Source organism: Leguminivora glycinivorella, chromosome 23, assembly GCF_023078275.1.
Source record: "Leguminivora glycinivorella isolate SPB_JAAS2020 chromosome 23, LegGlyc_1.1, whole genome shotgun sequence".
Lineage (NCBI taxonomy): Eukaryota > Metazoa > Arthropoda > Insecta > Lepidoptera > Tortricidae > Leguminivora > Leguminivora glycinivorella.
In genome coordinates, this window is record NC_062993.1 from 7,596,455 (window position 1) to 7,740,633 (window position 144,179).

The 144,179-nt window shown below is 38.3% G+C and overlaps 5 protein-coding genes across 6 annotated transcripts; 4 read left to right on the forward strand and 1 right to left on the reverse strand.

Annotated features, from left to right (window-relative positions):
• Nucleotides 1-15,377: 15,377 nt before the first annotated feature.
• Nucleotides 15,378-23,860, forward strand: LOC125238311 (odorant receptor 4-like). Its single transcript, XM_048145604.1, has 10 exons — nt 15,378-15,460; nt 16,938-17,090; nt 18,140-18,322; nt 19,669-19,806; nt 20,025-20,136; nt 20,658-20,754; nt 21,396-21,497; nt 22,439-22,527; nt 22,751-22,817; nt 23,794-23,860. The coding sequence occupies exons 1-10, from the start codon at nt 15,382-15,384 to the stop codon at nt 23,845-23,847; spliced, it is 1,074 nt and encodes a 357-aa protein (XP_048001561.1). The 5' UTR covers nt 15,378-15,381; the 3' UTR covers nt 23,848-23,860.
• A 2,739-nt stretch (nt 23,861-26,599) lies between these two features.
• Nucleotides 26,600-35,576, forward strand: LOC125238312 (protein BCCIP homolog). The gene is made up of 7 exons (XM_048145605.1): nt 26,600-26,791; nt 27,311-27,437; nt 29,789-29,913; nt 30,531-30,667; nt 31,248-31,384; nt 34,068-34,213; nt 35,311-35,576. Exons 1-7 carry the CDS (start codon nt 26,672-26,674, stop codon nt 35,383-35,385), a joined length of 867 nt encoding a protein of 288 aa, XP_048001562.1. The 5' UTR covers nt 26,600-26,671; the 3' UTR covers nt 35,386-35,576.
• A 1,962-nt stretch (nt 35,577-37,538) lies between these two features.
• Nucleotides 37,539-85,681, reverse strand: LOC125238485 (protein polybromo-1). The gene is made up of 33 exons (XM_048145847.1): nt 85,269-85,681; nt 84,909-85,058; nt 84,346-84,517; nt 83,688-83,818; nt 82,876-83,130; nt 81,956-82,123; nt 81,687-81,792; nt 80,963-81,194; nt 73,536-73,651; nt 72,604-72,845; nt 70,530-70,806; nt 69,430-69,694; nt 68,951-69,049; nt 68,557-68,715; nt 67,291-67,497; nt 64,169-64,348; nt 63,466-63,614; nt 62,507-62,625; nt 61,608-61,721; nt 54,393-54,559; nt 53,535-53,601; nt 53,166-53,271; nt 52,384-52,517; nt 51,614-51,724; nt 50,964-51,087; nt 50,434-50,610; nt 46,556-46,713; nt 44,554-44,659; nt 43,570-43,611; nt 41,605-41,788; nt 40,081-40,160; nt 39,203-39,356; nt 37,539-38,343 (listed from the first exon to the last, which is right to left on the reverse strand). Exons 1-33 carry the CDS (start codon nt 85,389-85,391, stop codon nt 38,061-38,063), a joined length of 5,157 nt encoding a protein of 1,718 aa, XP_048001804.1. The 5' UTR covers nt 85,392-85,681; the 3' UTR covers nt 37,539-38,060.
• Nucleotides 85,682-86,077: 396 nt separating this feature from the next.
• LOC125238475 lies at nt 86,078-88,555 on the forward strand. The gene is made up of 4 exons (XM_048145836.1): nt 86,078-86,430; nt 86,499-86,843; nt 86,978-87,835; nt 87,928-88,555. The coding sequence occupies exons 1-4, from the start codon at nt 86,251-86,253 to the stop codon at nt 88,168-88,170; spliced, it is 1,626 nt and encodes a 541-aa protein (XP_048001793.1). The 5' UTR covers nt 86,078-86,250; the 3' UTR covers nt 88,171-88,555.
• Nucleotides 88,556-109,360: 20,805 nt separating this feature from the next.
• On the forward strand, nt 109,361-120,576 carry LOC125238478. Of its 2 annotated transcripts, XR_007178450.1 has the most exons (4): nt 109,361-109,914; nt 116,419-116,553; nt 116,712-116,802; nt 120,478-120,576. XR_007178450.1 is itself a non-coding variant. In XM_048145840.1 (2 exons), exons 1-2 carry the CDS (start codon nt 109,633-109,635, stop codon nt 120,502-120,504), a joined length of 309 nt encoding a protein of 102 aa, XP_048001797.1. In that variant the 5' UTR covers nt 109,361-109,632; the 3' UTR covers nt 120,505-120,569. The 2 variants fall into 2 exon arrangements, 1 of the variants encoding a protein (XP_048001797.1); XM_048145840.1 differs by lacking the exons at nt 116,419-116,553; nt 116,712-116,802 and having other exon boundaries at nt 120,478-120,569.
• Nucleotides 120,577-144,179: the final 23,603 nt, after the last annotated feature.

Below are 144,179 nucleotides of genomic sequence, written 5' to 3' on the forward strand. Positions count from 1 at the left end.
TATAACAAATAACATTCTTGAGTTAGACGAAGAAGTATTGGGAAATCGCCTTTACATACAACATCTCATTCTCCTACCATATTAAAATTTTTAGAACACAGGTAATGAAATAAATTGTTTGAGACTATTTAAAAATAGTAACCGACTTCAAAAAAGAAGGTTCTCAATTTGTCGGGATCTTTTTAACCCCCGGCGCAAAAATGACGGGGTGTTATAAGTTTGACGTGCCTGTCTGTTTGCCTGTCTGTCTGTCTGTGTGTGTGTGTGTGTGTGTGTGTGTGTCTGTCTGTGGCATCGTAGCTCCCGAACGGATGGATGAACCGATTTAGATTTAGTTTCTTTTTGTTTGAAAGCTGAGTTAGTCGGGAGTGTTCTTAGCCATGTTTCATGAAAATCGATACATTATGTCGCTGTCGGGGGTTTTTTCAAAATTTTCATTTTGTGGTTAGGTTATTTATGAACGTTCCCCGATTATTCGAAGACGCCTAGACTTTTGGAAAATCTTTTTTTATTCAAAAGTGACCATCCATAGGTCCCAACCATGCATTGTCAGCATGTCATGATGATGCTGGAATCCCAGAGTAATCGGGGGCAACCCTCAATTTTTATAGGCACATTTAATGTGTTAAGTGTATTTTTTTTTTCAAAACTACACCTGTATTTACGCCTTGAAGGTATTTTTTATTTATTTTAAAAGCGTTTACTTACATATCCTAATTTATTAGTTGCAGATATTGTAACACATGATACTTTACATTAAAATAATTAACTTTAAATATAAATTAAGAAATCTTTTCATGTAACTTTTTTGATTTCATTTTCCTAACAAAAAAAATTAATTATAATTTCGTCTAAAAAAAATCATCATGTGCATTATCACATGTCACAATAACACTGTCTGTCATGTCAACAATTGTTTGTTGTAAATGTCGTAAAGGTTCGGCGGGAAAACTGCACATGTCATTGAAGTGGCCAGTTACAGTTAAGTGGTACGTAAAAGAGGTACTAAAATCTGTTCAATGAGTTTTCATTTAATAATCACATAAACAGGGTGTTTTTACGTAGCAAATTTGTTTTTCCGTTTTCTCCAAAAAAACATCGTAAAAGCTATAATGTTTCACGGTTTAATATACTCCAGAGACCGAGTACTATCAGCTGTAAAAATATCTGCATCTAATAAATTAGGACCTTATATAAACTCACGCTAACAAATACCTACAATTATCAATTTCAAACGTGGTAAGGTAGGTTAGTTGCTTGCAACTTTATCCAGACACAAATTCTTAGAAAATCAATGAATGTAATAAATAACATTGATTTCATCTCAATCTTATTATAATTTATTGAAAATAAAATACTTCAATAGATATAATCCATACTAATATTATAAATCGGAAAGTGTGTGTGTGTCTGTTTGTTTGTCCGCTTTTCACGGCAAAACGGAGCGATGAATTGTCGTGATTTTGAAGTGGAGATAGTTGAAGGGATGGAGAGTGACATAGGCTACTTTTTGTTTCTTTCTAACGCGAGCGAAGCCGCGGGCAAAAGTTAGTAAAATATGATTGTCAATCGGCAGAAAATTACTTGCAACTTCATCCTTCAAGTAATATTCCCTTTCTTAATTGGCTACTTACTTAATGCCGTATTATACCATATAATATACCAATTTTCATGTCACACGTTATACTTTTATGTAAAAGTAAGCAATAAAGATATTGATTGATTGATTGATTGATTGATTATTGGCGTAGGCAATACAAGAACCCTTATTCGACATGTGAAAACTGTGTTCATTTTCCGTTGACTAATTAAAATAACCTAACCACAAAATTAAAATTTTGAAAAAACTCCCGACCGCGACATAGTGGACCGATTTTCATGAAACATGGCTAAGAACACTCCCGACTAACTCCGCTTTCAGACAAAAAAAAACTAAATCAAAATCGGTTCATCCGTTCGAGAGCTACGATGCCACAGACAGACACACACACAGACAGACAGACAGACAGACATACACACAGACAGACACGTCAAACTTATAACACCCCGTCGTTTTTGCGTCGGGGGTTTAAAATAGGTAAATAAATAGCAATTCTCAATTAGGTGACGACTGACAAGTTGACTAACAAATAGTAGTAAGTAGTTACCTATCTTGGTGGTAATTAAGTAACTCGAGTTAGGTTTTTTTTATGAAATAGGCTGCAGCCGCCTGATGGGAAGCAGTCATCGCCGCCCATGGACATAAGCAACAACAGGGGAGGCACTTATGCGTTGCCGACCTTTGAGAACCCTACCCTACTAAAGATTTTCACAGAGTGGCAGCTTAAACCAAAAAGGGGACGCGGCAGACCACATACACAAGGGACTCCATCTTAAAAATGTCCGAAAACGTCACAGTTTTGAGCAGAAACCCGGGAGGAATGTTACAAGCGGGCCTTTGTCCAGGACTGAGACATTACAGGCTCTCAATAATAATTTTGTTTACACTAGTTTATTGAACCAAACCTTGATAGAACCAACATGTGATAACATCAAGTGTTGATTTGACGTGGATGCGAAATTTGACAGTTGAACATATCGAATAAACAGTATAAACACCCTTAGTTATTGCGGCGTAGAAATCTTCAGAAATCCTACCAGACTAGGGATAACAAGGCCTTATTGGGGATAAGCTCAAATCAAGTGTGCGAGCCACTGGACCGATAACTCCTACCCAATTCATGTTGGACACAATAATCTATATACTTGGGGGTTACCATAAAGTACTAAAGCCGTTAATTTTAGGTTGAGAGAAAGGACCAAAGCTATAGCAGTTATATATCTCTGTCCCTTTCTCTAAACCTAAACGGAACAGCTTTAGTACTTTATGGTAACCAACTGAACTGAGACCATTTCGTATACCTTCATGTTATTAAATCTTTCTTTCGATACGATTCGAATTTTAACTGATTATAATAATAATTTCGACTAAGTATTGTATGTAAATATGCTTATACATTATATACCTGTAGTTCATATTGACACTATTGGCCATTACAAAGAAGCCCACACTAGAATGTGTAACGTGAGACTCGGGAGTCAACAGCCTCGGGACATAGCATCAATAGCGACACTTATTCAGCCTTCAGCCCGGTTCTGATTTACCATTTGTTGTACATATATACAATCACGCCTGTATCCCGTAAAAGGGATAGGCAGAGCACTTGAAACTAGGTACTTAAGTTTCAGTACCACTCTTGCCAATCACGGGGGGTAAGGGGGTAAGGATGAGCATTTTCAGAACTTTGGACCCCCCAATTTGCGTAAGATGTTAATAAAAATGAACTCACTTATTGTGACGATAATTAAGAATGAAATTTCTAAATTTCTAATAAAAATATTGTTTTTGTGTTAATTACATAAACTTTAAGCGATCTAGGTACATTTAGAATGTGAAAAAAGTAAATTTTTAGACAGATTTTATGCTTAATTATCGTCACAAAACTGACAGTGAGTTAATTTTTGTTAACAACTTACGCTAATTGGGGTGTCCCAAATTCTGAAAATGCCCGGATACAAGATTTAAAACATGATCAAAATCATAACAAATCGGAAAATCTGAATGAGCCCCATTGCCCCTTTTCCCGTTAAGCGACCTTGAAACAAGGGTTGCCCCACTGCCCGATCTGATCAATTGGTTGAATAGGTCCGCGACAGCCTAGAACCGTGTTGATCGCTTTTTATTGTACCCTTTATCTACTTACAGAACAAATCCTTACAATACACCGTGTTTTTATTGAAATCCGTTAACTTCAAGAGAAGGTTCTTTAGATCAAATACAATTAATTTCTCTAAGAAACTAGCATCTTAACTCTTACGGTTATCGAATTATTAAAGAAATAATAGTTATTTGTTATACAAGGGGGCAAAGTTGTATTTTAACGCCGATTGTGGAATTGAAAAACGAGCAAGTGAAAGGATTCTATAGTTGAACCACGAGCGAAGCGAGTGGTTCGAGAATAGAATCCTGAACTTGCGAGTTTTTTAACACACGAGAAGTAAAATACATTTGCACCCGAGTGTAACACAAAACTTTTCCCCTCACTATAGCGAGGAAACTACAACGCAAAAAATGCGTTTATCACTGCTTCCAGTAGTTCCACAGGTGGTAAATCATCTTTATTACTAGATTCACCTACTTTTATCAATTTTAAAGCAGTTAATTTGACTTTATTCAAGGTCAAATTACTTTACCCACTAGTGGATAAAATGCGTTTTTACCCGCTGGTATTAAAGGACAAAACACGTGTTTCCGAGCTAGTGAGGGGAAAAAATAATTACTACATACGTGTGTGACAGCCTTTACTAATGTTATTTGTTTTGACATTTGCCGTCAATCACTTGACACTAACTTAAATGTTTTTCTAGGGTCTCTCATACCTATTAATTAATTTATTAATTCATACATCGGGGTTTTCGGAGCGGGAACGTTTGACATTAGCCAAAGAGTAGGTATTTACTTAAAAACAGATCGTACTCTAGCAGGTTTCTACCGAATGAATAAATAATTGAAAAATAAATAAAGATTAATCATACATATAGGTACATATTTTATAATGGCCATTCATTATCAACCTCTTCAATTAAGTCTATTCATTTATAAATAAGAAAATGCTTCGTAGTTTATTCTGAAAATCGTGTCAACTATTAAATTTACAGCAGGTAATTAATTAAAGTTATTTTTATTGTTATCTTATGAGCTGAGATCGGATTTTTGTGCGTCATCTCATACTAAAAGTCATTAAAATGACGTAAGTCACTAAGAATGTCGCAAATCCGTCCGATCTCTGCTTAAAAGTTATAAGACTTTTACGGAAATTTAAATAAAACTTTGTCACAGATTGTATACAACTCGCAGAGAGGTAGTTATTCATTAGGCATAATATGATATTTTCTTAGACTAACATATCTGTTTATCTCTACTCTTTCTCAATTCATTCCCGCTCCGAAAACCCCGATGTATATTTATTATGTATGAAAATGATTGAAAAACATTTTTTTGCTAATTTAACTAATAGTGATATCGGGTGTTTCCTGATAATGAACATAACGACGTGTAGAATTTAACGGATAACAACAAAAGCACGGTGTATAGCAGATTGACAAATCCTTACATAATATATACATAATTGTTGTGTTTCTTATGGGCGGTGGTATGTTATTTCCGCATTTCGTGGCGGCATATCTAAAACTGCCGCGAAATGCAACACGAAAATATCTGTGCTAAAGTCTCATACGAATTTGCGTGCCGTCTAAATGAGCTAGCAAGCAACATCAGCACCGATCATCGTCCCGCGATAAACGATAAAACATCAGGCCATCCCTATCGCACTTACAAATAGAGCGAAAGGGACGGCCTGATGTTCTATCATTTATCGCCCGACCTTGCTTGCCTGCCAGAACAATATGTAAAATAAAATAAATAAATAAATATTGGGGACACCTTACACAGATCAACTTAGCCCCAAACTAAGCAAAGCTTGTACTAATTATGGGTGCTAAGCGACGATATACATACTTAAATAGATAAATACATACTTATATACATAGAACACATCCATGACTCAGGAACAAATATCTGTGCTCATCACACAAATAAATGCCCTTGCCGGGATTCGAACCCATGACCGCCGCTCAGCAGGCAGGGCCACTACCGACTGAGCCAGACCGATCGTCAAAGATAGATTTTTTTTAGTTATCGCACATTTTCCGCACCAACCACGTCAGAACCAGCCTGTTAAGAATGTTTGATGAAGATTCTCCATTACACATAATTTATTAAATCTCATCAGCTTCGTCTTAATAACATGGATTAAGTAAACACTTATGAAAGTGGTTACAAATCTCTTTGGTATCCATCCACTATGGTGCGTAACAGAGAAAATAGAGGATGTATTCGAATTTCTAAAATATTATACCAACATTATGTGATCGAAAATATAATATAGACGGTGTAACGTGTCAAAATACTTTTTTGCAACGAGTTACTTTTTGATATTAAGAGGATACGGTAACGAAAATGCTAAAATGGAAAGGAGCCCCCCTTTGAACTTGGGAATTTTAGTTAAATATACAAGTGTTATTACCTAGATTTATCGAAAAAAAATTGTCCATTAAGAACAACTCAATCAAAAGATATTTCAAAAAAATCTTTAAAATCGAGGTTCCGCTGTCGACTCTTTCCTCCTTCAAAACTTTATCAATCGGAACGAAATTTGAGAATCTGAATAACAATGAAATAATCTATGTCGGACTGTGTAGCTATTTTGGTTAATTGTTACCAATCTTGAGTATCACACCTTTTTTTGCGCCTCAATGAAAAAGGCCGTTTTTGGAAATTTTTGATTGGCTCAGTCTTTAAAAAGCAGAGTATCAAAAAAATCAAAACGGTCCGACATAGATAAAAATAATAACAATCTGTGTTGAAAAAATCATTGCTCTATCTTCAAAAACCAGGGAGGAAATAGTCGAGAGCGTTTGTATGGAGAATTGACCCCTACCGTATCGTCTTAACGAGGATAATTAGATTATTTCCGATAACGGCATCATCGCCATCAAAATAGCGTTTTGTTCTGAGAAATAATAAGTTTTTTTTTATGCTTATAACTCTGTAAGTACCTACTATCAGCTGCAAAAGTGCATGGCGAATTTATGATTGAATTCATTCATAATTTCTTCATGCACTTTTGCAGCTGATTAGTACCTAGGCGAAATCCAGAAAAGTTTATATGACATACAACTAGGGAACAAATCAATCAATGTATAGATGGCAGCACCATCTCTCTCGCTATATCGTAAGCCTGCAAAGGATTCGTATAGGAGGTGCAAGCACTAATTGCTCGCCCTTAGAGTTGGTCAAAGGCGCCTAGCCTTATCAGAGATAACATCCACGGCGGGTACCACGGCGGGCGGGTGGTCTAGTGGTGAGGACGTTAGCCGCGTAAGCTGAAGACCCGGGGTCGATTCCCGGGTCGGCCACCAGTGGGCCCTGTCGTTTCTTCTTTCGTGTATGATATCTATTTAAATTTATATGACATTTTACTCTTCTAATATGATGAGGAATACGCTGTTAAAATTATTTGGTTTCCTCATGTTACACCGTGTATATTATCCTTATTTAAGTGTTACAATATGACTCCTATGATAGTCTTCGTTATATTTAAATCGGCTTAATATAACTACCTCATCATGACTGTTACTGCAACAACACAATACATAATTAATAAGTAAGTAATTTGTGTAATTGCATTAATTTACATTTTGGATCAAAGGTTACGATTTTGAAAACCCCGTCTGCGCCAAGGTCCAGGGTTAAGAGGATACGGTAGCGAAAATGCTAAACAGGAAAGGAGCCCCCCTTTCAACTTGGGAATTTTAGTTAAATATACAAGTATTATTAACTAAATTTATCGAAAAAAAATTGTCCATTTCTAAATGGACAATTTAGAAAGTTTGTTCTAACAACTCAGTCAAAAGATATTTCAAAAAAATCTTTAAAATCGAGGTTCCGCTCTCGACTCTTTCCTCCTTCAAAACTTAATCAATCGGAATGAAATTTGAGGATCTGAATAACAATGAAATAATCTATGTCGGACCGTTTAGCTTTTTTGGTTAATTGTTACCAATCTTGAGTATCACACCTTTTTTGCGCCACCACAATGAAAAAGGCCGTTTTTGGAAATTTTTGATTGGCTCAGTCTTTAAAAAGCAGAATATCAAAAAAATCAAAACGGTCCGACACAGATAAAAATAATAACAATCTGTGTTGAAAAAATCATTGCTCTATCTTCAAAAACCAGGGAGGAAATAGTCGAGAGCGTTTGTATGGAGAATTGACCCCTACCGTATCGTCTTAAGTAAGAGCCGGTTCCCACATGTCGAATGTCGGGTCCGGAATTTAATCGGACTGGACGTTCTAGTGTCAGGCGCCGTAGCCGAATGGCATTTCTGTGACGCGAAACGCCACCGAAACGCCGCAGAAATGTAGTCTGACTCTGTCGCGCCAATACGCAAAAGCGATAGACATAGATAGTTACGAAAGAGATATTATATTATCGTGAGCGTTTTGTGAGCGTTTGTTCATTGGGCTACTGAACTTGTGAAAATTATAAAATGTAGCAAACTTAGTTCAGTATCCGTCTAGGCATATGTACTTACTTATTAAATTATGAAAGTGGTGTTTCGAAGTTATATTATTATGTGTTAAATTAAACGGTAAGGGCCAAAGTTTTAAGCCACAATCTCCCGTTTATATAGAAGCCGCACCATACGTAATATCATATGCATATAATCCCTAACAAGTAAAATAATAAATTAGGTACCTACATTTCTATCTGTTGTCTATTTCTTTTGCTTTGAATGTGAGAGAAAGAGAAAAAGTTTACTCTTCGTAGTTACCTTTTTAAATTCGCTACCTTTTTTAACCCCCGACGCAAAAACGACGGGGTGATAATAAGTTTGACGTGTATGTCTGTCTATTTGTCTGTATGTCTGCCTGTCCGTCTGTCTGTCTGTGTGTGTGTCTGTCTGTGGCATCGGCATCGTAGCTCCCGAGTTCCCGACCGGATGAACCGATTTAGATTTAAGTAGTTTTTTTTTTATTTGCTCAATTACTGAGTTTTGTTAGCCAGCCATGTTTCATGAAAATCGGTCTACTAATATGTCGCGGTCGGGGTTTTTTTCAAAATTTTTATTTTGTGGTTAGGTTATCTACTAAGAAAATGAAATCGTGCAATTCGCTCATATTCGTACTAAAATACCCAAAACAAAATGGCTTGATGATGATTTCCATATATCACGTACCTACATGTATTGGCGTGAGCGAAACGAAAGATAACCTAAATAACATGTTTACGTCAAATTGACTTGTAAATTTTAAATTCTAAAATGGTTTCATCCTTCGAATTTACATGAAGAGTAATTATACTGCTTTGATGGAATTAATTGCTTAGGATTTTCAAGATTAACTAGTCTACGGAGAGAAATATTAGAAATGGGAGCTTATAATATACTAGTAATATAGTATAATATAATAAACATTACCCGAGCAAATTGTGTAAGGGGGGGGGCGATTTTTGAGTCTCACTGTCACTAAAATACCGGTTGAAAACGGTGAATTGCCTATTATTTTCAGTGACAATTTTCTGAATTCGAACGCCGTGAGACTCGAAAATCGGCCCCCAGGGGCGGCTCACTTCGCGAGTTCGCGGCCTAATCAGGGGTGGCGCGCGTTGTCACGGAACGCACGTTCGCACTTTCTATTGTTATTTTTTACGTCGCGAGTTTTTTTTTAAGGTTCATATGCGATGTCCGCGTGTGGAATGGCTAACAATGCTAAGTAAAATAGACATCATGAATAAAATATGTACCATAGGACATTCTTACACAGATCTACTATTGATTGCATTGGAACTTAAACAAAAATACTGTATATATAAGTACCTAGAAAGTACCCAAAACTTAAATATAATAGTATAAAATTTTATCTAAGTAATTAATTCGTTTTAATCCATTGGGGATGAAATATTGTATGAGGAACAAGTTTTAGTTTTAAAAAATCATCTCCTACGAGGGTTAACAGGGGGATGAAAGTTTGTATTGGGATTAAATTTCATTCATTCTTATCAAGAAATAAATACTTTTTCGAAATGTGAACATGATCCTGCTCCAACAAACAGTAAATACAGTATAAGATAAGTAAGTACTCTTTATGCATACTACATAGTGTTAACTCATTAGTTCTTGATATTTTAATAGAGGCTCCGTTGGCTGTGATAAAGTATTTAATATATCCCCATTTCCTGAGAGATGGTGCTATACTTTTGTAACTTTAGTGGAGACAGGTTATTGTGAGAGACCGGAAACTATGGAACCCTACACTGAGCGTGGCTCGACACGCTCTTGGCCGGTTTTTATTCTACTTCCTACGATTTGTAACCACAAGTTCTTCGCAACTTGAACAGCTGAACAAGACTCGGCCACTTTGTACAGAACTACATCAAAGTCCGTGTGAATTTTTCATTCTATGAAACTTCACTTTTAACTTTTTAAACTTGTAAAGTTGACGCCAGCGCCATCTGGTGTTTTCCTTCAGTTTCGGTGACTAATAGAATAATATAAGCGTACGAGTACCTATATAATTTTTATTCAACTGACATAGGAAATGATGATAATGTTCCTTATAGGTAATATTACCTATAAGGAACTAACAATATTTATTTGTTTTACAAGGGGGTGGGGGCAGTGGTCGTTTAACCGCATGTGCTAATATTGATACGAGCGAGAGATTCCAATATTGAATGGAAAGTGGAATCTTGAGCGTTGCGAGGCTTTCAAGGCACGAAGGTCAAACAAATTTTCCCACCGAATGAAACACAACATTTTTCACCACCAACACGAGCAAAATAATTACTTCAAAACATGAAACTAAATCAAATTCATAAATTTAAGTATTTAACATTTTAGTTAGATTTAAACATCAAGTTAAAATTTGTATTAAATTACTTTGCACTCTTGTGGATAAAATTCAACTTTGCTATTCGTTTTTGAAGTAAGAGCCTTTATGGTTCTATAGGTACTTAGCTATTTACTTAAAATACACAGAGTCACTTACGTGAGTCCTGCCATAAATTGCATGAAAAATCCAATAAAAAATAATTCAACACATGAGTAAAATATAAAATGGACATAAAACAAAAAGAACTTTAAAACAGAAAACTATCCAAGTCACCGCTTTAAAATTCCACCAACTTACATATGTAAAAACTTTAATAAAACTTTACATAAACATTTCACGGCGTTCCCATGGCTATTGGATAAAAGGGCGGGTTCTATTTTATATGCTTATTTTAAAGTTTACTTTCTGACAATATGGTTAAAAATATCGGCTTCTGGAGAAAAAAAGAGCATCCAGTCAAGGTATGTTACGAGTAATGTAAAATACCCTATAATAGACGGTGATTCCATTATGGACAAAAAAACACAAATCCTTAAAAATAAGTATCTAAAATTAGTTTCTAAAAACTGACGGCCTTGTACCATTAAACAAGAGTCATAGAGCTGCTTAACTTTGAAGTTTCACTTAATTCTGTTATTTCTGAAGGATTTGGCGGCAAGATAAAAGTCATCAGTTTACTGAAAAAAATATGAGGACGAATTCTTAGTAATGTTGCTAAGAGAGTTAAGTTCATTAGTTCATGTATAAAATAATAAAAAAATAATCCTCTGTGTAAACTTGAATAAGTTTTACTTAATAATTATAAAACATAATAATTTATTACTCCAAAGATATTAAGAAATAATGTTATTTTGCGAGTGTCCATAACTGGAACCGGAAAACTGTGTACCTCCTATAATGGACAAGGAACAATTTACGAAATCAAAATTTACAAGAAACAATCCAATGTTAAAATAACCCAAACTAATTTTATTTGGGGTATATAAAATTGACTCTTTTGCTTTAAAAGTTTTTCACTGTCCATAATGGGGGATCCATTACTGGAGAACTGCCGTCCATGATTGGAGAAAAAACACCTCGTTTTAATTTGTTAACTATGAAGAAACCAATAGGAGTATCTATTCTGCAATACGCTTGAAATGTAAAAGAAGGATAAGACATTCAAGTTTAACACGCTTAGCGGTAGAATTGTTACATGTATCAGTGAAATATCAAAAATAGGCAAAATTTTATCTTAAACTGTCCATGATTGGGTTACCTTATGTATTAAAGTTTAAACCTTGGACTTGCTATACCGCGGGCCAGGCGAACATATTGGTTATAGGTATAACCGCTTCCCGAATCGTTAATCGTAGAATGGTTAACGGAAATGAATAATAAATAAACCTTCGTGAAAGTCAGCTGCCATTTCGTCGATGGGTAGCCACAAAAACATATATAACAATTGAAAATTCCGTCATCGCCTCCCGCTTCATGTCAGGTACTAAGTAGTTTACTAGTAGAAGATATCTTTATATACATAAATGTACATGTGTGTGATTACAATGTATGTGAGTGTGTACAATGTACATATGTGTGTATTGTGTGTGCTTGTTTTTGTACATAATATTATGTCAGTTCAATCGTGATGGAAAAATCGTCGATAACGATTTGTTTTTTATCATGCAGAAACATCTGCGAGCGATATTACATATTTTTAAATTAAAGGAAAAATGTTGATGGCCCCGGCAAGGCCAAAGGTCGCAGCCGTCGCAGGTTCGAATCCTGCCGGAGGTGTGAATTTTTCCATTTTTCCTTTAATTTAAAAATATGTAATATCGTCGATAACGATATTGTCGTAAGCGTTTTCATTTGGATACGCACGCAGGTAACACGTATAAAGTTACGAACGAATTTCATACAGTTTATATATAAAGTGAAAATACGGGTTTTACTTGAAAACGTCGCAAGTAGTCGTAATTAAACTGCTGATATACCCCGAGTATAGTAAGACGAGACGTAAGACGAGTAGTAAGACCTTTGATTACAATCAAAGCCCGGGCTTGCTTCTATCCACTTCAGCTATTTCACATGCCTTGAGGTTTTTTATTTTATACCACGTCGGTGGCAAACAGGTATACGGTCCGCCTGATGGAAAGCGGTAACCGTAACCTATGGACGCCTGCAACTCAAGGGGTGTCATATGTGCGTTGCCGACCCATTAGAAACTTGTATTACATTCCTTTTTAGGGTTCCGTAGTCAACTAGGAACCCTTATAGTTTCGCCATGTCTGTCTGTCCGTCCGTCCGTCCGTCCGTCCGTCCGTCCGTCCGTCCGTCCGTCCGTCCGTCCGTCCGTCCGTCCGTCCGCGGATAATCTCAGTAACCGTAAGCACTAGAAAGCTGAAATTTGGTACCAATATGTATATCAGTCACGCCAACAAACGGCAAAAATAAAAAATGGAAAAAAATGTTTTGTTAGGGTACCCCCCATACAAGTAAAGTGGGGGCTGATTTTTTTTTTCATTCCAACCCCAACGTGTGATATATTGTTGGATAGGTATTTAAAAATGAATAAGGGTTTACTAAGATCGTTTTTTGATGATATTAATATTTTCGGAAATAATCGCTCCTAAAGGAAAAAAAAAGTGCGTCCCCCCCCCCTCTAACTTTTGAACCATATGTTTAAAAAATATGAAAAAAATCACAAAAGTAGAACTTTACTACGACTTTCTAGGAAAATTGTTTTGAACTTGATAGGTTCAGTAGTTTTTGAGAAAAATACGAAAAACTACGGAACCCTACACTGAGCGTGGCCCGACACGCTCTTGGCCGGTTTTTACTAGGTTTGCTTTATTTTATACACAAATTACTCTCAGTTCGTTGTTACACCAATTCAAATGCGAGGGCCCGAAAGTACACGAAACTTAACAAAAGGGCTTTCATAGGTTTTTTTATCTAATTAGGAACATTGTTTTATTTTTCATATTCTTATCTCACTTACTGGATATGGGGTCGGTTGCACCATATCGTCTGTCACCGATATTAGGGCTATGAAAAACATAGTGTGTAACTCGGGACTTAAAAATAAGCCGACAAAATTACCTACCAATTACAAATATCCGTAGGCTGTTTCAGATGAAATCTCTTAAACATTCTTGAAATTTAGAGCTAAAGACAAAGCACTTTCGTAGAATAATTAGGTACCTCAATATATTTTCCCTACGGAGAACAAAAACGTCGATTTATAAACCTGTCTTTAGTATTTCACAGAACTTATTAAAGCCAGGGAAATATGTGTCAAGATTGTAGCGTATAATAATTGAAGTCTGGGTAAGTAGGTATATTCTATCAGCTTTGCTAGTACGGGACGCCGCTGGTTTATTATTATATAACCAATAATCCATACTAATATTATAAATGGGAAAGTGTGTGTGTGTCTGTTTGTTTGTCCGTCTTTCACGGCAAAACGGAGCGACGAATTGTCGTGATTTTTTAAGTGGCGATAGTTGAAGGGATGCAGAGTGACATAGGCTACTTTTTGTCTCTTTCTAACGCGAGCGAAGCCGCGGGCAAAAGCTAGTAGTATTATAATCCGTTTATTTATTGAATCAACTGTATCACTGAATGTGGTAAAAGTCAACATTTATCATCATCATTAGTCACATTTTTCATCGTATCATTTTGAAAGGCGAGAATGATAAATAACACTAAAGTTTGCTTCTATTCATTACCCATATTTAAGAAAATTACAAATCGTAATTTCATCAACACACAACTTACCTACTTGCTTGCCTTGAAAACAAGCTGAGGGATCCGACTATTAGTACCCATTTACACGTTGCGAGACTTGCAAGAACCTGAAAGAAGAAGACAGTTTCAGTAGGGACGGTCAACCATTTAGGCCACTCTAGAACCATGTGAAAATGACAAACAGTAAGAGATTTCCTACAATCTGATTTATAACGTCACTATGACATAGTTCTACAGTGGCCTAGGGTTCCGATTGGTTGACTGTACATTGCAGTATTTGATTGGTGTGCTGAATTGTATGTAACTTCAACTGTCCGCAATGTACCTAAATATAGTTATGTCTCGCACCGTGTAAATAGGTCATTATTGTGTTGTGTCTGTGGCGTCGTGTTTGTCTAGAAAGGTTTAATAATCCAGTCCCTCATAAACAGCAAAATATTCCCTAATTGGAGTCCCCAGCGGGCCAATCTCGTCAGCTCAGTCGGCGGGCCTTATTCCAGATTAGCTGAACAACATTTTATAAGGCCCATCATTTGCTGCGGACGCAATATTTCTTTCAAAGTAGGCGCTATTTGAAGACTGTGAGTTTTCGTAACGAAATAAGACACTTAGTACTTAAACAAAATTAAAATTTTGAAAAAACCCCCGACCGCGGCATAGTAGACCGATTTTCATGAAACATGCTAAGAACACTCCCGACTAACTCAGCTTTCAGACAAAAAAAACTAAATCATAAGCGGTTCATCCGTTCGAGAGCTACGATGCCACAGACAGACACACACACACACACACACACACACACACACACACACACACACACACACAGACTGACAAACAGACAGACATACACACAGACAGACACGTCAAACTTATAACACCCCGTCGTTTTTGCGTCGTGCGTGTCTTTCAGACAAAAAAAAACTAAATCTAAATCGGTTCATCCGTTCGGGAGCTACGATGCCACAGACAGACACACACACAGACAGACAGACAAACAGACAGACAGACCTGTCAAACTTATAACACCCCTTCGTTTTTGCGTCAGGGTTTAAAAACACGGAACAACAAAAATGTCGCTTGTTGGATCTATGGATGTATATTTTTGAAGGTTTTTATTTTTCAGACTAAGCAATATTACGACGTGAAAGACTACGATGACACGTTTGCTATACCTTGGGCTGTTCAGAAGTGGGTTGGTCTGCGGCTTACGAAGACCGATCCTCCTCATGTCAGGTAAGTAAACAACATAGTTTTTAGTTATCTGTTCAGTGTGCGTAGCCGAATGGCACTAACGCTCACGAAACGCTCACGAAACGAAACGCTCGTAGATATCTATCTCTATCGCTCTTGCGTATTGGCGCGACAGATCCAGACTACCTTTCGCGGCGTTTCGTTTTCGTTTCGCGTCGTAGAAACGCCATTCGGCAACGGCACCAGGAACGACGGACTTTGGATAATGACTGACATTTTAAAAGTCAACAAAGAAATTATATACTCCCCACAAAATAATCAAAGAAAAAACTAAGTGTTAATTAACGTTTTTAGTTACTGACTTTTGTCTTTACGAATGTGGACATCTTGCTTCCTTGGCAGACAATTCTTCTATCAATTATTCAACCTAATTCACTTACTAAATGAACTTACTACATTTTGCCGTAAGTGATTTATGTATACATGCAAATATTTTCTTTCTACTTGTCAATAGATGTCGCGACGAACAAAAAGTCTAATGCTCAACAATATTAGCTCTTATTACAATAGTATTAACCAGTACTTTGTTTTCAATTCCTTCTGCTTTTGATATAAGTTGTAAAACTGTCGAGTAGTGGTACTGATAATTTACGCTATTTGACGCGTGATTGACGCGTGAATGACACTAGATGTCACTACAAATAACTTACATTTATTCTATAATTTGTATACAGTAGTGTGACCACTTACTTAAAAAAAAAAGTAAGTAGTCACTTACTTAAAAATAACAATTGTAAAAATATTTACCAATTTGTTCCCTAGTTTTACTAGTAATACTTACAGAATATTCTGGGACATATACTACTGGCTGGAGAATCTGAACCTGTGGGTGGCGGCTCTCTTGGAGCTTATTTACATGGTAGTGAGGAGCACAGAGTACGTGGAGATATTCCTGTCCATGCCCTGCCTGTGCAACTTGCTTTTAGGTATATACCTACTAATTATATGTACAGTCACTCTACAACCATGTCAAAATAGCAAGCAGTAAAAGACTTCTTACAATCTGATTTATAACATCACTATGACATAGTCCTACAGTGGCTATACACTAAAATTCTACAAATGTAGCTAAAATAGTATAATTATAAATAGTATACAAGTTTAGAAGCATATTCGGTATCGCATTCAGTTTTAATACATTTAAAAAAATGTTTTGGGAATATTTTTTCTTCTAGGACAGGTCGCCTAAGTCGACCATCTATACAAAGGTCAAAAATGTTTCTTCTATTTTTTTTCCTAATCAGAATAAGTTAGGTACCTACTGAATATACAGAAAGAACAAACGAATCTCCACATATTTTTCACAAATTGTGTTATTATAATGTTTTACTACTTACCAATTCACATGGACCGAGTTTTTTTTACCCTTTCCTTTACAATGTATCCCACTTCTGAACTCAACTCACATTGCCAAAATATATTTGAGTCATGAGCTCATGAACATCGATTTTTATTCCAGCAATATTTAAGTCATACAAAATGGTGGTCTACCGTCCAGTGTTCAACAACCTTGTATGGGAGCTCAGGACCATGTGGCCTCAGGGAACTGTCACCGAAGAAGAAGATCGTGTCGTCAGCAGGACGCTAAGGAGTCTCAATATGGTCGTTAAAGGTTAATCCATATTATACTAATATAGGCGAGATCCTGGCAACCTATCACTGCAATGTCACAGTTTCGTTTTCTCTTAACCCTTTATTTGCCAAGAGTGACACTGAAACATGAGTAGTTGTAACACTACAACCTCGGCCTTGTCGTCACTTTCCATCAGGTGCGACTAAGGTCAATCACTGGCAAGTTTTTTTTTTTTTTTTATGAAATAGGCAGCAAACGAGCAGACGAGCCGCCTGATGGAAAGCAGTCATCGCCGCCCATGGACATAAGCAACATCAGGGGAGTCACCTATGCGTTGCCGACCTTTAAGAACCCTAAATACCTGCTTCTTGAAGAACCCCATGTCATAGCGCAAGGGGAACACCTCAGAAGGTTTATAATAAAATAAAATAAAAAGTTTCATGTGGTCTGCTTTTCTCTTTTATAAGATACTGGCGTTATTGTATGCGTGTAAGTATTTAGTACGAAAATAATGAGTTAAAGAAGGCTAACAAAGGTAATTGTATATATAGGAGAAGTAGAAGTTAGTTTGTCTGATCAAATTCGGGAAATCCTTAAGAAAAGACAGTTCAAGAGCACCCTAACCCTAAACCGGCAAGCATGAATGAGGAATGATTTGAAAGTGAAATACTGGTGGTCTACCCAGTAGCGACCAGTATTTGACGATCTGGTATGAATGTTCAAGAACATGTGGCCCCATAGAACATACCTAGAAAGAGCCGAGACTTCAACATGTTTATTATTGTAGGTAACAGGAACCATCACATGATCTTTGACCCCAAACGGCGTTCTATAACTATAAACTAAATACGTGTTGTTTTCGATGCCTTGGTTAGGAATTGGACTACCTTGAGCCATTCTTAGGCCGATGAACATATGACATATGTGAGTGCGAAGGCGCGATTTACATGTATCTTTATATGAATAAACTGACAAAGCGGCTTTATAACAATCGACAAAGCGGGACGTTTTGCCGTGCACACTCACATATGATCTATGATAAACATATGATAGTGGACTATCGGCCTTACACCAATTTCTGTTTTCAGGCTACTACTGGTGCAACGTCCTCCTAGTGATAATCTTCCTGTCCCCATCCTTCGTGGCCCTGGGGTACAGAGCTGCAGGGCACGACACACCCCTCATACTGCCTTACTGGTACTGGTACCCCTTCGATCCTTACGAAGGTGGCCCGTGGTATGCGTTCGCGTTGGCTTTTGAAGATTTCCATGGTGAGTTATTTAAGAAGTTTTAAGAACTTGGTGCGTAATTTACTATTAGTGTTCCCAATTAAATATTGTTGCGTTTATGTCTTCTTCTCGGAGTTATATTATACTTAAATGAAAAATATTTAAATATCAGCAGCGGCTGATCCATATAAGCCGATTCCCACCGGCTTGCCTAAAATTGATTACTAGTAAAGTAAAGTTCTTTTTGCTCGATGTTGCCTAGCAGAAATTTTCACCAGCCGCCACTATACAGGGCGACTTCTTAAGTATTAGGCTATGCGCGCACTACGGATTTTTGCCGTAAGTTTTTGTTTTTACAAAATCTGTGAAGTATGGAACCTCCTTGAAGTGTGCGCACAGCGGAAAATAATCCGTATGCGGATAAAAATGTGTGGTTTGCTGCAGATTGATTGCAGTGCGGCGCCGCACGAATTTTCTGCATCCTATGGACTATTCAGTAAATCCGCGTACTACAGAAAAAAATCTGTGCGGACGCCGCCCAGCAGCCATCAAGTGACGCATTTTGCGCGGTCATGTCGTCGCCTTGTAAACGCGGCGCAAGCAGGCAAAACGGGCGGATATATCACCGCTGTGCGCGTACTGGACACACACGGTTTTATTTCGTTGCGATTTTAAAAGCTTTAGCTTTAGCTGATCTTTGCATAGTGAAATCACGAAAAAAAAGTGGCCTGTTCCATAAATTTCGACTGACGAGCTGCTGCTCAATTCTATGGAACCAATGGAACTAACTATATTGAACTAGCCTAGAGCCAAGGAGTCATTCTTAAATCCTAACCAAATAAATTTATTCATGGCTAATGTATGCATCTGTAATATTAATCTAAGCGTTCTATGACCACAAAGTGTTCTTTAATTAAAAACCTAGGATATAAGATATTAATAAAATAACCTACCATATGTCGTAGAAGGGTTTTAATCTTTATGTACCTGCTGTATAAAATTATGTGACTTGTAATTTGTATTATTAATAAATATTATGATTATGATTATGATTATGTTACTGGGTTTGCAAGTTTTGCAACTAGCCATATAAAGCTGCATAACCATTTACAATATTATGACGATATATGTTTTTATAACATTGCAAAGAAGTAGACATCTCGCTTGATTGTAAGCTGCTACTATTACCACCAATTAGTTTCTTCAGGGGTCTTGATTGTAAGAATAAGACGACTATATCGGACAGTTCTGGACAACAGTAGAAAGGAAACGCGGTCTGCATTAGCTAGGTTGACGGTTCCGATACAAACCGTGGTCCGCCATTTGGTCCGCCTACTATATTCGTATACCAACTATAATAGACGGTGATTATAAGGGCAAAATTTCAGGTTGCAGCGCCATTGGGTTCATGGTGATGGGAGACCTGCTATTCTGCATCTTTCTGAGCCACATCTCGATCCAGTTCGATATGCTCACAATCCGTATACGGAAGCTCGTACCGAAGGTCGAACCTAAAAACCCCTTGAGTAAGTAAAGTTATTACAGCACATTCTAGCTTAGTCCGGCTACCTTGTATTTCTAGTACGTGTTGCTGCATTTGTTACCGTCTTTATGTTTGTCCTCTCATTTACTCAAAGGTTAACTGGAAGAGATTCTTCAAAGGGAAAATTTCACCTTTAGCATTTCTCTTCTAATTGTGTATTTTTAATAAGTTATTACTATTACTACTAAAGGTTTTTTATAGGTGCATTTACCACTGAGCAAATGCTCAATGAAAACTGTGATGCCCCGGAAACAGAGAAAATTCATTTGAAAGAGATGGCCGCTATCATTAAAAGGCATCAGGACTTGATCAGGTAGGTATTTCAAATGGTTTCATTCGGAATACAGCTAGATTTGCGAATTATGCAGCAATTCGCAAATCTAGCTGTATTCCCACTGAATCTTCTACTGAATCGACGACAGTGCGCGACAATTCTGATCAGAATAGAATACAAATATATTCCGGCATGCATATTGTGAAAAGAAGAATTGGATCTCCGGTGTTCAGCCGGCCTAGCCGAATCGACAATCGTTGACGCTAGATGCCGCTCAAAACGCAGTAGGTAAGTATGGCTCTGTCGCGCCAACGCCAAGATGGAAGAGCAATTGAGATAGCTTCGATGTTATCGTAAGCATTTTGTGCATTTGGCTACGTAGTCGTACGCTGGGCTTACAGGTTCAGACTCTTACCCAACCCTGATTCAATTATAGGATCTTTGGCATCCTTCAGCATTCAATTTTCGCCCCCGCTGTAAATATGTATTAATTTTGCTCCCGTGTAAGAGAATCTACTGAGTAGGTAATTACAACTTTTAAAACTGCTTATTTGTCTTAGACTTTCGGGTGACGTGGAGGAAATGTTCAGCGGTGCGCTTCTCCTGAACTTCCTTAATAGCTCCATGATCTTCTGCTTCTGCGGCTTTTGTTCGGTCGTAAGTATACTCCATTTCAAATACGAAGGCCCGGTAGCACTTGAATATCGGGCCTACGTATTTTAAACGTAGTATAAGGTCTGCTTTAATTTTTTTTAAAGCGTTAACAGGGAAGAACTTTTAGTACTATGAGAGGAGGATAAATAGTGTTTCAAATAATTGCCTAATCTATTAAATTTACTACACATAATATTTGAAACATCTGCCGTCAAAGGGATAGATGTCTATACGCTAGGATACACTACGAAAGAAACTTGGATCCATTTGCTATGCTGACATTGTTGACACTAGCAAGAATGTTGCGTGAGCGCAAAAGTTGCGAAATAACTTATAAACCCAAGTCCCAAAGTTAGCTGGAAGAGATCCCTTATAGGAATAACCTCCCCTTTGTATATTCCTACAACTTGTACCTGTATAAACTGTTGTACACAATAAAGTAATTACTAGGGTAAACTCGCCTCATTCGGTGACACGCCTAATTCGGTGAAACAACCAAAAATCGTCTTTCGGAATAGTGCTTCAAAGCTTGTATCACCGAATTAGGCATGTCACACAATGAGGCCAGTTTACCCTACTGTCTTCTCTTTTAAACGGTCTTCTACGCTTAGACCTTAAAGTAGAGATGTCGTTACTCGTTACAGATTGTGGAGAAATGGAACGAGTTTAGCTACAAGTCGTTCCTCGTTACAGCGCTCGCGCAGACCTACCTCTTGTGTAAGCACGGACAGAAACTTATTGACTCTGTAAGTATCTAAGTAAATAAAATAAATAAATAAATATTGGGGACACCGTACACAGATCAACTTAGCCCCAAACTAAGCAAAGCTTGTACTTTGGGTGCTAAGCGACGATATAGATACTTAAATAGATATATACATATATAAGTAGAAAACATCCATGACTCAGGAACAAAATCAGGATCTGTGCTCATCACACAAATAAATGCCCTTACCGGGATTCGAACCCAGGACCGCGGCTTAGCAGGCGGGATCACTAGCAGCTGAGCGAAACCGGTCGTCAAATCTGATCTGCTTTATTCTTTGATTTTCGTCTTCTTCTTCATTAGCCATTTCATCCATTTAAGACCACCGTCCACCCCAGACGGCCTAGGCAATCGTTGGATCAGAACACAGCCTGACTACGAAGTTAATAGCTACGAAAACGATAATAAATTAAGCGCTTTTAACCCCCGACGCAAAAACGACGGGATGTTATAAGTTTGATGTGTCTGTCTGTTTGTTTGTTCGTCTGTCTGTGGCATCGTAGCTCCCGAACGGATAAAGCGATTTTGATTTAGTTTTTTGTTTAAAAGCTGAATTAGTCAAGAGTGTTCTTTTCTTAGCCATGTTTGATGGAAATCAATCCATTATGTTGGGAGTATATTATTTTTTTTTTACATTCTTGGTTCACTTCCTGACAAATACGAATAGGTATGTAAGTAGTAAGAAAGGTAGGTACATTCATCGGACAGTAACACATATTAGACTTATATTGACAAACAGTTTTCCGTGATCATGATGAATGCAACTGCGTCGAAATACCGGGAGCTCGACAAAAATCAAAAAGGTAATCACGGTCTATATCCCGGTCAATATAAGTCTAATGAAAATAACCGTGAATCATTCAAAACTCTTATAGTAACACATATTGACACAAACAATGGTGTCTTTCATTATTTTCGCAGAGTACAGGAATAACCGACGCGCTGTACGGTTGCCTCTGGTACAACGCTTCTAAGAGAGTCAAGAGTTCCGTCTTGATTGCCATGCACAGGTAAATGACAGAAAATCGCAACCAAACATCAGTGCACCAGACCCTACTCATAGTGTTTCCTGGGGGGGCTACCATGAAGTGCTATGAAGCCGTCCAGTTTATAGATTGAGAGAGAGGGACGGAGCTATGTAACTGCTATAGCTGCACGTGTCCCTTACTATTGATTCGGTTAGATAGCTGAGATATATAGTAAAACATGGTAAATCTATTTCTAACTTGGCAGGTCCCAGAAAGAGGTCCATGTCACGACCTACGGTTTCTCTGTAATCAACATGGCGTGCTACGCCAGGGTATGTATACAGGATTATTTCTTAGTTTCATGGCAATCCATACTAATATTATAAATGGGAAAGTATGTGTGTATGTTTGTTTGTCCGTCTTTCACGGACTACCTATCAAATGACATTTCGCACATAAGTTCCGAAAAACTCATTGGTACGAGCCGGGATTTGAACCCGCGACCTCCGGATTGAAAGTCTACTACTGTTAGAAAGTGGCAAATATTTAAGTACGACAGTCATCATTACTTTAGTACGAATCATCGAATATTGTATGAATCCCTTATAAACGTGCCAGAATTCATGAGACATTTGATAATAGAATCAATAGTTTCAGTCGGAACCACTAGAAAATACGCTGTCTGTGTACAAATATACTCTTGAGAATCGCTTTACCGAGAAATACTTGGTATTTGTCGGTATCTCGGTATTTGCTGTACCGCCTGGGGGATTTAGAACAATATGTTCAATACAAATATATTATATGGAGTGGAATCAAATGGAACGAGGGCGTTTTCGGAAAATATCGTGTATTGCATTATACTTTATTTGTTAATTAAGTGTTTGTTTGTTAAACTAAAAGTAGATAGGTATTTTATACAAACAAATTTTTACAATTAGTACAAATGTTTCATAAGTGGCCGAATCAAATGTTTAGCTCTATGTTTTTAAAACAAACCTAATAGGTAGGTAATCATTTTATCTTTATTTGATTTCATTTTTAGCATTTGCAAAACTTATTTTTTTCTGACGTGAAGCTCCAAGTACAAGTTTTCAATTTCATGGAATGAATCAGAATGAATGAACGAGTTTGCAAACCCCGTTGATTGGTACGTTCGAAAAGCAATAAAAGTCGAGCGTGAGTTTGTGAAAACAAGATTATAAAATGTAATAAAATTTGAAATAGGAATCGGCCTCCGATTGTAAATTATATTATTTTATGGTTATAAATACAGATTAGTTAATAATAACGTGTTTCTTTTTTCAGATACTGAAGACGGCCTGGTCATATTTATCGCTTCTTTTAAATGTTTATGAGTAAACTATTACAGAATGAACGAGCAAATTTATTTATTTTTATTTCCTTACCTCTCACTAAACAACATCACTATAATAAAATACGTAGCGAGAGGTGTTACTATTGGCTAATCACATTAATCACATAATCACAAACTAATCTCTCGCTTCGCATCTTATTCTCACACATCTGATGGAAAAATACCATATAGGTACCTTAGGTACCTACACAGATCAACCCAGCCCCAAGCTAAGCAAAGCGGGTACTATGGTAGCTGGTAGATTAATACATACTTATATACTTACTTAGGAACAAAAATGTGTTCATAACACAAATAAATGCCCTTACCGGGATTCGACCCCACGACCATCGCCATAGCAGGCAGGGTCACTACCGACTACGCCAGACTTCGTCACCCACTGCCCTATAGCCACTAGATTCGGAACATTTTGTACGAAGATCAATTTTGTTTTAAGATGCGACCGACGTCCCATCTTATTAAAACTTTTCCTATCTAAGTTTTTTGTTCTGCAGTAGTAGCCTAGCGTCACACATAGTTAGGTTAGGTAATTACTCTCAATCTGGCGAGGTTGCGGACGAGTACTTCGGAGTGCCTGGGACCTCGCCGTGTAGCAAGGCGACGGCGACAGAGGGGTTTTAGTGGGTAAACCTCATCAGCCTAGGGAGTCCCACATAATCATGCGATTCATGCGTAATGCATTTTCCCTCTTTAAAAAAAGGTACTCCACTTAATGAAGGGAGAAAATACTTTAATTTATTGAATGTTACGATAACGTTACAAGTAGGAAAATAAAATGCAAAACTTATTTTTAAAAATAAATTTTATTATTTTTAATTAAGTTTTACTATAATTTTTATCATCCACGCTGAAACGGGGCTTAAATGTCCAAACAAAGACTAATATTACATGTATTATTTTACGGTTGATCAGTAAATAATGACTTGAAGAAATGAATAAGTCCGCCTTTTGTAACTGTATGTTTTTTACTATGCATAAAGTGTAAAACGGGTTTAAATTACGTAAAACGTGCCGTGTATGATATACTTTAGCAGTGAATAAATGGGGTGCCCTCTTTTTCGCCTATTATTAATTCGCATAATTTGAATTCGCATAACAGATTTGGCATAACATTATTGTTCATAACATTGAATAAGCATAATATTAAAAATGCATAATTCTTATTTCGCATAACAATGAATCTGCATAATTGAAATTTGCATACTATTATTTCGTATAACTTTAATTATCCTAAAATGAATTGCCATACTTACTAACTGTATGGAGTAAGCGATTGGATCAATCAGGGGCTGATTTTCCAATTTCGAGCGCTCGATTTTGAGTGTTTAATTTTATACTGTCTCACTTATTAAGCATGAAAAAAATAGGGGTAAGTAAGGTACAGCGGGGCAAATCTCGAGTGGGGGGCAAATGTAACTGGTCAATTTCTTCCATGTTTTACAATGTGTGCATTATTAAAAAAAACTGTTTATTTTTAAGAAACATACATGCATTTACGAACTTATCTGCTAATCTTAAATTAAAAAGATTATTTGAGTTAAGGAGTCTTTATTTTATTTATACATTACTTATTAAGTTTTTCGTTTTTCATAAGTGTTTTTCAGAAAATAGAGTATCTACCAGTTATGTAGTAGGCGTGTTCAGTGGGTGCATGTAATAATGGAATATTGGAAATAGGGTAATAATGGAAAAAATGAATTAGTTACAATTGCCTTTTAGTCTAGATTTGCCCCGCTGTACCTTACTAAAGAAATTGAAAATGGATAGTATTTAAATAATATTATTTCATCGTTCAGATTTTCGCAGATCGTGCCAATACTGATACCCGAGCAAGCGGAAGATTCCAAGTGGAATCTTGAGCGTTGCGAGGGTTTCAAGGCACATTAACCTTCGTACGGCACGTTAAACATTGCCACCGAGTTTGAAAACCAAATTTTTCACCACCCCAACACGAACAAAATACTGACTCCAAAACATCAAACTAAATCAAATCCATCGATTTCTTCAATATTTATGATTCAAAATCATCATTTATAGGTAAAATTCTATCAGCTAGCTTAAGACATCAAGTTAAAATTTGTATGAAATTACTTTGCAATCTTGTGGATAAAATGCAATTTTGCTATCTGTTTTCGAACAGAAAAGTAAGCCGTTACCCGTTAGTGTGGTGAAAATATAATTTTCTTGTATGCCATTTAAACATTCTACGAAACAAAGTTATGCTTATTATACTTATACCAATTCATCGTTATAACAATTTACATTATGCGCATTAGCATTATACGAAATATGCGTATTAAACGTTATGCGTAATAAACGGTATGCCAATTCATATTAGGAGTATTCAGTTATGCGAATTAATATAGACCCGAATAAATGAGCTAAGAAATACAATGATGATGAATTAGAATTACTTCACCGCACCAAGGCGATCCTCGTATTATCCCCTAAGTGGCGGTGAAAAAGTTTTTTTTCTCGCTCTCACTTACGTGAAAAAATCCCAAGGTCGCAGTACGATGCGTTCGTTAGTTAGCAACTTAAGAATGGTCCTACATGTTCTTGAGACCTTTCCATAAAAGATTCGTACATTAAAAGTTTGACCCATAGTGAATGTTTCGTGCACCATGTGCAAATCGTGTGTGTGATGAAAACAATCCTTGATGAAAAACGCCTTAACGTCTCATATGCATGGCAACATTTATCTAAACGTCAAATCAAACCCGACATTCGAGATTTGACGTTTCGATCAAGACTGCGTATTTTCATTTTTCGCGTGCGATCAAACTGTGTGTGCCGGCAAATATAAATATGTCTAACAAAAAGCATAAGGAAATAGATCACGAGGAGAGCGGGAGTGAAGAAGAGCAGGATTCTGGCAGTGAGAGAGATTCCGACTTCGACTCCGATGGGAACTTCGTGGGAGACAAGGTAGACACAATATAACCTCAAAATACACATGGTGGACAACAAAAACTTCATTTTTATTTTTGAGATTTTTTATCATATTTTCCGTTTGAAGATGTATATTGGTTATTAAACATTGTTTAGCCATTCAAAGTAATGTTTGAGTACTTGTAACGCTTCAGTTCAGCTTTGCGCTAGGAAACGAAACCAGATCTCGTAAATATCGTAAACTTCGTAAACAATGAGCGGGTGTCGGGTTGCGTCGCTCTTGTAACTCGTTTTGAGCTTATTTTCAATTGCTCTTCATTGTTTGAGTTGAAGCAGGTGCACATTTCTAACGAAAACAGTACAAAATATGAGTAATTTACCTTTGAAATGAAGGAGTTTTGAGTTTAGTGACAGTTTTTTATTTGTCCATCTGGCGAGGTCCAGAAATTAGATAGACATACTTTCTGCATCTTCTTTCATAAGTGGGTTCTAATTAGACTTAACTTGTATGTAAATATTGGGTATATTATTAAATCTTTTATTTGTTTATTTTAGGAACTTCAAGCAGATTTTGAAGGGCGCAACCCTGAGGACTGTGACTTCCATGGCATAAAGCAACTGCTGAGACAGTTGTTCCTCAAAACAAATGTAGACTTGGGAGCACTTACACAAATTATAATCTGTAAGCATTGATATTGCACAATATTATAGCCATAATTTCAGTTTTTTTTTCCCCTCCCAGAAGAGTAATAAAACCTGATCCAAATATATTATTTGCATTATATAGTAATTAGATGGAGGTTAGGGAGGTTTGAAAAATAATATTGCAAACATGCACATAGTTTCAATTTCAATGAAAAATAATTCCGATTCATCGGGTCGACCACTCACCCCTCGAAATGCTTAGTGCTTTTTTGTGAATTATGCAGGGTTTTTTCTGTGCCCATAGTTAACTACTCACATGATTTTTAATTTCATAAAAGGTACTTGTTTTTGTTTCTTGTGCATTACTTGTAAACTATGTGATGTGTGCAATAATGGGTATTGTATTGTATTGTACTATTAGTACATACGAGGGTCATGCCAAAAGAAGTTAGATACTCCATGGTCATTTGATTGATACTGGCCAGTTATACACCAATGTAAAGGTAGGTTATCTGCTTATAAATTTAAAAATGGAACACTTGGAAATTCTTAGGATTCCTTTTTTAATTATTTTTTTTCTAAATAATTTTGGCGGGAATTTTCCGCAACAATGGAGCTTACTCGACGTGATTTTCGTGTTATAATATATTATGACTTTAAAAAAGGTTTAACACCTCAAGAGTGTTTTGAACTTTTAGTCTCGACTTTTGGAGAGTCTGCGTGTTCACGTGCAACTGTTTTCAATTGGTTTGCTAAATTTAAAAGAGGACGGGACAGCTTTGAAGATGAGAAGACCGGACGGCCGCCAACCGCAGTCACTGAAGAAAATGTAAAGACTGTGGAAAAAAATATTCGTGCGAACCGACGAATTACATATGTAGAGCTCGAGCGTGAACTGGGCATTGGATCAGCAGCATTGCAAACTATAATTCATAGTAAACTGTCTCTTCATAAGCGTTGTTCAAGATGGGTGCCGCACAAGCTCACCGATTTACAGAAAGACCGTCGCGTGGATTGGTGCAAATTTATGATAGATAAATTCGACGCAGGCGAGAACAAAAACGTATATGATATACTTACAGGTGACGAAACATGGCTATATAACTACGATCCCGAAACAAAGCGACAGTCCACAGTATGGTGTTTTGAAGATGAGCCGACGCCAACAAAATGTCGCCGAACCCGAAGCACACAAAAACAAATGGTTGCCTCATTTTTCTGCAAGACGGGACATATTGCTACAATAGTGCTAGAAGATCAAAAACCGGCCAAGAGCGTGTCGGGCCACGCTCAGTGTAGGGTTCCGTAGTTTTCCGTATTTTTCTCAAAAACTACTGAACCTATCAAGTTCAAAACAATTTTCCTAGAAAGTATTTATAAAGTTCTACTTTTGTGATTTTTTTCATATTTTTTAAACATTTGGTTCAAAAGTTAGAGGGGGGGGGACGCACTTTTTTTTCCTTTAGGAGCAATTATTTCCGAAAATATTAATATTATCAAAAAACGATCTTAGTAAACCCTTATTCATTTTTAAATACCTATCCAACAATATATCACACGTTGGGGTTGGAATGAAAAAAAATATCAGCCCCCACTTTACATGTAGGGGGGATACCCTAATAAAACATTTTTTTCCATTTTTTATTTTTGCACTTTGTTGGCGTGATTGATGTACATATTGGTACCAAATTTCAGCTTTCTAGTGCTAACGGTTACTGAGATTATCCGCGGACGGACGGACGGACGGACGGACGGACAGACAGACATGGCGAAACTATAAGGGTTCCTAGTTGACTACGGAACCCTAAAAAACAGTTAATTCAGAATGGTATGTGACAGTTTGTGCCCCAAGAGTACTGTCAGCTTGGTGTGACAAGCGGCCGAAGTCAGGAACCCGGCACCTGCTCTGGCACCACGACAACGCTGCCCCGCACACTTCCGCTAGAACACTTGAACGATTTCAGCTCAAAAAACGTGACTATTCTGCCCCACCCCCCCATATTCCCCTGACCTATCCCCCTGTGATTTTTATCTTTTTCCTAAAATTAAAGAAAAATTAAAAGGAAGGCGATTTGAGAACAAAGAAGATGCGTTGGCTGCGTATAATTAAGAAATTTCTGAGGTGTCTAAAGAAGAGTGGTCATCGGTATTTTCTAAGTGGTTTAGACGGATGAAAACGTGTATACGTGTTCACGGTGAATACTTCGAAAAAATAGATAGCTGTAATAAAGAATAAAGTATGTAAATTTTGAGTATCTAATTTCTTTTGGCATGACCCTCGTACTCCGCTATGTAGCCACAGCTACTGCTGGCAACTTAGAGGTGCGCAAGCTCGTAGCTCTTACTACTGGAAGCAGACGAACTAAATGAACTTTATTTCTTTTTCAGCTCAAAATTATGTAGGCAGTGTAGTGAAACAGTGCCTTGATGATCCTGTTGATGATGACGATGAAGATGATGGCAGCGATGGAGTATTTGGAGTCACCACTGTCATTAACATCACTAAGAGAAAGGTGAGATGTCAACCAAATTCTATACTTTAAGATAATTTCATAATTATTTTGATGAGGAACAGATGCCTATGGAGGGACACCTAGTCTTGAACAGACTGACATGGCATGATCCTCATTGAGGAAACGACTAAAGAAGAAGAGAAGAATTATTTAGATAGTACGAGTGCAATAAGGAAGTTTCTCTTTTTCTTCCTCGTTCCCTCAATGCTGAGGATGTCTCCATTGAACGCGGTCATAAGCCATGTGGACTGCACGATATAGGCTGCCGCCAGTCCACTTCTTCACACAGTCAGACCATCTTTTACGAGCCCCACCCCAAGCGCGTTTACCATTCATTCGCCCCAAGATGATACACTTCTCCATATTATGCATTGGTGATCTCCTAATGTGACCGAAAAATCTAAGGTTTCGCTCCTGGCATATTTTGGAGAGGCGTGTGGTGATATTAAGTTCTTCCAAAATAGAGATGTTAGATCTTCTTGCTGTCCAAGGTACATACGTAAGGAAATTTATTTAAAATGCAAACAAAAAATCGCAGCGTTATTTCAGCATAAGACCCATTTATCAACTTTTGTTGTTGTGGACATACATACTATAAGAAAATGTTTATATTGTAGCATGAGCCGGCAATACAGCAAGTTACAGATCTCCTAAACCAACTCGCCGAGGACAATGCTGACGACAGAACCAAAGCTCTTATCAAAAAGATCCTGTCTGATGACGTCAACCATGTTGGCTTCGTCATTAATGAAAGGTATGTCATAATTGTGATAATTTATATATTTTCGTAATTATTTTCACAAAATAATATCTTTTTGTCTAACTAAGGAAAGGATTATAGCATTTATAGCCCTATCATAATGGTTAAAAACTTTATGTTGTATTCCATACCTAGATAGTATGTACCTAATGAGCGTAAGGATAAGGACCCTTTTGTTAGGAGAAGCACACACAGGAACAAAATAACTAGTTGCTTGAGTCAGTGTGCCCTCACACTCCTTACAGTTTAATAATCATTATAGTTAAGTACTAGCACTTTTATTTCATACTAGCTTTTGCCCGCGGCTTCGCTCGCGTTAGAAAGAGACAAAAAGTAACCTATGTCACTCTCCATCCCTTCAACTATCTCTACCTAAAAAATCACGTCAATTCGTCGCTCCGTTTTGCCGTGAAAGACGAACAAACAAACTGACACTCACACTTTCCCATTTATAATATTAGTATGGATGGTAACTTAGTATTTTGAATGCTGTCTACCAAGTTCGCTTGGTTATTAACTGGCATAAACATTTTATGCATCACAATGTTTCTAAAAAATATAAATTTATTCACAGAATCCTGAACATTCCCGCAGCCATCAGTGTGCCCCTCTTCTCTTCCCTTCAGTCAGAGTTGGACAAGGCCATCAAGAAGAACATGCCATACACATTCCAGTACCTCATATGGATATGCAAAACATACAATACTGGAGGTGAGCACATATCACAGATCAATACAACAAGATGGCCCTTACAGGGCGACTCGCGGTCACCAAGCATACGACAAATCAGGTTTATAAAAGTTTGAACGCGTGCGACACCGATCAATAGCGCCCAAGTATACGACCCGCTAACAGTGTCCGTGTCCGCTCGGGAAAAAATCTTAAATAATCAATTTTGGTTGCAAACAATGGTCTCTTACAGCATAAAGTGGTGTGGCAAGTCTTTTAACACTTCTACATGTAAAAAAGATGGAACAACATTCCACAGTTAAGTCAAATTAATTATTTGGTTGAATATTGTTTATTGTCCGCGGAGTTCATTTATACTGGTCAATATGGTGCTGAGCGGCGCCGAGGCGCGTCCATCCCTCTTTACCGAGTTAACAATGTGATATGCTATCCCTTTCACGTAAACGACTAGGCATGGAGCCATGTTAGTTTATGTCTGTTGCGGGAACTTCGTACTGCCGTTCGTACCATGTGCTACCATTTTATGAAATATAAAAGAAAGCAGATTTGTAATAGTGAATAATTATCTAGAATCTGTAGAGTCTGTAGTGGTATTTAGTTCATTGATTAGTTTAGAATATTTAGTTGGTTATTTAACTTAGTAAACGTAAGTAAAAATGCACAGTTTAGTTATTAGTTACTAGAATGATTTTTATTGAGATGCTATCACAATTATCATCCTCCTTGCGTTATCCCGGCATCGGCATTCGCCACGGCTCATGGGAGCCTGGGGTCCGCTTTGGAAACTACTACCAAGATTTGGCGTAGGCACTAGTTTTATGAAAGCGACTGCCATCTGACCTTCCAACCCGAAGGGTAACTAGGCCTTATTATAATTTAATTATAATATTATAATTTGTTGCAAAACAAATTCACCACAGTACTGGTACCGGTACCATTGTCTATAATAGACATGTCCCATTCCCATCCCTACTGCTAATCATAAAGGCGCGCCATTATTTGAAACGACCAATGGCAGCACCGTGCGCGCCCGCCTCACCCCGCAAGGATTGGTGATTTGCGTCTCGAACAATATCGCTTGCATTTGGCTTCTAGTGGGGTGTTCTGTGGCACATATTTACTTCATAGTTCTAAGCTTTTGTCTTATTCTAATGTTGCCCAAGATCTGTGACAAGTGTAAAATATTATTTTTCCCCTCACTAGCTCGGAGACACGTGTTTTGTCCTTTAATACCAGCGGGTAAAAACACATTTTATCCACTAGTGGGTAAAGTAATTTGACCTTGAATAAAGTCAAATTAACTGCTTTAAAATTGATTAAAGTAGGTGAATCTAGTAATAAAGATGATTTACCACCTGTGGAACTACTGGAAGCAGTGATAAACGCATTTTTTGCGTTGTAGTTTCCTCGCTATAGTGAGGGGAAAAGTTTTGTGTTACACTCGGGTGCAAATGTATTTTACTTCTCGTGTGTTAAAAAACTCGCAAGTTCAGGATTCTATTCTCGAACCACTCGCTTCGCTCGTGGTTCAACTATAGAATCCTTTCACTTGCTTGTTTTTCAATTCCACACTCGGCGTTAAAATACAACTTTGCCCCCTTGTATAACAAATAACTATTATACAATCGTGATACAAAGCTTTTCAGTCGAGTACCATGTTTAGGCCACGAAGCTTGCTGAGTGGCCTAATAGTACGGTACGAGACTGAAAAGCTTAATTATATCACTATTGTATACAATAGGTACTTTTTCTATGAGTCATCAATGGACGAAAAATATCATCATTTAAGTTAAAATTAATGTTAATAGCGTCGTTCACCGTTGTATCAACATCGAATTACCTGGCAACCAATTGTTTGTAATAACCGTCTCTTATTGGTCGATAACGCGATAGATAAAAAAAAACGTGTTTCAGATGCAGAAAAATTTGCCAGGTATCGCAAATTAGTAAAGAACTTGTATGAAGTTTTATTTTTGAAATTATTACAGTTAACTAAAAGTGAACTGTAATGAAATGTTATAGTTGACTAAGTGTAAAAGACTATCTAACACTAAAAGTCAGCACTTATAGTTTAGTCTGTGGTGTCCTAATTGACAGATTAAAGTTGAGGAGTAGAAAAAGTATTGTTCTATGGCACTGGTCGCAACAAAAGCGATGAAGCGATATATCGGCGATAGAAACGAACAAAAAATAGTCACTCCCGTGTAAATAAAAGAGAGAGCAAGAGATTTGTAGTTCAACACTCGACTGAACTATAACTCGCTCGCGTTATCATCGCGTCTCTTTTTAGCTCATCGCTTACGGTGCTTAAAGGCACCAAAATCCATACTAATATTATAAATGGGAAAGTGTGTGTGTCTGTTTGCTTGTCCGTCTTTCACGGCAAAACGGAGCGACGAATTGACGTGGTTTTTTAAGTGGAAATAGTTGAAGGGCTGGAGTGACATAGGCTACATTTTGTCTCCTTCTAACCCCCCCACTTCCTTAAAACGGGGGGTGGAAGTGTGTTTTTAAATTAACGCGAGCGAAGCCGCGGACAAAAACTAGTAAATAGTATAAAATATATGAGATATGACTATTAAGTTTAGCATTACCATACTTTTCCCTTGCTTTCCTTTTTTTCAAGTTGCAAAAAGCCTCAATAGTCTGGAAAAAATTCACAAACTGTTAGTTGATAACTTGATAAGTCATTATTCTATTTCAGATGAAGCCTCAGAAATATTGTACGCGAACCAGGAGGAGAAGCCGTTAGTGGACGAGGCGCTGGCGAATTTCGACGTGGATGTGTCGGAGCAGGTCGACTTCTCGCAGTGGGAGTACGAAGGCGGTGCCATGACCCCCGGCAGAAAGGTAATTATAGTACATTACGATACAACTGCGGAAGAGGAAATTCGAAACGTGGCGATAAATTAAAACACTTCCGATGAGAGAGTTTAATATCGACACGAGTTACGAATTCCCTCTACGCACATGTATCGTACGACGTTTTCAGTACAAAAAATGACACTAAGTTTCGATCTGACAAGAGTTATACTGTGTGAACTAGTATGGGAATTAACCACCATTTCTATTGAAGATGTCTATTTGGGTGAATCAACTTTGCCTGTTATTGCCATGGTTACGGTCCCCCGAGTCACGCTGGTTTTATGCAAAATTATGCTATTTAAACTATGCAAACATGCATTTTTCTGGTGTTAACAAGCCCTTAATTTGCCACCTACAAACATAGACTACATCCTTGCATAATTTCAGTAGCATAAGTTTGCAATGTTTGCATAAAAACAACTCAGGGGACCGTAACCATGGCAATAACAGGCAAGAAAAAGTTGATTCACCCACTTACTCATTATAAATAGTCGGGTCCTCACAGCTGGAACAGCGACGCGAGGCAATGTATTCGCGCGGCAAACGGCCGGTGTAGAAGTGCCTTGGCCGAGGCATGTTGCTTGGTGAAGAAAATTTGTGCTCCAATGAACCCGCTTGATCAGGAAGAGAAGCTATTTAGTGGCCCCTTTTTGGTTTAAGACGGTTCAAGTCAGTGGGTTCTCATTTTAGAGTGTAGCATAAAACAAATGAAAGCCTATCACCTATTGGCATCTTCTTGACGTAAAACGCTACGTAGCAACAAATTGTTGTTCTATTTTATTCCATGCCGAATGACTTATGGGCCAAGACTACCACGCAGTGGGAGCCCCTCGAGTCAAACCGAAGATCCGGCAGACCTCGTCGGCGATGGCGGGATAACTTAGACTCCTTTTTGAGAGACTGGTCAGTTGTCGCACAAAACCGAGAGGAATGGAAAAAAAGGGGGGAGGCCTTTGCCCAGCAGTGGGACACAATAGGTTCATAATATATTTTATTCAATTACTACATTTTTTATGTCGCATTAAATTGTATCCGATTTTAGGTGTGGGATAGGTATTAAATAATGATTCCTTTCCTTTCAGGTCCTAATATTCGAAGGCAAGAAATTCAACCACCTCATAAGGCTGTTGAAAGAAGAGGTCGAAGGCGGAGTCTAAAGCTGTCTTCACATGACATACGGAATGCGGTGTGCGAGCGAGACACCATATATCGCTATCTCGCTCACACGCCGCAGATCCGCGTTAATGTGATAAATAAATGTGTTGCTTGTGAAGCTTCATGTATGCCATTTAAGCTTACTTGTGTAACCATATTTATATTTTTAATATTAATATACTATTTAGCTTTATTTGGATTTTTATTGACTGTTGTTTTTATTTTCTTTGGTCACCTAGGTGTTAGCAATGTTACAGGATTTCCATTATGTACTAGCATCTGAACATTAACCCCCGACGCCAAAACGACGGGGTGTTATAAGTTTGTCTGTCTGTAGCATCGTAGCTCCCGAACGCATGAACCAATTTAGATTTCGTATTTTTCGTTTGAAAGCGGAATTAGTCAGGAGTGTTGCCATGTTTGATGGAAATCAAAATTTAAATTTTGTGGTTATGTTATATTATAAACAAGTATTAGACAAGGTAACGTAAAATAAACAACAAATATATTATAAGTACTTCTATTTTGTCAATTTTAAAACATGATTGTCAACTTAAAATAACTAAAAGATCTAATAAAAAACTTCACTTATCAAGTTACCATCTACATTTACCTCTATTTTAAGTTTTTGAACACTAACCCCCTTATTCACAAACGTACTCTAAAGTTATCAAGCCTATAAAGTTCCTTTGTCCTTTTCCGACGTATTGGTGTGATAGAAAAGGACAAACTAACTTTATCGGCTTGATAACTTTAGAGTACGTTTATGAATAAGGGGGCGTTTATGAATCTTAGCAAAAAAGCAATGCTTTATTTATATTTCGCAATTTGTAGAAAATCTATCCGTTAGTTTCTTATAAAGTCAAGTATAGAAATTGATAGACATCTTATAATCTTGAATCCTTTACTGCGTGATATAAAGAAAATATTTGAACGTTATTAGGGTTGAAAATTACAATTCTCGTTTGTCGAATCATAAAAACAGTACAAATACTCTTATTCCACTTTTAAAGATGGAATCTCCATGATTCTCAGAATAGAAACTTTCAGTTACTCAATGCTTCTTATATCGAAGCTGCGTGCGTAGCCGAATGGCATTTCTCCGACGCCAAACGAAAACGAATCGCCGCGCCAGTTTGTCCGGCTCTGTCGCGCCAATACGCACGAGCGATAGAGATAGATATCTACTAGCGTTTCGTTTCGTGAGCGTTAGTGCCATTCGGCTACGCACCCTGGTACTTATAAACTGTGAGCGCGTTCTTCATCATGAAGTCCCGGAGAGCGCACAGTTTGCAGTATCTTTTTTAATAGTCCTTCCACTTATTTAAAATATTACTTGACACTCGGCTCGGGACACTTGGAGGCCTTGGTCACATTTTCTTTGTATATGACATTTTACATGTTTATATTACTCGATGTTGAACATTTTATGTTTCTCAGAATAGAAACCCTCATACAATGTATAATACGTAATAAGATAACGTTAATAACTAACTTTTTACCTAACATCATTGCATTGCACTTTTAACATCAGCGAAAAGCAATTTTCAATAATAACTTGCAAGGGAGAATGGGCATTTTGTCCCATGACTCTACACTGATGGGACATGTCTCGTTTGAAAGAACTGCGTTATTTTGTTGTATGACAATGACACCAACTTTGGATCACTTGCAGGGACTAGTTATTTAAAAAGAAAGTATGGCGCATAAAATCTGTTGTTTTACAAAATACTGCATATATCCGAAAGAGCCTAGGTATGTCTCGCAACTTGTATAAAAACTAATTCTTAGTGGCAAAAAGTTAAGTTAGTAATCTATAGAAAACATTCTGTAACCAGCCCTGTGGCATTGTTAAAAAGCGTGACACATTTTTTTATAAATAGTCACTATTTTCACCATCGCATGTTTCTCAGAATAGAAACTTCCAGACACTCAACGCTTCTTATATCAAAGCTGGTTCCTGTAGACGCAGAGCGCGTCCTTCATCATGGCGTCCCGGAGCGCGCACAGCCCCTTCAGGAGCCGGGCGCCGTTGTCCATCTTGTGGATGTCCGTCTCCGAGAGAGACTTCCGTCATCCAGTGTGAGTGAGACGGGCAATGAGATAAAACACATGTTACTAGTATAAGTAATTTTATTTTGTCAATTTTTAAACATGATTGTCAACTTAAAATAACTAAAAGATCTCATTAAAAACTTCGCTTATAACTACTTTTACATGTCATTTAGTAATCCGTTAATAAGTAACTTTTTACCTAACATCATTGCATTGCACTTTTAAACATCAGCGAAAAGCAATTTTCAATAATAACTTGCAAAGGAGAATGGGCATTTTGTCCCATGACTATACTGATGGGACATGGCTCGTTTGAAATAGCTTATTAAAAGCGTTATTTTGTTGTATGACACCAACTTTGGATCACTTGCAGGGACCGAGTTATTTAAAAAGAAAGTATGGCGCATAAAATCTGTTGTTTTACAAAATACTGCATATATCCGAAAGAGCTTAGGTATGTCTCGCAACTTGTATAAAAACTAATTTTTAGTCGCAAAAAGTTACATTAGTAATCTATAGAAAACATTTTGTAACCAGCGTGACACGTTTTTTAAATAGTCACTATTTTGACCATCGCATGTTTCTCAGAATAGAAACTTCCAGACACTCAACGCTTCTTATATCAAAGCTGGTTCCTATAGACGCAGAGCGCGTCCTTCATCATGGCGTCCCGGAGCGCGCACAGCCCCTTCAGGAGCCGGGCGCCGTTGTCCATCTTGTGGATGTCGGTCTCTGAGAGCGTCTTGTCCTGCGCCAGGTAGCCGTGCACGGCCTCCTCCGTCATCCAGTGCGCGGGCAGCTTGTGCATGTTGAAGTGCGACGGGTCCGGGTTGATGGGCATTGGGGTGAGGGATTTCTCCCACGGAGTGATGTATTTCTGCTCAGAGTGGAGGCCTTCGATGTACCTGGAATAGTAAAATTATATTGTTAGAAATTCGTAGTTTTAAAAAAAGTAAAATGATGAAAACTTTGACCATAGTGAAAAAAGTTTTCATAATTTACTCATGTGAACAATCATGACATGACACCCCCCTGGATCCGCGCATGCGCTAAACCGGTTGTCAATTTTAGTTCCATTAATGTCCGTTGGAATTTGATTGAGACCGCCACTAGTATAAACGTGTGAAGGTGTGTAAGTGTGTGTGTGTGTGTGTGATTGAAGGGGGCATTTTTTTGTATGAAGTTGGCGTTCTTCTCCTAGTGAGTATTATATTCTTTGCTGAGTAATAATAAACCATCACAAACATTGCGCATAAAACGGTCGTATATACAAAAATCGTTTTAAAAATTCCGTGTATTTTGAAAAGTAGTACGAAGTAAGTGGGATGGCGGTTACGCGCTAGTAACGACATGTTGGTAACGTGTTCTTTTAGATCTCGCCCACGAGGTAAACTCTCAAAAGTGAACTTGAAGTATAAGGGATAAGTTCGCCTTTATAGCAAACAAAGGTGTTGTACGATAATAGTTATTTGTTTTACAAGGGGGAAAAGTTGTACCGTACGTGCCAAAATTGATACCCGAGTAAGTGGATGATTCCAGTATTGAACCGCGAGAGTAGCGAGTGGTTCAAAATGTGGAATCTTGAATGTCTATAGAGTGTCACACAGTACCTGATGTAGGCCTCGGAGTGCTGTACGCGCTGCGCCTTAGGCGGCGCGGACCCGAACAGCTGCTCCAGGCGGGGCGGCCAGTGACCACATGTCACTAACGTGTACTTGTCTATAGCACGCTGTCATCTCTTTAAGACTATAGAGCACACAGTACCTGATGTAGGCCTCGGAGTGTTGTACTCGCTGCGCTTTAGGCGGCGCGGATACGAACAGCGGCTCGAGGCCGGAGGGCGCGGCGCGCGCCGGCATGGAGTCCCCGCCGGGTGACGGCGTGTTGCGCGCCAGTGGAGACATGCCTGATAACGACGCTGGAACGATAGTACATTGTGCAACAAGGGGAGGAACTTGAATAGTACTAACGAGAGTAAGTTACATCGCGACGGCTTGCCGGATCGATTTAAAGACTCGAGTTAGTAATATTTATACTCCCCGAGTTACACACAATGTTTTTCATCACACTCGCAATGTAAAAAATATGTAAATAGATGTAAAAAAGTTAAGTACGGTACAAGAAATTTCATTATTCCCTTGGGAGAACGATTTTTCTATAACTCACGCTCCGCCTGCGTGCAATAGCACATTTAAAATGCGGGTGTGATGAAAAAAAGTTTTAAACTGAGAATAAATAAATAAGCGTTAAGACCGCCTGTTGTTACCTAGTTTTAATCGTTTTATCTATCGTAATCTCCTTTTAATAAGTGGTGCACAATAAAGTATATTACTATTATATTATAGGACATTCTTACACAGATTTACTGAGTCCCACGGTAAACTCAAGAGGCTTGCGTTGTGGGTACTCAGACAATGATAATCTGATATACAAATACTTGTATACATAGAAAACATCCATGACTCCGGATCAAATATCTGTGCTCATAACACAAATAAATGCTTTTACCGGGATTCGAACCCAGGACCGCGGTTTAGCAGGCAGGGTCACTACACGCTAGGCCAGGCGACCGCTCTGGTCTCGTAAGAAAATGACTAATTTACAGAAAAAAAGGAAAAGCGGATTAGTTGTTAAATAATTACCTCCGGGCGACATCACGCCGCCTCTGAAGCTGTTGGTGTACGTCTTAGGCGGCGGTTTCCTCGACGAAGGAATAAAGTTTCTGAAACGTACCAGTAAGTTAATATTTTCCTTACAAGTACACCGAAAGTTAAAAAACCGGCCAAGAGCGTGTCGGGCCACGCTCAGTGTAGGGTTCCGTAGTTTTCCTTATTTTTCTCAAAAGCTACTGAACCTATCAAGTTCAAATCAATTTTCCTAGAAAGTCTTTATAAAGTTCTTAAAGTTAGAGGGGGGGGGGCGCACTTTTTTTTCCTTTAGGAGCGATTAGTTCCGAAAATATTAATATTATCAAAAAACGATTTTAGTAAACCCTTATTCATTTTTAAATACCTATCCAACAATATATCACACGTTGGGGTTTGAATGAAAAAAAATATCCCCCACTTTACATGTAGGGGGGGTACCCTAATAAAACATTTTTTTCCATTTTTTATTTTTGCACTTTGTTGGCGTGATTGATATACATATTGGTACCAAATTTCAGCTTTCTAGTGCTTACGGTTACTGAGATTATCCGCGGACGGACGGACAGACAGACATGGCGAAACTATAAGGGTTCCTAGTTGACTACGGAACCCTAAAAACACCTACATCACGTCTTTTGGTTATTATTAACTTGTTCACTGTCTTTGAATTGTTAGCTCAGGAACCGGGCAAGTGGACGGGGAACAAATTAACGCTCCTCAAGTGCTGATTCCGAACTCTTACTGACGCCTTACATCGCATGGCGATCTCTGATCTAGCTGCTTATTAGTTTTCATGTCGTTTCATTTTTATATACGAAATTTAAAAACTTTATAGACAGATTTGTACCTTTTTGTGACGATAAATAGGGTTCATAATATTAAGCTCAGTATTACTCTGTTACGTGATAGTTAAGTTACTCCAACATTCATTCCACTTTTTCGTTAACGCCACTCATGGCGGCCCTGCCGAACCAGCTTTATTAGTTACAAATGGCGCCCAATCATTTTACTTTAAACATTACCAGGTCTGTCCCAGGCGCGAGGGGCAAATCAGTAGGGCCTCACGGGCGAGCGGTGACGCACGCGCGAGTTGTTCGTCGCATACCTACGTACTGATTCGACCGCTGTCACAGAATTAACATTGTATCGTGATACGTATTCGAAAGCTCATTTGTTTACAAAAATAATAACGCCTAACTATTTACAACCGAATTTATTAGAATTAAACCACATATTTTAGGTTTTTTCGAGCTAAAGTAGAGCAATATAAAAAAGGTAGTAATTAAATATTAAGATTATATTATTTTTTAAAAGGAGACAACCTTATTATCGTCAGTAACGGTACCAGTTAGGCGATAGAAAGAGAGCGCACTTCTACGTGAATATAATTGTAGGCATTTAGCGTTGCGCGGTTGGAATTTGAACTGAATAGTATCGTAACATGAGTCGTTATTTCTTTAAACGGGTTTTTGGAGAGGGCTTTCTGTACTTGTACTAATATGTATTCTGTGACATTACCTGGAGCGCTCATGGTGGGCAATAGCGCGGCCGTTGCCCTTATTCACATGCAAGTCTCGCACATGTCGGAGCAGGCGAGGTAGATTCGGGAAGGGCATCTGTCCCTTTCGCACGCGCGCGCAGTTCCTCCACACGCACGGGAAGTCGCCGGCGTGCCCGCGGTAGTGGGTTTGCACGTGGCCCGCTGCCGACACACATGTTGGGAAAAACAAGGTTAGACCGGGAGGTGTTGGTTTTGAAATTTTGTAGCAATTGCAGTGTGGAGCACTAAACCAAGATAACTCGAAGTCATCGAGTGCAAATTTTTGTATTCCCATCTTAAAGTTACGCCCGATACCCATGCGCTGACGACCCAGTGAACGTGACAAGATGTTTTTTAATAGTGCTTATTGTAGGCTTATTTGAATAAAGAATATTTTGACTTGACTTTGAAACGCTCCCATATATTTATTAATGCAACAGTGACAGTTTTTCGTTCGCTACTTAACGAATTTAATTTTTGGCATGTTCCTAGCTTCCTTGTAATACTGCACCGAAATTGCTACAAAATGTACGATTCGAAACTCCAAAAAGCTAAAAAATACTGCGACAGCTTCATAACTATATTACGCAAATTAGACCTTGGCCTTTAAAAAACGTTCGTTGTGTTAGTTACGTTCTATGTAACGTTTAACACATTCAAATTTACATATTCGTTCAAGCATATGGGCCGAAAGTTAAAGCTTTTTAGTAGTTTATACCCTTTAATCCCATAAGTTAAAATTTTGTTTTTTTTTTTTAATTTTGCCAGCTAAAAGCGATATTTTAATTTTTTTTAAACCTATAGCTTGATGTCTCTTTTTCAAAAAATTATGCGTGCAAATATTGTGCTTGTAAAATTCTATAAAACTAAAATATCTCACTCATCTAAAGTTCCTAATACAGTATTTTCTATAAGCTTTCGTCAATCTACCGGAATAAAAGCTCTAATAACTACCACACCAAAACATAATTCATGAAAACCATGCAATATAATACTACTTTGTCTCGAATAAAGTTACAATTGACTTTATTTCTCTGGTCTTTTTTTGATGCCGTCAAATAGCCACTGAAGTTCTTAACACCATGGCACATCTCGGACAAGGATCAAATATATGAAAGAGGCGTTCCTAGCACACATTCTAAGCTCGTGTATGTGAATGCGTACCATGCTTGTATGAGTGAGATATGACAGATCGACTGTTCGCGTTTTTGACAGGCGGTAACTGTGAGGTAACCTACAGCAAGTGGGCGGTACTTTCAGCGGGGAGCGGGAGTGACCATACTGTAGGATAGTACTCTTTATTATACTGTGACCATGGTGTTTCTAATTTTAAGATAAGAGCTAGATTGCATATAAAATATCGGCTTTTTAATTTGGATCGATGACGTCACTTTATAGAATATCATACACAACACAGCGTACAAAGATAGACCAGAAAAAAAAATAAAGTCAAGCCGGGACCACACATAGCGAGGCATGTCGTAAGGCAATGTCCTCGAACGGCACAGATCCAATGTAGACGTGCCTTGGCCGAGAAAAACGCACACTGCCTCGGTCGAGACACGTTCACAAAGCATGTTTTAATAAGCTACTTTCCTGCTAGTCAAATCAGCTTCTTTTTAAGAACTGTCAAAACGATTTTGAACGACTTGCCAATATGGAATTAATATGAAATCGAATTGAGTGACGTCACAGTCAACTGATTTACTTTATATATTTCTATCTGATTTATAAAATATAAATTGGAGTTAAAAATAACTTCTGTCCCTGTTTTCTTATAATTATCTGATGCTTTATTTCGTGCATGGTATAAAATATTTTAAGTACAGTCAAGTTGCCTATAGCCTCGCTCTGTGTGGACCCGGGTAATTAGATCCTTACAAAGTAGTATTTTTGCTTGACATTAGACTATATTATATTAGTGACAATAAAACCATACGTACGTTCCAATTTAGCCTTCTTCGTCTCAATGAAAGTTCCAATCACTGTGGCGGCATTGAAAATACGTCATTGTATTAGTAAATTAGTTAGTTTAATCATAAGCTAAATGTGTTTTCAATTCCAGAGACTAATATCTGAGAAAAGCTGTGGGATTTCACTCTTATTTCTTTACTATACTCAAGGATTATTTATATATGATTTACATACTTCATACTAAGCACCACCTATTAAAAATACTATCATAACCACACTGATGACGCCTACAGTTCTTTTTAAGTGTATTGACGTGATATCATGATTTTAAAATAAATAAATATGTCATTTGTTCTTATAAAAAACAAAAACACGCAAAAATATTCGGGGAAAATATGATTTTGGCCACTTCCAGACTGCGAACAGCGGCATCTAGTTTTAAGCCTATAAGACCAATACATTTCAGGGGTACGCTTTTTTGTATGGGCTTTGTCAGACCAGTATTGAAACGTTTTTGTTATTTGTTTGTGTTGTTTAGTTGATTTTTATTTCTTGACAGAAGATTCAGAAATAAAATTATTAAAGTCTATGCACCAAATGTGACATATGTTATGTCTATGCACCATGTGTGTTATGTTATATCACTAGAATACTAGCGAATTATTAGGTAATTATTAATTAATATTGTGATGAATGACTTATATTGATATAGCCGTGATTACCTTTTTGATTTTTGTCGAGCTCCCGATATTTCGACGCAGTTGCATGCATCATGATCACGGAAAATCAAAAAGTAATCTCGGTCTTCCCGGTCAATCAAATCTAATGAAACTAACCGTGAATTATTCTAAACTCTTATTGTAATGAGTGTTTATTACCCTCAGATAAAGGCCATTGCCGCATTGAATCTACACTACACTTAACAAAAGGAGTCTCTGGTATTAAAAATCACACTTCAATATACAACTCTGTTTGTAACTTCGTATCGCCATAGACATAGTATAAATACTTACTGTTCCCTCCATCGCCGATGCAATGCTCCATGCAGTCGGCAAGGTCTTCAAACTGGTAGTCGCAGGAATCCCAGGCACATTCGTAGGTGAGCTCTACAGGCGCTGCCTGTAAGATAAATTATAATTCAACACGTCTTTCCCATAACAGTGACCGTATCATGGCCGTTTTTTGGCACTCGTCATATCATGCGTCACGTTCGCACTTACATACTTGTTAGAATGTGACAGAAATGGTGCAAATGATAGACAGCCGACCATTTCAGCCCTGCAGAACAAGGTATTCTGGAACTTTGCATGCTTCGCAGGTTGTTGGTAGGAGGAGGGATATTATTCCAGCACTCGGTGCCAGAGTAGCGAAAGCTACAACGGATGGCTGCCAATGTGTTAGAAGTTGAAAAGACAGTTCACCCCCGCGTGACTTTAATATGTATAGCTTTTTGTACAAACAGGCGTAGGGAAAGAGTCACTAAAACTTGGTAGGCATTTTCAAAGATTGGGACCAAAAATTAGTGAAAGATGTTAACAAAAACTTACTCGATGTGAGTATTGTGACAACAATTAAGAATCAAATTTCAATAAAAATATTGCTTTTTTTGTTAATTACACAAACTATAAGCAAAGAGGATCAAGTATTATAGAGAGTTACTGTCAAAGTAAAATGTGTAATCACAGTGCATAAACTGCCATCTCTCGACACAAGCTTAAATCTTTTGAACCTCAGTTTTGACAATTTGGCCCATATTCTTAGCTTGATATATGTTAAAATGTCAAATATTCACATTAGCGCCATCTAGCCGAGCGCCCCCAAAAGGTGTATCGCCATCTAGGTCACCGTTCCTTTTTCTGTATGGTTTTGAGGTACGTTTTTTTTCTTAGACTTTATACGGAGTTACATGTCTGCTATAAGCAATGATCTACAATTAGAAATGAAAAAAGTTGGTTATTAGACAGATTTTATGCCTAATTGTCGTCACAAAACTGACAACGAAGTATGTATATTTTTTTAATATATATAATAGTAAGCTGTATGATATATACACCGTGTTTCACTTAACACTAAAAACCTGAAAACCGTTTGTTCAGAATCGAGAGTAGAATCGATTGAGCTATATCTTGATGGGGGTAATATTTTTTGTTTTAATTTGTATAATTAGTTATTGTTTACGTGCCCATTCTACAAATTCGTAATACAACATTGTGCATATCATATTGCTAGAGGTTATATACCTTTTTCAGTATTTAGGGGTATTAATACTGGCTGGTTACTTGGACGATTATTTTTCCGCTACGAGTTTGACGTTGTGCGTCACTTTAATTTTAAAGTTTATCATAAGTCATAACAAATTGAACTCGTACCTAATTACAACCTTGTAATTTTGAATTTTGGGTTTAAATTTGCTTACTGCGCCACCTGTCCAATTTGAAGTTTAGGTACTGTGACACAGTTTAACGTGCTTTACAGTGACATAGCTGTCTATTGGTAAACCTTATGTCGTTGCAGTAACATACACAATTAATCAGTTTTAAGGTTTACGATGGTAGCTAGCAATTATTTTATTGAGTGTAGAGTTAAAAGTCGAGTAGAGCTGCACAGAAAATTAAATATTAAATTTAAAAAAATAATAATCATCAAATTAAAAAATGAATATTCTAGATACGTTTAAAAAAATAAAAATCAGTTGGGGTGTCTGAGGTTTTGAGTGATACCGGAAACACGGTGTATAATCATTTATGGTTATTTAGTAGGTATTCCATTTCTCGTCATTGCGACATTTCCTGCACCTATTAAGCTCTTATAGATCTCTGTTTGGCCCAAAGGTTAGCTGGTAGAGAATGCCTTCTGGCATAAAGTTCGCCTTTTGTACATTTTTTTACTGTGCAATAAAGTTTAAATAAATAAATAAACGAGTTAATTCTTGTCCCTAATTTTGGGTCCCAATTTCTGAAAATGCCCATATTCCTCCCAGCTAGAGAGCGCCACTGGACTATAACTAGTACTCACTGGTGGCTGCGACCCGCCGTGTTGCGCCAACTCTCGCATCTCTTCGGCTAGCCTGGCCGAGGTTTCCTCGTTGCATTTGGCCGCTCGTTCCTCCCAGCTTTGCTTGGTGGCTGCCGGTAGGGAGCGCCACTCGTTGCCAACTATGCGGGAGATCTCGCCTGTTGGAATAATTGGTTGTGTAATTTACTACGAAATAGTAATATGAGTATTTTGCACCTAATACCTCAATTAAGAAAGTATTTTGATTACTAAAGTTGAGAGACAATTTTCAGGGGTCTGCTTTTGTCAGGTTTTAATGCTCGAGTAGACGATCTGACATCTCATATGCTTCGTTATAGGTTGATGTATTTGGTTATAACGCGTTTGGATAAATGTCTCTAATGCGTTTGCAGCTACTAGTATTTTAGTTAAAATATTTCTGTGACTTTCATAAGATGTTCCAGTTTCATACATACAATCACGCCTGTATCCCATTAAGGGGTAGGCAGAGCACATGAAACTACTAAAGCTTCAGTGCCACTCTTGGCAAATAAGGGGTTGAAAGAAAACGAAACTGTGGCATTGCAGTGACAGGTTGCCAGCCTCTCGCCTACGCCACAATTTAACCCATATTCCATAGTCGCCTTCTACGACACCCACGGGAAGAAAAGGGGTGGTGAAATTCTCAACCCGTCACCACACAGGGAATGTTCCAGTTTCAATTATCATTATTAATCATTAAGTCAAGCTAATATGTAGATAATGTACATATCATCTATTTTTAGGAATACATTACAAATAAAAGCTACCTTTCGTCGTATGATTGCTAGATTTGTGTAATGCATCTCATCCACAGAATAGGAATAAGTATGGAAAGAGTATTGATAATAACCACATTTTATTTTCAAAATTGTGCCAAAATCAATAGCCAGGTCCACACAGAGGTGCTCAAGTCGCAATCGTCCAATGTAGGCGTGCCTTGCCCGAGGCCGGTTGCTCGGCCGAGCAAAACGCACACATTGCCTCGTCTACATAGAACGATTGCCGCGCGAAGAAATTGCCTCGCGAAGTGCCTCGCTCTATGCGGACCCGGCTAACATATCAATTAAAATACTTATATACCAAATATATAAATTCTTATTTTAATTCTAACAATCGTACAACGACACACATGCTGGATATAAACAATATAATTATATAGATAACCAAAAATACCACAGAAACAAAAACGCCATCTTACGATTCGCCTAAACTACCCGCACTTTACAAATGCGTTGAAATACTATTTATTCTCTAACGGGGCTCTGTTTGCTATAATTTCATTTACCATAATTTGATACGTAACATTTGGCATCATTTTTTACCGAGTCTCCCATACAAAATTGTACAAATGTTATTTTTTTATTTGATTTCATTTTTTGTATCAATAATAAATCTGAAAATTAAAAAAAAATGATTTATCTATTTCAGCTATTGCAACAAACTATTTCACTGAAGATATTTTCTTCGAAAATTCTTATACTTAGGGCCCATTTAGACGGTACGAGAACTCGCATACGAGTTTTATTACATTCCGGTATTTGATGGCTGTGCAAAATTGTATGTACCCTCAACAGCCCGCAATGTAATCAAAACCGCATCGAGTTCGCACGCCGTCTAAATCAGGTCTTAATAAAGTTTTAGACTTCAAAAAATATTATGTCAAACATTACATTTATAGCAAATTAAATTATAACAAACACTAACATCCCGTTTTAATTCCAATAAAGCACAAACAGAAATAGAGGCAAATACATACTTTTGGAATGTTTCTCCTTGGAAGCTAAAAAGGATTTGGTTTATGAATGAAATTGTAACGCCAATTGTGGTGGTGCCGTTATTTATATTTGCACCTTATTATGACAATTCGCGAATAGTTCACATTGAATTTGGACAAGGAAGAGCGACAGAGAAAGAAATATAATAGAAATGGTAAATTAACACATTGATGACATTTATTCGTAGGTGTATACAGACCAGATTATTCAAGCTCTTGTGGAATTTTTAATTATTTTGAAATTAAGTAAGGCTTATTATTGAATAAACTGCATGACAATTAAATACCCAAGTACAGTCACCGGCATAAATAAGTGATGATTTCTGTGTCTTGTTGCTTTTAATCGCTTGACAATTTCGTATAACATTTCAAACACGAAGTTAATGTGACAAGGTACAGAAATCCTTATTTATGCCGGTGACTGTAGCGGTCGACTCACAGGATCACGAATAGAATTAATGGAAGGTTTCGTTCGTTCCATTCGTGCCAGCTTCCGTTAATCGACCTGGCAGGCATGTATGGTCGTGCGATAAATGATAAAAACATCTGGCCGTCTCTATCGCACTTACAAATAGTGCGATAGGGACGGTCTGTTATGTTATTTTATCATTTATCGCGCAACCATACTTGCCTGCCGTCCGAGACAGACAGTTGCAAAACGTGAACACATTTTAATTCCAAGTGGACAAATAAATGTAAATTTATGTTATTTATTGTAAATTTATTGGCAATCGAATGTAATAAAATGTTATTAAGAAATTAATGTTATACGTCGAAGTTGATGTTTTTTTGGTTGCAATGAGCCTAAGAATAATCTTGTATGTATGCTAAAAAAACTCGTCAGTGAGAAACATAGATTCAACGTTTAAACTCATTCAGCTTTGGGAGCGTTCAAGTATTACGTAACGCAACTTGGGGGGGGAGGGGGTCTCGTAAAACGTTACGATGCGGTACAGGGGCGGGAGGGGGTCTTTCTTACAACACGTTACGTAACATTGTTTCTAAAAAATTTGGGAATTAAAACTCCCAAACTGGCAACCATTTTCATTTACGTTACGGGGAATCCCGTGATTGTATTAATCTGGTCGTCATTTTTAATTTGTTCTCGCAAGTTGGCAAACCTTTTCATTTATATTTCACGGGGAGTCCCTAGATTACATTGTACGTCATTTAATGTTGTTTTCGTTGTCAGTATTCATTACTCCGTTAGTGTTTATGCCTGAGTTCATAGTGTTCGTTTTTACGACTTTAGGATAAAATTGATCACATGAGTGTTACGTAACGTTTAGAGAAGGGGAGGGGGGGTACAGAAAAACGTTACGGTGCGTTACAAGGGAGGGAAGGGGGGTCAAAAATCTTCAAAAATTGCGTTACGTAATACTTGAACGCTCCCTTTCAGCTATAACCTTAATTAACGATCACAGGAATTAAGACAAGTTTAGACGTAAATAAAATTTTAGAATGAGATTATCTCTTTTATAGTATCTTTTGGTCTAAACCTGTCTAATAAAACGACATTTTTGCAACAATACCACACACTTAGGTTACGAGCTAAGCTGGGAAATGAAGGTTGGAATTTGGAAACCATACACGGTGGAAGATTATGCCTAAAATGGTCTCCTGTGCAACTCCTTAAACTTTACTGTACGGTCGCGATGCCCACTTCATTCAGTACTCTAAAAGCCCCCCCCCCCTTTTTTTTTGTCGGAGTGGGGAATGCGTTACGCACCGTCCCCCCAGCCGCGGGAAGGCCTTGATGGGGGGGGTGTGGGACTCCCTCCTTCGGCCCCCTCTCTTATCGAGAGGGAGGGAAAGAGGTTTACCCACTAAACCCCACTCCGGCGTTTCGCCCTCTGTGCCGTTCGCGAGGGCGTCATGGGATCATCGGGTCTCCTCTGTCCACCATGGCGCCCTCTACACATGCGCACAAACTCTAAAAGCCCCTATCGACTTTCCAAAATCTAAAATGTAATCCCAACTGTCACTCCATAGCACGACAGATATAATTCACCTTTAAATTTCTCGATAACCGTGTGACTTTGCGAAAATGCCAAACACATTACAACACAGTACACAAACTCACCGAAAGTCGCCTCCGGATTGTTAGCGATGATCGCCTTCCGAATTTCGCTAGAATAGAGTATATAGCCGGTGACGATCTTCTGTTTGGATTCCTTCTTCTTTTTGCCCGTGGAGGGCGTGGCGGTTGGACGCTCTTGGTTGGACGCGATTGAAGGGTTGTAGGAGTTGCTGTTGCCTCCTATGTTGATAAAGATTTCTATTGTTATTTAGTGTTTTATCAATTTTAGAGCCAGATAGGAAACCTAAAGGAGCTTACAAATTACCAGTTCGTCGCACGATATCAAGCGTATCAGCCTGTCAATTCGCGACCCTTTGCCTTTTGTGATCTGGCAGGCTGGTATCGTCCGGTAAAGTGGTCATCTGTAGGTCCCCTTGGAGAGTTATTTTTTTTAAATCATACCAAGTCACTGATTTCTTTATTTTCTGGAATACGAAAAATAAGATATCCCATTTTTTCCTAAGATTTTTCAGATTTTTGATGTTCAAACAGGTAAAATGAAAATTGATTGGAAATGTTATAAAATATGTTACCTCCTGAGAGCGGAGTGGCCGGTGACGCTAGTGAGGACTCGTCCATTGAATTTTCCAGTAACATCTCAACGTCTTGGCCGATCGTCGTGTTGATGAGATTCGTGAACTGTGGCTTCGTGTCGTGCTGAACAGAAAATTTAGATTTTTACAAAACACTTAGGTCAGTTTTTCACAAAATCAAAATAAAGTTATTTTGTCAATTGGGTCTGGCAGTGGCAAACCCAGGCGGATAGCGGGACGTGTATCTCAGCGACTGGCCGGAGATTGCTCATAACCGGGACCAGTGGAAATCAAAGGGGGAGGCTTCTGCCCAGCAGTGGGACACAGTTATAGGCTTTAAATAAAAAACAATTATATTATTTTTTCGGAATAAGGAAATTGGCATAGAGGTCTGAGTGGAAATCGAAGGGGGAGGCTTCTGCCCAGCAGTGGGACACAGTTATAGGCTTTAAATAAAAAACAATTATATAATTTTTTCGGAATAAGGAAATCGGCATAGAGGTCTGTAGTGTTTATGGTGCTTGTAAGCTGTGTAATGACACGACGCGACGAAGTAAATGACCCGCGTGGTGAGGGGTTAGAAAAATAAATTTTAGGTAAGCCTGTGGGAATCGGTTTATATGGATCAGCCGCTGCTGGTGAGTACTCACCATGGAGTCGATGTGCACGGGGTTGAAGGCGGGCTGCTTGTGCGCGAAGCTGTGCACCTCGGCCGGCGACGCCAGCGCGGGCGGGCCGCGCAGGCGCGGGAAGTAGTAGATCTGCAAACAAACATCACAGTAAACTGAAATAAATGTCAAGTGTCCGATGCTGGACACTTGGAGGCCTTGGTCATTTTTTCTTTGTATATGACATTTATTTCAGTTTATAGTTAAATAATAGTAGTGTGTCTACTAAAAAAACACAAATTAAAATATTTCTTATGAAATAATTTAATTTGGTCTTAGAGCAAACATCACAGTATAACATTATACAGGTTTAATTTTCAATATCCTCTGTAAAATAACACGTACTAAATCAAAGAGGATCGAGTATTATAGAGTTACTGTCAAAGTTAAATGTGTAATCACAGTGCATAGACTGCCATCTCTCGACACAAGCTTAAAACTTTTGAACCTCAGACAATTTAGCCCATATACTTAGCGTTTTCACATTATCCGATCCGATATCGGATGTCGGACGGATTCCAATACAAAAAATCCAAGATGGCGCCTGTAATGTATGGGATATCGGTCGGACTTAGCTTGACATGTGTTAAAATGTTAAATATTAATAATAGCGCCATCTAGCCGAGCGTCCCCTAAAGGTGTATCGCCATCTAGGTCACCGTACCTTTTTCTGTATGGTTTTGAGGTACATTTTTTATTGATTTTATCTGTTTATACGGAGTTACACATGTCTTTGACTAAATTCAACCAACCTCGTCAACAGTGACGTCCTTAGTGTGCTCAAATTTGCGAAGCCCCGCAGTCAGCTTGCGTGCGACTCTGTTCGACTCATCGTACAGAGACTCGCATACGAAAACGTCATTCTCGGAGATCTCCGTCGGCCGACCTGCCAACGAAAGAACGGTTACGTACAACAAACAAATATTTCGTGAACAGAAATCGAGGATTAAAAAATAACACACAAAATACAGGGAATAGTAAAGAAAAATGTCTGATGGGTAAACCAAGATCATGTCCCAGAGTTAGTGACACTTTGTCAAGTTATAGTGCGAAAAGCTTTTCCTTTGTATTTTTACGGAAACGTACGAACATGTCATGCTATTTCAGTCAGTCTAAGTAAACAAAACGTACTGACACTGAACTAGAATGACAAATACGAACGTTTTAGGCCGATAGTCCACTATCATATGTTTATCATAGAAAACGTTGGATACAGATCTATGATCATATTTCTATGATAAACATATGATAGTGGACTATCGGCCTTAGGAAAAATATGAAGGAAACCTTTTCGCAATAGATCTGTTCCTAGTTTTCTATACATGTCCAGGTCGAAAAGGAGAGGTTGACCTTATCTCCTGCAGATATATTATTATCGACAATTATAAGTATTGTGACAACGTATGTGAGATCAAACCCTCTAGCACAACTTGCCTTGTCGCGCGCGAGTTCATACTTAAAGTCGCGCTTGATGTATGGACTCGCACGCGACAAGGCAAGTTGTGCTAAAGGGTCAGTTTGCAAGCTTACGTACATTTGAGGTAGTCATCGAAGTCGAGCACTGCACACTTCCCTACGATGCCCACCAGTGGGCTGGTGTCGTGCATGGTCGTTAGCAGCACCTCTTGTTTGTAGAACGGCTGAAATATACAAATATTTTAAACGACTTTTCTTCAGCATTACACTGTATGCGTGGCCGTGCACCTTAAATGACATTACAGAAGAAAATAGCAACACAGACAAAGATAAACAGGCAGTCTTATCGTTAAAGAGCTATCCTAGCTTCCAGACAACCTATATATATATATCGGTGTCCGATTATCAGATCCTGAAATTCTTAGGCATATTTTTTCGTTCCCTGAGTTGATCCTTTTATTTTGTTGTGTAGTTTTTTTTTACTCACTTTGTTGATAATGTTGGCAACTTCTGCTGGGAAGATGAGGAAGGGGCCACGGAAATAGCACTTGTTACTGAAACAAATAACATTACTTAGAAGCCGGGTTAAAAACAGCACTTTTTTAAACTGATGTATCGATTTGTCGCAGTATTTAGCGAAGTGCTGACGTGACTTAAACGCCGGTCTCCCAGATAGTGCCAACTTGTCCTATCATTTGATTGCTACCAACGGTGACTACGGAAACTTAAGTCATCTATTTATCAACCCCAGATCAAATTATGTAATATTGTTGTCACGTAATAAGCGTTTAAGAACTTACTCGCCACTCTCCCAGATGGTGTCACCATCAGTGACTACGTAAACGTAGTCGCCAGTTTTGATTACCCGTCAACCTGTGCTATCATCTGCTTTCCGCCATCCGTGACTACGTAAACGTAGTCGCCAGTTTTGATTACCCGTGTTGTATTATAATGAGTTGTGTAAGAACTTACTCGCCGGTTTCCCAGATAGTGTCGACTTGTGCGATCATCTGCTTGCCGCCATCCGTGACTACGTAAACGTAGTCGCCAGTTTTGATTACCCGTGTTGTATTATAATGAGTTGTGTAAGAACTTACTCGCCGGTTTCCCAGATAGTGTCGACTTGTGCGATCATCTGCTTCCCGCCATCCGTGGCTACGTAAACGTAGTCGCCAGTTTTGATTACCCGTGTTGTATTATAATGTGTTGTGTAAGAACTTACTCACCAGTCTCTTTAGTGTCAACCTGTGCTATCATCTGATTCCCGCCATAGTGACTACGTAAACGTAGTCGCCAGTTTTGATTACCCACCGTGTTGTATTATACTGAGTTGTGTAAGACTTACTCGCCCGTCTCCCAAATAGTGTCGACTTGTGCGATCATCTGCTTCCCGCCATCAGTGACTACGTAAACGTAGTCGCCAGTTTTGATGACACCAGAGCAGACTGTGTTGTATTGCTCGTAGTAGGTGTTCTCATCATCGGTGCCAAGCGGATTGTACATCACCACATCCTAGAAAACATATTAATGTGAATAATAAAGTAGAAACCACGTTATAAACGTCACGCCAAACGCCAAATGAACTTACACCCGCTTACACACCAAAGTAACGCTAGCGAGCTAATGTACACCTTACTCTTTTTAATGGCTTTTACTACCTGCCGTACCTAAATCTTACTTGAAAGTCTAAAGGTTACTGTGACGGCATACGCCACTATAGTTGGCGCAGTAGGCACGACTAATATTCTATAATTCGTATAAAATGTATGTATCGAGTGATAAGCTGGATATCTTTTTAGATCAAGCACTGTGGCCAAAAGGGATTTATTTTAGGCGGTTTATATCGGTTAGGGAAAGACAAGAAGAGTGGGTTAAACAAAGTGAGGGTGGAATTTTTGGATCTAACACACAAAATGAGTAGTAAATTAATTAGTTTTAATTGCAAATCACTTAAAAGGTCAATGGAAGGAGTGCGAGAACTGTGTGAGATGGCGGATATTATTACGTTGCAAGAGACATGGTTGTTTGATCACAGTTTACCGCTGCTTGGGACTGTTCATAGTGAGTTCGCGTATACAGGGACGTCGGCGGTTGACTCCGGGGCAGGTTTGCTGACGGGACGGCCGCACGGTGGAGTGGCGATATTATGGAGGAAAACAGCTTTTGCTAGTGTATCGGTAGTGAAGTGCGAGAGTGTGCGTCTAGCGGCAATTAAGTTGCAAATGCCTCAATCGGCAGCGCTTATATTTAGTGTATACATGCCAGTAAATGCGCCTGAGAACTTGCCATTATTTACTGAATGCATGGGTGAAATAAGCGCTATAAGTGAGGACAATCCGGACGTTGAAGCGGTCTACATCTTAGGGGACTTTAATGCGCACCCGAATGAGCTATTTTGTAATGAGATGTTGCAATTTTGTGAAACACAAAAGTGGAGTTGTATTGACCTTGAATTGTTGAGCTTAGGCGCTGAGACATATACCTATACTAGTGAAGCGCACGGGTGTAACAGGTGGTTAGACCACTGCATCGTCACAGAGGCAGCGCGGGATACGGTTCGCAGTGTTCATGTAAAATATGACGTGTATTGGTCTGACCACCTGCCGCTTATTATTGAATGTGACCTAAATAAGTTACAAATTAAATGTATGCCTATGTTACCGACTCATGAGGGGGTATGGTGGGGTGAACGGCAGGACTCTCAAGTGGAGCAATACCATACTATTTGCAACAGCAAGTTAAAATTGTTTGACCTGCCAGCCGAATTAACGTCGTGTGCAGATAAGCGCTGTAATAAATCTGAGCATAGAATAGTATTAGATAAAATGTATGACTCGATAATTAGTACACTAACAGAAGCGGCAATAAAGTCAAGTAAGGAAAAAAGGGGGATAAAAGGTAAAAGAGTAGTCGGGTGGAACAAATACGTGGCTAAAGCGCATAAGGAGGCTAGGCAAAAATACTTATTATGGCTAGCGGCGAATAAGCCTAAACAGGGGCCCGTTTACCGTGAGATGTGTGAAACCAGAAAGCTTTTTAAATCAAAGCTTAAGTGGTGTCAAGACCGACAAGAACAAATAAAATGTGATATTCTTGCCTCAAACCGCGATGCGAAAGATTTCAAAGCTTTCTGGAAAAACACTAGTAAGTTTAGTGTGAAAGCGTGTGCCCCTGTGAGTGTGGCGGGAGAGTGTGATAGAAAAACAATTGCTGATAATTTTAGCAAGGCGTTTAAGGTAAGCCCGCTTCACAGATCTGCCTGTATGGCTGGGGTGAGTGATGCGGAGACTGTCATGGGAAAAAGTTCACTAAAAGTTACAAGTAACGAAGTTAGCTATATTATAAGATCTATGCAAAGAGGTAAAACACCTGGGCATGACGGTCTCAGCGCTGAGCACCTCAGGCATGCGGGTTTGCATTTGCCACGCGTCTTGGCAATGTTTTATACTTTATGCCTCGGACATTCCTATCTCCCTTCACAACTCACGCGTACCGTAGTGATTCCATTGGCCAAGAACAAAACAGGGGACCTATCTGATATTGGAAACTATAGGCCCATCTCATTAGCGACAGTGCTAGCGAAAGTGCTCGATGGCTTGCTTAATGCACAACTTTGCAAACATATTCAACTGCACGACGCACAGTTCGGATTTAGGCCGGGGCTGTCGACGGAAAGCGCAATCTTGTGCCTTAAGCAAGCTGTACAGTATTACAAGGATAGAAACACGCCTATATATGCGTGTTTTCTTGACTTGTCCAAGGCATTTGACCTGGTTGTGTACGATAAGCTTTGGAGTAAGTTAGAGAAGACCAGCATACCTAGAGAATACATAGCGCTGCTAAAATATTGGTACAACAACCAGGTCAACAAGGTGAGATGGGCGGGGGTTGAATCAGAAGAGTACAAACTTGAGTGCGGTGTGAGACAGGGAGGATTGTCATCACCTACTCTGTTTAACTTGTATGTGGATGAGTTGATTGGGGATCTCAGTAGGCAGCATGTCGGATGTCACATAGGCGATACGTGTTTCAATAACATAAGTTACGCGGACGACATGGTCCTGCTGGGACCGTCAATAGGCTCAATTAGACATCTTGTCAATTTATGTGAGGGCTACGCTCAACAGCATGGTCTCAAATACAACGCTATCAAAAGCGAGGTGCTCATCTTCAAAGCACGTAAATACAATGTTAACACAGCGCCGAGAATCATGTTGGGGGGAGTGGCCCTCGGGGTGGTTGATAAGTTTAAGTACTTAGGACATATGATCACGGCGGATCTAAATGATGATCTAGACGTCGAAAGAGAGAGGAGAGCGTTGGCAGTACGAGGTAATATGCTCGCTCGCAGGTTTGCACGCTGTACCAAAGAAGTAAAAATAACGCTATTCAAGGCCTATTGCCAGTCGTTTTACACGTGCAGCCTGTGGGTGAGGTTTACACAAAAAGCCTACAATGCAATACGTGTCCAATATAACAACGTCCTCAGAATGCTGTTGAAGCTGCCGAAACACTGCAGTGCCTCAGGTATGTTTGCAGAGGCAAGGGCGGATGATTTCTTTGCCATTAGGCGCAAGAGAGTTGCGTCACTGCTGACACGAATGCGAGGTAGCAGTAACAGCATGCTGAGAACGTTGGCAGAGCGACTCGACTGCCAGCTAACTAAATACTGGGTCGATGTTGTGATTGGGAAGAATAAGTAGGGCATGTCGCATACATGTTTAGTTAGTTTAGTTTAGTCTAGTAAATTTAATTTTAAAATATAGTTGTAAAACTACTCTTAGGATATTAAGTAACTAACAACCTAGATATTAAGTCTATACTAACAATTTCTATGGATTTTTAATTGGTCCGAAATAAACAATTTTTATTTTTATTTTTATTTAATACCTACGACTTTTGTTATTACTGAGGTTCAAAAACCTAATAGCTATTTTTTTTTTTTTTTTTTAGTATAGATAGGTAGACGTTTGACCACGATCACACCTGATGGTAAGTGATGATGCGGTCTACGGTGGAGCACGCTTACCTATGAGATACCTATTTACTCTTGCTTTAAAGAGACCTGGATTGTACTCGTGCGGAAACACAGACTTAGGCAGGGCATTCCACTCCTTGGCGGTTCGCAAAAGAAATGTTGAAGCGAAACGCTTAGTGCGTATTTTTGGAATACTGACCATGAAACGATGCCGCATTGCCGATTGTCTAGTGGTCCTATGGTGAAATGGGGACGGAGGAACAAGGTTATACAGTTCCTCAGCGCACTCTCCGAAATGTATCCTGTAAAATACCGATAAACTGGCAACCTTCCGACGATGCTCCAGGCTATGTAGTCGAGAATTAGTCAGCTCGTCGTCATTGATGATCTTCTTGGCCCTCCTCTCGACTGACTCGAGCGCCGCAAGCTGGTATTTCGCTGAACCATCCCACAGGTGAGAACAATATTCTACACACGACCGGACTTGTGCTTGGTACAGGTCGAGCAGCTGCCTAGGTGTAAAATAATGCCTCACCTTGTTGAGGATGCCCAGCTTTTTTGCAGCTAACTGAGCTTTCGACTCAATGTGCGGGCCGAAGTTAAGTTTCGAAGTCAGTGAGATTCCGAGAAGCTCAAGATGGTCGGTAATCGGAAGGGATACATTTCGGAACGTAGGAGTAAGGTGGAATGGGCTCCTTTTAGCAGAGACTGCCTTCAGTGATTCGTTCATGCGCTCGACCATTGCCTCCCTGAGTGACTGTATCTGGACTCCACTAGCTCGTGAGTCGGGTATGTAGCTTTCTACAACCGTCGTGTCATCTGCATAACCGAACGTACCTGGTTTCAGTAGGTCGTTTATATGGAGCAGGAAGAGGGTCGCTGAAAGCACAGATCCCTGAGGAACTCCGGCGTTTATTGCCAATTGATCGGACGAGCAGCCATTAATGACAACCCGAATAGATCTATCCCTCAGGAAGTCAGATACCCAGTTACAGAGACTAGTGGGAAGACCGAAGGACGGTAGCTTGCTAATAAGACCCTCGTGCCAGACCCGGTCGAAAGCCTTCGATATATCAAGAGAGACAGCCAAGGCCTCTCCTTTCTTCTCGATGGCCTCACTCCAGATGTGTGTGGCATACGCTAACAGATCTCCAGTGGACCGGCCACGGCGGAAGCCGTACTGTCGGTCACTGAGGAGGTCGTTCGCTTCGAGGTATGCCAGGAGTCGGTTATTCAGTACACGTTCCATACTGTTACAGAGTATGGAAGTGACCGAAATCGGTCTGTAGTTGGCCGGGTCTGCTCGGCTACCTTTTTTCGGCACTGGTTGCACATTAGCAAGCTTCCAAGATTTCGGAACCTGACCGGTAGTCATAGAGAGGCGGAAGAGGCGCGTTAAGATGGGACATAGCTCAGGTGCACAGGTTTTAAGAACTATGGCTGAAATACCGTCAGGGCCACTTGCTTTGTTCACGTCCAGATTTTGCAACACTTTGCGAACCTCCGTCTGACGAATGCGTATGTCCAACATTGAAGTCTCGCAAACTAGTGGACTAGGAGGTTTTGCGCCACATACATCTAGACGTGAAGATTCTGCGAAGATAGATGCAAATAAATTCGCTTTCTCTTCGGCAGTGTGGGCAAGTGACCCATCTGGTTTCAGCAGTGGGGGTAGTGAGGGACGGCAGAAGTTCGACTCGACTGATTTCGCTAGGGTCCAAAACGCTTTACTACCAGTCGGGTGAGCAGCTAGTTTGTTCCCGGTCCGGCGTATATGGTCGAATCGAGCCTTCTGTAGAGCCTTCTTACTGAACTTGGTTGCCCTATTATAGGCTCTCTTCTTATCCGGTATGTCGCTAGCTTTGCGGTTTCGAGCATCAGCCCAGGCAAGGAAAGCCTCGTGTTGCCGTGCTTCAGCACGTCGACACTCGGCCCCAAACCAGGGTTGTGCTTTGCTAGATGTGCTTACATCGGAAAAGGGAATAAAATATTCCATCCCTTGGCGCAGCACATCTGTTATAGCATCCGCACACGCTGAGGGATCACCTGTAGAGAAGCACAAGGGCCGCCAAGGATAGGATGCAAAAAACGACCGCATCCCATCCCAGTCTGCTGATTTGTATCGCCACAACCGCCTAGTGCCTGTTGGGCTAAGGTCGGGTGGGGAATATACCGACACAGATTTCACTAGACAGTGGTCAGAGTTACCTAAAGGTGAAGACACTGACACTGCGTAGTGATCCGGGTCGGTAGTCAGCAGAAGGTCCAGGCAGTTGGCTGTATGGCCGTCAACATCTGGAACCCTCGTCGCCCCTTGGACCAGCTGGGTGAGGTTCAGAGCTAGAGCGAGTTTCCGCATCTCTCTCCCGGCATGGTCAGTGTGCTGGTATGGGAATAGCCACTCTTGGTGGTGGGCATTAAAATCCCCCAGCATCACTAGTTGGGCAGTCGGGTATTTATGTTGAGCGGCTTCCGCCGCATCACTTAGGTACTGCGTGAGCCTGGTCGTCTCTTGATCTCCGCTGTGCGACCGGTAAACACAGGCATAGAGAATCTTTTCCATGCCTGTGTCCACCAGTACCCATAAGGTGGAAAAGTTGCGGTCTTCAAAGCATCGGAGACGCCGACAGCAGATGTCATCGCGGGCGTACACGCACACGCCGGCACGGGGTTTAAAATTGTGCTCCAGAGAGTACCCCGGGTAGCAAAGGTACGCTACGTCGGCCGGACACCGTATCTGCGTCTCCGAGAGAAATAAGAGGGCGGGTTTTTCAGTCTCAAGGTGGTGGTGGACTGCATTGAGATTTGAGTGCATACCTCGAATGTTTGAGAGGTGCACTTTTAGTGAGAGGGAGTGCAGCCGCTGTTTACCGTTTCTCTTTTTTCTCTTTTTCATGTTTTTGAGGGATTAGGTATGTTGGAAGATGGCAGTGAATTTAGGGCTTGAACTGTTTACCTTTGAGACGTACACTGCGGGACCACACTAGGTGCAGGCTGGTCTGGAGACTGCGGGGACGCCCGAGCCCCCCCGAATTTGTCCATAGGGCCCTCTCGTCCGGTCGCCAACCGGCACTATGGCGTAACTCGGGATTTTTCGCTAGTTGGCGGGGCAGCCTTTCCCAAGGGGCTAGCTTGGTACTTGGGCCCCCTACTACCTGCGGTCGGCCAGCGGTGAACCGTGCCTCGGATCCCGCTACCCTCCGCGACCAGCAGCACAGTGTGGGGAAAACAGTGGACGTCAGACCGGCTTGCAAGCTACAAGCAGTCAATTCGACCCGTCCTCCTCACTTAAGGCAACACCAACCTTCGTGCCGGAACACGGCTAGGCCATTTGGCGACACGTCTTAGATCGATGGGTGGTCATGAGCCGCGGCCGAAGCCTACCACCATTTTTGTCACCTGATTAGCACCACCCAGGGACCACGTGTAGGGATACATAATTCGGGTATTCTCCTACGGACGTTGGTGACTCGGCCCCCGTTAACTCAATATAACCACGATCTTTATGTTGATTACTTTTTTTGAATAATATAAGATACGACTTAGGAAAAGTAGAATATCGAAAGTCATGCAGTAACTTACGGGTCTCTCTTTTTCTTGTACATTCTCGAGCACCTCCAACTCCGCTAATTCATCCTTGTGCTTCTCGACACGCTCGCGGAATACGGACACCGTCCGGTTCGGCTCGAGGGGCACCTAAAGAAAACCATACTATGAAGAGTAATGCAATAAGACTCGATAAAAAAAACAGTACAGTCGCTATATGATATATCGGAGTTGATGGCGACTGTGTCTAAAAGTAATTAGTGACTAAAATAAGAAATGAATAAAAATAGATAAATGTAATAGATAAATAACGTCATGACTAGGATTTATGGTCACTCTATATATAACGCTAGATGCTCCACGGGTTAAAGAATGATTCCTCTTATAGGGGTAATGTTTTCAGGTGCATCTTTCAATTCAGCACTAAGGCACTGGTCCCACCGCGAGCTAGTAAACTATGAGCTATCGGCTATAAAAACGAACAAAAGATAAGCACTTCCGCGTAAATAAAAGAGACACGGCGATGTTTATAGTTACTCGCCCTGCGGTGAGCTATCAATATCGCCGTGTCTCTTTTATTTGCACGGGAGTGCTTATCTTTTATTTGTTTTTATAGCCACTGTACGTGTGTCATGACCGCCACTAGGTGAGTGTTTTATTGTTTTATTGTTGTATTATTGTGTCGACTTTTTGTTTATGTTATACTAACAGGTAGTTTTTAAAATATCCAATAATGTATAAGTACTAACCATTATGGGCCCTTTGTTGTCTGATATAATAAATAAATTATTATTATTATTATAGCCAATAACTCATAGCTTACTAGCTCGCGGTGGGACCAGTGCCTAAGACGGAGATTTCTCCTTAATCAACCAAATTACTATGGTCTATATTTACAATGGTGTATTATATTTTTAACTCAATACCCTGCTTACCTCTCTCGGCACGAGTGTAGCTTCTTTCTCCGCGCCCTCCCACACCTTGATCTTCTTGAACCAGCGGTGCTTGGAGTTGTACCGGCTCTCGCACACATACACGTCCTTGTCGGCGTAACCTGGATGAAGACAATGTAACAATTTAAGTTTTCGCGCTTTGTACACATATTAAAGTCACATACAGGTCGAACGCGATTAATTAACGTCAGTCTTCCGCGACCACGGCCAGTGCAACCTGGCCGAAACGTTGGGAAAAAAGATAAAATAATGTTAATTAATCGCGTTCGACCTGTACGTGACTTTAAATATGAAGACAATGTCTGATTCACTTCGGAATTAAATAGTATCGTGATAATCTAACAAAGAATTGGATTCCGTGAGATCTGAATCGAGAAAATGAAGCAGAAAAGTTTCGTTCTAACGCATCTTTACCTTCTGATTCGCCATTCAGCGATTCATCATCATCCTCTTTGCGTTATCCCGGCATTTGCCACGGCTCAAGGGAGCTTGGGGTCCGCTTTGACAACTAATCCCAAGGTTTGGCGTAGGCACTAGTTTTTACGAAAGCGTCTGCCATCTGACCTTACAACCCGAAGGGTAAGTAGGCCTTATTGGAATTAGTCCGGTTTCCTCACGATGTTTTCCTTCACCGAAAAGCGACTGGCAAATATCAAATGTCATGTCGCACATAAGTTTCGAAAAACTTATTGGCACGAGCCGGGGTTCGAACCCGCGACCTCCGGATCGTAAGTCGCACGGTCTTACCGCTAGGCCACCAGTGCTTCCGATTCGCGATTCAGCGATTGTGATGTGTTATTTCGTTTGAGAAGTTGGTAGATGTGTAAAATTAGTAGGTAAGTGTCAGTATTTTGTGCATGTGTAACATCCCGAAAAATGTTTCCATGTTGTTCAATCCAGTCTTAGAGAAATAATTGGTTCAAAATAAAACTTGTGGTAACCTTCTGGGCGGAATTTGAAGTACTCCTTAACGTTCATGACGTAGCAATGTCCGGCGATCTGGTCAAGAGGAATATTCCGGAAGGTTTCAGTTTTGAAGACCTCTTGCTGGAGGAACTTGCGTGTGCGCACGTGGAATGTCTCGTGAGGCCTGCGAAAATAATATAATTTAGAATATTTCCGGCACATTTAGACGACGCGCGAACTCGCGAGCGATTTTAGTTGATTGTTGAGGTTACATACAAATCAGACAAAAATTAAATACCGCAATGTAATGATAAATATCGGATGCGCACCGATGCAGTTGTCGCACCGTGTGAAGGTATCAGAATAAAAACAAAGTTATTTTAATCGAAATGAGTGAAAGGGCACGAACGTTGGCATATATCAAACACAGGACAATAATAGATACGAGTATCTTTAATAATGAAGGCTGAGCTCCGCATACGAGCGAAGGTCCGAAACGTCCAGGAGGGTCGTGCTCACTGTGCTCAGGTTATGCCCGTATGTCACAGAGCGCAAAGATTATAGTGTATTGTAAGAAATAATAAATTAGTACTCACCGGAAGTAAACGTTGGCGTACATCATAGGCACGCCGTCGCTATTGGTCCAGATGCGCACGGCCTGCACGATGCCGGGATCCTTGTTGCTCTTATCCGGCTGAGAGGGAGTGAGAGAGAGAGAGAATAAAGTCTGGTACTCACCGGAAGTAAACGTTGGCGTACATCATAGGCACGCCGTCACTATTGGTCCAGATGCGCACGGCCTGCACGATGCCGGGATCCTTGTTGCTCTTATCCGGCTGCACGTATAAGAAGTCTCCCTTGTCGTACTTTGTTTGGGGCTGAGGGGCGCCGGCTGGCATGGATTCGTCCGTGCTTGACCTGTAAATAAATAATAGTACATTACTACAGAGGCCGGGACAAATGGGGCAACCCCATTTTCCGCCGAGGTATGTATAATGCTTTTCTCAAACATGGTATGAAATAAATAAAGTCTACTGAAAATAGTAACTTTGGATGGCTGTATCTCCTAAACGGTGCGTCGTAGCGCAAAAATAATCGAATTTTCGTTCCCCTTTAAAGCCCCGTATACGCCTATAAAAAAACAAAAAATTAAAAAAAAAACGAAAAAAATTTTTTTTTGTATGAAAACGCACCCAAAATCAAATATTTTCTAGGGCCCGTACCAGTTGCAGTCGGCACGTCTATAAAGCCCCTTATAGTTTTTTTTTTAATTGGCTAAATACCTGGATGTTATGTCACAATTATCTGTGTTTGGAAATTAAAAAAGAAGACTTTGCCGGCCTTGGCCTGCAAGGTTTGTATGAAATTCCATTATCTATCAATCGTCCTAGCCAGAGGCGGCTCGTGGCTATAATATGTGGGTGTTCACTCAAACTCTCATTGTGAGCACCAAGATCCTACATGTATGGACCTAGTATGACGGTACTCCTGTGTGGATTTTCGATATGCTGAATCTAAGGCCTTGCATAATATTTCCTGACGACCGATCATTGAGACGGGTTTCGGTCCATGCACACTCACCACCTCCGTCGTCCGCGCCACTTCCAAATAAAAGAAATGGAAAACCAAACAGTTTTTCACTTTTGTCACATTCACATTTAACCACTGGACTTTTAATTCTAATCGGGTTGCTAAAGTTTTTTCACACACTTTTATGTCACGTTGCATCCATCCATTCTCACGCACTGAAATTATTTACACTTGCAAATTAAAACAATTTAATTATGCGGTTTCAAATTAAGTCTAAATCGTATTTCCCGCGGGTGCCGTACAACTTGTTTACAAAATAGCGCGCGAAATAAGTACGCGGATGACCGCGGCGCGGCGCGCGTCGCGCCTGCGCGGTGCAACAAGACGGTAATCAAGGACAAACGCACAGACCTATACCGAGATAGAAGGAAAAAGCGCGGCGGTTGACAAGACCAACCGTGTAACATTTTGCATGGACACTTGACGTCACGAATGTGAGTTGACTCGACAGTTTGAATAGCTAATTTTTACATCGCTCGTAATCTAAGAACAAATTAAATTATTTTCATTACACGCATTGTTAAGACACTTATTTCATGTTTATATAGATATCGCTCGTTTTGAATGCACGCCAAGTCGAGGTCGTCAAATTAAAGCTGCAATGAACAAAAGAACAACAACGCAGACTGTCGTTTGCGGAGAGGAAAGAGGTCGTTGAGTCTTCTTTTTGCCACGCGAAGTACTAAATAGGATACTTTTTCCTTCTATTTTGATATAGTTCTGTGGTCGGTGCGGCGCTCCCGATTTACCTAATATTTCATAGATAATCGTCTGTCTCACGCGCGGAGCTGTGTCTAAACTTCTTTCACTCTCACTGAATTTTCTATTGATGAATGCACTGAATCTTTTTCCATAGGAGCGCAATTGAAAGCGCTCCGTTGAGCGCGGTGCGTATGAAATTGTAGGAAGGGAGTTGGCGGAGTAATAGTCAGATTAATGAACTTTTAAGAAATACAAGTAATGTTTAATTGAGCTTAACTTTTTTGCGATACTTTTTTTAAATAGTAATACATTAATTAGAGGTATCATAACTGATGTATTACTATGATTTACTTGTGATTATTTCTGGGAGTGCACCGCACAAGCGCACTTTAGGGCCAGCCGCTACTGGTCCTAGCCGCACCTGCAACGTCATACTTCGCTGCCAATTATAAGGCACATAACATCAATATTTCATACCATGTTTGAGAAAATAATATTATAGGACATCCTTACATAGATTGTCTGAGGTCTGAGTCCCACGGTAAGCTCAAGAAGGCTTGTATTGTGCGTATTCAGACAACAATATCCATACTAATGGGAAAGTGTATGTGTCTGTTTGTTTGTCCGTCTTTCACGGCAAAACGGAACGAGGAATTGACGTGATTTTTTAAGTGGGGGATAGTTGAAGGGATGGAGAGTGACATAGGTTACTTTTTGTCTCTTTCTAACCTCCCACTTCCCTAGAATGGGGGGTGGAAGTTTGTATGGAGCATTCCGCAATTTTTAAATTTAACGCGAGCGAAGCCGCGGGCAAAAGCTAGTATATAAATATAATATTTTATTTATTTTATTTTATAATATACAAAACATCCATGACTCAGGAACAAATATGTGCTCATAACACAAATTAATGCTCTTACCGGGATTCGAACCCAGGACCGCAGCTTAGCAGGCAAGCTCACTAGGCCAGACCAGAAGTGTAAAATAAAATTAATTTTTTTTTCGAAAATCTAGACTGTTCTAATAATTAGTATGAAACTTACTGAACGTATTGAAGAAAAGACATCAACGAGTCTCCAACCCAACAAGCCCGCACTTCGTTTTTAAGAAACTATTCTATAGAAATAATAAATACCTGGTGTCTTCTTCTTCATCATTCTCCTGCAGCATCTTGCACTGCTTGAGCAGTTCCACGCTGGTGGTGAGTATTTCCTTAGTGAAGGAGAGCGCGGGTGAAGTTAACGTGTCCTTGGTCGCGGTGCGTGATGAAGAAGGTTTGTAGTTCTAAAGAGTCTCCGAATATTTGGACTGTTCTAATACTTAGTGTGAAACTTACTGAATGAATTTGAAGAAAAGACATCAACGAGTCTGTAACCCAATAAGCCCGCCCTTCATTTCTGCAGTACTAAGTTTTGATGGTATGCAGAATGATAGAATCTTTGAAGATTTCGAGTGCTTACTTAGTATGAAACTTACTCAACGCATTGAAGAAAAGACATCAACGAGTCTCCAACCTAACAAGCCCGCACTTCGTTTTTAAGAAACTATTCTATAGAAATAATAAATACCTGGTGTCTTCTTCTTCATCATTCTCCTGCAGCATCTTGCACTGCTTGAGCAGTTCCACGCTGGTGGTGAGTATTTCCTTAGTGAAGGAGAGCGCGGGTGAAGTTAGCGTGTCCTTGCAGAGTTGGTCGCGGTGCGTGATGAAGAAGGTTTGCAGTTCGAGGGAGTCTTCGAAGATTTGGCTGTCTGTTCGTGATAGGCGGCGCGCTCTGAAAAAAATAAAAGTTCTTAGATATTAATCGACCGAGCTAAGTGTTTCATAATAGTACATTACTACAGAGGCCGGGACAAAGGGGGTTGCCGGCCGAAGACATATAGACGGATAGGTCTGAGGCGGGCAACCCCATTTCTCGCCGAGGTATGTATATGTTCTCAAACATGGTATGAAATAAATAAAGTCTACTGAAAATAGTAACTTTGGATGGCTGTATCTCCTAAACGGTGCGTCGTAGCGCAAAAATAATCGAATTTTCGTTCCCCTTTGATGCCCCGTATACGCTTATAAAAAAACAAAAAGTTAAAAAAAAACGAAAAAAAAAACGAAAAAAATTTTTTTTGTATGTAAACGCACCCAAAATCAAATATTGTCTAGGGCCCGTACCAGTTGCAGTCGGCACGTCTATAAAGCCCCTTATAGTTTTTTTTTTAATTGGCTAAATACCTGGATGTTATGTCACAATTATCTGTGTTTGGAAATTAAAAAAGAGGACTTTGCCGGCCTTGGCCTGCAAGGTTTGTATGAAATTCCATTATCTATCAATCGTCCTAGCCGCACCTGCAATGTCATACTTCGCTGCCAATTATAAGGCACATAACATCAATATTTCATACCATGTTTGAGAAAAAATGCTTTCTATGTATTCAGTCTAGCGTAATCTCCTCTATAGGTCACATTTTCTAGACGATTTCATAAGCAGGTGTTTTTGGTTAAATGACAGAGCCACAGGGGTTTTCCGGGATAACTTTAAATCAAGTTTAACGCCCACTGTACCCTGTCCCACACTCACACTTAATTCTTACGTCCGAAATTGGCACACGGCTCAGTTTTTGTTCATTGACCAAATCCTTATATTTTACATCTTAGATATTTTGGTACCTTTGAAAGACAAGAGCCATTATTTTATTGGATAATCTTTCCCATTCATAGATATTTTCATTCGTTCTATTTGTTGTACATTGGGCGACATTACCTCCCTAGCTATTTATCGATATGTAACAATAGCAAAATCTTTTCGAATGTGGTAAACAAAGTGAAAATTAGGTCTTACCTTTCGAAAACAGCGAACATGTCTTGTTGGAAGTGGTCGAGACGACGGTACAGACCGCGATCCAACCGCCGCTTCACAAGATCGAGGGAGATGCCGCGGACGCGAACACCGTTGTTTTCATCGTGCTCCGGCAGTTCTGCCATACTGTCTGAGTAACACCTGCAAAGATCGAATATGAAGCTGAAGAATGAACAGACGACGAAAATATCGTGATATTTAAAAGATCGTAAGTCACCTTAACCTGCCACGTTCGGTTACGTATGATTTTTAAAAATGTGTATGTTGAAGAGACTTGGTCCTTTCTTTTAATCTTGGTAGGATTTCAACATTTTTGAGCTGAGGTTATGTAGGTATTATTCCTATTCGAGAAATAAACTATATTTATCGTTTTTACCTGCCCTCTTCATCCTGATGATTGTATACTGATGTGAACAGGTTCAGGAGTAATTCTTGAACAGCCGCCGGCACGTCAGGAGGCGCGTCATCGTCTTCCCTGTAAAATATATGACGCTCTTATTTCAAAATAATCAAAGTTCTCAATTTGATGTTTAAAGCAATGTATTTACCTACAGGTAAAAATACTATTTTTGTGGGTTTTCGAAATTCACGAAAATATCTGTAAAATTGAAATTACTTCGAATCTTACATGCTGTCAAAAAACATTTTTTTTTCAATTATGCAAAATAAGTTACGGATGCCATGCAGGTCAATGGTTGCTAGCAATATGGCAGCAACTTTGACAGCCTTCCGAATTTTATTTTAATCGTCATTATTTGATGAATGAATGTACATGAGGCTATCGAAATCGTTACTATCTTAGCTTGGTTTTAGATTATCCATGATGATTGATGAAGATATGACAAATAAACTAACCTCAGCATCTGCTTAGTCTGCAAGCAAACCCTTTGCAGAATCAGCGCATCTTTATAAATCTGCGAGTCCGGCTCGTTATACTTGCAAGCGTTGTCCAGCATCAGCATGAAATCCGAAGCCAGCTCGTTGACAGAGTTGTAGATGTTGTTCTTGAGCTTGTGGGCGATTTTCTCCATGTCTATGGGGTTCTTGATTAGTTCGTAGTAGTCGGGGTACTCGGATTTACTTGGGAGTTTCATGAAGATTAGGGCGAGCTGGCGTTTGGCTGTGGAAAATATGTGTAATTTGTTAGAGAAATAATCAAGTGAACCGATTAAATTCGACTTAGAAGCATTTATTTAAAAATCAAAAGAGGCATCTTCTGAAGCTATCAAATATTGTAATTGTAATCAACCAGTCTTTAACAACGCTACGACAACGAAACGCTTTGATGTCTTTCTGTCAATTACTATATTAGCGCGAATGTGAGTTTCGTTTACCTTGTTTCATATATTTATCGTATTCATTATCTTTCAAAGACACTTTGAACAAAGACAACTTGTTAAGGAGCGTTGATGATTCCCACATTGGCTATGCATGATTCTAAATTAATTTTAAGTCTGTAAATTAGACTTTTTCTGTAAGAAGAAGAGTTACCTTTAGGGATTTTGTAGTCTCTAATAGCGTTCTAAAAAGTTGTAACGGTAACAAATGACTTGGCAGTTTTAGGAACTTTGTTAACAGAACAGGCCCCGTAGCCGAATGGCATTTCTACGACGCGTAACGAAAACGAAACACCGCGAGAGGTAGTTTGGCTCTGTCGCGCCAATACGCAAGAGCTACTGAGATAGATATTTACGAGCGTTTCGTTTCGTGAGCGTTTGTGAATTCGGCTATACGTACACAGGCGCTTTCTTATAATTAGATTAAAATTTTACAAAAAACATTACCTTTTGGAATCCTATAATCTCGAATAGCGTCATAAAGCTTCCTCAATTTTTGCTTAAGCGGTGAAAGTTGTCGCAACTTCGGGGTCTTAGGAACTTTATTCACCGGTGCCTTCTTTTCATAATTAGAGTTCAATTCTTTAAGCATACCATCAAAACATAAATAATAGTTACCTTTAGGGATCCTATAGTCTCTGATAGCATCATAAAGAGTCCTCAATTTTTGCTCAAGCGGTGAAAGTTGTCTCGACTTTGGAGTCTTGGGGACCTTATTCACCGGTGCCTTCTTCTCATAGTTAGAGTTCAACTCCTTGAGTTTCTCATTCATGACGCGTTCTAGCCGGCTAGCGTCGTCGTAGATCATGGAGCCTTCCTCGTTGAACTGACGGCAGTTGGAGAACATCAGGCGGAAGTCGGAGACCATCTCTTCGACACTGTTGTAGCGGTCGTTCTGTGGAGCGAAAGATATTTGAGATATTTCGGGAGATAAGGATACTTTAGAAACGCGTATCGGATACTTATACAACAATTTCTAAAAAAAAAAACAAATAGATAAATTCCGATTCATCGACGTTTGAAGATTTATTTTACAAGTACTTATTTCACGAAGGTTCTAATCTACTTTGTACTTTAAATTGCATTTGTAAAATTGAAATACAATTAAGGTACAGCGGGACAAATCCCGACTGGGCAATTATAATAACCGATCCATTTTTCCCATTATTACACTCCACATGTATCCACTTAACACACACACGTGTACACTCTAATTAATAATGCAAACACTGTACAACATGGAAAAAAAACCGGCCAAGAGCGTGTCGGGCCACGCTCAGGGTAGGGTTCCGTAGTTTTCCGTATTTTTCTCAAAAACTACTGAACCTATCAAGTTCAAAACAATTTTCCTAGAAAGTCTTTATAAAGTTCTACTTTTGTGATTTTTTTCATATTTTTTAATCATATGGTTCAAAAGTTAGAGGGGGGGGGACGCACTTTTTTTTCCTTTAGGAGCGATTATTTCCGAAAATATTAATATTATCAAAAAACTATCTCAGTAAACTCTTATTCATTTTTAAATACCTATCCAACAATATATCACACGTTGGGGTTGGAATGAAAAAAAATATCAGCCCCCACTTTACATGTAGGGGGGGTACCCTAATAAAACATTTTTTTCCATTTTTTATTTTTGCACTTTGTTGGCGTGATTGATACACATATTGGTACCAAATTTCAGCTTTCTAGTGCTAACGGTTACTGAGATTATCCGCGGACGGACGGACGGACGGACAGACAGACATGGCGAAACTATAAGGGTTCCTAGTTGACTACGGAACCCTAAAAATGGACCAATTGCATTTGTCCCCCAGTCGAAATTATCCCGCTGTACCTTAGCTCGTATGTGGTCGATAAATCGTACTTTGCTTGGAAAAGATGAAACTGTCATAAGAAGAACAATAATAGTCGATCTGTACGTGATTGTCGAGGGCGCAACCCAACGTTGAAGCGCGTTTTACGCGCTCTTACATGCAGTCATGCACATGATAGCATAACCCGACCGTAACCCGACATTCAAGCACATTGCGACCGTAACCCGACACTGGAGGGTCGGGCTAAACCCGATATTCAAGTGCACTTTTAGATGCAGCACTGCACATGACACTAAGGTCGGGTGTAACCCGACATTCAAGCGCGCATAGGTCTTACTTGCAGCAGTGCATATGACACAACTGCGCACTGACATTCAGGACGCCAGCTGTCTTCATAAAGTATTTTAGCCTGTCGTTATCAGTCGGTCTTCTCAATAGCGGTGGCTCACAATATATCAATCTACCTTTCTTAATGGATGCTACCTTACCTTGATGTTAGCCTCGATAGTGATCATGTCGATGGGGTGACAATGTGGGGTCGGGCATGTATGCAAAGCTTAAGAAGAACAACAATAGTGGATCTGTACGTGATTGTCGAGGGCGCAACCCGACATTCAAGCACATTGCGCGTTCTTACGCGCAGCAGCGCTCATGACACTGGAGGGTCGGGCTACACCCGATATTTAAGTGCACTCTTAGATGTAGCACTGCACATGACACTGTAAGGTCGGGTGGAACCTGACATTCAAGTGCGCATACGCACTTTTACTTACAGCAGTCTTCATAAAGTATTTTTAACCTGTCATTGTAAGTTGGTCTTCTCAATAGCGGTGGCTCACAATCAATCAATCTACCTTTTTTAAAGGATGCTACCGTACCTTGATGTTAGCCTCGATAGTGATCATGTCAATGGGGCGGTCGATGACGTTGTAGTACTCGGGGTAGAGCTTCTTGCTGGGCTTCTCCATGAAGAGCAGCATGGGCTGGCGGCCGTCGGGGCAGGTGAAGTCGATGAGGTGCTTGGCCACGAAGTGCAGCTTCTTCTTTAGGGGGAGGTTGGACTTGGGGCCTGAGGGGGTCGACGTAGGCGTGTTCGGGATGGGGTTCACGCGGGGGCGGCCTGTAGAAAGAAAAACTATTAGAGATATTGAACCATTAAATGCATCAAGGCATAATTTACAAAATTCCTTAAGTCTTCCGTGAGAGAAACATTAGAAAACCATCAAATGTCATATATTGATTTAGACTAACACGATTTGCACTCATAATTTTAGAACAAAACGGGACTTAATCGCGTACGTGAAGCGATTGAAATTAGAAAGCATCGAAATTTCAACCAAAATGAGGGGCAGGGAATTTCTTCTTCGTGGAATCCAGTAATTAGAAAATGTAAGCCTGAAAAAACACCTAGGGACACACCAGCTGATATCGTGAGTGTTGTGTGTAAGCAAAGTGACAACCCTAGCGCAAAAGTGAATAATCAAGAACAAGTGCGGGTAGTTCGAGAAACTCGCGCGGCTAGAAGATGTTGATGCAATTCCTCGTCAGTCTACCCGTGACCACGAACATAATGTGATGTTCGAAACGTCGGGCCAAATATAAATGTAAGTGTTTACGCGATTAAGTCCCGTTTTGTTCTAAAATCATCAAATGTCTGTTTTAGCGCTGTGCGCAGTGCGGGCGGATTGTGCGCGCATTCATTCCGCTCCGCTAACGATACGCTATCAAAGCTTAAGCGTACTTGTATACTCATAATCACAGGAATACTGAATGAATGCAGCCTAAGGTCTGTATATTGATGATGACTTACCCCTTGGTCTTGGCGTGGCGACCTGAGCCTGGTTCTTCACGGAAGACAAGCTTTCGTCATCGCTAGAGGAGCTCTGTACGATGTCCAGTAACTCTTGAACTCGCTGCTGCATTATCCTACAAATAAATATATTATGTCAGCCCCATACATGCAATTTGACGCAATACAATTAATCATGATTCACTTGCCCTTATTCCAATTACTTGGCGTCGGCGCAGCATGTCTTTTTCTCCCATACCTCTCTATCAGACGTCATCACATCATTCACTTGCATTTGTTTCATTTCACCTCTCACACAGTCCATCCACATTTTCTTCGGCTATCCTCTCTCGTTTCCTCCTTCCACATTCATCCGTAATACAATACAAGTAAGGGCCCCCTCACATCTAGCGTCTCGCGAGCGTAGCGTCGTGGCGTAGCGTATGGAAAAAGACGCCGCGTCGACGTCTTTGCCATACAGTTGGCCCGACGCTACGCTTGCGCGACGCTAGATGTGAGGGGCCCTTAATAATATACGTAATTTTGGCTAAGGTACAGATTGTGAATTCAGGGCCTGTAGATTTGAAGTGGGAAGTAGTATACAGTGCGCGGAAAATTTTTAGCCCATGTGGCCTTACCTGCACAGAAGCGAATTTTCTTATTAGGTAGTTTTTTGCTCATATGTGTACGATGCGTGAACTTGCCCCCACCACCGCGCCTAATGGTCTAAAAATTTGCCAGGCATTGTACTGATATTTCGGTTAGATCTGAATTTGATGGATATCTAGACTACTGTAGATTTTAATCAAACTACACTGTTTAATGATGAACTAATTGAGCGGACTGTAATTTAATAAAATATCTTTAAGACGAAATTGACAAAGATAACTCGAAATTTTAGAGATTTAAACAAACACTTACTGGGGAAAAAACAGTGCATATGTCACATACCTTTTAGCATGAGGTTCCAGTGGATTGGTTTCAGCTCGCTTACCATCAGCCTTGGTATGCAAGGCGCACGTGCGGGCCCGGCTTACCGTCTCCTCGAGCCCAGAACTGTTCTTGGAGCAGAGCTTTCTTCCTGTCCACTTTGATAATGTGACTAGCACTGAGTTTAAACTTAATTTAACGATAATTGTTGGGAAAATGTGACTTTAACTATTTAATTAGCAATAAATGGCAATTTTAATGCAGCGACGCGTTCGCAAGTTAGATCGAGAGCGAAAAAAAATGTGTGGTAATGGCTACCGGAAATGATTAGTGCCGGGCTAAACACACCGGAAGCTAAAGACAAAATAGTGTTGTTTCTTTAAAAAACCGATATTCATACGAAAGTTGAACATACCGCTCACCTAAATATGCAATATTTACTCTACAAATAGTGCTAGAGTTCGACAAACTACTTAAAACTATAATGTTAAACTAAGTGATAATACTAGAACGACGAAAGTTAATTTGAAAGTGGTAAAGGACACAGCTTCACAACTGGTCTTCTGTACTGACCAGTAGCAGTTTGAATTGTGACCACTCTACAGACACCGTCAACTCCGGGATGTAGAGCAACGATGCGCCCAAGGGGCCATTTTAAAGGGCTTGTCTGTTCGTTAATCAACAAGACCAAGGAACCCACGACAATGTTTGTATTTACTTTATTCCATTTCGTCCTCTGTTGTAGAGTATGGACGTACTCAGCGTGCCATCTACGCCAGAAGTCTTGATGCATTTTCTGTATCATTTTCCAACGATTACAGACACTTACTTTTTTATCTACAAGATTTTCCTCTGGGACAATCGACAACGGTTCCAGAGTTAAAAAATGGCCTGGAGTTAAGGCTGAGAGATCACTAGGATCCGAGCTAAGAGGTGTCAATGGACGAGAGTTGAGCATAGACTCAATCTGAGTCAGAATTGTATAAAATTCCTCGAAGGTTAACCTTTGATTACCTACAACCCGTGCGAGGTGAGTCTTAACCGAGCGTATCCCGGCTTCAGCTAATCCGTTAAAATGAGGCGTACCCGGAGGGTTAAACGAGAATTTAATTTCTTGGGCATCAGCAGCACCTTTCATGAGTGAACCAAGATAGTTACTAGCGCCCACAAAATTCCTACCCTGGTCAGAGACAATGTTACTGCATCGACCACGACGAGCGACAAACCGTTTAAGAACACAGAGGAAAGCTTCTGTCGACAACTCTGAAGCAAGCTCTATGTGAATGGCTTTGGTACTAGTACATACAAAAACACAGATGTAACCTTTGTACGTTTTCGCACCACGGCCACGACCGAAAGCGATATCAAATGGTCCTCCATAATCAATGGCGACACTCGAAAAAGGTTTAATTTGCGAGACGCGAAAAGTAGGCAAATTTCCCATAAGCGGCGGAGATGCCGCAGAGGGATTGGCACGAAAGCATTTCACGCAGCCTCCAATCACTGCCTGAATTGCTCGCTTTGGCGACAAAATCCAAAACGTTTGCGCAAGTAAATTTTGTAAAGTTTGGGCACCTGGATGTAAAAATCTTTTATGATATTCGTCAATTATTAAAATAGTGAGTCGGTGGGAGCGAGGCAATAAAATGGGATGTTTGACAGAAAATTTAATAGGAGAATTTGCCAAGCGACCGCCCACCCTGACAATACCCTGACTGTCAATGAATAATGAAAGCTTGCGCAAACCCTTTGGCAATGCGTTCAAACGATCCTCCCTTAATTGATTGATCTCTACACTGAACGAAGTGAGCTGCACATGTTTTACTAAAAACATGAGAGCTGCAGTGGTTTCAGCTGACTGTAGAGATCCGACAACTTTTCCATCCTTAGCTGACCGTAAAAAACGGAAACAGTAGGCTAACACACGCTTTAATGTGAAAAGCGAGGAGAACCTGCTAAGGACTTCATCAATTAAGTTAGGATCGGCCGTCACGAGTAAGCTACAAATACGTTGTTCCTCTACAATACAGTCATTGCTTGGATCGTGCAAAGGTGAGCAAGGCCAATCCTTCTCTTCCTTTACCAACCACGACGGACCCTTCCACCAAATATCACACTCTACCAAATCTTCAGGCAGTAACCCCCTGGATCCTGCATCAGCAGGATTGTGGTGTGTACTGACGTGACGCCAGCGATCAGGAGCAACAAGATCCTGGATATGGCTCACACGATTTGCAACAAATGTTTTCCAGCGTGAAGGGCACGACTTGATCCAAGCTAACGTTACGGTCGAGTCTGACCATGCAAATATTTCCTGAACAACATAGAGAGGTTTTAATGCCTCTTGTGTTGACTGCATCAGGTCTGCCAACAACACGGCAGCCTGCAGTTCCAATCGAGGAATTGATAATTTACGCAGAGGCGCAACCTTACTTTTGGCACAGCAAAGCTCTACAAAAGTAGAGCCTTGTGTGTCATCGACACGACAGAAAACGACAGCAGCGTAACCACGCTCCGACGCATCACAAAATCCATGCAATTGTAATGAAACAAACGAATGGATGATGCGACGAGGAATAACGACAGATTTCAACGACGGAAGTTGATCGGTAAATTTCATCCATTCTGATGTGATTGCTTCTGGAACATCATCGTCCCATTGCACCCCAGATGACCACAAGACCTGCATTAAATATTTAGCGTGAAACGTGACAGGACATAAGAATCCTAGCGGGTCATATATGCGCGCTATATTCGATAAAATAGTACGTTTAGTACATTTCTGATCACGTGGTGTTGCAACCTCAAATTGGAACGAATCTGTTTGTGGACGCCATAACAATCCCAATATTTTAAGGGACAAATCCGAAAGTTCATCAAAATGTTTAAAATCACTCGAATACAACTCAGAAGATGGAAGGTCAACGATAAAACCTTTATGGTTGGAGGTCCATTTTCTCAAATGGAACCCACCCGACGACAAAATTTCAGATAAATCTGATCTAATTTTTAAAGCTTGCTCAATAGAGTCAGCGCCTGTCACGACATCATCAACATAAATGTCTCTCCCAAGCACTTGTGACCCTTCAGGATAGGAGTCAGCAGTCTCCTCCGCTATCTGTGCTATTGTGCGCAAAGCTTGATACGGAGCCGATTTCACACCATAAGTTACCGTCCGCAAACGATAGTCTTTAACTGGGCCGTCAGTCGAAGGTCGCCACAATATCCGCTGGTACTCAGCGTCCTCGTTTGGCACGAGGATTTGACGATACATGGCCTTTATGTCACCCGTAAAGACTATTTTATGCCATCGAAACCTAGTAAGGACATCAAAAATATTAGTTTGTAACTTAGGTCCAGCTAGTAGTGTATCATTAAGCGAAATCCCATTGCTGTCACGACAACTTGCGTCAAAAACGGCTCTCAGAGGTGTACTGACAGATTCGGGGCGCAAAATACCATGATGTGGGATGTAATTAAAATTCCCGACACTAGAGACAGGCGGCGCAACCTGCTCCATATGACCACTGACCTCATACTCTTCCATAAAGGAGGCATAAGCTTTACGAAAATCCGCATGCTTTGTAAGCTTGCGTTCCAACGAAAAAAATCTCCGCATTGCAATTTCACGAGTGTGCGAAAAGGTAGGCTTGTTCGAAGGATCGACGAAAGGTAGAGGTACCTCGAACCGGCCTTCACTCGTGCGACAATAATTTGCACGGAAGTTATCTTCACATAGTTGATCCTCTTTCGACAAGATAGGTTTACTCGGACCACAAATATTTTCTAGTTCCCAGAACCTTTTAAGAGAATCATCCAACGACAGCGACAAGTTTGATTGTGAAGCATTCGACACGAAAAAACAATCTTTCCGACAATTAGTGAAAGATTGTGTACGAGAGGCATAACAGTCACCCATCAGAACCCATCCGAAAACAGTCTCCAAAGCCTTTGACTGCCCCTTCCGGCCCTCCTTTTTACCACTTAAAATGGAAGATGCAAAGATCTCTGCATTTAAGAGTAAATCTATTGGGCCCGGCTTCGCAAAGTCAGGGTCAGCGAGAGGTAGACCTTGAATGTGATGCCATTCCGATGTATTGACTCTATAGTATGGTTGCTCCGGACAGATAACTGGAAGCACTGACGCTTGGAAGTCAAAATTAACCATTTCTGATCCAATAGGTTTAACAGAGCATGATAACATACCCTTAGGTGCAACTTCAGATAGTCCAATTCCAGTAATTGGCTCGCTAGTATCATCTACCTGTAAACCTAATCTTCGAGCACAGTCATGGGAAATAAAATTGACACCACTAGCACCGTCCAAAAGAGCACGAGCTATTTGATAATTACCTGAACTATCCCGAACAGCTACCCGAGCAGTAGCAAATAAAACTAATCCATTACTTTGGACCGACGTCAAAGTCACTTTGCTATTTAAACCGCTCACCGTTGGCTGAGGTGCTGGTTCAGCCTCTGGCGAAGCCGGTTCCCTTTTTCCAAAGTGTAATAAAGTGTTGTGGGAACAACCGCATATACTGCACCGACAATCCGATCGACATTGTTTAACTTTATGAGTTTTGGAGAAACAACAAACACACAAGCCCTTGTTTTTCACCACCTTGAACCGCTCCGAAGTGTCTAAAACTTTAAATTTTTTACAATTTTCTAAGTTATGCAGTTCAGTACAGAAAACACATATATTTTGTTGTGTGGCAACTAGTGTTACCTTGCCTTTACCTTTAATGGCACTTGTTACGGGCTTAACCTCCGTTACTTCCAGAGCGCGGACTTGTTTTTCAACAAACTCTTGTAGCAATTCAAACTTTGGAATTTCATTGGAATTGAACTCGAGGAGGAAGGCCTCCCGAGTCGCCTTGTCCAATTTTCCCCACAACAGATGAAATAACATAAAGTTTTTATCGGGTAAGTCGAATCTTTCTAACACTTGTAATGTTTCTCTAAAAACACGATGAACTTTTTCTAATTCAGTTGAAGACTTGGTCTTCACCTGTTCACAAAGTAAAATCTTTTCATAGTACCCAAAGGCAATTTGCCGTTTTCTATTGTAAAACTTGTTTAAAGCATTGTAAGCATCCATGTAACTGTTGTCCGAAATTGGGTAATTCTTAATCAAATCTAAAGCCTTACCTTGACACGATGTCATAAGATAATGCAGCTTTTCAATGTTCGAAATATTCCTTTTATGAATTAAGGAATCAAAGAGTTCCTTAAATGACAACCAATTGTGCAAGGAGCCATCAAATGGTTTCACAACAATTTTAGGTAACTTCGCTGAATTATTATCACTACTATCATGTTTGTCAACAGTTTCATGTTTGCTTGTAATGACAGGCTCAGCTTTCCTTAACCTTGTCAAGATTGACTTTACTTTTTGTTCAAAATCGACAGTAACCGAGAACTCCGTATTTACATCCTTTGTTTTCTTCATTATAGCCTTTTGGGCACGATGAAAGTCTTCAACTATTGGGTTTAAGTCGGCCGCGACATAACCCTCTAAATCTATACAATCAAAGATTAACTCTAACCGCATAACCGCGTAATTGCGTTCAACCCTATCCATGTCAACGTCTCTATTGCTCACATCAATGTCCGACATTTTTCACGTAATAATCACTGTTGATTTATCGAAAAACGAGAACGAAAATATAAATAAACAGTTTACGTTACTCAATAAAATTAACTTGTTGACTTTGACAATGACAGATGAGATGACAACCGAATTGTTGCCATACACCAAAGCATAGACTAAGACCGAACGAGATGAGCGGATTGAACGAACTGTCACACTGCTACCAACCTAACTAAATTCTACTATAAAAGTCACACTTCCGGTCAGCCATTAACCGAATCGAGAATTAAAGTTTTACCCACCAATTTATTAGAAAAATATTACGACACGACAAATTTGATATTTTACTAAAAATAGGTAACTTTTCAACGGATCCGGCCGAAGGAACAAATGTTTAATGATGAACTAATTGAGCGGACTGTAATTTAATAAAATATCTTTAAGACGAAATTGACAAAGATAACTCGAAATTTTAGAGATTTAAACAAACACTTACTGGGAAAAAACAGTGCATATGTCACATACCTTTTAGCATGAGGTTCCAGTGGATTGGTTTCAGCTCGCTTACCATCAGCCTTGGTATGCAAGGCGCACGTGCGGGCCCGGCTTACCGTCTCCTCGAGCCCAGAACTGTTCTTGGAGCAGAGCTTTCTTCCTGTCCACTTTGATAATGTGACTAGCACTGAGTTTAAACTTAATTTAACGATAATTGTTGGGAAAATGTGACTTTAACTATTTAATTAGCAATAAATGGCAATTTTAATGCAGCGACGCGTTCGCAAGTTAGATCGAGAGCGAAAAAAAATGTGTGGTAATGGCTACCGGAAATGATTAGTGCCGGGCTAAACACACCGGAAGCTAAAGACAAAATAGTGTTGTTTCTTTAAAAAACCGATATTCATACGAAAGTTGAACATACACATACCTCTGCAATTTCATAGCATCTTTATACAACCGCGACGTAGGCTGGTTATATTGCTTAGCATTTTCAAACATGATGTTCATATCCCCAGCTACTTCTGATAAAGTGCCATAGCCGCCTTTCCTGATCTTATTCTTGATCTGGTTGAGGGACACGGGGTTTTTGATTTCCTTGTAGTAGTCGGGGTAAGCGCGGCGGGACGGAAGCTTCCAGAATGCTTCGGCCATTGGTGTACCTAGGGAATATGAGAGTCTTTGTCACTAATAATTTATTAGATGGATCCGGGACTTTCTTGAGGGATTGGACGCTAAAGACTTCAACTGCCGGCCTATCCGAAATGACATTCGTTGACGCCAGATTCCAATCGACATGCAGTCTGTCTCTGTCGCGCCAATACGTATGAGTGACAGATATATCTGGCTACAATAGCAATATTGTTAAAAGCATTTTGTGCATTTGGCTACGTACCCTGATGGGATAATAGGCTATCAATTTTCGTGTTTCGACAAGATTCACGATGACACGCCGTACGTGATACGCGTTGCGTGTCGTTAAAGGGGTTACAAATGGAGTTTACACGATTTTAAAGGATTGGCAACTCATGTTACACCTCTGGAAGTGAAGTCAAGGACCCACGAGGTTGCAGTGCGAAATATCACACAATATCAAGTCAATTTAATCCATATTGATGAAGTTATGTATATTAAAATTAGTTAAACAAAATTACCGTTGGGTCCTGTCTGACTCTTGACGGTTTCGAGAAGTTTCCACTGTGGTGAGTCTTCATTTTCACCTTTTTCATCTTCACTTTCACCAGCGCTGTCTTCAGAGTGCTAGAGAATAAAAATAGTTGTTTGTAGATTGCCGTAAAGTAATCAGAAATAGAAAGTGTCTTTGTGCACATCAACATCTTGGCAACTGTATTGTAGCAGTAAATATATAAAAGAAATAACATAAGAATGGATTGTGTAGTTTGAACATAGCAACAGAGCTTACCTTGACAACTTCAGCATCAGAGCCTGGCGGGTCCATAATAGCCAGGGCACTACTGGAAGGCACGGGGCCAATGCGAGAGGTTCTTTTACTGCGGATTCGCTCCGAAGTCTTTGCAGGACCACTGCGGCTATGATGCTGGTCTAACTCTTGCTTGCGTACTTGGATTATCTATGGATAAGAATATTACAAGTTTAGACATGCCTTTTAGATTCCTTACATCATTCAGTACTATTAACTATTGTGCTTTTCGACGCTCCCCACATAGGCGTCGAGTGAGACGTTTTTTGAATTACATTCAGGCGGCGTGCCGGACGTTCGTTCCGCGCACGCCCACGAGACACACGACGCCTAAGTGGGGACGCTGCCTTAAATATCGATAAAATTAGGTTTAGATACATACCATGTCCACACAGAAATGAAAAATAAATAAAACAGCTAAATCTTTAGGCTTAGTATAGGACCGCTGCTGCGACAGTATTTGCTCCGAAAGAAGTGTTTTAAATCAACATGAGTTACGAATTTCCTTTTCGCACGTGTATTTTACATTTTTCAGTACAAATGGCTATCTAAAGTTTCGACCTGACAAAAAAAAATAAAAATAAACCACGTGGTGCACCAGTACTGATGTGCCGACGGAAAGTTTCCAAAATGCTAAAATTTCACATAGGAAAACTTCGGAAACTTCCCATACTTTGTATGGACAATTGTATGGGTGGAAACTTTCCATTTCATAAATTTAAATTCCCTTTATTTTTCGTGAATTTTTCAAGAAATTTAAGATTTTTTTGGAAAGTTTCCGCAACTTGCACATCACTTTGCACCAGCGCGGGCAAAAAGCACCATCTGTACCGAAAGGGTAATGAATTTTTTTTTCATTGTGTATTTATTTCATGTGAAAAAACAACGAGCATTGAACGAACCTTCTTCAAAGCTTTAGCATCCTTATAAATACTGCTCCCCGGCTCGTTAAAATGACAAGCATTCCGAACCATCAGCAACAAGTCTCTCTCCATCTCATTCAGATTGGTGTACTCTCCAGCCTGGATCTTCTGGGCTATGGTCTTGAGGTCTATGGGCGTGTCTATGACGCGGTAGTACTCGGGGTAGCGCCGCTTGGAGGGAAGGAACTGGAAGGCTGTGTAGAGGGAGCGGCCTTCCGAATTTGCTGTCATGACCTATGATGTAAGAAAATGTAGGTTAGATGTGTCCACACCGAGTGAGCAATACGAGGCAATTGCCTCGTGCGGCAAATAGCCGGGTCCACGTGAGCATGGACGTTTTGCAAGACATTAGCCAGCCACACTGGCCGCACACCTTCATTGGGCACCTAATTCGTGGATCTCACATTTTCTTTTAAATAGGCTGGTCCACACAGAGCGAAGCACGCCGCGAGGCAATGTGTTCAAGCGGCAAGCGTGCTATGTAGACGTACCTCAGCCGAGGCATGCGCGCGTTTTGATCGGCCTGGCAACCTGCCTCTGTTGAGGCACGTCTGCATTAGCCGTTTGCTGCGTGAGCACATTGTCTCGCTCTGTGTGGACCCGGCTTTTCACGATTCACAATAAATATATGCTCTCGTGCAGAACTACTTTGAACAGCTGACTGAGTGGCTGCCATCTTGCCGAGCAAACTTGCTCGGGTGAGGCAAACGTGCATGCAGTGTGGATCCGGCTATTGCCTCGCGAGGCTGCTTGGTCAATGGTGGCTATTGGTAACTACTATAGGTACTTACTGCATTAAAAAGCTCTTCAAATATATTGTCCTCCTCATTGTTAGTGGATGTTTCAGACAAATCCTCAGCTATGTCAGACCGACGGGACAGAGAGCCAGTCCGGGAGACTCTTGGGGGTTTCACCTCCTCACCTAAAAGAAATGGAAAATGTTTCAGGTTTTTCATAGTCATGTTTAAACTGTCTAAAATGATGTAAAATGAGAACAGAGTTTTTGGCAATCTACTGCCAAAACTTGGTGTACAACTTTTTAGCATTAGAATTTTAACTTTATTTCAGTTAATCAAATTTCTTTTTATTTGATTGATGTACTCAAAGCAGCCTATCACTCCCAAGGAATAATGTAAAGATCTTAAAACTCACTGAACTCAATTCGATCACACACACATACACAGACACTAGCAAACACCCATATGTTACAATACTTTTTTACTTTACGCTAGGACCCAATATAAAACCAGTATTGCAGTAAATTATAATATACTGATAACATTATGCTGCATAGTTCCCCTTTTAATATCAGGCTGTTTGTTTTTGTAGTTCTTAATTTTGAAGATTGTATGTTCAAATGTGATGTTAAAATATTTCTTTTTTCTATGTCTATGTTTATGAATGGACTAGAAAGGGCCTACAAAGTTGTAGCCAAAAAACAGTTCATACCATTTTCCAAAGCATGTTTAGTCTGTGTATACAGCTTCCACAGCTCAATAGCATCCTTGTACTCCACAGTGTCAGGTTTGTAGAATGCCTTAGCGTTGTTCACAAGCAACTCTATATCTGCCGAGAGCTCATCAAGGTCTTCATAGTTGTCCATTTTCAGCTTCTGTTGCACCTGCAATGACAATAACTCTTAGTAAACTGGCATCTATTGGATATTTTCATAGACAAAATTTGATGCTTATGATTGTTTTTTTAACCTTCATTTGAAATTGGTCTTGCTGGCAGACATAACCAATGACATTTGTTTTTTTTTTTGTAATCCGATCCAATGGGCAATTACAGATAGGCGCTGGCAAGAAGGCTTGAACTTCGTTTACTTCTTGTTTTTTAACCATATAGATCTGATAATGATGATGATTATATCCTGTTGTCCCCCATCAGGGGCATAGGGCTCTTAGTTCCTGGTCCGACGCGGCCTCCTCCAGGCGTGCCCAGCCAAGGCCCACTGAGCCGGCCTCCTTTTCCACTGATCTGATAATAAAAAAAATAATAATACAACTCACTCTTAGCAAATCAATAGGTTGCGACACTATTTCATAGTACTGTGGCTCTTGACGTCTCTTAGGTGCACGAATGAAGGAGTCACACAGTAATGTACCATCATCCTTCTTGAAACCTCTGATGGTATCATATAGTTGTTGGCACATTTCACTCTGAAAATCTCAATAAAGTTAATTTATGACCTAAATAACTGTTGATGATGCCTTATAATTACTCAATGGATGATGCTAATGTTATGTACACGACTTACTGCCATCATACAGAATCTGTATTTTAAATATAGTTTAGCAGTTCTTTCCATTACATGATTAGTTAATATTTGAGGTATGCCGCGCGGCAAAACGTATATTTGTTTTACTTACGGGATCGAGCTTTTTCTTTTTACGCGAAGGCGGAGGCCCAGGAGTGTGTTCCACTCCATCATCACTGTCATCTCCGTCAGCTCCACGGCTAGCCCCAGACGAAGCACGACGTCTTTTACTCATTTTCAATTTATACCAAGCTAATCCAAAATCCACTGTGCCGGATCGACTAACTGATGTTAAGCAACCACGTCTTGCGTTTTGTCAAAGTTACATTGTTTGAAGTATTGACAAGGTACGCATACAAGATTTTTAAAGTATTTCGTTGAATTACACGAAATACTAAACCCTTCAAATAAAAATTTAGAAAATCCACAACAAGCGTCGTCCGGCCATTGAATTCCGTTCCAGTTAACGCATAACCTTAATGTGCGCCGCGGTTCGTAACATCTGCCAATATAAACGATACCATCATTTCCTTCGTATCTAATTTTTTATCATATCAAATTACATTTTGTGATCGACTTCCAATAGTATTATAAAGATGAATTCCTTGAATATTGTTTTGTAAGCAATATTGACGTGAGAGAAATTAGCAACCCATTGTTAAACTGGAACGTTATGTTTAGATTGCCAAAATGTCAAGTTGCCAACAATAAAAATGTAATTACTTGCCACCGCCGCGTGGCTACTTGTCATAAAAACGTACTGGATAAAAGTAAACATTATTTTAGTCATAATTTTGTTTTTGCGAAAAAGATTCTAATAAATTATTACTTGTGCTTCATTGACAAAATTACATTTATAATAATTTTAGAGCAAAGGTGTCAAGTTACATGTGGCAACTTTCAGTGAACGGTCTTCAAGTGCCGCCAAAGTTCGCACTACGGAATACATACGGAACTAAAAATTTAATCTCACAGAGAAACTGCCCTCAAGTTTTGAGATGTATTCTATCTTCTACCCCCGATATTTTTCCTAATGAATTAGGGAAAAATTATTTAGAACGTTACCACTTATCCAGGTTTCTTTTGTTGCTAATATGGACAAATACTCCAAGAACTTCATTTTGGTTGGAGACTTGAACCACCATTGTCTGCTGTGCAAGGAGTCGTTTCTATCAATAGATGATTTGGAGAAGCACTTACGATGGGAGAAACACCGGAAAAGCGTCAAGGACTTGAGCCCTATGCCGAAGTTTAAGAGGGATCGCATTTTTAAGGTATTACTTTAATTTGTGGCAAACCACTTGTTGAATATAAAAACATTAATTTAAATTTCTATCCACAGATCGATGATAAGTACTTCTGTGAGCATTGTAACCAGATTTTAAGTACCATTTCGGAAATACAAAAGCATGTACAGGATGAATACCACCAAAAACGTAAAGCCGAGCCAGAAGTAGAACTCCGTACCTCACTATGTAAAAGAGAGTCCGGTATAACTTTTATAGGGAAGGAGAAAAGTTCAATTAAGATTCCTAATAAAGAGTGGTATGGGATAATTGATTCAAAGTGTGTATTCTGTGATGTTGCTGTGGATCATTTTATGAAACATGTTTCATGCTCGGACCACATGATAACTATGATTCAAAGTAAGATTGTAATGAATGAAGAAGGCTTGTTTTACAGGGAGGTAAGTTTTTATTTGTTGCTATACTTATCTTAGTTATGCTTATTGCTTATTTCTTTTGCCATTGCACTGTGAAAATCCCCTTTAGTAAAAAACTATAAAAGTCTTATTTTACATCTAAATGATACATTTTTCAGTTTAAGGACAAGGGTTACTGCTTCCTATGTAAGACAACATTCCAAATGCAATCTAAGAATGAACACTGGAAGGATGACCTTCATATGGAAAAGGCAAGGGAACATAATGTGAAAAATTCTAAATCTTATCAGGAAAAGAAACTGGAGGTGGCAATTAAACTTATTAATACTCAAAAAGACTATTTTGATATTGATCTGGAAAATAAAGTGGCCACATGCAAGATTTGTACGGCCTATGTGAATATAAACTTCAAATTTATGATGGACCATAAGAAAATTCACAACATAACAGATAAAGACAATATTAAACCGGCTCCAGTGGACATGGAAATGGTCTTTAAGTCTCTGAGAATCAGGAGATCTAAAAAAGAAATCTATGATCATGGCAAATTAAGGGCTGAGTTAGCCAAATTTGGGAGGGAGAATTATATCAAGCTGGTATTTCCTGGGGATAAAGGTTACTGCTCACTTTGTGGCACATATATGTCTGCTCATATGAAAAACTTTACAGAGCATATCAATGGGTATGTTCACATGGCACAACTAGATTTAAAGAATGGCAAACCTCATGTCAAGCCGGAATATAAAACCAAAAATATGAAGGACTTTGTAAAGACAGTTACTTTTTCTAAGGAATCGCATTCTTTGAGTCTTAACAAACAGGTTGCTATTGATGTGGTTTCCTTAGGACTTGTTTGTAAGATCAATAATCCTCAATGTGAGAAATTCATGTGTTATGCGTGTGACAAAACATATAAAATCACAGATTATGAGAAACATTGTCTCTCTGAAATGCACAGAAATAATTTTTATAATTCTGAGATTATAACTTCAATTGAGGATGAATTTATTAGAGAGGCAAGTGATAGTTATTTGTCAATAAATTACCAGTATAATGTTAGTACAAAGATGAAAATTATGCAGCTAAAGTATCTTCTTTTGGTTTGCAGGTTCGCCCAAATGTGTACCATTGTGGAGTTTGCAACATAATGTTCGCTTTTTGGGATACATTGAATAAACACTTCCGTAGTTGGAAGCATAGGACAGTCAAGGGTGTCATACAAGATGATTTCTCATACTGTAAAGAGGTGGAAGAATTAACTTGGGGCCAAGAAGGGTTGTTACCAAAATTGGTTAGTTTAGGTTTTAAAAGAGCTTTCATTCTGCCTAAACAGGAAACAAATAAAGCATAAGGGTACATTTCATAGGTTATGCATTGCAAAAAAATGCATGTGGGACCCCACACTGGCACCTGCACAAGTAATGCGTAATCAGGGATCTCCAAACTTCATTGCCATAGGGCCTTAAACCTCAGAATATTTAACATGGGCAACTATTTTATGCACTGAAGTCAGTGTTTCTGCTGGCCGGGGCTTGGAGTCAATACTATAAATAAATATCTTTAAAGGAGGTAGTTTTACCAAGGTGGATTTAAGTAAGAACTACCAATTTGTTTACTAAAAATGTTTTCAATTTGTTTTTGTTTTCTTTTTTTGTTAGTAAGAAAATTAAGTTTTGCTTTTTGTTTGACTTCTTTTGTAATTTTAGGATGTTCCTTAAATTATGATTAAAAACTGGAAATTAGTAGAAGTATTGTTTAATTTGATTATAACTTACATCGCCTCGAGACTAGCAGTGTCAAGTTTTAATTCTATGACTTAATTTACACATATATTAATATAAAAATTACAAGTTTTCCTTACAAAAGTAAATATCAAACCACTGAGGAAAATGAGATAATAATAAAATTAAATCATTTTCACTTTGCTTATGTAGTTTCTGTAACTGGCTAAGTGTTGGTTGAACATATTTGTCTTTCAAATGGTCAGGCAGCTCATTCAATTCAAAGTCAAGTAATATAACTAAAGAACTAAGGTGAAATGGATACAAAGAACATGTATCAAAAGAACAATTTAATTTGACATATTTAGCAAATTCTGGAATGAATTTTTGCAACTCAGGGTCAAAATTGGTCATGATAAATAAAAAATTCAGGATACCACTGCACATTTGAAAACACTGAGTAGATTTTAAACATTTCTGTAGAAGTACTGTTGAGTCTTTATTAGTCTTCAAAACATCTTGGATATCCTGGTCTCTATTTTCAAACAAATTATTGCAAATATTTAGTACCAGCATTTCTATTTGAGATTTCATTTTAATTGAAATATCATTGGTTAAAAGTGTTGAACCACTAGTGTTATGATCCCACAATTCTTTTAAAACATTTGTATATCTTTCGCTCTCTACATTCCAGTGGATTATCTCCTTTGCTAATGTTTCAAGGTAGACTCCATTTTGATTCAAATTGATCAAAGCTTGAATAACTTCAGGATTTACTGATGATTGAAAACTAGAGTTTACATCCATATGTGTAAGTTTTCTTACGAGGAATGCATCCAACTTTTTATCCACAGATTCGCTGGTATCATTCGTACGTGCACTAATGTCGCTTTTATAAAATTCCGTTAAAAACTCAGTAAAACGATCGTCCACTTGGGAGTGCCCCTCTGGTTCTGTCTTGCAGATTTTCCGAATATTTTCTAGTATAGATAGTCTCACATTATTATTCGAAGTAGAATTTTGATTAGATATCTTGAGAATCTTTATAAAACTCTTGGAGAGCGCGTCCGTAATATTTTTGTCCAGGAGCGGATTTTGGTAAAGCAGTTCTGGACAGGATTCGTTGTTGATGTCGATTATTTTTTTGATTAGTTGATTGTTCATGATCAAAAGAACAAATTCAAGGTAAATTATCAAAATGTTATCACTTAATTCATAGGAATAATACAATTTTGTTGTTTATTTATTAATAAACACAACATATCCACGCTCGGTGTTAATGACATTGACAGTTGACTCATCGGTGTTACCCAATGAAATTACAGTTCTAAAGCAAGCAGGTAACTTAAAATGAGCATTTTTCAATGTGGCTCAAATAGCCTTAAAAATATTGCCAGTTGTAAAAATAAATAGTTTGGCTATTCGCCACTAGATGACGCTGGCGAAACTATTTTTAGCGTCATCTAGTGTCAAGTAGAGATACTCAAATAGTTAAACTTGCCTACGCTAGATGTCGTATTTAATCACAAAACCCAACTTGTGATAAAATGTTGGGACAAGGTACACAAGGAAAATTATTGGAATCCTCCGAGTTTTCATGAAATGAAATCCCGTTAATCGTATCAGCACAACAACATGTAGGCAACTTTGGCTAATGACAGAAAGCTATATTATAAAGGATATAGGATATCTATGACAAAAAGCTACATTGCAGGCGCCGGCATGCATTGGGTCCCGAATAAAGTGACTTGTAGAGCACTGGGTGAGGGGTGTCCACTCCACAGTCGTCACTTCCCTGAGCCATTGATACGGCTAAGAAGAAGAGAATGTATGTAGGTACCTACCCTTTCGTTTTTATTTTTAACTGCAAAAGCTTATGTACGTTTTTTACGTAAGAAGTTTCCTAATTATTTCCTAAATTTTGTAATGACTATAGCTCATTCAACTCTAACTGCGGCTGCTGCCCGCGTAATACCCTCTGCCCTTTAGAATCTGTTTAATATCGTTATTTACTTGTCTTGCGAAACTCGGAATATTAAAACCAAAGTGCGTTTATCAAATTCCGATTACGTGATTATAAATCATTGAAGGCCTCAATAATCGTAAGATCCAATTCCGTGAACTAAAATTAGAGGAACAGAGTGGGAGTGTAATTGGAAACTGATAAATACTTAAATGTAACTGCACTGCCCACGCAACTTGCCTATTGGACCCCATTCAGAATCGCTCACGAGGTGTGCTTACCGAAATATAGTTTTACCCCCTTATTCATAAACATACTTACGTATACGTACACTAAAGTTATCAATCCGATAAAGTTTTTTTACAGTCCTTTTCCGACGTATTATACAGCGTGATAGAAGGGGACAAACGAACTTTATCGGCTTGATAACTTTAGTGAACGTTTATGAGTAAGGGAATTAGGCTTTTACAGACGTACCTATGTGCCTGCCATTCTCGGGCATGGATGAGAGACGATGGCAAGCGACCTGACGGAGCAACACTGGTGCCCTGGAAACTTGGTAGACTCCAACTACCTACTCAAGCGCCGCAAATACTCGTCTTTATTGCGAGACTACGAGTTTGCGGCGATTGCAGTGGGATGGGACCTTGGTCGGCAGACATTAAGTTTTTCATTTACCTGTTAGTGTTATTTTTATTTATCATAAGTTTATTTTCATGTATTTCGTTATGTTTTAGTTAAGTTTTTGTATAGTTATTATTAAGTTCTAATAATACACATACATACATACCTACATGTGCAATTGTGCATGTATGTGTATTATTAAGTTTCATATTGTATATATTGTTGTTAAATATATATTATACAGCAGTTGCGGGGCGTGAAAATTTTCGTTGGTAAAGCCGGAGGGGTTTTTGGAATCTGTTTTGTATCTGACTTCTACAGATACTAGAGAATTTTAGGGAACCCGTTGGGAATCGAGTTGTATCGACGCTCCGCCACTTTTATACAGTAAGACCTACTGAAATACCTACGTAACTTTATGAACTACCCACTCTCGTTTACTTAAGTTATTACTGATCTTTCTTTTGTTATTTTACTGACTCTTCTGGAGATAGTCAGTTTCGGAAAAAGTATGTAATCTAATTACTCGAATTACGCATATTTCTATTCCACTTCTACCTTTATGTGAACAAATGAATCCAGCAAATGGCATCGTGACGTGCGGATTACAGCCGCCACGACCGTCACCCATGAACCGACACGACATTACAAAGATACGCTTTCACGAAACTACACCAAATGTTCACGAGCGCAATAAAACTAATCTAATAATCCATAGGTACTTAATATTATAAATGGGAAAGTATGATGTGTGTCTATTGTTTGTTTGTCCGTCTTTCACGGCTAGGGATTGCAATCCGGTCCGGCGGATCCGGTAATCCGGCCGGATCCGGTGATTTTTTCAGGGTACCGGATCCGGTGAAATTCGCCGGATCCGGTACCGGATCCGGTGATGTAATTTAATATGTTAGAATAGTGCCAAAAAATTAAATTTATGCTAACATTTGAACGTAGCTCAACAGGGAATTGCAATCCGGCCTGATTTTCAATCAAAAAATAATTTAATACGTACGTTCTTTCTCAGGCTGAAGGGGAAAGTTTATAAATCGGTTATCCGACCTGTCGTCCTGTATGGTAGTGAGTGCTGGGCCACCAAGACGAATGATGAGAGAAGACTGCATGTGAATGAAATGAGAATGTTGCGATGGATGTGTGGTGTGACAAGACTGGATAGGATTCGGAATCTTATACTATTAAACGAGCAATTCTTGTATATTTATTTATTTATTTATTTATTTATTTATATATACCGACGATCTCGGAAACCGCTCTAACGATTTCGCTGAAATTTGTTATGTGGGGGTTTTCGGGGGTGAAAAATCGATCTAGCGTAGCCTTAGATCCCGGAAAACGCGAATTTTCGAGTTTTCATGAGTTTTTCTTTCGCGTTTGTAAACGTAAAATATGGTCCTTAATTTCGCCGCGCGCGCATCGATTCCGCTTAGCTCAGTCGTACGAGGTCGGTCTAATGTACGCAGATAGATCGTAGGTGTCAGGGTTTCGAATCTCGGCCAGAAATTAAGTTTTTGTTTTTTGGCTTTTTTTTTGTTTTTGTATTTATAAGAGTTTTTTTTAATCTAAAGACGTCATATATTAAAATAGAACCGAGCGAAGCTCGGTCGCCCAGATATTGAGTATATAAGAGGAAGCCTGAAAGTAGCGCCAGTGACAGAGAAATTGAGAGGAAGTAGATTAGCATGGTATGGGCATGTAATGCGGAGGGATGAAAGCAATGTTATAAAACGAGTGGTAAATAGTATGAAAGTGGATGGATACAATGGTAGTGGAAGGCCTAAGAAAAGATGGATGGAATGTGTGAACAACGATATGAGTGTGAAAGGTATTAGTATGGAAATGACGGCTGATAGAGAGAAATGGAGGAAGATGATCTGCTGCGCCGACCCCAAATAATGGGAAAAGGGCAAGGGAATGATGATGATGATGATGATGTTCTTTGCCTAGACCATTTGGAAGTCAAAAAATGTGCTCAAGTGACGCGACAAACTTTCCGTCTTTGAATCTGTAGCGAAATGTGTGCAATTGTTTGCTTACATGCAAAATGTGGACTAGTGGAGAGTGACAAAGGGCTACACGAAAATGTTTCGTTTACATGTCACTGAGGTCGATCCTTGGCGTTGTCTGGCCAAACACTATCTGAAATGAAGACCTATAAAGTATATGCCAGCAAACACTCATTGGTGAAGAAACCTCGACACAAAAAGTACATTGATAGCACACAATTCCAAGAGTTCCCTCTAACGAAATAACGCAACCATTACTTTCGGCTCAAAATCGCTAAATGCAAGCCTCCGGGCACCCTGTAAACTCATGGAAGCGGTCCGTTGAGGATGAACTACGAGCGACCGGGTCGAGCTGGAGCGAGGCCACGAGGGTAGCTGAAGATAGGAAGGCATTATTTTTTTTTATGGCGCGAGCTTGAGAATGCCCTTTGCATCCCTGTGGTGACGTAGAACTACAAGAACAACAACTTTTTCAGCATGATATGAGAAGTATGAGGGCACATTACTACAAAAATCATAGAAAAACAATTCAAAGCTTAAATATTATGAACATTTTTAAAAGGTATCTGGTAAGATTGTGGTTTTCGCAATAGCAAATAATACTACTAAGTTCAATTACTCTTGATGACTTTAATTTAGCTACTTACTGTAGTTTTTTTTTAATTCTTCTTTGCGTGTGAGTAAAGTTAACTGTAAAATAAGACAATACATATCCTTTTTAGGGTTCCGTAGTCAACTAGGAACCCTTATAGTTTCGCCATGTCTGTCTGTCCGTCCGTCCGTCCGTCCGTCCGTCCGCGGATAATCTCAGTAACCGTTAGCACTAGAAAGCTAAAATTTGGTACCAATATGTACATCAATCACGCCAACAAAGTGCAAAAATAAAAAATGGAAAAAAATGTTTTATTAGGGTACCCCCCCTACATGTAAAGTGGGGGCTGATATTTTTTTAAATTCCAACCCCAACGTGTGATATATTGTTGGATAGGTATTGAAAAATGAATAAGGGTTTACTAAGATCGTTTTTTGATGATATTAATATTTTCGGAAATAATCGCTCCTAAAGGAAAAAAAAGTGCGTCCCCCCCCCTCTAACTTTTGAACCATATGTTTAAAAAATATGAAAAAAATCACAAAAGTAGAACTTTATAAAGACTTTCTAGGAAAATTGTTTTGAACTTGATGGGTTTAGTAGTTTTTGAGAAAAATACGAAAAACTACGGAACCCTACACTGAGCGTGGCCCGACACGCTCTTGGCCGGTTTTTTTAAATAGTTATCTCATAATGCATGTAGGTAATGTTATAATTTCCGTTCTCAATTGTATCTTAAAAGCTCTATAGGCAATACTGTAAACCAATACAGTAAAAATAATTTTGTTATCCTATGAAAGTTTAAAAAGAACGAAAGAATTTTATTTGCGACTCATTATTTTAGTAAAATTTACTTGTTACCTGGTAAAAATGTTGATTTCTACGCTTTTATCTGTTGATTTATTAATCTTGAAGCAAAATACCATCATATTTCTCATATTATGCTGAAAACATGCAAAAAAAGTTACTGTTTGGGTACTTTTAATCGTCAAGGCCAAGATCCGCCGGATTGGGGCCAAAATCCGGCCGGATCCGGCCGGATTGGATATCAGACCGGATTGCAATCCCTATTCACGGCAAAACCGAACGACGAATTGACGTGTGTTTTAGGGTTCCGTACCAAAAAGGTGGCCTAAGGCCCTTATGGTGCGACCTCTGTTCGTCTGTCTGTCTGTGACATTACTAAATACCTATCTCGAGAACTGCTTATTCTATGCTTTGAAAGGAATACTTACTTATGAACATTCGTTATCCTCTACGAATTGAAACTATTATATTTTTCAATTTATTTTAAATGAAGAATTGAAGATAGTTTAAGGGAGGATGGAGAGTGACATAGTCTACTTTTTGTCTCTTTCTAACACCCCACTTACCTAAAATGGAGGGTGGAAGTTTGTATGTAACATTCCCCAATTTTGGAATTTAACGCGAGTGAATCCGCGGGCAAAAGCTAGTTCAGAATTAAAGTAATCGGTGAAAGGAAAGCTCAAAGATAGCTTAATTAGCATTAGTTTACGAAAAAACGGGGCGTCTTCATATTTCATAAGGCTTTCGAAAGTCTGTGGGGCCTCAATAAATTACAATCGGGACCTCACAGCGTGGTCTAAGTACGTGGGTCGGAGCTCGAGGCCCCGCCCGCCGCCCCGCCACATTCACTAACTCACTATACTCACTAGTCTATGTTTGTTTAAGTTTTTGCCGTAATTTAATTAAGTTTTGTAATTGGAGCTGCCGTTTGTAGCTCTGCTGGGGCTCAATTCGGCATGGCGAATTTGACGTTTCACGTTGACTCTCAAATGATAGTGGATTGGATCACGGGTTGTCGAATACGTGCAGCTGTCATCTGGATTGGTACTAGGTTGGGACTAGAGCTCAGGCAATGTACCGGATAAAATTTTTGTAACATTTATTTTTGATGGAGTATTTTTTAAGTTTTGAGCAGGGATCGGATACCGGTATTTTTTTCGGAACGGTTCCGTACGTTGACCCGAGAACTTTATTTTAGCGTTTCTGGTTCCATTAACCGGTATTCTTTTTCGTTCAGTGAACGAACGTTTATGAGTGAGAACTGTTCCGAAGAACAGAATTAAATGATACGTTCTTTAAAGAACAGTTCGCGGAAACGGAATTATTTCGGTTTATGAGTGAGAACCGTTCCGAAGAACGGAATTAAATGATACGTTCTTTAAAGAACAGTTCGCAGGAACGAAATTATTTCGGTTTTTCTATTTCCAAGAATTTGAACGAACAGTGGGGGGGAACCACGCGCAAGCGGTGTCGGCCACGGCCATCACTTTAGTAACTTATTTGATTTGAGACTAGCGGTGAGTAAACTTGGCGTCGAATGAAACAAATACGTCGAAAACATTCTGCACCACAACCACAATGAAGTAAGTTTGTTTTTTTTTTTTAATTTAGTGCTTTCCTTTTTACCGATTTTAAAATTTAAGTAATGTCACGACGCTTAAGTATTTATTTATTTACAGGCAATCGTACAGTCCAAGGTCAAATAAGGACGCGACGCTGCTATTAGCAAGAGCGAGAGAGCTGAATAACTTTCTCATTCTAACAAACATCAGCGTCCTTATTTGACCTTGGTTTGGTAGCCGTTACTTTCAAGGTCAAATAAGGACGCGACGCCGCTATTAGCAAGAGCGTGAGAGTTAAATAACTTTCTCATTCTAACATTTCTAACAAATAGCAGCGTCCTTATTTGACCTTGGTACGGTCATCTCATCTGTGTGCGTAGTTGAATGCACAAACGCTCACAGCCAGACTACATTTCTACAGCATATATATATATATATATATATATATATATATATATATATATATATATATATGTGTGTGTGTGTGTGTGTGTGTGTGTGTGCGTGCGTGTGTGTGTGTGTGTGTGTGTGCAATATACACTACTTTCCCATTAATTGTGACGTTTTAAATTAAAAGGACTCTCATTGTTGGTACTGTAGATAGTCAATTACCATAGAAATTACATCAGCTACTATCAACAATGGACCTTTAGTCTAAAAACGTCACAATTAAAGATAAGACAATGTGCAATTAGTCACAAAAATAAATTGTTTTTAGTATTCAAGACTCCCGTGTCCCAGAACTCGAAGAATCCCAATTCATCCAATGTTCTTATACTGCTGCGAGTGAAAGGGGTACTAATGATGATATTTATGACTTGATCGATGCACAGAATGAGCCACTGAGTAAAACTTACTTACCTATACTAAACCTTCATAAACCTAAATACTGAAACTCTGCTCAGTGGTTCGGTGTTAGGGCTTGCAATTATCCGTCCAATTCGAAATCCGGATGATTCGACTCGATATTTGAAAATTCGGATAAAACGGATATTTCGAATATTTTTTATTTTATTTAATAAATCTCATATTTAGTAACATAATTATGTACTACGATACGAAAAAAACGCCTTAGGAAATTGTTATTTTATAATCAGGCTTCAGCTGTTGTTCGTAACCTTAATGTTAGGTTAGGTTACTTAGTTATTTCATTCTTGCCTTTTTTATGAAATGACTTCAGTTGCTCATAAGATATATGATTATGTAATTTTGACTAATATTTGATATTAATGAATTTTAATGCTAGAGACATAATCTGATTGCCATATGAGGCAAAACGTCATGTTGTGATCGTTTAGATCGAATATTACCTTTGTTAGACCTACTCCTTGTTTAGATATCAGATTGCATTTACGAGGTTTTCATTGCCGATTTATTCAAATGCAAAAAGAACTATGACATATTACAAACACCATTTAGCTTTGTTAAATAACAAGGCTGAATGATCTTTCTCTCTAATAATTTTCACCTCTTATCTTTGATGACTTCGTGACTCCATTCCAGTTACACTTGGGACTCTCGGGTAGACGTTCTTAGCCAGAGGGCCTTACGTTACGTATACAGCGAAAAAGTTTTGGTGTTGCAACACTTGCAAACCTATTTTGAAAGGATAAAATGTAAAAGCGTATCTGCTTAACTACTTCATCTTGTTCTGCAGTTCAATACTAAACAGGTCTTCCGCCGCGGGATACATAGAAGACTTCTTTTTGTCAGAAAATTTGAACAGTTTTAGTTCTGTTAGCAATTTATTTATTTATTTATAATGTATTCGGATGCTAACAATAATGAAAGTGCAGCGTTTGATACGGTACTCAGTGTCACTTGATTGATTGAGTTAAACTGATATACATGAGATTATCCACAAATATTCATGAAAAAAACCCTGCCTGCTAAGCCGCGGTCCCGGGTTCGAATCCCGGTAAGGGCATTTATTTGTGTGATGAGCATAGATATTTGTTCCTGAGTCATGGATGTTTTCTGTGTATATAAGTATGTATTTATCTATATAAGTATGTATTTATATCGTCGCCTAGCACCCATAGTACAAGCTTTGCTTAGTTTGGGGCTAGGTTGATCTATGTAAGATGTCCCCCAATATTTATTTATTATTTATTTACTTATTAAATAAGGTAGTAGTGCCACTCAAGGAGTAATTTTTGATATAAATCGCTTTAATATCGTAAATGTGTTAATTTTACTTTAAAATTTGTTTTCCAAATGAGTTTCTTAAAAATTGCAATGGTATTTCTGTCATTCACAATATTCGAATTATTCGTTTTATCCGGATTTTAACGTGTAAATTATCCGAATTTCAAAATCAGCGGATATCCGGATTACAAGCCCTATTCGGTGTCACTCCTAAAGTAGGTACTTACAGGTGACCGTACCGACATAGGTCAGTTAGGGACGCTGTTATTTGTAAAAAATGAGAAAGCCTTATACGGTCAACCGGGGTGGCTTTAAAACGCAGGGGTGACTTTGAAAATTTAGTTTTAAAGTCATACTGTAAGTAAATTCGCGATTTTCTATGGTAGATTTACAAGAATATTTATTGATCTATTATCCAGCTACTAGTTACATGAACAGTTTCAGTAAATAATGAATGATGTTAATTTTAAAGCCGTTCAAATACCATCAAAGTAACCCCAAATTTTCCTAAAGCCACCCCGGTTGACGTAGCTCTCCCGCTCTTACAATCCCGTACTTGTTGACCTTGGTCGGTTTGGTCGTCTGTAGACAGTGTAGACACTAATACACTCGCCAACTACAGTTGTGTATTCCATGTAGATACACCAAGGGCCCAATTCTCAAAAGATTGTAACTTATTGTAATAATTATCTAGAAATGTAAGTATGCAAAATAAATAAAATATTTTTATTGCAGATAAAAGCTTTGACATAGATGATGAAGATCTAGTCTTCAAAAAAAAAAATATATATAGAGAGAAAAAACTACCCCATATCCAAGCGATTCTGATGACCTTGAGGTGGATGTAAGTGCTTATAGTATAGTGTGAGAAAGCTGTATAAAATATAATCTGCACTAATTTGTATAAATATGTGTGTTACTTAATCTGTGTGAATTTGTAATAGTGATATGTTTTTAAATGTTTTTAAGGACCAAGATGCAGTCCTTGAGAGAGCACAACCCATGCAATCCATTTATACTATTTATAGTGAACCGGAACCGGACGCGATGTGCCCTTGTTCATGCAAGCGTAATATAGTTGCAGTCGTTATAATAAAAAAGTTAGAACAAGTTCCCGAAGAGAATTTACTGGCTTGTTTAGAAGATCTCGAAAATACAATAGAAAAATATTATTAAATGTGTATCAAGATTATGTGTACTCTATCATAATTATAGCTTCAGTATAAAAGTCAATCATATTTTGGTACATTCGTTAGTGAAATATCGTTATAAAATAAGGGTTAGTCCACTAGTTAGAGTTACCACTATGTTGTTACCAGTGGTAACTACAATGTTATTTTCCCAGCTTTTACTCCTAGTAACTACTGGGAATACCACTAACTTTAACAATTTTTCGTGGCAATTACTGGAAACATATAGGCAATTACTGGAAAGATTATATCATAAGATTCATAAGTTTTGTTTTATTTTATACACATGTAAAGCCTGACCAGAAATATATGACTACGCGCCATGTAGCGGAATTTCATTAAAACTATTTTCTTCATAGTCATCATACTATACTGAACTGTCACTCCATACATCAGAATAACAGCGCACTCCTGACAATAGTTATATATTTCTGGTCAGGCTTTAGTTTCTTAATCATACTTACCATATCCAACGCGATCAATGTTATTTTCACGAAATCTAATGGCAACAGCTGAGACTGTTTCCTCAACTTTAATTGATTGGCCTCAATGGCCACTGCGTAAGAGTCGTTAGAGGTGCACATTGAATTAGAGCACACAAATATTATTTCAGTAGTTGCCTAATAGCAAGGACGATATATACCGGGACTGACAAAGCCCATACAAAAAAATTTACCCCTGAAATGTCCCATACATTTCCGAGCGATTATTTCCGAAAAAATTAACAATATCAAAAAATGTTAGTAGTAAACCCCTATTCATTTTTTAATACCTATCCAACAATAGGTATATCACACGTCAGGGTTGAAATAAAAAAAAATCTCTCCCCACTTTACGTGTAGGGGGGGCGGGCACCCTAATAAAATATTTTTTTCCACTTTTTATTTTTGCACTTTGTTGACGTGATTGATATACATATTGACACTAAATTTCAGCTTTCTAGTGCTAACTGGGTTTCTAGGTCACTGAGATTATCCGCGGACGGACGGACGGACAGACAGACATGGCGATAAGGGTTCCTAGTTGACTACGGAACCCTAGAAAATATATTTGTAGGCATCATCAGTGTAGTTATGATACTATTTAATAGGTGGCGCTAAAAAATTCAGGTAAGATTCTTAGTATGAACGAACATTATCAATCCTATATGAATCATCCTTGCTAATAGTAATTATGACGTTTTCAGAATAAAGGTCCCTGTCCATAGTACTTAATTAGTTCCAGTTCTACTAGGGCTTGCAATCCGGATATTCGTTTTATCCGGATATACGCCAATTTTAAAATCCGGATTTTTTGTAAGTTGAAATTCGGATAAAACGAATAATTCGAATATTGTTTAAGACAAAAATACCATTGCATTATTTAAGAAAATCATGTGAAAAACGTTGAATTTTAAGATAAAATTGATACATTTACGTTATTAAAGCGATTAATAATATTAAATATTACTCCTTGAATGACCACTACTAATCTATTTTGTCATGAATATTTGTTAATGATCTCATGCACATGAAAGATAGGAAGTGAGAAAGAACAAGGCTGAATGGTGTTTGGAAAATTCCAATGTTCTTTTTGGATCGCTGAATCCACAGTAGCAGTGAAGCATTTAGCATTTGAATAAATCGGCAATGAAAAACTCGTCAATGCAATCTGATATCCACAGACCAATACAACAAGACGGCCCTTACAGGGCGACTCGCGGTCACCAAGCATACGACAAATCAGGTTTATAAAAGTTTGAACGCGTGCGACACCGATCAGTAGCGCCCAAGTATACGACCCGCTAACAGTGTTCGTGTCCGCTCGGGAAAAAATCTTAAATAATCAAATTTGGTTGCAAACAATGGTCTCTTACAGCATAAAGTGGTGTGGCAAGTCTTCTAACACTTCTACATATAAAAAAGATGGAATAACATTCCACAGTTAAGTCAAATTAATTATTTTGTTGAATATTGTTTATTATCCGCGGAGTTCATTTATACTGGTCAATATGGTTGTGCTGAGCGGCGCCGAGGCGCATCCATCCCTTTTTGCCTAGTTAACAATGCGATATGCTATCCCTTTCACGTAAACGACTAGGGATGGGGGCCATGTTAGTTTATGTCTGTTGCGGGAACTTCGTACTACCGTTCGTACCATGTGCTACCATTTTATGAAATATAAAAGAAAGCAGATTTGTAATTGTGAATAATTATCTAGAATCTGTAGAGTCTGTAGTGTTATTTAGTTGATTGATTAGTTTAGAATATTTAGTTGGTAATTTAACTTAGTAAACGTAAGTAAAAATGCACAGTTTAGTGAATTAGTTAGTAGAATGATTTTTATTGAGGTGCTATCACAATCATCATCCTCCTTGCGTTATCCCGGCATCGGCATTCGCCACGGCTCGGGAGCCTAGGGTCCGCTTTGGCAACTAATCCCAAGATTTGGCGTAGGCACTAGTTTTAAGAAAGCGACTGCCATCTGACCTTCCAACCCGAAGGGTAACTAGGCCTTATTATAATTTAATTATAAACTAACTTAACTAATTATAAACTAGGCCTTATTATTTAAGCACAGTGCTAATTCCACATAACACCTGAAACCTCTACCGACAACTGGATACAGGCTTTATCAGTTACTACAACTGCCTGCCTGCTTTACAAATAATAAATAAATAAATAAATAATATTATAATTTGTTGCAAAACAAATTCACCACAGTACTGGTACCGGTACCATTGTCTATAATAGACATGTCCCATTCCCATCCCTACTGCTAATCGTAAAGGCGCGCCATTATTTGAAACGACCAATGGCAGCACCGTGCGCGCCCGCCTCACCCCGCAAGAATTGGTGATTTGCGTCTCGAACAATATCGCTTGCATTAGGTTTCTAGTGGGGTGTTCTGTGCTGATATCTAAACAGGGAGAAGCTGGTCTAACATACGATACGACATATTCGATGTAAATATCATCAGTATTACGTAATATCTCAATCAGATCACATATCTCAATCAGATTATCTAAATTGATTAAAATCGAATTTAGTCAAAATTACATAAAGATAAAATAACATATCATATGACTATGAGCGACATTTAGTATTTTTCATATCGTCGGCGTCGTACATATGTTATCAAACGGTATAATCCTAAATAATAAGAACCTACTTGTTTGCCTTAACCGGCCGTCCAGAGTGGGGTTCCAGAGCTATATGCTTGCAGGGACATCGAAAAGGCTTTAGTTTTTTACATACCAAATAACTTTATTTCGGTATCATGATTCCTTTTAAGATAATTACATTATGTATAAGGTAAGGAATAATATTTAGAATACCTAAAATATGACAAATTTGCATTCTATTCAAATCAGTACGAGTATACTTCACGGAGTCCAAAACTATACGCAAATCAGAAGTCCAAAACTAGAAAAATATAGATAGAGAGCGATTGCGGGCGCCGGTCGGTCGGCTCGAGCGCGAGTACTTGCGCCGCCGGCGTACGCGTCTGTGTGCGTGCGCCACGCGCACACACAACTATACAGGGCCTCTCTGTGGGTTCCGCCCCCGTCAGCGCGACGGCGATAAAGACCTAAAAATCTGAATTCGTGCTTGCCTCCTGTATCGTCTTAATCCTTTAATGATTCCGTTAACGTGAAACTTTAAGTAGACAGGCTTTATGAAGACAATTGGCCGGTGAGCTCTACAATTTTAAAATTTGCCGCCCTTTTTAGTGACAAAATTTGCTTGGCCGTCTATTGTTTACTAGGGAACCCTAAAAACGATACGTATATTTATACCTAGTTCATATAAAAGTGTGTCATTCCTGTCCTGATGAGTGATGAAACACATCTCTAATATTGACATCGAAGAAGAAAGACTTACAAAATGAAACCTTTAAAAACATACACAAGCTCTGAAAGAAGAAAGAAAGAAAATCAAGAGAGCCTTTACCAGTTGGTATGGTGACAATAAAATAAATGTGTAGTCCTCCAAGGTTGTATATGCATATGCACCTACACTTATTCGCTAGTTACGCTATAAGCATACACAAATTACGTACAACGTACACATAGTTTGGGACTGTTATGTTTATCAGGTTAACATTGACAAGTTATTATTTAATATTAATGTAAAGTTATCCAAACCTAGCTCAAGAGCTCAAAGTAAAAAATAACAAACTTATGTTTATGTCACAGTTTTCCATTAAACATTTTGATTTTTTTGTAGCCTCGTCATACATATACATGGTGTATATTCTATGCTGTTTCTTCCTTCCCATCTTAATGTTATTATATAGTTTCAATATCCAGCATAACGCATACACTATCACTTAGTGGGGACGTTTATCGACAAAAAGAGGCCAAACCTTTTTTTCTTGACCAAAGCATGAAACTTGGCACAGTTGTTCCTTATATCAAAATAAGCCGATTAAGATCGGGAGCCTTCAGGAGCCTCCCCCTGGGGCTCGGGAGGGGGGGTCAAAGTACCGCTTCACCCGGCTTGCTTTGAAAAATTCTAACATACCCCGTTTAGTTCATAGGTCATGTTTGGTATCGTTTTCGAGTAAATCAATAACGTAGAATTCATTTTTGGTACTAAAATTATAATTTAACGGTAAATAAAATAAAAAAAATGAAAAGTTGAAATTTTGATCTATGATTTACAAATTCAAGTCATCATAAATGTCAAACTGTGTGCTTTTTCTACAAATAAAAAATATGATATGAAAGCCTATTTAATATAGATTATGAAAAATATAACTTTTACCCACCTTTACTAACGTTAAGTTTCATAAAAAAAACTTTAAGCCGCGCGGCGTCGGGACGCCGCGAGCGTAATTTTAAAATGCCTTTATTTTAAAAAACTCTATTAGAACCCGTTTAGCTATTAGGTCATGTTTAGTATCGTTTTCGAGTAAATAAATAACGTAGAATTTAGTTTTGGTACTAAAATGACCATTTAATGTTAAATGAAATTAAAAAATATTTTTTTTTTTAAATTTCTTCTGTGAGTTACAAATTCAAGTCACCATAAATGTCAAACGGTTTGCTTTTTCCATAAATATAAAAATATGATATTAAAGCCTATTCACAAAGGATAGTACGCGTTCACCTACGCGAGCTTAGACTGTGTGCGGGGAACGCGCCTCTTTCATATATTTGATCTCCAGTGTCAGAGGTGTGTTAATGCATAAATAGAAAAAGATTCATTATTATGGACTCCGGTGTCGACAACGGCAACACTCGGGTCGGACCACACACTCTAAAGACCGACTGTACCTGTTATTTATTCATTGTAGTGAATCCTGAAAGAAATTTATATAATAGTATTTTATACAATCATGATATAATACAAAACTTTTCAGTCGAGTACCATGTGTAGTATGGTACGAGAGTGAAAAGTTTGATTATATCACTATTGTATACAATACTTTTTCTACGAGTCATCATCTTCATCATCAATGGACGGAAATATCATCATTCATGCAAGTTAAAATTAATGTCAATAGAGTCTTTCACCGTTGTATCAACATCGAATTACCTAGCAACCAATTGTTTGTAATAACCGTCTCTGATTGGCCGACAACGCGACAGATAAAAAAAATGTGTTTCAGATGCAGGAAAATTTGCCAGGTACTGCAAATTAGTATAGAAATTGTATGAAGTTCTATTTTTGAAATTATTATAGTTAACTAAAGTCAATTATAATGAGCTTATTATAATTGAGTCGGAACTGCCATAGAGTATCCAACACTGAAAAGTTAGCACTTATAGTTTAGTTTGTGGTGTCCTAATTGACAGATTACTCATACTATACATTCCCTTCACAGAGACATAGCTGGGTACATATGCAACTGCATAAAGAGGGCTCTACCCTCTTTTTGCAGTTGCATCGGTTTTTGCAACCTGATTTACATTAACATCTTGTAACTTCTAAGCATATACTGGCCACTTCAGTGTTGTCTGACCAGTGTGGTACCCATTCGTCTCCTTCTTCCTTCCATCCCCAAGAAGACGGACTTGGCAAATTTTGGTGTGGCACCAACGCCTGACTCCAAACAAGAACGCCTGAGTCCCATTTCTCAAAACTGAAAGTTACAAGTTACAAGCGGAAGTCTCTTTCCAACTTGTCATATTAGACATTGAAAACCACTTGTAAATTGTAACTTGTAGCTTCGAGAAATGGGCCCCTGGTACACTGTGCGCAGTATATGCTGATAGGCAGCCTCTGAAGGAGGTATGTTCTCCAATTGTCGATCTTTTCTGGTACCTAAAGAGATAGGTACTTCGACCACTCATTCACCGTTGCGCAACGACTTGGTCTGAAACAATATGTGCATTATCATTTTAGATTCTACAACTATCAAATTACAACTTTTTGGTGGATCACGTAACCTTCAGTATTACCCACTTACGTTACGTATCATACAAAATTATGGCACGTATTTAACCGGGCGACTGAATAACCATAGAAATGGGTATCAAAAATAATAGTTTGGCGACTAAAATGGGGCCTCAAAAATAACTTCCCGTTTAATATTTTAGTTGCCCGGTTAATTATATGCCCAAAATTATTACAAACTTTAGTAGAATCTGATTTGCCTCTGATATTGCTCCATCTTGTAATAGTTTGACACCTTGGGTGGCCTGGCTAAGCTACAAAGCCAAAAGAAAAAGTTTCTAGATTAGACATAGTATGGGATAGGTACGATAAACGCAGCTTGAAACGATCAACAAGGGAGAAACATGGCCACCCAAGGCTTCAAACTATTACGAGATGGAGCAATATCATAGATAGGCTAATCAGATTCTACTAAAGTTTGTAATTATTTTGTATGATAGGTAAGTGTGTAATAGTGAAGGTTAGGTACGTGATCCACCAAAATGTTGTAATTTGATAGTTGCAGAATCTGTTTAAATAAAATGACAATGCACATATTGTTTCAGATCAAGGGTCCTTACGCAACAGTGAATGAGTGCCGGAAGAACCTCTTTACTAGAAAAGATCGACACTTGGAGAACATACCTCCTTCCGAGGCTGCCTTACTTCATCATATACTGCCATTTGTCTAAGACTGGGGCTAAAGACATGCCAACCACACCCTTGTTGCCGACGCATTAGGACACCACGGACTCCACTGCCAGTCTAGTGCTGGCCGAATTTTGTGACACGCTGCACTTAACGATTTAATCCGCAAGGCTCTCGGCACATCGAACATACCGACAACCCTCGAACCTGTCGGCTTGTCAGCAGCAGACGGTAAGCGGCCTGATGGTTGCTCGCTTTTGCCTTGGTTTCTGGGACGACCCTTGGCGTGGGGCGTGACCTGTGTGGATACCTTGGCTCCGTCCAACGTCTAACGCTCGGCCCAGAAACCAGGGACTGCTGCTGCAAAACGCCCAGTTTAAACGCGCAAATATGCATTTTTAAAAAACAACTACATATTTGCGGCAATTGCATTTGAAACATTTGGACCATGGTCATCAGACACCAAGCAGTTCGTGAAGAAAGTTTCCACCAAACTTGTCTTGGTATTTGGTGACATACGCATAGGCTTTTACATCATATTTTTTATTTAAAGAATAACCTAACCACAAAATTAAAATTTTGAAAAAACCCCCGATCGCGACATAGTTGACCGATTTTCATGAAACATGGCTAAGAACACTCTCGACTAACTCAGCTTTCAGACAAAAAAACTAAATCAAAATCGATTCATCCGTTCGTGAGCTACGATGCCACAGACAGACACACACACAGACAGACAAACAGACAGACAGACAGACAGACAGACAGACAGACAGACAGACGGACAGACAGACAGACAGACACGTCAAACTTATAACACCCCTTCGTTTTTGCGTCCGGGGTTAAAAAGCAAACAGTTGACATTTTTGTTGACTTTAGTTTGCAAATCATAAATGAATATTTTTTTTGAATTTATTTACCATTAAATTATAATTATAGTACCAAAAATAAATTCTTTGTTATTAATTTACTCGAAAACTATATCAAACATAACCTAATAGCTAAACGGGGTCTAATAGAGTTTTTAAAATAGAGGCATTTTAAAATTACGCTCGCGGCGTCCCGACGCCGCGCGTCTTAAAGTAATTTTTTTGTGGAACTTAACGTTTGTAAATGTGGATAAAAGTTATATTTTTTATAATCTATATTAAATAAGCTTTCATATCATATTTTTTATTTATAGTAAAAGCAAACAGTTTGTCATTTATGATGACTTGAATTTGTAAATCATGGATGAAAATTTCATTTTTTTTATTTTATTTTATTTACCATTAAATTATAATTTTAGTACTAAAAACGAATTCTACGTTATTGATTTACTCGAAAACGATACCAAACATGACCTATTAACTAAACGGGGTAAGTTAGAATTTTTCAAACCAAGCCGGGTGAAGCGGTACTTTGACCCCCCCTCCCGGGCCCCAGGGGGAAGGCTCCCGATCTTAATTGGCTTATTTTGATATAAGGAACAACTGTGCCAAGTTTCATGCTTTGGTCAAAAAATTTTAGGTTTTGCAATAAACTCCCCAACTACACTGCACGTTCACTGTTTATACATACGCCGAAAGTTGCAACTCAAGTAAATGAAGTAAACAAAACAAACAACCTACCTTCACCTTCATTGCCAGCCGCGGCCGGCCGGCTAACCGAAACAGAAATATAAATGAACTTCGTGTGAAAAAGAGACAGCGAAAGGCGGCTCGTGCGTCGGCGAAAACGTTTGGCTCCGGCGCTCGCTACAGTCGCTATACCTACTCCCGCGCGGCTCGGAACGAAATAATATTGGTTTTAGGAACGCTAAAATTCTGTTCGTTCATTTAAACGTTACTGTAAGGAACCGTTCTTTGAGGGAACGAAATAAGAACCGAAACCGAAATTATTTTGTTCCCACTGAACAAAATTTATAATGAACCGTTCTTTTAGGGAACGATATAAGAACCGTAACCGAAATTATTTTGTTCCCATTGAACAAAATTTATAGGTAACGGTTTAAGAACGATATCAAATGGTATTTGGGAACGGGTTCCGATCCCTGGTTTTGAGTATTTTAAAAGAACGGACTTCTATCTTTGAAATAAATAACATATGACATTTTTATCACCTCGTATCTCCATTTTCACTGTTACTTGAAGTAAAATGTTTTTTTGCTAATAGACGGTCGTCGTCGTGCCAGCTACACCAAAAAATATTTAAAAAAAATATTGCTTAAAAATATGTTAGTTGATTAATCTCTTTGACTCAAAACTTCGCGATACGTCCGAGCCTTTCTAACAAAAAGATAAAATATTCACAAATAACACCTATTTGTAGAAATCCTAAGCACGGCAAACGATTAAATTCCTTTTTTGGGTCAAACTTGTAATACTACTTTTGGTACACACTTTTGGTCTGCATTTTGCTAACGTGTCACGACTCTAGTATTGATTCTACTTTGATTTTACTCTTGTGTCAAAGTGACAGAATGAGATTGCAATTCGAATCATCATATCATTACAAAGATATGAATTGCGTAATTTTACACGAATTTAATCTCTCATGGCCTGACAATACGAACCAAGGCATGCGTTCTCCTGAATGGCACAGTATATAGACTTTTTTGTCGATGGGTATGGCCGCCATGTTTGGTTTATGACACTTAGACGGGGATTTTGTCGTACCAAAGAGTAAATTGCAAGTTTTTTCGGCACAACTTGGTTCCTCTACTCGTAGCAAGATGGCGTTGGCATTATTAAAATAAACAAGAATGACGTGCATTTGCGTCGGTGTAGACCCATCATGAAAACGTAGATATGATAATTTTATATTTAAAAAAAGCTAACGTGACATAAATTTGACAAATGTCTAAAAGAAATATAGTATCTTCTGTGTAATATCTTCTTCCGTGCACGTGTGATTAATTGTTTAGTCAATTTAAATATCACTCTAAGTAAGAACTGTTAGACAAAACACTCGTAGCATAATTGTATATTTCAATATATCACAGCCATACATTTTTATATTCTTTCAGGTGATTCAGCTTACCCACAGAGGCAAACACTACTGATGGATGCACTGACTTTTGGATGCACCTGTAGGATCTCCAGAAGCTCGTTATACCGCTTTACAAGTTCGAGCCCGCAACTGTATAGAGCGGTGTTTTGGGCGACTAAAAATCAGTTGGTAGTGTTTGTCGTCAATGGAGAAACTGCACTACAAGCCAGCAGCGGCAGCTAAGATCGTTAAAACGTGTTGTGTGCTTGACAATATAGCTAACAAAGCGAATTGTGAACTGCCTCCGCTGAACCGACACGAAGAACAGGAGCAGCAGCAGGAGCAGAGATTAGCGGCGGAGTTTGACGCCCGTCAGCAGAATGCTGATATTTATTTGGCAATGGCTCCTGACAGGTGTTGGCTAAACAAAGAGCTGCAGCTGGGTCGCGCTGCTCGTCAAGCGCTTGTCCGGCAGTTAGCAAATTATGTAAGTAGTTATGGTAGGTCTATTTCAGTTTATAGTTAAGGTGAGCCAAAAAAGCTATATTTTAAGTTCACATCTTAACCATTAGTATAATTATCATTAATTTCATTACAGAACCCATTTTTTCCTAACTTTTGTGTCGTCATGGGAGTGTCGTAAATTAGGTTTCGGGGCTGCTGATTTCAAAATTAATGTTCAATTTGGAATCTGACATTTGACACAAATTCGTCATGGGTATTGCTATATTATATTAGTATAATCAAGAACCATTTAATACTGGACTGACATAGCCCATACAAAAAAGCGTACCCCTAAAAAAAAGCTCAATTTTTGGTTCAAAACTAGATGGCATTGTTTTGCAACCCGGGAGTTGAAAAAAACATAATTTCACCTATATTTTTACTTGTTTTTAGGGTTCCGTAGTCAACTAGGAACCCTTATAGTTTCGCCATGTCTTTCTGTCCGTCCGTCCGTCCGTCCGCGGATAATCTTAGTAACCGTTAGCACTAGAAAGCTGAAATTTGGTACCAATATGTATATCAATCACGCCAGCAAAGTGCAAAAATAAAAATTGGAAAAAAATATTTTATTAGTTTGCCCCCCTACATGTAAAGTGGGGTTTGATATTTTTTTCATTCCAACCCTAACGTGTGATATATTGTTGGGCAGGTATTTAAAAATGAATAAGGGTTTACTAAGATAATTTTTTGATAATGTTAATATTTTCGGAAATAATCGCTCCTAAAGGAAAAAAATGTGCGTCCCCTCTAACTTTTGAACCATAAGTTTAAAAAATATGAAAAAATCACAAAAGTAGAACTTTATAAGGACTTTCTAGGAAAATTATTTTGAACTTGATAGGTTCAGTAGTTTTTGAGAAAAATACGGAAAACTACGGAACCCTACACTGAGCGTGGCCCGACACGCTCTTGGCCGGTTTTTCCATTTAAATCCTTCCGACATCCGATATCGGATCGGATAAAAACGGACTAAGACAATAGATACTGTATCCCATCAAAAACAAAACTTGTAAAAACACCAAGTCTTCGCAACTCAGTTTGTTCGCGCCCTTTTCATTCATTATCATTCATATCGTCCATCTCGTTCGCTCTTCCTTATGATAGGTTCAACCTCATTTTTATTTGTCGTGTCACCCGCCTTTTTGCCGACCTTCTTAAAAAATATAAGAAAATACGTCAATCTGCTAAACTAAAAGACATTCGATGTCAATGTGAAAAAATATGCGCAACGACGAATAAAGTTATAATTATTAATTAAATAAATAACGATTCGCGAGTGTACACAAGAAAGAGTGAACCAAGTAAATATTCGAAAGGGTGGCCGCCCGCTGAACTGTCGAGAAAACAACAGCAGTAAGTTCGGCACGCATCAATTACCATAATTTTGTTTTTCCGTTTTATTTTATTTTATATTACAATAGTTCGTCAGGAACTACGTAATCGCTGGTCCTTCAACACAGTTCTTCTGGCGTAAAAAAGAGTTGAGATCCCTGTAATACCAAGTCGGTTAATTTATTCAGTCCCTAATACTTAAAGGACCTTCTGCCATAAATTATTACGTAGTTTACTAATAGCTATACTTTCGTATTTTGCATTTCTCATGATGCGTCGAATAGCATTCAAATGTATAAGATGAAAACTCGACTCGACGCCGCTCGATTCCGCATATGTGGAAGCCAGGCTTTATGGAAAAAGTAGGTTTTTGTGACAACTACCAATAAGATTTTGCCAGGGAGACTAGAGATAAGGAGGAAAGTCTGTCGAAGTAGAACAGTCGCAAAAATGACCGGCTGAGCCTTTATAATTGCAGTTACAAATATCTCCGCTTGGAGCGCATGTCTCGCTCAATGATCAGCGATGTGAGATGACATTAGACGTTCTTTTCTCTAGGCTAATTTCGTCAGACTGAGCAAGTCAAGACGTAGTCCCGTGGTAGTGCGCTGGCTTCGTACGCAGATGTTCTCGGGTTCAATTCTGACAGCGATCTTTCTGTTTTTTTTTTTTATACATTTATTTTCTTTTTGTGTATTTTATTTGTGTTTATTTATTGTTTTATTCATACAAATGTTAACTTAAGCCCTTTTACATTGTTTGCCCCATCTTAGGATTCTTCAGTAATGTTGTAAGTCTTGCAAATGAAATTTAAAAAAGTTGTAACAAAACAAAAAAATATTTTTGGACATTAAATTAGTAGAAAAAAATAATAAAGGTCTCACCAGGATTTGAACCCGGGACCCCTTGCTCCGTAGGCGGGGTCACTCACTACCGAGAAGGCAAAGAGATTGTCAAACCCTTATGCACCTGCGATTGCAGCGCCACCTATCTTTTCTTTTATATGTGCACTTCTGATACTTAAAGAGGTTGCTCCTTTATTTCTATTCTTCATGGATTTTGCACATTCAAAAATCTTTAAATAATACTCAACTCGTTTCGGTCGCACTCGTACAAATATAGGATTGGTGCGAGCGAGACGGAGATTGATTGTCAACATGATATCTATCATAATCATAAACACTATTCGAAATGGCCTCATTTAAAATATAAATTTGAAATATATTGAAAGTAATATTACTAATCATTGACGTCACGCTCAAAATGAAAGCGATAGAAAATTTGACAGTATGGTACTCTTTTGGATGACTGTCATAATTCAAAATAAGAACGATGCCGATGGCTTGCGTTGTAAACAGGGACTGAAACATGACACGGGCCCCTAGCGTCATCTATATACTTTTTACTGTATCATTTGTAATGCCGTTGAACTACCGCGTGCGTATTTTTAGGGTTCCGTAGTCAACTAGGAACCCTTATAGTTTCGCCATGTCTGTCTGTCCGTCCGTCCGTCCGTCCGTCCGTCCGTCCGCGGATAATCTCAGTAACCGTTAGCACTAGAAAGCTGAAATTTGGTACCAATATGTATATCAATCACGCCAACAAAGTGCAAAAATAAAAAATGGAAAAAAATGTTTTATTAGGGTACCCCCCCTACATGTAAAGTGGGGGCTGATATTTTTTTTCATTCCAACCCCAACGTGTGATATATTGTTGGATAGGTATTAAAAAATGAATAAGGGTTTACTAAGATCGCTTTTTGATAATATTAATATTTTCGTAAATAATCGCTCCTAAAGGAAAAAAATGTGCGTCCCCCCCACCCCTCTAACTTTTGAACCATTTGTTTAAAAAATATGAAAAAAATGACAAAAGTAGAACTTTATAAACACTTTCTAGGAAAATTGTTTTGAACTTGATAGGTTCAGTAGTTTTTGAGAAAAATACAGAAAACTACGGAACCCTACACTGAGCGTGGCCCGACACGCTCTTGGCCGGTTTTTTTTAACACGTTCACTGCGAAACAGGTCATTCTGACCCTGTTCTGGACTTCCCCCTGGTGCGGCGACAGAAATGCGCAACTTTACCCTGGTGCGAAGCCCATATCATTGTTATATTTTATTATTTTTATATAGTCAAGTATACGTTTATATTTATCATTTTACACTCTATTTGACAGCATATAAATTAATAAACAGGTCACATATGTCCTGTTCGCACCAGTCTTAGACTTTTGTTATTCAGTGCGGAACAGGGCCTTTAATGACCTGTTACGCACGACCTTGTATAGCACTGGAGCAAAGTGCAAAATGCATTAGTATTGTTACCATATTATCAATCCACACGTTATTTTGTGGTGAAAAAATGTGTTTCGATTGTTTTAAATGAAATTCGTTAAATACAATATAACGCTTTTATACGCAAAACGCTTACAATTTTGCTAAATATTATTACGTAAAAATATATTGTAAAAAGTTCAAATTGCTTGATGCAAAATATTTACTAAAATTTCTAAAAATCGTTTTTTAAATAATGTTAAGAGCAAAGTTAAAAGTTTTGGTTGTATATAAAAATCTGGTTACATTAAAGGTAAAGAAAGTAAGAATTGGATCGATATATTAGTTCGTTTATTTTCCTCATCACTACTAAATCATCGACATTTTTACCTGTGCCCGTTCTGGCTGTGCGGCACAAGTCAATTTTGACCTGTTAATTAATTCGTCTATAAAATCTAAACGAACAGTCATCAACTTCGGCGAAGACAGTATTGTGTAGATTAGTTATTAGACTAAATATTGTTTCAATAAAATTTAATAAATGTGTATCTGGTAAAGGTATTTTAGGTAAAATATGAAACCCTCCTTACAAGCTGTAATTGACTTGTACCGCACAGAGAGAAAGCTCAATACAGGACTCTCATGGGTTGTAACGCACTGAGAGCGAGTTCACAAAATCCGGCTCCGCAGTGAACGTGTTAAATAACGACATTTTTATTCAAATGACACTCTTAGTGACATCTAGCGACATAGATTGACGGCTGCCAGCTGGGGTACGGTATTTAGTATGGACTCTGCTGGTCCTGTATTAAATGGTTCTTGGTATAATGTAAAATACCCCATAATGGACGGTGATACCATTATGGACAAATCCTTAAAAATAATAATTTGAAATTAGTTCCTGAAAATTGACGGCATTGTACCATAAACAAGAGTAATAGAGCTGCTTAATTTTGACGTTTCATTTAATTCGGTTATTTCTGAAGGATTTGGCGGCTAGATAAAAGTCATCAGTTTACTGAAAAAAAATATTAGTAAAAATTCTCATTAAATAAGGTTGCTAAGAGAGTAGAGTTCGTGTATAAATTAATAAAAAAAATAATACTCGGTGTAAACTTGAATGAGTTTTACTTACTGTATTAACCATGAGATAAGGTATAAAACATACTAGTTTGTTACTCCAAAGATATAAAGAAATTGTGTTATTTTGCGAGTGTCCATAACTGGACCCGGAAAACTGCGTACCTCCGTTCCGTGGACAAGGAACAATTTACAAAAACCAAAATTTACAAGAAACAATCCTATGTTAAAATAACCCAAACTACTTAATTTTATTTGGGGTATATAAAATTGTCTCATTGAGTATTAGTTTGCTTTAAATGTAAATTTTTAAACTTATTTCACCGTTCATAATGGGGGATCCATTACTGGAGAACTGCCGTCCATGATTGGAGAAAAAGCACCTTGCTTTAATTTGTTAATTATGAAGAAACCAATAGGAGTATCTATTCTGCAATGCGCTGGAAATGTAAAAGAAAGATAAGACATTCAAGTTTTAACACGTTTAGCGGTAGAATTTTTACATGTTTCAGTGAAATATCGAAAATAGGCAAAATTTCATCTTAAACTGTCCATGATTGGGCCCGTTACCTTATAGTCGTTGGATAAGACAAAAAGTTTTGTACCGAACCGAACTTAGTTCGGTTCGGTACAAAACTTTTTTCTCTACACTTAAATAGGTTTGTAAAAAAGTTTTCGAATAAAAGTGACGTTATTCTAAAACAAATTTAAAAAAACCGGTCAAGTGCGAGTCGGAATCGCCCACCGAGGGTTCCGTACAAACTTTCAAACTCCCCAGTTAAAATAATCTCACGTTTTCACATACCTCTAACGACTTGACTAGAAGACAAAAGTATAGGTACTAATGAGCATTATTGTATATAGCGCCATCTCTCGGTAAATTCGCTAACTAATTTGCGCGACCATATTAGTATGTTGGTTTTTCAGGGATTATTCTTTATAATGTTAACCGATTTAAACAATTTTTACTTTATTGGAAAGAATTTGATTTTCGTAACATCTCGTATTAATTTGAAGTACTATATACATCCGCAAAGGTGGGTAAATTAAAAGTAAAAATCTGAAAAGTTTTTTGTGAATTAAAAAAAAGGTTTTCAAGATACAAACACGATTATATTTTTCCTGTAATATTTAGCATAAAACAAATGTTTCCTAAAATTTTCATAATTTTTCGTTGGTAAACTTCGGAGATAAGGGGGGGGACGGTATTTTTTTTTACATTTTCCTTCAAAATTCTTTTTTTCCACAACAAAAATTTTTAAAAAAATAGTTTATTTACGTTCAATTTGAGCTCTTTCTAACGATACCCCACTTGACCTAGTAACTTGAAATTTACAGTTTGCCCCCCTTTCATTTTGGCCATGTTCTACAATTAAAATTAATAAATTAAAAAAAATTATATGTTCTATTTGTAGAGGTTCACAATGTTCACAACTATTCCAAATTTCAAGTTGATAGCATTAGTAGTTCTCGAGATATTTAGGAATGTGACAGACGGACAGACAGACGGACAGAGTCGCACCATAAGGGTTCCTGTTGTACCTTTTTGGTACGGAACCCTAAAAATGATATTGCGCTACCTCTTTCTTAGTTTGCCCCTTCTATTCGGGCCCCGTAACGCCTAGGGTTCTGTTGCCTACGTATTGACTTATTGAGGTGGCGTTCTTTTGTGACATGTCGAAACCTGCGCTGTTCTGATGTTGGAATCCATGAAGAGTTGAGGGATTTTTTAGCAACTCAAGCATTTTCTCTTGTAAATTAACACTAATTAACTTGTAAATTTATTTTTTATGTTACAGTGATTCTTCATCGGACCAAGGCCGATTTGTCCAGGACCAATTTTCGGATCTCCTGGGCTTCCTGGAACAAGGACTAGTGATTGTTTCGAGGAGCTGCCATGGTGTTGGCTCTTGATATTTTATCGTGAAACGCAGGTATCCTTTCAATTGCTAGTTTTTCAATTCCACATTCGACGTTCAAGTACAACTTTGCCCCCTTGTATAACAAATAACTATTACTGCCAAGTGCCAAGCCCTTTGCACACGCCAATGGTTGGAAACTTCTGATTTATTCGTGATCATTATTATTGCAGATTTAATGATGAAGGCGCGTCGGAACCCAAACGTCAAGAATCGCCGACGTTCACAGAAGCAGCTACAATGAGCGGAGAATCTGAGAGCCAGGTAATAAGTTTAACAAAATTGAAAATATCTGTGTATCTACAATGCCAACAATAGAGGAAAAACGACTTAACCCTTTAATGCACAGCGATGTATATATGCATCATCTATTTTTGACTGTAATGACAGCATGTCAAAATACAAATTTGAATTAATCTTTGTCAAGGTCATGCATTTAAGGGTTAAATTTATAAAAATAAAAGCTTGAATTCATAAAAAAATACTGAACTGATTAGTTGAAAAGAGTTATGTCCCTTTTTTAACAGACTTTTTTTATCGAAAATAAAGGAGGTTATATAATTATTAGGGTTCATGTTTTTCTTTAACTTTACCGCCGCTCCAAATCTCAAGGAAGGGGTTCTCAATTCGTCTGTATTTTTTTTGGTTTTAGGGTTCCGTACCAAAAAGGTACAAAAGGAACCTTTATGGTCCCACTCTGTCCGTATGTCTGTCTGTCTGTCATATTTCTAAATATCTCGAGAACTAGGTAATTTTGCTATCGATTTGAAATTTGGAACAGGTATGAACATTTTTAACTTCTAATGACAAACTGTAAATCATGTCAAGCTACTACGTCAAGTGGGGTATCGTATGAAAAAGCTCAAATTGTACATATCAAAACTATTTTTAACCGCCGCCTCAAATCTGTCAAGGAAGGAAGGTTCTAGGGATGGTCAGAGGGCGCTGCGAGTCCTTGTATAGATTACTCATATGAGAGATAATTTCGACCTCAGCATCTGTGACCTGGGTGGCCGAGCGGAAATAGGCATCTGCCGCGATTGCAGGGTACGTTGGTTCGATTCCAGCCTCAGGCACTGGAGGCCTTGGTCACTTTTTCTTTCATATGTGTAATTTATTTCGGTTTTAAAAACTAATCAGATTTAAAATTCAATTTAACCACCCTTGCGGATTTTATCGAACAGATCGAACTACAAATGAATAAGAGATTATATGTAAAAAAAATCTCTTCTAAATTAAGATTAAACTATGCAAATGAGTTAACATTAAGAAATAATTATCCCTGAAAAACTAACATACTAAACAGGTCGCGCAAATTAGTTAGCGAATTCACCGATACCTATAGGTAATTATAGTCAAATCTTTAAAGTTATAGGTACATATATGAGATACATGAGATTATTTTAACTTTTGTAAGTTTGTACGGATACTACTCAGTGGGCCAGTCCGACTCGCACTTGACCGGTTTCTTTATGTTGTCGATTTCTCCGTTGTTACAGGACCGATTTCATTTTTTTTTTTTTATTGAATGTATATATGTATACAGATTTGAGATTAGTCCTATTTTTATCAAAACCCAGTTCTGATGATGGGATCCTGGAGAAATCAAGGCAACTCCTCGAATCTTGAAGGCATACATGTGGTGATTTTTGTGTTTTTATAAGAACAGCATGCATATACGTACGGAACAGTGACATTTGGTGCAGTGGAACTGCTGATGATGGTCAGAACGGAACTCCTCAAGTCTGAAAGGCACACTCATAGTGACTTTGGTATTTTTATAAGAACAGCATGCATTTATGTTCAGAACAGTGGAACTCAGTGCAATGGAACTGATGATGATGGAAATGGATCAGAATGGAACTCCTCAAATCTGCACGGCACACTTACAATGAATTTGGTATTTATATGAGAATAGCTTTAATTTAAGTACATTCATAACAGTGACATTTGGTGCAGTGGAACTGCTGATGATGGTCATAAAGGAACTCCTCAAATCTGGACGACACACTTATAGTGACTTAATTTAGTATTATTATAAGAACAGTATGCATTTACGTTCAGAACAGTGGTCGCGTTAGAGCTCGCGGGTTCGAACCCCGGATCGCACTAATGAGGTTTTTGGAATTTATGTGCGAAATGTCATTTGATATTTGCCAGTAGCTTTTCGCTGAAGGACAGCATCGTGAGGAAACCGGGTAATCCTAATAAAGCCCTAATTACCCATCGGGTTGGAAGGTCAGATGGAAGTCGCTTTCGTTAAACTAGTGCCTACGCCAAATCTTGGGATTGATTGTCAAAGCAGACCCCAGGCTCCCAAAGACCATAACTTTAATTTATTCAGGTATACATATATTGGTTTTTGTGTTATTATAAGAACAGCATGCGTTTACGTACGGTCGACTACAAAGAGATGTATACACTTTTTCAGCTTCTTGCATCGTAATAAGGTGAGAAATGGATACATCTCTTTGTAGTCGACCGTACCGAACAGTGACATTTAGTGCAGTGGAACTGCTGATGATGATCAGAACGGAACTACTCAAATTTGAACGAGACACTTATTATGACTTTGGTTTTAGGATTCCGTACCTCAAAAAGGAAAAACGGAACCCTCATAGGATCACTCGTGCGCCTGTCTGTCCGTCTGTCACAGCCTATTTTCTCCAAAATTACTTGAGTTTGGGGTTGGTGCAGTGGAACTGCTATGATGATCAGAACGAAACTTCTCAAAGACGACACAAAAGGATCTTTGTTTGCTAAGCATATTGAGTTTTTAACTCAAATTTTGTCAAACTCGATTTCTTATAGGTAGTCGGATATTGGATTCATGACGAATTGAGGGAACTCCTTAAACCTTAACGGTAGGTATACGTTATTGATGTATTCATTTGTATTTCCATCAAATAACCAGACATTGAAAGCAGTTTTAAAAAATACACATTTCTACACAACATGGAACTTGACTGTACTTAAAATAAATTATTTAATACCATGCACGAAATAAAGCATCAGATAAATATAAGGAAAACATGGATAGAAGTTATTTTTAAATACAAATTCTATTTAATTCGTCAGCTAGAAATATATAAAGTAAATGAGTTGAACGTGACGTCACTCAATTCGATTTCATATTAGCAAAACGTTAAAATTCGTTTTGACAGTTCTTAAAGGGAAGCTGATTTGACTAGGAGGCAAGTAGCCTATTCAACATTCGTAAGTACCTTTCACCAGAACTCCAAAAGCGGCGGTTTTTTAGGGTTCCGTACCAAAAAGGTACAAAAGGAACCTTTATGGTGCCGTTCCGTCCGTCTTGTGTGTCCGTCCGTCTGTCACATAACTTAATATCTCGAGAACTACTTATATTACGGCTTTTTAACCGGAGCTAACTACAGTCCGGTCTGGGAGAAAGCGAAAGCGCAACTTGGCATGTATTAAGTGCAAAATAGCAATAGAGTGCGATGAAAAAACATTTTCCCCCTCACTAGCTCGGAAACACGTGTTTTGTCCTTTAATACCAGCGGGTAAAAACGCATTTTATCCACTAGTGGGTAAAGTAATTTGACCTTGAATAAAGTCAAATTAACTGCTTTAAAATTGATAAATGTAGGTGAATCTAGTAATAAAGATGATTTACAACCCTGTGGAACTACTGGAAGCAGTGATAAACGCATTTTTTGCGTTGTAGTTTCCTCGCTATAGTGAGGGGAAAAGTTTTGTGTTACACTCGGGTGCAAATGTATTTTACTTCTCGTGTTTTAAAACACGCAAGTTTAGAGTTCTATTCTCGAACCACTCACTTCGCTCGTGGTTCAACTATAGAATCCTTTCACTTGCTCATTTTTCAATTCCACACTCGGCGTTAAAATACAACTTTGCCCCCTAGCATAACAAATAACTGTTAATTAATGTTCATTGACTATATCACCATTATTACAGGAATGCGGAGCACCTTGCTACTACTAAAATGGAGAACCCGGACCTGTTAGCGACATGGAACTGACCAGGACCGTCGTGGGCTCCTCATGTGCCACCCCGGATACCTTTTCTGATTGTGGTGTTTACAGTACAGTAGTGTACATATTCATGAAAAAAAAATTGTAGGTACTTTTTTACATTTTTAAAAAACGCACTCTGCATGGTTTTGGAGTTTCGACTTCGTGCTAGATAAAAACCCCAGGCAAGAGCAAACAATTTTTTTTCCTAGCCTATATTTGTGACCCACTGCAAAGGCCTCTCTTTTCTTCCGCCACCCATCACGTTTTGCCGCCTGCTTCGGCTAGCCGCAGCAAAATACGTCGAGGTCATCTCGCCTCGTTTTTTTGGTCTACCTCTGCCCCGACTAGTCGGGTGGTGTCCAGTTAGCAAACTATACACCCTGTTTCTATTTTAAATTATATGTGTTGTATTCTTTTCTTGTACAATAAAGTGTTTATTTACTTACTTTTTTGAATTCCGTTAACTTTAAGGGAAGGTTCTTTAGATTACATACATACATACATACAATCACGCCTGTTTCCCAGAGGGGTAGGCAGAGATCACGGATTTCCATTTACTACGATCCTGACAAACCACTTTCGCTTCAGACACTTTCATAACGTTTCTCATACACGCTCGTCGGTTTCAAGTACTTCTGACCTGGCCTTTTTGCAATATTTCCCCGATTTGATCAAGAAAAGTTCGCCTAGGTCTTCCACTACCAACTGACCCTTTCACTCCTTTTTCATATACTTTCTTCGTTAATCTTCTCTCATCCATCATTAGATTAAATACGATTAATTTCTCAAAAAAGCTAGCGTCTTGGCTGTTACGTTTACCGAGTTTGAAAAAATAATAGTTATTTGTTTTACAAGGGGGCAAAGTAGTTGTTTAACTGGACGTGCCAATATTGATACCTGAGCAAGGGAAAGATTTCAATATTGAACCGCGAGCGTAGCGAGTGGTTCAAAAAGTGGAATCTTGAGCGTTGCGAGGGTATCGAGGCACGAAGGTAAAAGGAACTTTGCCACCGACTATATATATAGAGCAGCGAAGTGGTCCAATGATAGCAACCTTCCCCTAATAACTCTTTCATTAGATTTTTATAATATTAGGTAAAAGACATGGAGACAGCCAATTTTTGGCTTCACTTTTTAACGTGCTAATTCTATAGAGCCAGGTTTCTGGGCTCTCTGGTGATTCTGTGTTTTAAACACATCTTTAGAATAAAAGCTTTACCTTATGTCAAAAAAGTATTTTATTTGAATAAAGGTATTTTGAAGATACCTATTTTGCATTTTGTATTTCAAATACCTTTTTCTAAAACTATTTTGTATTTTTATTTGAAATAGGTAAAAAACCAAAGTATTTGCATTTTGTATTTAAATACATTGCTGGAGAGCATCACTTTGTTTTTCTGTCAATGAAAAGAAGAATATAGTAACTATGTATGAAGTCCATGTAGAGGCACTGCGTTTCAATATTAAGTATCAGTGTGAGATAAGATTTTTCAAAATAATAGTCACGATATTTGTTTAATTTGATAGTCACGTGTATTTAAATTGTAGTAAGTATCTACATTAGTTCAGAGTTTATTGCTGGGTGTGGCCATACTGTAGATAGAGCTCTTTCTTGTACTGTGCCCTTAGGTCCCCCCTTTGTAATAATTGCAGTGGTTCTTCAAATCATACATGCGCTAAATAATGCGGTCGTGGCACGGAATATCTACTAGCTGAAGAAGAGTTACTGTCAAAGTAAAATGTGTAATCACAGTGCCTATACTGCTATCTCTCGACACAGGCTTAAAACTTTTGAACCACAGTTTTGAAAATTTGACCCATATTCTTAGCTTGATATGAGTTAAAGTGTAAAATACTAATATTGGCGCCATCTAGCCGAGCACCCCCCAAAGGTGTAAAGCCATCTAAGCCACCGTACCTTTTTCTTTATAGTTCTGAGTTTGGCCGTTTTCTTCCTATCTGTCTATACGGAGTTATATAATTGTCTTCCCCTGTTGTAAATAGCAATAGTAACAATAGTTGTAGAGTATACAGATGTATGCGACTAAATAAATGTACAAATGTGTTCTGTGACACAAACATTTAAGACATCAAATAAAGTTTAACGAAGCTTGTTCAGTTGTTTTATTGGGCATATTCTATTATATTTACGATCGAATGCAAAAGTATCTCCAAATGTGGTGTTACCATAGGTACAATATTTTGTGTTGTAGAATTAATTTGCCAGTGTAAAATACTAACGCAACAAAGAGTTTGCACATTTTTGTCAATATTTTTGTAGGTAAGTGCGTACTATACTTTGTCAAACAAGTGTGTCAGTAAACAAGAATAAAGAAAACTATATGCATCCTTTTCTTTAGGGTGCTATAAAAATACAACTGTATTTGTATATCGGCAGCAATATTGTGGGCATGGCAATCACATTGAATTTTAAGCGTAGCGAGGGATTTCGATAATAGTAGGTATTGAAATGTTAACGCCCAAGATGTAAATGATTAATTATGTGACAGACATTTAAAGGTATGCAAACTCGTTGCGTTAATATTCTGTACTGACAACAAAGTTCTCGAACAGAAAATTGTCAGTTTGCTCCCTCGTAGAAAAAAAACAAAGTCCCTTTTTGTGTGGGTGAGGTAAAAAACTAATTTCCGCCTTATACAAATCATTATTATTATCATAATACAAATCATTTATTCTTGATAAATATAAACAATACAAACACATATTTAATAGTTGTGTTTGTATGTCATTGAAATGAAAACATTGGCACAAAAAAGATAGGAATTTCAATTGCAGTTTAATGGATTTAACATGTTCAAGCTATTTTGTCAATGTGAATGAGGAGACACACTGACATGTTATCCCGCCGGGCACTGACATTTTAGGCGGCGCCTGTACGTAAGTGTAATAATGGGCATGTCATTGTCGTTCATATGTGTGAGAGAGAGAAAAATATATCTTTTTCTCACTCTCACGTATTAAATTCTTTGTCTGTGCAATGGACTTATAAGGTGGCGCCATCTGTCACAAGCTTCGAGTGTGCCTCCTCATTGAATTTCAATGCAAACCCCTTGTATACTAGTGTCTGTACAGAAAGTGAGGAGTCGTGAGTCGTGGAATGTATTAGACCCCATACATTTCACGACTCTTCACTTTCCGGTCAGACTCTATGAATGGCGGCTCTGTAGGAGAAAAAAAAATTCAATTTAAGTATTTTGTAAAATGTGTGAATGTACTTACGACTTGATCCGTAAGCGTGGTTTAGAAGCAACTTGAGATTGGGTGACGTGTATATACCTCCTATAATTTGTGGCGTTTATTTCATAATGTGTGGAGCTAGCATTATGTGACGTGTAGATGTCGGTTTCACAAAAATAACGCTTGTCAATAAAGCTTCATTGCTGCTAAAATTCGTTTAATAATAGTCTTTATCGACCATCACCAGTGTAACCTCTTTTTGATAGCCGGTAAATGACATGTTTAGTTCCGCTACTCTCCACCGCATCGTGCACAGCGTTTCCATAGACAAAAAAGTCTAGCGACCAAATCCACATGTACCAAAAGCTGTCAACGGTAAAAAGGACACATGAATCATGTACCGTTTTGCTTAATGTAAAAAACTATAAGCCCTATTGTACTAAGATAAAGTTGATTTTAGATTCATATTTTTTTTTCAATTAATACGTTTTGGTTGGCTCAAAACCAACTTGCGATCCGATCTCACATGCGACCATTATCCACAGTTGATTTTGAAATGATACCACTTGACAGTTAGATAACGGTTCGAATAGGGCCCCTGGTTTATTGCTGAAATTTAGGATAGGCTTGGAGTTATAATTCTACGCGTACGAGCTTCGGGGAAATGTTTCAGGAATTTTACGCTAAATCGCCGAAGTTATAGTGAATAGCGCAAGCTTATTTAAAGACCTATAATAATTTTCATTAAAGTTACGTTTCAGCGTAGGTCAATTTATGTACTTTCAAGTTTTTGGTGCTTATTTTTTAACCCCCGACGCAAAAACGACGGCGCAAACGACAAGTTTGATGTGTCTGTATGTCTGTGTGTGTGTCTGTCTGTGGCATCGTAGCTCCCGAACGGATGAACCGAATTCGAATTAGTTTTTTTTGTTTGAAAGCTGAGTTAGTCGGTAGTGTTCTTAGGCATGTTTCATGAAAATCGGTCTACTATGACGCTGTCGGGGGTTTTTCCAAAATTTTAATTTTGTGGTTAGTATTAACAATATTTTTTTCACGGGTAATGGCCCTCTTTTCTTCGAAAACGGATGAGAAAGTTGCATTTTATTCACAAGAGTGCAATGCCGGTCGAGCCGACAAGGTGAATATTTCATCTTTAATCAAACGCTCTCAATACGCTTCGACAGCTTATTTGACACTATAATGATTGATAGCATGATCGGGACCAGACAAGCGTAGACAAAATAATAGGGTCGTGAAAGATCAAGCAAAAACGTGCGAACCAAGTTTACCGTACAAGTTGAAATGTACAACATCCACGATTGTTGAATTGCGCAAAATTGTTATACCACAATTTATCACCTCAATCGCAGTTTCAAAAATATGTAAATGGGAGATCGTAGTACTTACCTGTCTGTAGATGGTTTGGCTTAAATAAGTATAATTATTTTATTACAACTTGCCTTGTTAGTATGTTATCAGTAGTAGTAATCACTTTATTGTGTACAACATTACAGTTTATTTACAATTTGTAGGAATAGAGATACAAAGGCGAGCTTATCCCTATAACGGATCTCTTCCAGCTAACCTTGGAGTTAGTTTGGGTCAAAACGTAGGAGTTAAATTTGACCCACTTCCCGGTTTCTGATTGATCTGAAATTTTGCACACACATGTAAATCACGTGACAATGCAATATTATGGTATCATGGAGCTGATCTGTTGATGGGTCAGAAAGGTGGTCATAGGAACTCTATTATGAAAAGTCGTATCCCCATCGAGTAAAGGGTTTTTAGAAACGCCTCGGAAAGCAGCAGATGACTGTTGAAAGAAAGGTACAGTCGGCGATAAATTGTTATGTAAAACTTTCCAGTACAATTTAATTTCTTACCCAAGATAAACCAACAGAAGCAACCTCCACTCCACAATATAAATCACCACTCACATGATATAAGCGCGTCCGAATTAATGCAATTTTAATTCTGTCCCATCGATTACTCCGGCCGATTTATTATAAACACAGTAATATCGTAAAAAATGGCCATCACATGTGGCCATTTTCCCTCTCCTTGTTAGGTCTTGTTATGGGCCACCGTGCGTGCGAGAGAGACGGGTATACCGAGCTGGGTGGCCGAGTAATGAAGGCAAACAATGATCTGTTATTTCACTCGGACGGGATAGTAATTCGCTGGTCGCTCTATCATCTTTGATGGCCTGTATTGTGTGCGCTCAGGGCGCCGCTTTCGGATGGTTTCAGAGCTTCAGCTTCAGGAAATTGGGGAAATTTTAAATTGTTATTTACTTTGTTGTTGGTTCCTGGTTTATGTTTATTTAGGAGCAATTATGTCGAGTTTACAGCTACCTGAATCCAAAAACATCAATTATGATGATTAATTAAGTAGGTAGTTGTTTTAAAATCAGTGTTCCGTTCAAAGTTACCTATACATATATATAGCTCAGCAGCACGAGAATCAGTCTTCTCTCGTTTCAGGTAACATGCCTTGTTGGACCAAAGGGGGCTTTTTTAATTTCGACTGTTTCGATTCGAATCTAGGTAAAGTCGATGAAATATATAGTAAGGCGATCTTTTTCCAGAGATTTATGTATTTACCCACACAACAAAATCGGAATGATTTCAAGTAAGTAGGTATCATTTGAATTCAGAAACAGTAAGTGTCTATTTCCATATATGTGATTGCTTAAAATATAATACCTAATTAATAATTATTATGCCCTACTTCATTTTAACTGGCGTTATTATGTAAAAATAAAATAAGTTATCGTTTAAAAAACTTACATTTCGTTAACTTATCGCGACACTTTTACACTGACGGGAATCACATTAGTGATCCTACTAGATTTATACAATAAATGCAAAGATAAATTTACCCGCCTACATCCTACAAACTCATATTTTTTACCCGGAGCTGCTGCGGAAATAAATCAAAATGAAAATATCCTTTTCCTATTGATATATTCTTGGAAGGCGCTTTCACAAGACGGATGCTTGTCTCATTACACATGCGAAAGGAAGCGAGGAAATTAAGCTGCAAAGCCTTTTGGAGTTCCACTATGAGATGGAAAAACCCAGAGAGGCACAAACAGAGAGAGAGAGAGTTTTTAAGTCATCTGTCTAACAATTTTACCTAAGTGCGTTCTCACATTTATTACATACTTAAGAAAGGGTCAAATCAAGGAAGGAAAAAAAATAAGGAGGCAAATCTCAAACATGGCGCCTTTAACATATAGGACAGGTCATATACCCGTACCCGCGGTATCGGATAATGTGAAAACGTACTAACGCCTACCAAAGAACATGTAACAGAATTGAAATTAGGTCTATACCTACGTAAGATCTCTGTCATATTTATTTAATAAAAAATACACATATTAGGAAAACATTTCTTATTTAACACAGCTTGCTGAATTCATATTATAATAAAATCATGTTAAAGTATCTATTATAAAAAGGCCTTTACCTAATTTTACAGTTACACAATTTCACACAATTTTCATGAGCATTTGAGGGTTTAATTTTCACTAATTATGTAAATTTTTTCACGACAATTACCTTTATTAATGATTTTGTGTTATTTTGTAATTGCTGCAAAATTCCACAAATGACATGCTGATAACAATAATAACTGTTTCACCTAATTGCTCTAATTACGAAGTAAGTTCAGTAGGTAATCTTCAATTTATGGAATTTTACATTAATTTCCAAAAAAATATAATCACAATCAGCGTTCGTAGCCGAATGCACAACGCTCACGAAACGAAACGCTCGTAGATATCTATCTCTATCGCTCTTGCGTATTGGCGCGACAGAGCCAGACTACCTTTCGCGGCGTTTCGTTTTCGTTTCACGTCGTCGTAGAAATGCCATTCGGCTAAGGGCCCAGGTGTACCTAATATAACTTTCCAGTTAGTTACCTATGCGAAACGCACAGACACAGACTGAAAAAATGTACCAACACATTAATGATTTTACTTTTTTTCAATTAGCCCAATATAGTTAGAATTTTGTTTCATATAAGTGGACATAATTAGCGCAAGCTAACGCCTACCGTATAATATTAAAGTTTGTTTTTTGTGTTGTTTGTTTAATATTTAATAATGTTCTAGGTATTTTTTACCACATTTTCGTTAGTCATAATTATTTCTTTGAAACGCGTAATTTTTCAAGATTGCCATAAAATAAACCTGACAAAAGCTATACCTAAACCAACTCTAAAATAATATATTTCCTAACCTATTTTACACTTTAATAGGTTTCAAAATTGATCAAATATTGATATATTTTTTATTATACCTCCTTAATTAACGGTTTCTAGTTCTTTGTTTAACGCTTGTTTTGAACTAATTTATTATAAATACAGTCATATATTTACCCTACTGTACTTTCCCTACTTATCCACGTTCTATTTATTTTACACGCATAATTTTCGCCAAATTCAAACTCTACTGGACGGTTCTCACCACGTTTCGAATCGTGAGCGCTCCGACCTGAATTACGTCCAAATTTTTCACGTCAAAATAATGGTAAGTACGGAACTCATTATCTTAAGAGGCCTCACGCTTAACATCCCGTTTTCCTGTTAAGAGGGAAGAGCCGTAATGGCCGTCGTGTGCGGCGCTTTTTTAAACAAATATCGTTGGATTGAGCCATCGAATTATGGAAAATTGAACACAAGAGAAGCCTTTCAAGCTTCGAAAGTATCGAGCCGGGCATAATACATTTACCTACCTAAGGCTTACGGAAATGGTTCCGGTTCTATTAATATTTTAGTTCTTTTATTAATAAATAAGAGATGAAAATTGATTTCTAGTTTTCTTTTATTTAAATATAAGTTCCTACCTAGGTGATTGAAAAATACTGTACTTGACGAAATACTCAAGCTAAAAACAAAAATTTGTATTTAGAACTCTCTGTAGTCTGTCTGGTACTGCTAAAGAAATACATGTATAAAAAAACTTGTTAAAATACCGAGCTAGATGTATGTCTACAAATATTTCCACCAGTTTCCTTTTCCCAATCCCTCAATTTCCAATCACACAAGTAGCCACAAATCAACATTCCTTAATCCCGCCTAAAGAGCAAACGTGACCTAATTCGCCCCGTGCGGTCCCTCATTTAGCCCCCAATAAAACCTCTTTTGACATATCCGTGGCAAAATCCCTAACTGATACGACCCTTTACTTACTAAGGTGTTAAGAAAAGCTGCACGCCACGATTGAAATCAAACCTTAACCCGATTGTCTATGGTTTACATTTTGGTGGGCGGAATGTCTCGTTTAGTTTAGTACAAAGGCGCCGCGGCCGGCGGCGGCACCTTTGATGCTGCTCTGTAATTACGTAAGAACCGCGCTGGTGGTACTAAACAACTCTATATCACTTTAAACCGTATTTCAAGGAAATAAGAGCGACGCTCAATTACGTTGGTATGCGCATGCTTCAGTTTCATGCGATTGAGTTGGATCTAATGTTTGGTTTGTGGATGTGAAGCAGAATTGCGAAAGGTTGCTGAATCATAAATAATAATTGGGATTTATTTACTGTTTGCTGGGTTCGTATGTCGTGGATTTGCAGGTATATGCGAGGTTGTTTCTTCGTATCCATTAATCGTTCTTAAACGTATACGTTAAACGTATCTTAAATTCAACGCAGTTCTTATAAAAAATCCTAATAATTATACAATAACTGGAACTAAAGTTCATATTGACGGTGCGATTTAGAACAGATTTTTTTTGCTATTATGACATTGGTCCAGTAATAAAAATTGTTCAGTATGAGACCCATAAAGTTACTACTTAGAGTATAGCTGGTGGTTAAAACTTCAAACTGTTTATTTTTTTTAATTTAAAGTTAGAATCGATAGATCGATACGCTACAATGATCGCTCTTTATCATTGCATACCTAGTTAATTAAAACCGCTTATAATACTTACAACCCACCCACCCTTTTTTTTTCTGAAACACATAATATTTAGTTTGTTAAATCAGTGTACCTGTTTAATTTTGACTTGAATAAGTCAATAACTCCTTAATCCTTTTTTTCTAACAACCCCCCTCCCTTCCTTCCAACTCGGAACTGCGACATTCCGCTTCCTCCTAATTAATCCTTTGTCATAATTGTCACTACGACCCGCGGGGCGTGGCGGGGGCGGGGCTTAGCACTTCAAACGCGCCGACTATCCACCACGGACCAAAATGTTACTTACAAAAACTCACTTTACATATTCCCTTACAAATACTTCTCAACCGAATCGTACCAACTTTAGAGTACAATCTCGCACGCACGAGAATCGACTCAGTAGATCGTTTGATAGTAACCCCCCTGAATGCAATGATACTCGTGGTGAAAGAGACAGGGATAACCGTTTGGGTGTGTGTGAGTGAAATGGCAGGTATGTTTGTAGTGGTAATTCGTAAGTGCTGGTTGATTCAAGATTGTATCCGCGGATAGTGATGTGGTGTTGACGGTGTTTTTTTATCGACTTTGTTTTGCTTTTTAAGTTTACCATTTTTGTTGGAATACCTAACTTTGTAACCTTTAAACCTATATTGAAGCAAAATATTTACTTACTTAATCATGAAATTGCCAATTATGAATTTATTACTAGTTATATATGAAACGTCGGTCACTATTGGTTAATTTTTTAATAAAAGAATAATTAAAATCTTAAACGTCGTAGATCCCAAATAAATTACGAAACTTGAGGATCGCGAAAATGGGAATTTCATTGTCTATCCGACTTTTATTAGGTAGATACATCTATAAAACTCCCGTGAGACTCAGGCATATTTAAAAATATTTTAAGCGGGTTACTCACACGTACTTACCTATTAAGTTGATATAACGCTGGCCATGTTTCGATCGATTTCAGAGGATTTTTTTCAAGACCCCGCCTCTATGCATCGAAAGCGCGACGTATACTTGTAACATGTCGAGCGTTATATCGACTTAATACCTGAGTAACCCGATTAAAATATTTTTAAATACATCTAGCTAGTTTATCAGTTTGTAAAATTTGAAGGTCCTAGGAACTATTCAAGTGAGAAAATACAGCTTTAAGGTTAATTTATGAATACTGCCAATGAATTAATTAATTACCACAGAATAGACTCATAGGTTAATTCATGTCATCCGGGTCATCCATAATTTCAATTTCCTTAATCGTATTAAAATGTTCGGACTTATAATAGTGAATCTGAATTGCCTTCTAAATGACGTCCTACGTCCAATGTCCATAGCTTTAAGTCTGACCCGCTAAAGAAACTAACTAAAAGTAATTCTTCACCGACATCACATCATTCCCATCGACATTAAGATACGTTTCTCAAAAAATATCCTTTTCCCCACACAGATAGAAAAGATATTTTAATTTAAGACGGAAAACTCTCTCAAACACTGTTATTTAAAAGGAATAATATAATTCTTCATCTAATAACATGGTCTTAACCTAAAGGGATATTCCTTTTTCAAAGAAGAATCAAAATTGTTCAGTCGTAACTTTATATACATTTGGTACAAATAGGACAGATTTGAATCAAAGAAGTATTTATTTGCAACAAAATATTACACCGTTTTAGTATGAATATGCTAGTTCTTAAAAAACGTCTTTGGTTCAAGTAACCTTTATCAAAGCAAAAATAAAAACCTGTTAAAAGAAGATTCACCACAATTTAACTACAAGAATTCTGCGTTTTTAATAGGAAATCATAATTTCTTAATTTAACTTTTACGTTCTACAGTCAAGACATAAAAGTTTAAATAAAAAAAATACACGGTTTTACGTCAAGATTTAGTTCAATCTTGGCTTGATTTTAATAGTTCTTGATTTGATGCTTTGCAACTCCATTCAAAGTTCCAGAATAACTTAAAACAAAAATAAACACAGATTTATGTCAAGATTTATTAAGTTCTTGGCTTTGTGTCACAAATTCTTGATTTAATGTCTACAAGCTCCATTTGAGAATCAACAAGTTCAAATCAAAAAATATCAAGGTTTTACTTCAAGATTTAGAACAATCTTGGCTTGATTATAATAATTCTTGGTTTGATGCTTATAGACTTCATTCATAATTCGAGCAGGTTTTAAATAAAAAATCAACACGGACTTAGGTCAAGATTTATTACATTCTTGGCTTCATATCACAAATTCTTGATTTAATGCCTACAAGTTCCATTTGAGAATCAACACGTTTAGATCGAAAAATAATAAAGTTTTGCTTCAAGATTTAGTTCGCGCGCCGAGCGGCGACACCGGTTTAGTTACCAAAAAACCCGCTAGATGGCGCTGACCCCAGCCCATAGAATTCGTACATCGCGGTGTTAAGATTTTTCCCGATTTGGTTAGGCTCGCCGGTTGATATGTATCGAATCATAGGAATACAAATTCCGACATAATAGCCCCCTGCTTCCCTCTGGGAACTACGCGCTATTATTGAGGACTATCCTAAACGTGCTTCCGCTCCAGTTCTCTCTCTCTCTCTCTAACTGGCTGGGGAACTCGAAATTATATATTTTAAATGAAATAAGATAAATTACATCCAAGAAGTAAGTATATTTGGTTTAAGATACTTACTGTTTCACCCCAAGAAACATTAAATCTAACTTCAAACATGTAAATCTTCATCTAATACCGTCAGAACTTTTAAAATGAAAAATGTATATATTTGGTGTAAGTAACTAATTGTTTCACCCCAAGAAACATTAACTTTTACTTTAATTATGCATAACTCTTAACCGAAAACCGTCATAACTCTTAATACAACAATTTTATTACTTAGAACCAAGAAATATTATACTTGTTTTTAAGAACTTGCTGATTTGCTTCTGAGTAATAATTATCACCGAACAAAACGTTTACGCTCTTGGAATAAATGATTAAGTTTTTAAAAAAAGATTGTTTTGCTAATCATGTTAAGATATAAAATGGTTAGTGCAAGTAATAAACATCGAGACATTTTATGTTTTATATCAAGTAATTAAAATCTTCCTGATATGGGAAACTGGATATCTCTTGGTTCAAATAGGTTTCTTTGGTTGAAGAGATATTTTCTATCTGTGCACCACTGCTGGGCAAAGGCCTCTTCTGTGTTCCGCTACTCAAAAATAAAAACACAAAATTTATGTTTCAGTTTCATATTGTCGATATCGATACCAACTTTACCAATCCATCGACAACGTCTCCTCCCTAGCGATAAATCTAACCCGCTAAAGAAGCTTACGTCACTGACGTATTGTTTATAAATCAGCTGCCTCAGATCGAGCCGCCGCACCCGGCCAAATTATAAATACCACGGCACCTTTGGTGGTGCTTTAGATGGTGACATTTTTAATTTGGTAGGGTTTTGGAGAAAATTGAATGGATTACTTGGGGGTCTGCCACGAAAATCGAAGATTCGATATCTCTTTGTGTCACTTGTGAATTTCATTTTCGTAGTATGATTTAATTAGCGACTTGGGGAGTCATGGAAGTTTATTAAAAAAAAAATAGATTTGTAAAAATTAACAATTGGGACCTATTTTAACTATATTTTTTTTTAAATTGAATTATCCAAATTTGAAATATCAAAGTTGACTGTCGCAAAAGGTACGGTGATATTTTTTTTTACCTTACCTATGTAATTTCACAAACTTTGATTTCTCCATGGGTACCATGTTAAGTCTAATATCTTCGTTAATTTAGATACATTTTAATTTATATAGTTTTGCATCAGTTTTAACAATTAGGTAATCTTTTAATTGATGAAAGTTAATTACATCAAATAGACGTTGGATAGAAAGCTCTCAATTAATAAGTCATTAGCGTGATTAATTGAATCAGACAAACGTATAGTTTTTGTATTAATTAAAGTACGTTCATTGCTAGTTTTATATGTTGAGTAAGCCACACACGTTTTATGGTACCCACTGATGAGTTTCACTAAAGGCGATAAATGCGTTTCTATTTTAATTTACTGATAAGATTTATTTAAATCGATACGTCCATATGTAGTTATACTTTATTTAATTATACAAACATAAATACATATAATCACGCCTGTATCCCATATAGGGGTAGGCAGAGCACATTAATACTATTAAGTTTCAGTGCCACTCTTCTCTTGGCAAAAAGGGGTTGAAAGAAATCCAAATTGTGACATTGCAGTGACAGGTTGTCAGCCTCTCGCCTACGCCACAATTTAACCCCATATTTAATAACTATTTTTTGTAAAGGTAGTAGTTAGATTCCTTCAAAAATAACTAAAATAAATATTAATCTAAATTGTTCTCCTTTGGCTTTGATACTCGAACTCAAACAACCATTTTTTTTACAATCAACAAATGCACTGTACCTAAGTAATAAATTGAAGATATCTTACAATTCTTACAGAAAGCGCTTTAGAACTCCTGTACGAAATGATTAACTTAAAGTCTCTATTCAATATTCTCCATTTCAAGTTTCCTTAACATAACTAAAACAATATGTAGTTGCCAAAACGGACCCGTAAGGCTTTGCTAAAAATGCTAATATAACAACGCTAGGAAGAACAAGAAGAAATATAACTAAAGTAAATAAAGTAACTACATATTTAGCCAAGTAGCCACTGAAACACAAAGTCTGAGAAGACACAGAAAGCCGCCACCAAAATTAAAGGTATCTTATCAACCACATCTAACGTAAACAGACCTTATTCCCACACCGAAAATAAAATAAAATAAAAAAGTAATTCGATAATTAGTGGGTTCGGCCATTAAGCGAATTACCTGGACGGTGAGAGGATAACTACTCATTATTGACTAGACCAGTGTGGTAAGAGCCATACTTACTCTTATCTTACGCGACTACAGTTGGTCACCAGTAGCTATACCAGCGAACTTATACAATCGACTTCTAAAGTAGCGTATCAGACTAAAATTTTTAAATATTTGCTTTTCTTGAATAGCTTCAAAGAAAAATATGTCTCTGTCATACGTCATACACGGTACACATAGCTGGGCATTAACTCGTTAATCCGTTAATCGTTAATTAACGAAGTTAACATTTCGATTAACGGATTAACTTTTAAGTTAACTTGAAAAAATGTTAACGGAGTCGTTAACTTCCGTTAAATTTCTCCGAGTCCGTTAATCGTTAATCTAGTAGGGCACAGGCGCCATCTGCGCTGCGAAAAACACGTTCTGAACGCCACTATAAAAGCCCGAAGTACGGCAAATCCTATGATTTGCCGGTAAATCCTAGGTTTTACCGATGTCGATTGCTAAAAGTCCGAAATATTACCTAAAAAAGTATTCTTCACGTGGATTTGCTTTTACTAACTTTGATTCGGTGAATCCTAAGCTTTACCATGGCGACTGTTGTAGTAATATGGCAGCAAATTCGAGCCCTATTTACGACCACATTCGCTTCCCTAGCCTCTACCGCCCAAAGTGCCACAACAGTCCCGTCACCGCCAGCATCTCTCCTGACACAGCTCTTGGCAGTAGCTCAGGCGATCACTGCCTTCCACGTGCAGCCTAGAGTTCAATAGGCTAGCTGTACTTCGGCCTTTTACAGAAATATAATACGTTATAGTGGATACTGATGCAACTAAATATTTAAAGAAAAGTTCATTTTTTTTCACGTGTTAACGGATTAACGATTAACTTTAACTTACGTTAAATTTGTCGAAATGTATCGCTTTAACGATTAACGAAGTTAACTTTTTTAGTAACGGATTAGCGATTAACGAAGTTAACTATTTGATTAACGGTGCCCAGCTATGACGGTACAGATACTTACGTTACGGAAAATATATTTACATATTTTGGAAAGACAGTTCAATGCGGAATACATTTTGCCGTATTTTTTCGACCACTTTTGATGCTGACTCTGCACTCTGCTCAAGATGATCTGCATAAGTCAATAATTATTTTTCCATATGAAAAGTAAATATTTGTTAGTAATAAAAAGTAGGTATCCATCTAAATCGTGTATCTATATCCACCTTTGCAGACATAATAATGATAAGCCCTTGACGAAGAAAGTGATTATTAGATTCAAAGTGAGCCAAAAGATCACACCTCTGGTATTGCAGATATCCTATATATTAGTATCCGCGACAGTAATCACATCCAATCACAATCACATCCTCGTCTACCCAATTACCTCCTACCTACATAAAAAATCATGAAGAAAGAACTCAAATCTTTAATAATAGTTACTACTCTATTACACAGCTCAACCTACCCTGGCCATCACTGGTCAAGGAATCGCAAGTCACCACGTCCCGATGGGTTTAAGTGGCGATCTCCCGTTCCCACGATACGCGAATTTGATAAATATATCTGAAGATTTTAGAGGTAATTGCTTTGTCTTTTGTTAGATAATAAGTATGAGACAGATGAAATTAAGACATTTTAGATGGACGTGTGTCATGGTTGTTTGAAGTGAATCCAAAAATGCTGGATCAGAATCACTTATTAAGACGAAATATAATTACGGAAGGTATTTTTGTTAGTTCCTTTTCCTAATGTTCCTAACATACCTACTTTGGAAGAAGGTATATTAGTTTGACAGGCGAAATCAATTTAATTTTAAGTTGTTTTATTATTTTAGAGTTAATTTATTAGTTATTTGTTATTTAAGTTTTATTACCTTAGTTAAATATAACTTGTAGAATGTACTAGTTACACTTGTATGCTAATAGATCGGAGGTTAAAGGAAATTGTAATTATAAAATATGTAATATCTAAAAAAAAAATGCGTACTAATACTAACTAGGGCAAATAAGTTATTTAAACTTATTTGCACGCAGGACACTCGTGATCCATGACAAATGACAAGAAAAATAAAAACAGAAAGAAAATATGCATTTAAAAAAAAAAAAAACATAGTCATGCACATTGTACAATGTGGTACATGGACAAAAATGTTAATATGTATGTAGGTACTTACTTTAAATACCCCACGGCACCTCGTTCTTTAAAGTATCTGTAACACAAATAACTAACTAGCTTTTTTGTTAATTAAAATTGTTTGTATTTAGCGTATTCATTAGTAAGCCCCTCCTGATAACAATCACCAATTTTTCCTATAAATTCGCAAAATTTTAGACACATCGTTTGTAAAGTTTATTTTTGCTCAACTGGAGTTACATTTAAGTTTGTAAATGACAATAACTTTTGGCCACACCTGTCAACGTGCGTAAGTAATTAGTTAATTAAGGTAGAAAAGGCAACATGACAAGTTTCTGGAAAGCTTCAAGCCTGCCGGAACGCCGGAAACTATTTTGGGCCAGTTTTTGATCGAGGTCCGTTACGACATTTAATCATATTAAAAACCTCTAGAAATTGGAGACCCAACGATGACACTGATAAAGTAAAACTAATAAACTGAAAAATTACTTTCTGGCAAATCGTAATTAATGATGAAGTACGTAGGTACTTATAAGTTTTAAAAAAATTCATTAAAAATAGGTGCATACATATCTAATCGTATGTATTTTATGTACTTTCAATTTCGTACTTCCACTCTTTATAAATATTATTGTAATACTTTAAGTAGAACTTGATTGTTTTGAAGTTAATTTTGATTTGCCTACAAATATGTGTGCAGTGGCGGCGCGCTCATACAATCCAATTCCCACCGAGTTGCCCTAGATGTTCCGCAACAAATACCAAAGTTACAAACCACCATTAAAAATATACTTATAATTAAAACATTACGTATTGCCCCACAAAAAATAACACCATTTGCTTAAATTCAAATATGTATGTACCTAAAATTATCGGGCGCGCGAACGCGAAGTGAAGCTACTTATGCCTAAGCTTTCATATTCATTCATGGTCACTCCACACAGATACAAAAATCACGCACACGCTGATAAAGACAGCCCGCTCAACTAAACTCCAAAGCAACTCGGCTTCTTATCGAGTTATTCATTTGAATTAAAACCGTAAACAATGCGTTATAAGGTTTATATTTGAAAACACGCACATACACATTTACAAAGTCCGCGCGTGTGAGTGTTTGCCTATCGCGAACTCCTATGTACGTAATTTGGGCGCAACTATCTCTTTTACTCTACTCATAGCAGGATTGAGATGACAGAGACGGGTGACCGCCATTTGCGAACACATAGACAGCCAAGCGCACAACATTCGATTGCTCGCACTTGTTCATTTGAATTTAAAGCTTCGAGTGAAACAAATAAGATTGATATTACAGTGTAATAATTGCATGCTAAATATTGCCATACTAAAATTATAAATGTATTAATGGGTAAAATTTGATTGTGTTTTGTTATCGCACATATATTTATTTTAAATAAAAGCCTTTAAATATTAACAGTTTCTATTAAAAAACCGAGAATTTTATTTAATTTAAGTTTAGTAATGTGATAATGAATGTTTCTTCAGATATACTTTGTTTGTATGAAAAGGTTTTTAAATTCGTGGGTGAAATTGGAATAATATCACTGCAAGACTTGCGTCCCGCTTGTTACCGAGGCTTCGTGTGCTTTCAAATGTTTTGTGTTATTCTCTCAGTTTTTTTATTAACTTGCTCATTACGTGCTGATATATTCAGTGAAATTTAAATAGTTTGGAGTGTTTCGGTATCGTGTTTTAGTGACAGTGCAAGCCAGAGTTTCAAGGTTAGATACTACCTGTTTTTAAGAGATAGGACTTTCTTTGGTTTGTTTAGTAATGGCAGCGTTAATTCATTTTGACTGTTGTATGACAGATTACTTACTAAATTAATCAACACGTTTTTCGACGCAAACATTCGAAATAAAGAAATGTATTGTCATGCGAGGCCGTGATCGTCCAGAGTTAAAGATAAGTTATAAGAGGAGAGATGGCTTTTTAAGCGCTTTCATAGCGTAGCGGACTGTATGATAAATGCACTTGGATGGGCGCCTAAGGTACCTAATATTAAGGTAGGTTGCGTTTTTAGGGTTCCGTAGTCAACTAGGAACCCTTATAGTTTCGCCATGTCTGTCTGTCCGTCCGTCCGTCCGTCCGCGGATAATCTCAGTAACTGTTAGCACTAGAAAGCTGAAATTTGGTACCAATATGTATATGAATCGCGCCGACAAAGTGGTAAAATAAAAAGAGGAAAAAAAGGTTTTGTTAGGGTAAAAAAATCAGTAACCACTTTACACTGGACTGATTTTTTTTTTTCATTCCAACCCCGACGTGTAATATATTGTTGGATAGGTATTTAAAAATGAATAAAGGTTTACTAAAATCGTTTTTTTGATAATATTAATATTTTCGGAAATAATCGCTCCTAAAGGAAAATAAAGTGTGTGTTCCCCCCCCCCCCTCTAACTTTTGAACCATATGTTTAAAAAATATGAAAAAAATCACAAAAGTAGAACTTTATAAAGACTTTCTAGGAAAATTGTTTTGAACTTGATAGGTTCAGTAGTTTTTGAGAAAAATACGGAAAACTACGGAACCCTACACTGAGCGTGGCCCGACACGCTCTTGGCCGGTTTTTATTTTTTGCTCTGTGTTGCCTTCCAAATATATTCACGCGCCGCCACTGATGTGTAGGTAACCATTAATTTATTTTAGGGTTTATAAGTAAAAGTAGTTTTAATCATACACAAGTTTTGTCTTCGCATAAAAATCTTTCACTAAAATGTTTTAAATGTTTTCTTCCTTACCATTAGGTTTCGGGATTTTACGCACCCAACTGTCTGTCTTTGTTAAGGGCACCAAAATAGTCTACACAAAAACTGTCTATTAAAAACCGTTTACCTCCAACACTTCATCAATCTCGCTAAAAACATCTGACCAAACTGACCAGTGACCATAATTAAATAACCTAACAGATAACCGTGAATAATTTTAACCTTATTTTCCATCACTCACCTCTATCAGTCGAGAAATCGCCTGATTCACACCCGATTTTGACAAAGCCATATTAATCAGAGAGCCTTAATTATGTTTTTTTTCTATCAAATGGTTGGAACGACACAGTTTTGACAGAGGTAGAGATTAATGATGGCTAATTACTGGCCGCCAGAGGGCGTGTTTTGCGGTCTAATGGGTGGTGAAGTGGATGAATGTCGTATGTGCGAAATGGAAATATTCTCATTGGAAGAGCGGGCGTAGATTATCAATTGGACACTCTCAGGACATTTGGGTCATGTCTAGGTATGTCTTACTGGAAGAGTGTCAGCAGCATGTACGAATAGCACTGACAAATGAATTATGAACTCACAATGCAATTTAAAAATATAAATCCTTGTCAAGCTTTTGGGAAATTAATCTGTTGGTGTCACTGTCAACACATCATATTTCGCTTCAGAGAAAAACTAAAGAAAATAATTTTCGTATTGCTAAATTATTGCTAGCCTAACGTATCCTATGATTATATCTCGATTCGATAATGGCTGTTTTTGTTTGCTGTTTGAGTTTTCGCTTACTTTTGTACCATTCAATACAATACGTAGATATTTTCCTACTTAAATGGTTTGAGGTCTTAACTGCAACGTCCGTAACTGTTATTTTGTGAAAAGGTCAAATTATAAAAGTTATTCAGGGGCGTATAGTCGGTAAGGACGGTAAGTTATCAGAATATTAGCTGTCACTTATGCTGTTTTGTATTTATGCTGGATATGCAACTGTGCTGCTAATATTTTCAAGGACGAATTATTGTATAACATATGGTAAAATCACAGATGGGCAGTGTTAATGTTTCAAGTCCATCTTTCATGTCAAAAGTCCGTTAAATATTCAAAATGAAAACACTGTATCGTTTTGAAAGCTTTTGACCAAATTTATTACATGCACAGCATTGCACATATTACCTCGTTTATATTTTCTCGTTTATTTCTTAAAAAACATATTTTAATATTGATTGAATCCTCTAATATATTCAACTCTCAGTAACTTGGATTCTACCTAAATTTGTCCAACTGAATTGTCGTCTTAAAATAATAATAATACACTCTTTTTATAATATACCTATACCTACCATCTTATTCATAAACATTCACTAAAGTTATTGAGCCGATAAAGTTCGTTTGTCTCTTTCTATCTCGCCAATACGTTAGAAAGGGACAAGCGAACTTTATCGGCTTAACAACTTTAGTGAACGTTGTACGAATGAGAGGGCTAGTATGTAAGTAGGTACTAACAAAGGCAGATTGTTGACGATTGATACAGTGATTATATCATTACTGGCCTAATTTTCGCACGTGTTCAATAAAATTTTGTGTTTATGTATACACTACCTATTCCGTAAGATATAAGCAAAAATTTATCGTATTTTTTTTTTAACTCAATATTATGATAGGTATACAGATACCTATCATAATATTGAGTTTAAAAAAAAATACGATGAATTTTTAAGATGAACGAAAACTTGACTAAATGAAATGAAAAGTAAATAGGTACCAGTGGCGGAGCGTCAATACAACTCGATTCCCAACGGGTTCCCTAAAATTCTCTAGTATCTGTAGAAGTCCATACAAAACAGATTCCAAAATCCCCTCCGGCTTTACCAACGAAAATTTTCACGCCCCGCCACTGATAGGTACAGACCTATTTACTTTTCATTTCATTAAGTCAAGTTTTCATTTAGTTTTATCCCGCCACCCAGAACGATATGAAAGCGCATCAAACTAATTTTGTACGAAACCCGAACCTCTATAAACGACTTAAACGCAAATCTCCCAAAGGCAATCAAGAGTACTCTAAGAAAATGAATCCGTCAGATCTAGCCTAACCGAGCTGTGTCCAAAAGAATAGGCACTATTGCAGCGTAATTTATAGCAAAGGCAGAGCTATAACGCCATAATAGCCTTTCAGACACCTCCGGTGGTGTGAGAGGGATGGGGCGATACGTGTGAGAGAGATGGGCGACCAGAAGCGCCGCTCGACGTCAAAATACGTGCGCCATTCGTTTTATTACCTTGCGGCGGCGAGGGACGCGACTCGGTCGGTATGGCCGAGTCGATGCTTGACCATTATCGTTGGAATATCGATATTTTCGGACTTAGGTGGAGGAGCGAGGAAGTCACTATTAGAATTAAATGATGTATTATGAAAATATTATGACGTAACTTGGTGCAAAGTTTTGACGAACTTATTTCAACTAAGTTTATTTTAAGTCTACCTAAAGTAAGTGTAATGTCGGAATACTTTATATGTTTTAATTTAATGAAAGCTCAGAGTCTGTTAAGAACGATGTAAAATCTATAGTTTTTTTAACCGTAGAATATAGATTTTATTTTTAGATATTTATAATTATTCTATCAATAAGCAAATATTGCAAAGTTGTTCAATTATCCAAGGGAGCCTTTTACAACAACCTAACAGAACAACCATATCAACCATACAATTGTTCCGATGAGTGCTTACTCATCGGAACAATTGTAGAAAATTAATAATGACAATAGTCACGAAAAATTTGATGTTCTAACTTCTAAATACCGTTAATTGTTTGGGTGGCTTGAAGACACGTACTAGTAGGCTCTAAATTCAAAGGTGGACAAATTCCTGAACTATCCAGCATAATTTCTCGTTACTATCGACCGTGTTATCGATCAGCTCAGACCAGCCTTCCCGTCCATCGATATCCCACCCACGGCCCCAGCACTGTAGGCGGTGCCGCGGCGAGATCAAAGCGGGCCACCTCTTTGATGTGCCGCCGGCACACAACGCCCTAAGCGCCGATCCCATACGTCATCCTCCTGTCATTATAACGCCTCAGTCGGACCGGGAATGTGGAATTACTTACGAGACAATATAAATTGACAAGGACTGTTTATGAGATGTCGTGGGTATCGGGTGGAGTGAAATTTTAAGTGTTCCGGTTAATTGACGAGGGTCAGATAAGCGAATAAGCGAAGTAACAGACTGACCTTTTGACCGGACAGACAGTACTACAGATGCAGCATTACCTACAGTTTGATCAATTGATTTCAGTATGGAATAATACAACAATACCAGCCTTTTTGAGCTTACCGTGGGACAGTCAATTTGTATAAGAATTGAATGAAGAATTTGGATATTTATTAAATGGCATGGCGGTAAAAGTTAAATAAGTACCTAACTTTTATGGACTCCTATTTTATTCTAGGAAAGGTTGACTTGTCCTGCTTTGGTGGTCTCTAAGCAATCTGGTAAATTGGTAATGGCAAAGGAGTTATAGACGGTCAACTGAGTGAGTCATGATCAGTAATATCAGGACCCGTAGACAAAAGTCATACTATAACCTGTCGTTTTTCGATTGCGCCAAAGCGTTTTCGTTCATTATTAGCTAGCCAAATGACAACTATCGTATACGAACGCTGAATCTGCAGGCCAAGACGCCGCCAAGTAATAAGAAATATGTTTTAGTCTATGGTTAATATCACCTAAGTACCTACATTAAGCTTTTAAGACCTGTAGGTATACTTTTATGATATACTTTTTATAATTCAGGATTCAAACACCGATTGTGATGTGAGACTGTTGACTCTGATGATGCTTCTGCACATCATATTCCGTCTTATTACTTGTAAGATAAGTAATAAGACTAGGTAGGAATAAAGGGAAGTTTGTCTGGCCTTCACATTTGGCCTGTTTAGACAATGACTAGTTTTTATTGAGAGTTAAATACGTTTACAACTAATTTTGAGTAGCAAAACTAGCAACACTAGCAAGTAGCAAAAGCATGAACTCGCAAAACCACCCGTGAAAATGAGTAAAATGGCTAAATGTGAAGGCCAGACATAATTCTCCTTATGACACACTTACCCGTAGGTATTGACCTTATAGTAAAGACGATTTTATCGAGTGTAAGTTTGCTGTCGTATGTCATACGAAAACATTTAATTCATCATGAATATCGTTATTGAGAATTTTCATCTTTCGTCAAAATGTGTGCGGCTTACATCAGACGTTGAATTTTTGATTGTAAACGTCAAATTAAATCACTTCGCGCACCCCATATAACCATAATCGGTCGCCGTTCCTACGCAAATCCTCCTATTTTGTGTACACACAGGTCTTCGGGTCTCAATGCTTAGTCGCAGTACGGTCGACGTTTAGTCGCGGCGACCCAAATGGGGACGATTGGTAACAGGCACAAATGGTCACAGAAGTGACAGAAGTGTGCACTACGCGTGCACACATTGTTACCGTTTGGCGACTACTTTCCCAAAATCATTCGTTCATTTCATTCTTTTCAAATGGCGACTGTCAGAGACGTCAAAGTAAAAAAGAAATAAAATCATTTGACATTAAAATGTAATGGCGTAAGAATTTGTTAAAGATAAAATATTGTTTGCATTTGTAATATAATGTGGGCTAATTACCATGGCCAATTAAATTGCTCGAGTGATTTCATAAAATAAGTCTAAATTTATCAACGCGCCATCAATTTACCTCAGTTTAACCAGTAATAATATTATTGACTACTCGGTGTTTGCGTGTTATGTATATTGATTGGTGAAGTTTTAGTGCTCCGGTGCATAT

Bases quoted from the DNA above. Each gene is read 5' to 3' on its own strand.
- LOC125238311 (XM_048145604.1), top strand. From the start codon at position 15,382: ATGACACGTTTGCTATACCTTGGGCTGTTCAGAAGTGGGTTGGTCTGC. The intron at 17,091-18,139 runs GTTAATCCATAT...TTCTGTTTTCAG, and splicing joins TCTCAATATGGTCGTTAAAG to GCTACTACTGGTGCAACGTC. The intron at 19,807-20,024 runs GTAAGTAAAGTT...GGTTTTTTATAG, and splicing joins CGAACCTAAAAACCCCTTGA to GTGCATTTACCACTGAGCAA.
- LOC125238312 (XM_048145605.1), top strand. From the start codon at position 26,672: ATGTCTAACAAAAAGCATAAGGAAATAGATCACGAGGAGAGCGGGAGT. The intron at 29,914-30,530 runs GTGAGATGTCAA...TTTATATTGTAG, and splicing joins TTAACATCACTAAGAGAAAG to CATGAGCCGGCAATACAGCA. The intron at 31,385-34,067 runs GTGAGCACATAT...ATTCTATTTCAG, and splicing joins CAAAACATACAATACTGGAG to ATGAAGCCTCAGAAATATTG.
- LOC125238485 (XM_048145847.1), bottom strand. From the start codon at position 85,391: ATGAGTAAAAGACGTCGTGCTTCGTCTGGGGCTAGCCGTGGAGCTGAC. The intron at 83,819-84,345 runs GTATGAACTGTT...CATTTCTTTTAG, and splicing joins TAAACATGCTTTGGAAAATG to GTGAGGAGGTGAAACCCCCA. The intron at 73,652-80,962 runs GTATGTGTATGT...ATTTATTTGTAG, and splicing joins GATGCTATGAAATTGCAGAG to GATAATGCAGCAGCGAGTTC.
- LOC125238475 (XM_048145836.1), top strand. From the start codon at position 86,251: ATGGACAAATACTCCAAGAACTTCATTTTGGTTGGAGACTTGAACCAC. The intron at 86,844-86,977 runs GTAAGTTTTTAT...TACATTTTTCAG, and splicing joins AAGGCTTGTTTTACAGGGAG to TTTAAGGACAAGGGTTACTG. The intron at 87,836-87,927 runs GCAAGTGATAGT...TTTGGTTTGCAG, and splicing joins AGGATGAATTTATTAGAGAG to GTTCGCCCAAATGTGTACCA.
- LOC125238478 (XM_048145840.1), top strand. From the start codon at position 109,633: ATGGAGAAACTGCACTACAAGCCAGCAGCGGCAGCTAAGATCGTTAAA. The intron at 109,915-120,477 runs GTAAGTAGTTAT...CCATTATTACAG, and splicing joins TCCGGCAGTTAGCAAATTAT to GAATGCGGAGCACCTTGCTA.